We start from the raw sequence: 133,405 nt of genomic DNA, 5'->3' as shown, positions 1-133,405 counted from the left end.
CCTCCGCAGCCCGGGCTGCTGTTTTTTCTGGCATAAGTCACTGGGTCCCCGAGCCCCCAGACATCTGCACAATAAATGCTTTCTATCCTACTCACAATCCATACTAATGGACAGCTGCACTCCCACCCCCACTGCCAATCTGTTAATAAATACTCATGTTACATTGGCCACTGACGTTCAGTTGTAAAAACACCTTGATGCAATGAGTCGCTTAAACCATCTTTTAGTGAATGTTTTTCTTTTCTATAATTTTTTCATCCAGCAATATAGAAACAGAGCTAATTTCAAAGTTGGAATGTGCCAATTAATTCTAAAGCATGACATTTTAAGTGGTGCGACGTCGATTGGATTTAAAGTTGTCTGGAACAGGAGACAGACTGTGTCTGAGACTCTGATCTCCGCTCAGGGAATGATGCTACGATTCAACTCAGATCAAAACCATCCGTCTTCTTTGCCAAAATGTGAACCACGCGGCCTCAAACGAGCGTCCTACACAAAACCAGGCTTTTTCACAGCTATAACGCAGGGTGAACAGATTCTCTAAAGCTCACAGCTACTCGCACGTTGTTTACAGCCTCTCTCTGTTGCCCAGTGCCATAATGAAGCTGCACAATGAGCCGCCTTCCCTGCAGCCTGATAGCACACTGATGGCAATGTCACACATTAGCGTCACACGTTCACACTCTGAACTGATGCACAGCTCATATCTGCTTTTCCTGAACCTAATTAAACAGCGGCGGCTGCAAAACGGCAGCAGGACCCACAAGAAACACAAGTTACTTCCAGCCATGTGCTTTTCTGCAGCGGGCACGGTTCACGGGAGCCAAAGGTGTCGCAGCACCGTCGTTCCAGTCCTGATCCACTACGGAGCTGCAGCCTCGGCCCCGATGGACAGACGTTCAGTCGCCTCTGCCACCGGAATGAACCATGTGTAATGCATCTGTTCTTGTGGGTGAATCACTACTGGGCTCGGTGTGCTGAGTTTCCTGCAGGCGACAATATTAGTGTGATCCTTCAACCTCGGAGCGGCTGAAAAGGTGTTTTCATGATGGTTCACGAAAAAGATTCAAAAGAAATAAATTCAGTGGTATTTAAATATTGAAACTTAGCAGCAGATACTGTTCATTTCACAAATTTACTTCAGTTATTAAGTTGGGTCCAAGACTAAAATCTTTTTATTTGCTTCCAGAGGACACATTATAAATAAGTGAATAAGGAGAAAAGCGAATACTGTGCACTTGTTGAGGTCACTGCCAGGCTGCAGCACACGGCCGGCTCTTAGTAATAGTCCTAAACGAGTACCTCAGCTGTTACACAACGACACATGGTTCTGTTTTAATTTTTTGGGACCTCATTAGGTGGTGCTGAGGTGACAGCAATTGTTCCCTGGGGTCTGAAAGTGTGGCCCAAAGTCCTCCCACACACAGAATTAGAGACCACGTGAAACCATGAGCCCGTTTTGGTGAGGTTTTAAACAGGTCTTTGACCTATTTTAGAACAATGTAAAGGTGCAGCTGAGCTTAAAGTGATGCACTGCAGCCAGTAAAAGCCTGCACACCCAGAATAACAACAGGAGGAGGAGGAAGGAGTTGTAGACTGAGATTACTGGACTAGACTTTAGCAGATACTGCACTGAAGTCCAGACTTATATTTGAATTAGTCCTCAATTGTGGGGTCGTTCCTCTCAGAGTCACCTCTTCCCTGCGGAGAGGACGAGCAGCAATCTGAGCAAACAGACGCTGGAACGCTGGCCGACGCGAGGCGCTTCCCTCTGATGGTCGACCAGAAGCAGCCTTTCGCCCTGAAGGAGCGGCTGTGAGGCTCGTTCTCCGCTGGACCGGGCCCAGAACCTTCCCGTCACAGTGTTGATATCACCGTCAATGAAATGAACCAGACCAGGCCTCCTGAGCTCTCACACGTTCACATCCAGATTTCACAAATGTTTGGGTGACGAAGTTCTCAGAACTGAGGAACCGATCAGTTGCTTTAGCAGTGACATGTTCACAGCAGAGAACACTGGAACCCCACAGTTCCACAATGTTAGTAAACCTGGCTGGAAAGTGAAGGGTTAAACGAAGAGGACATAATTTTGATGAGTAATATAAACACTGGTTGTCTCTACAGCTCGATGTAATTAAACAGAGCAGGACATGCAGCACCTTAGGGCCCATTTCACATAAGGGAAAAATGATAAAAATCTGCTCAGGCAGCTCAGCCGATTATGATCAGTGCAAATAGAGAGCGAGTGCAGAGCCAACAGAGCTGGAATCCTGCAGGAATTCAACATTCAGACGAAGAGACAGGACACGAAGCTAAGCTAACACTCAAAAAGGTGCGCGAAGGCTTATTTTTATGTAGGAGTGTGAACGTCACTCAGCTCAGAGTCTCATCCCTGGAACAGGAAGTAAGAGGGAAAAACCCCGACCCAAAAGAGAGACAGACTGAGGTTGATCGCAACACAAGCAAACACTGAAAGTATCAAATCTTAGAGTTCAAGTAGTTAGAAAAATACAATTCAAACATTTTAATATGAATTTTAACCAGCTTCTGTCAGGTCAAACAGCAGCAAACACGATCAGTGCATTATAGAAGCATATGAGAGTTTTAAAGGTTCAGTTCAATATGGGCTCAATGCAGCAAACAGGGAACATGAGGGTGTTGAATGAAGCATTAAGCTCATCTAACAGCTGACAGCGTTTGAACCTTGCTCATAATTACATTCACACATCATCAGGCTGATTTAGCGTAACAGCTTATGATTTCATGCCTTTTGTTTGTAGTGTATGTGTAGTGTGTGTTAGTGTTGTATGAAGCCGTGTGCCCTCGGCTCCTGTGTGTGTGTGTGTGTGTGGGGGGGGTCCATGTGGGTGTGGGTGTGTGTGTGTCCATGTGGATGCGTGTGTGTGTGTGTGTGTGTGTGTGTGTGTGTGTGTGTGTGTGTGTGTGTGTGTGTGTGTGTGTGTGTGTACTGTAGGCGTTCGCTTGCATGAGGCTGCACGCACTTTGCTGAAGTTGCAAAGTGCCGCCACCGAGCAGCTGCGACCGGCCTCTCAAGCCGGGAAGCTAAATCATGCAAAGCTAAACCCCCCCCTCACACACACACACACAGAGTTGGGCGACCTGTGTGCAGTGGTCCAGCACATACATGTCTGAGGTTGCCAGGGTGTTGCTAGGGCAACAAATCGCTGGCTGTCCCACGGGTGAGTCAGTCTTCCCCAGGAGAAATATCACTCCAGCAATTCTGACACAGAGCAATCCCATTACCCCTGTGTGTGTGTGTGTGGTGTGTGTGTGTGTGTGTGTGTGTGTGTGTGTGTGTGTGTGTGTGTGTGTGTGTGTGTGTGTGTGTGTGGGGACCTCAATCTGAATACACACTTGCTAGGGAGGACGGTGCTTTCCTCAAGAACCCAGTGAATTTCCCAGTGATGCCAATGTGTGCTTGGAGTGAGGTGAGGGTGAGGGTGAGGTGAGGGTGAGGGTGAGGGTGATGGAGTCAGTGTAATGTCCCCTGAAGTAATGGAGACTGGAGCTGGTTTGTGTGCAGTGCTGGCCACATACAGTACATGTGTTCTCTGTGACTCACTAGAACAGAAGGCTGTCATTTCATTATTTATTTAGGTTTTGTGTTCTCCACATTTGCCACCTGCTGTGCTGTTTTTACATTTTCTCCAAATCTGTTCTTCTGAGCTCCTTTTCTATTTTTGTGCCTCCTTTGCTTTATTTTTTGCACCAGTGAACAGATCAGACATCTGACGCATGGAAGCCAGATCTGTATTTCTATGCTGATGATAAAATCTGAATTTACATTTGGCTGCAAATGAAATTTACTGTAACATAAAACACAAACAATGTCACAGAATAGGAATAAGAAAATTGTGCTACTATAGGAAGTTGGAGTTAATGTGTACGAACAGCTGATGTGTGCAGATGGAGAAACAGTATCAATTTACAGACATGATAAAAATACAGTAAGTTGTAGTAAAGCCATTCATCACAGTCATAGGGTGAAGCTGGGTGTTTGTTATACATACGCTGACGATGCGCTCATGTGTGCCCTCAGAGGAGATGATGGTTCCGTTGAGTCCGACCAGCGAAGGCAGAGTCTGGGACATCCAGTTTGTCACCATGGCCATGGTGCTGAGCACCGCACCAATCTTCAGCATGGGAACACTCATCCTGACGCACGCACATTCAGACACGCAACAAGAAACTCTGGCTGGTCCTCACGCCAAGTCCGAGCTGTTGACAGCAGCCATGCTAACAGCAGCAGAGCCACAGCATGATGTCACAGGAAGACGTGGAGGCGGCAGCTTTTAGCGCGAGGACCCAAAGTCAGTGGTTCCTGGGGAAACCACAGCTCCTGCAGCGCCGCAGGTTAGGCGATAAATCCTGGAGCGGGGGCTTCTCCCAACGGCCTCATGGGAAAAGGCTTCAGGTCCAGACACCCAGCTCATGCTGCAGGAGACGCTCCTGGAAGCAGCTGGTTGTGGGCCTGCGGAGCGGTGAGCGTTCCTTCCCTCGCCTGGCAGTAAGACGCTGTGGCTGAGCCAGCGCTGCTCTCTCATTTATCCACTAACTCCCTGCCTCCCGCTCACTTCACCCTCTCTCTCTCTCTCTCTCTCTCTCTCTCTGTCAGACACACTCCTCCATCGCTGCCTCTCACTCGTGCTCTCATCTGTTCTCTCAACTTCCTCACCAAATGAACACATTCTCTTGAACAATATCTGCTTAAATGAACAAGTGGATGACATACACAATGAATGCGGTGGCAAATTCCCATCCAGCATTTATCTTCTTTGCTCGCCTTTCTGTTTTCTGTCATACCCATCCGTCCATTGTCCTGATGTCCCTGACCTCTAATTTCCCCCTTTCATCTTCAGTGCAGTTAATTCAGTCCTTTCTCTCGTCTCCGTCCATTGTTCCCGTGTTCTGCCGTATTGATTAAGTGCAGACACCTACAGAACAGCGCTGTTCTCTGGATTGACCCGTTCTTGCCTCCTGTGTGTGTTTGAGGTTGTGTATTTGTGCTTCACTTGTGGTTGCAAACAGATGCAACACTGCCCCCACGTGGCTGCGGCCGCGTCACCGTCAAAGCAGCAGGCAGCGGCTTCACCCCGGGTTTGATCAAAACTTGAGATACACTACAACGTGTTCAAAAGACGCTTTCGTCGATTTGTGTCTGTTTCCATGGAAGCAACACAATCCCAAAATAAAACCCAGTCCAACCACTGCTTCCTTTGTACTGTGTGCTTGAGTCTGTACAGAGACTGTAGATGAAAGCCTCCACAGATCACCCATATAATAATTTTAACCCTTATAGTAGTTAAGCAGCTTCCTTAACTGAGATGATTTGCCATTTTGTTTTATATAGTGCTAATGAATTAAATATATGTGAATTATTTAGATGAACCAATACATTTGAAGGTCACTTTGAGCTTCAGAGATGGATGACAGACGTGTTCTCTAAGCAAAATGATTCATGGCTTAAATAAGGGACAGCTTTATAATGAAAACAAATGTTAGTTGAAGCCTCAACAAATTGGCAACCAATCTAAACAATCAACAAAGAAACCAAATCATTCCATAGAATAACTTTTGGGATTTGATAACACACACTTGATGACTTCTCGTTGTTAAAACAACAGACCCGTCAGTCGTTTTAAATACGAACAAAACTACAGATCCACCTTTCGATGCAACGCATTCACCTTCAGCTCAAAGACGGATCACTTACTGTCACAGCTGCTGCACTGAATTTGATGAGACTGTACAGGCGTTCCTAATAAAGTGGCCCCTGACTGTATGCTGCAAGAACCTCTGTTTTATATTTTATAACAATACGTCACTTCAAATAAAATCCCTACAACCGGGTAATATCAATGAGTGTAAGGAAGATACCGTGTGTTTTTAGATTAAAGGAACTCCACAAAGCTCAGATATGAACATGTGATGTGTGAGGTTCTCACGCTGCCATAACAACATGAGCGTGTCTCTGCTGCAGCGCCGCTGCACAAACCTCCCGCTGCTCCGTGGTCCGAGCCCGGAGCGATACCGTGCCCACAGTTTAACAAACCAACACTAAATGTTTCATCGCGCCGCCGTTCTCATCAGCAGCAACATGCTCGTGGCTTCCTCTTCCTCGGTGAAGAGCCTCCATGATACACATGGATTATACATGAAAGCGCCCCAGAGCGAATACTTTGAACTGACATGAATATTTCAATCAGTAGCACTCAGAGGTAAAGCGGTCGTCAGCAGACGGAGACGCACAGCGAGTCGACGCCACCACTGATTGGAGCCAAGCGCCTCCGGGTGCAGTATTTATGGTCACTGGCTCAAGTGTGCCTGTGTTTGTGTTACCTGGAAAACAAATCCATCATCATCAAATACTTCACAGAAGTGAAATCTCATCGCTCGGTCACATCAGTGAGGAAGAGTCCAACAATGAAAGGCTCAGAGCAGAGCGTTTCTCTGCGGGCAAGACTCAGCAAAATAAATTAATAATATTGTGATTTTAGGAGAACTCTAAAGATGTTGGCCTGAATTCATCTGGCAGCAAATATTATATTTATCTAGTCCGTTTTATAGCGTGAGTTGCCGAAGTGTTTCGTTTTATTGGACACTGTCCTGAGGAGGCACAGCAAGAAATCAGATCCGAACTGTCAACAAAACAGTTTCAGGGAGATGTGAAGTCATGTAGACCCGTGCAGGGTTTAAATATGGAAATGGGAAATAAATAAGTTTACGTCAATGCACTAAAGTGTCTTTTTTCTCTACTTGGAAGTGCAGCACGATGCACAGAACTAAAGACAGCGTGTCAACATCCCACAGAAGGAAATGAGGATTTAGTCTCCAGCGACTTCCTCAGTGAGCACCTGCAAAGTCCTTGATCGCGTGGTTTGTGAGCGGTACAGTAAATAAAAGGACGCGTCTTCTTACCGTACAGGAGCTGAGGGTAAACAGCAAGCGCAGCACCCAAGGACCCTCCATCCTTCACGTCCTTCAGGTCACCTTGGGACTGATCCAGCTTTGGCTCCCTTCAGACATGAACAAACAAACCCCAGCAGTGGCCCTGCGGAGCGCGTCCAAGGCGCCGTGTCCTCTTTGGCCTCAAAGCAGCGCTGCGCACGTCGGTGGTGGAGCCTCGGAGACATGGACCCCTGGACACGGAGCTCCTGTAGGTGAGACAGAACACAAGCCTGCACGAGGAGGAGAGGACAAGTCCTGGGTGTGAGAGCGGGCAGTCGGATAAGCTGCTCCCAGCACAGGAAGTGGACACGCAGGTAATGGATGGTACTTGTAAGTGACAGGTTGCGTTTAAGAAAGCACTCATGAAGCTGGAGAATATGAAACTAGTGGAAACGTATTAAATGCTAAAAACCATTCGACTTCCTGACTTCCTTCTGTCTTAGAGTTCAGTTTTCTTTGAATAATGGTGTGTCAGTCAAACCTGATATTCATCAAAATAACACTAAGGTATAATAAATATTGGAAAATAGTCAGTAAATGTTAGTGTTTCCTACGGATGTATGAGCAAAGCAAAGCAAAAACAACATAACAAAACAAAAAACCAGCTGACCTCAAAAGCTGCTCTGCCCGTTTGTAAACATGAAAAGATTTTATTTGGTTTGGAAATCAAAAAAGTAGTTCCTAATAAATAATTTCTGACGACCCAGGCAGGTACCCACTTCAGTCCGCTAGCTAAGAGCTAGCTTTAAAACTCTGAACAAGCAGAATGAAGGTTTGGCTTTGTGATTGTGACTAATTTTAAGGACATTTATTGATATTTTAATGTAAAAAAGCCACTACTCACGGCTGCCATGCTTTTTTAACTGCTTTTCTGTGGCGGTATAATGTTTGTGAAGGTTTTTGATGTTTTTCCCATGGATTCAAAAAAAGGACTTGATATAATTAAATATATTTCCATGAACTTGTACATTAGTTACAGTAAAAGTAAGAGGTAAATGTTATACATGGTTGTTGTAGGTTATTATAGTCTTGTTATTGACAGCATCAAGTTCAGCAGCATTTAAACTAACACAGAAAACTTTGTAGCGATGAAACACAAAACAAACAAGTACCAAGGTGTGTTGCTTAGCAACAGACTCTGCTCACAAGTAATATTATTAGTCATTTCTGTGTTCAAAGAAAAAGTCCACATCTGTGTAGTCTCAACCTCAACAACACGAGTACACATTTATTGGGTAAACGTGTAGAGTCTCACTTGCCTTCATTTCTATTATTGACTATTGTCTAACAGCTGCTAATTTCTTCCACTGCCTTGTAAACAAATGCCTAATTTTGACCACTTTGGGTTAGGTTGGTTCATTAATGATCCATTGTGTGAACAGCACTTACTCAAAATTGTAAATTAAGTCAAGAGCAGCTGACATGAGTAAATCTACTTAGTAATTCCTGAATAATGAGCTATAACTCTTCCTCCCTCCCATATTTCACGTTTCCTCTGTGGGTGTCAGTAACGGCATATAAAGGACCCAAATGCACAGCGCCAGGACACGACGTAGTTGGTGAAAAAATGAGGGTTTATTCCAAAATCAAAGTCTCAAAACAGTCCGGGTCATACACAGGCCAATATCAAAGAAAAAGGTTCAGCTCTTAGATCGGTCCAGGTACAGGCGGAGTTGAGCAACAGAGTCAGAGATTCACATACCGGTCAGGATCAGACGAGAAGCGATGGTCGGAGATACGGAGCTGGGTTGGCAACAGGACAAGCGGAACAATAACTGCTGGAACGTGAGGTCACGGGATCAGTAAACAACGATCTGGCAAATGATGACTGTGACAGGTGGTGCTTAAATGTCCGGGGAGTGATGATGAATGAACAACAGGTGCGTGAACTGAAAACCGGAAGTAAGGTTAGCGTGAGTGTGATGGACTGGTAAACCGAAAACTATCAAACTAAAACAGGAAGCGGAAACTGGAACCCAAAACATGATGATGAGACAGAACAACAAGGTGCCTTCAAGATAAAACTAAAAACAGAGCCGGAACCTGACAGTACCCCTCCCCCTAGGGCGTCTTCCACGGCGCCCACAGAAGCCCCCCTCCCCAAACCAGGGCGGGCGGAGGGTGGTCTCAGGAGGAGGGACCGAATCCCCCTCCCGCAAGGCAAACAAGCAGGGTGGGCGGAGGGAGGACTGGAGGAGGGTCAAAACGAGAGTCCAGGGGTCCCTCACGAGGGTGGTGGCAGGAGAGTCCACCACGACGGCTGGCGAGGTCCGGGAGAGCAGAGCTGAGCCCAGCCCCCTCCCCGACGGAGATGCTCCGGGGATCCCAGTATCGCGGCGGACGACGACGGCAGAGACCGCGCCATCGTCGCGGCAGGAGGGGACGTACCCCAGGCGAACGGCCGTGGCGGTGGCGGAGTCGAGGCGGACGGCGCCGGAGGAGGCAGCGCCATCCAATCACCAGGAGAAGCCGAGGGCGAGGCCACCAGTCCGGCAGCCGAGACCAGGACGAGGCAGGAACCAGCGGCGTCCTCCTTGGACCACCGTGACGAGGAACCGATGCAGGTGCGGCCAGAGCCGAGCCGCCAGGAACCGATGCCGGTGCAGCGGGAGCTGCGACGGGAACGACCCCCTCCTGGAGGTCCGCCGGGACTGCGACGGGCGCGACCCCCTCCTGGAGGTCCGCCGGTACTGCGGCTGGCGCGACCCCCTCCTGGGGGTCGACAGGAACTACCACGGGCGCGACCCCCTCCTGGGGGTCCGCCGGGACTGCGGCGGGCGCGACCCCCTCCTGGGGGTCCGCCGGGACTGCGGCGGGCGCGACCCCCTCCTGGGGGTCCGCCGGGACTGCGACGGGCGCGACCCCCTCCTGGGGGTCGACAGGAACTACGACGGGCGCGACCCCCTCCTGGAGGTCCGCCGGGACCGCGGCGGGCGCGACCCCCTCCTGGAGGTCCGCCGGGACCGCGACGGGCGCGACCCCCTCCTGGAGGTCCGCCGGGACCGCGACGGGCGCGACCCCCTCCTGGAGGTCCGCGGGGACCGCGGCTGGCGCGACCCCCTCCTGGAGGTGCGCGGGGACCGCGGCTGGCGCGACCCCCTCCTGGAGGTGCGCGGGGACCGCCGCTGGCGCGACCTCCTCCTGGAGGTGCGCGGGGACCGCAGCAGGCGCGACCTCCTCCTGGAGGTGCGCGGGGACCGCAGCAGGCGCTGCCTCCTCCTGGAGGTGCGCAGGAACCGCAGCAGGCGCTGCCTCCTCCTGGAGGTGCGCAGGAACCGCAGCAGGCGCTGCCTCCTCCTGGAGGCCGGCGGGCGCTACGGCTCCGAGGGCGACAGGGACTGGAACGACCGCTACAGGGCCGACGGGAACGCCCTCACCTTGGCCTACGGGAACGCCCTCACCTTGGCCTACGGGAACGCCCTCAACTTGGCCTACGGGAACGCCCTCAACTTGGCCTACGGGAACGCCCTCAACTTGGCCTACGGGAACGCCCTCAACTTGGCCGACAGGGACCGGAACGGCATCTACTCTGGAGCTGGCATGGCTACTTGCCGCTGCCGAGCTCGACGGAGCAGACGTCGGGCCTGATCGGGTGTGCATAGCACCTGTACAACAGGTGGTGCCCTCTGGTTGGGACACGACCTGCGCGTGACTGGACTGAACTGGAACCTGGACAGGAACGTGACTCGACTGAACTGGAACCTGGACAGGAACGTGACTCGACTGAACTGGAACCTGGACAGGAACGTGACTCGGCTGGACTGGAACCTGGACAGGAACGTGACTCGGCTGGACTGGAACCTGGACAGGAACGTGACTCGGCTGGACTGGAGACTGGACAGCTCGCGGCTGGACTGGAGACTGGACAGCTCGCGGCTGGACTGGAGACTGGACAGCTCGCGGCTGGACTGGCGACTGAACAGCTCGCGGCTGGACTGGCGACTGAACAGCTCGCGGCTGGACTGGCGACTGAACAGCTCGCGGCTGGACTGGCGACTGAACAGCTCGCGGCTGGACTGGCGACTGAACAGCTCGCGGCTGGACTGGCGACTGAACAGCTCGCGGCTGGACTGGCGACTGAACAGCTCGCGGCTGGACTGGCGACTGAACAGCTCGCGGCTGGACTGGCGACTGAACAGCTCGCGGCTGGACTGGCGACTGAACAGCTCGCGGCTGGACTGGCGACTGAACAGCTCGCGGCTGGACTGGCGACTGAACAGCTCGCGGCTGGACTGGCGACTGAACAGCTCGCGGCTGGACTGGCGACTGAACTGGGCTCGGCTGGACTGGCGACTGAACTGGGCTCGGCTGGACTGGCGACTGAACTGGGCTCGGCTGGACTGGCGACTGAACTGGGCTCGGCTGGACTGGCGACTGAACTGGGCTCGGCTGGACTGGCGACTGAACTGGGCTCGGCTGGACTGGCGACTGAACTGGGCTCGGCTGGACTGGCGACTGAACTGGGCTCGGCTGGACTGGAGACTGAACTGGGCTCGGCTGGACTGGAGACTGAACTGGGCTCGGCTGGACTGGAGACTGAACTGGGCTCGGCTGGACTGGGACTGAACAGAGCACGACTGGGTTGGAGGCTGAGCTGGAGACGCGAACCGCCGGAGCGGCGACCGGAGCGGAGGCGGAGCCGCGGCCAGCCGATGCGCGCCGTGCGCGTGTCAGGTTTCTCCGCATTAGCCGGAGTCTATCGAAAAACGCCTGCACTCCGGGGTACTCACGCCACCAGTATTCATCCTCCAGGATCTCGATGGCTAATTTGACTGCTCGGAGCTGGGCCGTAAGGCTGGGCGCTTCCGTGTATTCCCTGGCCAGCCTCTTGAGATCCCCGCGGAAGTCCTCCGGTAAGCCCGGTGGAATAAATTCCATCGCTCCGGTGCGGAGTTAGACGCGGAGCCGACGAACAGAGAAAAACGGGGGAGAAAACAAGGGACAAAAAACTCGTAGCAGACCTGGGTGCAGGTTGGCGCTGGCTGGGTCCAAGTCTGGCCAGATCGTTCTGTCAGTAACGGCATATAAAGGACCCAAATGCACAGCGCCAGGACACGACGTAGTTGGTGAAAAAATGAGGGTTTATTCCAAAATCAAAGTCTCAAAACAGTCCGGGTCATACACAGGCCAATATCAAAGAAAAAGGTTCAGCTCTTAGATCGGTCCAGGTACAGGCGGAGTTGAGCAACAGAGTCAGAGATTCACATACCGGTCAGGATCAGACGAGAAGCGATGGTCGGAGATACGGAGCTGGGTTGGCAACAGGACAAGCGGAACAATAACTGCTGGAACGTGAGGTCACGGGATCAGTAAACAACGATCTGGCAAATGATGACTGTGACAGGTGGTGCTTAAATGTCCGGGGAGTGATGATGAATGAACAACAGGTGCGTGAACTGAAAACCGGAAGTAAGGTTAGCGTGAGTGTGATGGACTGGTAAACCGGAAACTATCAAACTAAAACAGGAAGCGGAAACTGGAACCCAAAACATGATGATGAGACAGAACAACAAGGTGCCTTCAAGATAAAACTAAAAACAGAGCCGGAACCTGACAGTGGGCAGTGAGAAACATCTTAATTACAGTAACTGAAACGCAGTAAAATATTAAACGGTGACCTTCCTGGAAAAGCCGGGCTGAACATCAAGCTTCCACTTTGAGAGCCGTTAAACATGTGAATGACTTTCATGTCACATCATCTATATTTCATTGCGCAAAATTGGCAGCTAAACTCTCCTAGATGAGCTGTGTTCATCGCATCCAACTATTAAAGCTGTAGCATCGCTGGATATGTTCCTGTTACATATACTGCAGATGTCATGATAAACAGAGGAGCTGGAGAAGAAAAAAAGACAAAGATGATTGTGGGTGAAAAAGGTGAATGAAGGAAGATGGGGCAGAGAGGGAAACATAGATGATGCGTGACCATACTACAGAGTGGCGTACAGAACCCTGGCACATGTTACACACATGACCCCATAATGTGACTTCATATGAAATAACAATCAACTTGATGCTGGCAAGAACATGGGGCCTGAAAAACAAGGTTGTTCCAATTTCCAAATACTCTAAAAGGTTCAGATCTCCGTGCGCACATTCAATCCTCCCTCCATGTGGCTTAGAGATGCTTTTAAAGGCATTGCTGATCAATTACAAACCATTAAATGGACTGGCCTCTACTTACTTATGGACAAATAGGATCAGTGTCGCCTATTGAAGCTTTTAAAAGGCTTTTAATTGACCTGCATGATACCGAATGTGGGCTGGTTACTAAGCAACTTATAACCACATGTGAATGTTGGAAATATTATTAATAGAGCAAACACAGGTTTAACATTTAATTATGCAATTGTGACAGTCACACTGGCTTCAAGCGTGCTCAACCACCATCCAGGCTCAGTTTAGCCTCTGTAGGTGACAGTTTGTAGCATTTTTACTGGTATGTGCGATCAAGATGATCATAGTCAAGAATAATTAAGACCATTATTATTTTTTATCACTGGGATCAATAATGCATTTATTAAATTTCATTTCCATACCTGGAGGTAAGAATGAACAATTATAGCATCTGAATGTGTTCATCAAACACCCTGCAACAACTGGAACAAGGCACCTGAATTAAAAACGTCATGAATCACCATTGACTTTGTTCTAGCAAATGAATTCAATACAACTAAATCTCATAATATTAATTTAAATGTACATTATGTACTTTTATTAAAACATGTTACTCACTCACTTCCCCACACAAATCACGTACCACAGGTTGATTTGTTATACTGGAAAAAAATATATAAAACGTGGCCTCACGATATAAAAAAATGCACTGCCCCAGTTCCCTTTTACAAAAACAACGACTCCACAAGGAGCTTCATATTAGCACCATGATGACTTACACTATAATATACATCAAGTCAATTATAACAACACAATTACAAGAACAAACGAAAACATCACAACACACTGAGGTTTGACAGCCAGAATATTGCTGGAACGTGGATGTACGTGATTTACTGATAAAGTTTGGAAATGTGCATATTATTGTGGGAAGTGAGTGCAAAGGTCAGTGAATAGAAATGTGGAAGCACCAGTCGCTCCTTCTAAAAGGAACGCAACCAATACAGGCGAGCGAATACATCTAGCGAATCTGAAAATGAGCGAAGCAGCTGCAAGACTTTAATTAATGTATGAACTGAGGAAAGTCTGCGAGGATGAATGTGAATAAAATAACAGGTTTAGAAGATCGAACACTGATGAAGGTAAATCCATTTATAAATATGCTGCACCAGACAAGTCTTGAATGTAGTTTTTCCCTGCATGTAAAAAGTGTCCATGGCTCCTTTTCCTACTAAATTGCTCCTGTTGTAATTTCCTCCTCCAGAGCGAGCTAGCCGTTGTAGCAGACCGGGCCAACTTGGAAACCGAATTTCTGATTCCCATTTCCGAAGTCTGAGACGGCGACGTCGACGACGGGGAGTGTGTTGGACAGCGGGGCGTCAAACTCCAACAGCGTCCTCTCCTGCCCCGAGCGCGTCTGCACAGAACACAGGAACAGGGTCAGAGGACAGGCGTCCCAGCAGCCAATGACAAGGACTCACACGGCAGCCAATGACAAGGACTCATGCAGCAGCCAATGACAAGGGCTCACCTGGCAGCCAATGACAAGGACTCATGCAGCAGCCAATGACAAGGACTCATGCAGCAGCCAATGACAAGGACTCACCCGGCAACCAATGACAAGGACTCACCCGGCACCCAATGACAAGGACTCATGCAGCAGCCAATGACAAGGACTCATGCAGCAGCCAATGACAAGGACTCACCTGGCAGCCGTCGTACAGTGCAGTGATGTAGTGCGTGCTCTCGTGCGTGAGCTCGGCGCCATCGCTGCCCCTGAAGCGCAGCGCCAGCTCATGGCTGACGGTGGAGGCGTGCAGCCAGGCCGCAGAGTTGAGGCAGTGATAGGTGAAGCTCTGCCGGGCTGTGGCGCTCAACAGCTTCAGGAACGTTAACTGGACAGTGCTGACTGGAACTCCATCTGACCCGGAATAGGAAAACTGGAAGGCACCAGAGAAATGACATGAGATGAGATCCTGTGATTAAACATCCACTAATGGAAATGTCTGGGATTGTTTGAGCACTGGATTATCACATTATTACACTAAACAGAGAAGCGTTGCTCTATCAGCTCCTTCTTAAAAATGAATGTTTTAATGATATCTGTCATCAAACATGGATGATGGTTAATAAGACATAAACACAAATTAATATCTGTGCATTTTACCAGACGTTAAGGTGCTACCTATTTATTTAGTGGAGTAAAAGCTGTGGCATGAAAAACTATCACACTGTACCTGTCTTCCTTTTCTGAAGTTACTGTACCAGGTGCCAGGCTTTTCTCCTTTCCAGGCTGCTAACTTCACCTGGTAGTTCACAAACAAAAACACTCATTCTTGAAGCCAGTGAATTTTGACAAAAACTATGATAAAGTTATGGTTAGGGTTACAATAAATGAGTCATATTTGGAAAAGACATTGGTTTTGAACAGTTCATATTAAACAAACTCTTCATTTATACTGACCGATTGAAACTTCTTGTCCGGATGCAGACACGTCTCTCCCTGCGCAGTGAAGTTACAGAACACCTTGAAGGAGTCTCTATGGCAACCCTGGTTGGGATCTATCCAGAACTCACCTGCAGTGAGAGAAACAGCAAACCACAGACGCAGTTGACACAAGAGGAACACACTTGTTGAGCTGAGTAGAGATAATGAGGCTAGACTTGTTGACAGAAAGACGGCGATAAACACAGACTGGTGAAGGTACCGTTGGGCAGGTCTGGATTTAGGAGCCAGAGCTCCTTGCAGGTGCGAGCAGGGCTTTGGTACGTCCCCTGAGGGCTCCGCAGACCTTCCACCTCCTTCTTCATAGAGGACAGAGATTCAAAGACTTCCCCCATGCCTTTGCCCTTCTTCACCGACCCATCCTGGTTTGCCTGGTCCCCTTGAATCCATTCTTCCTCTTCCCCATCATCTTCCTCTTCAAAAGCAGCACCGTCCACCACAGTGTGGGTTCGGCGTCTCCTTCCTCGCTCCGGCAAGCGAGCAATCCCAACAGCAGGCAGTCCCTGAAGGAGACAGTGGGGAAGTGAGATGAAATCACATGCAGTGGATAAGGAATGGAAGTTACTGAAGGTACTAAATGTCAGTAAACAGACTCACTGGGGGTCCTGGTGGTCCTGCAGGCCCAGTGTCTCCTCTGGGGCCTATTGGACCCTAAATACACACAAAAGAGCAGAATTTTTCAGTTTTTAGTGAATATTAGCAGTAAATATTTCAGATGAATAACGACGATGTGTCACCTGGTTTCCTTTGGAGCCCTTTACACCAATGGCCCCCTGTGAAAAAGGAGAGGAGTTAAGAGTGGAAAGTAATCTTCAGTGCAGTGTATATGTACACTAAATGCTGTTAATTAAGCTACTCACAGACAAACCCGTGGGGCCAGGAGGACCAGAGGGACCTGAGGGACCCACCGGACCCTGGTATGAGCCAAAAGAGAGAAAAATGTCAAGAAAACAAATCCTGATAGAGGTCAATACATGATAGCATGAGGTTTAAAACAATGAGGTAGGAATAATCTGTTTCCTGTAAGTGCAGTGTCTCAGTAGTGTCATTTAGATGTACTGTGATTTAAAAGCTAATTATACAGCAAGCCTGTATTTACATTTTCATGCAGTAACTTTGTAATGAAATTAGAGAATTACAACTCAAATGAACCAGAGAACAGGCTGTTTTCTTTATAATCAACCCTGTGTGTGTTTTCTGAACCTCGTCTCCTTTTGGACCAGGAGGCCCCTGATTTCCTGGGAGCCCTCTGTCGCCCTTCTCTCCAATGTCTCCTGGTGGCCCTATCAGACCTATGAGACCACCATGACCCTGCACAGATGTCACATACAGTGTGACTAAGCCACTGTCCAGATTAGAGTGAAGGTTTATGTGTGTTAACATTCACACACCTTGTCCCCTTTCTTGCCAGGGTCTCCCTTTAGTCCAGGTATCCCTGGTGGACCCTGAGAAGACATGAAAACAATGATGTAGCCAGAAGAATCCGGAAAACATTCCTGTTACAGTTTAGCAATGCTTTTAAAAAGGTCATGTCATCCTACCATGGGACCAGGTGGTCCAGTCTGGCCTAGTGGTCCATTTAAACCCTGCTCACCCTGACACAAACACACAAACACAGAACTATTTTCTTAACCCTATTAATGCTTGGGTTCCACTAATTTAATCTGCCCTTTTAATAAAACTGACTTACAGCAGGCCCGGGGATACCTCTTAATCCTTGAGGGCCTGGTTTTCCAGGGTGCCCCTGAGCACCCACAGGCCCTGTTTTTCCTATTAGACCCTCAAATCCAGGAGCACCCTGAAATAGAAAATAGGTACAACTCCAGGAGCTGAGACAGACTTCAAAAACAAGTCGAAACAAGTTGCCAAGTCTCACCTTTGCACCTTTTAGGCCTTCTTTTCCTTCCTTGCCTGCTTTCCCCAAGTGGCCCTGAAAATGTATTTATATAGCAATTTAACCCCAATCCGTCACGAAGATGCATTGATGCTCAAAAGAACATAAATCCACTTCCTATACCATGGGATAAGGACTAAATTGTTTATTAAACATAGTAAGAAACAGAAATGGAGAGTGAGAAGGACATCAGAGGTTCATGACCACACTGACATAAGTGTAAAAACACACATACTCTTCGTCCAGGAGGCCCAGGTGGTCCAGGTTCTCCTGGTGCTCCTGGTGGTCCCTTGAGATGTAAACAAGCAAGTGATATGTTGTGATTAATGTTTATTACTTCAGCAATGTTGCATGTATCATTGTGTTTGGTGTGTGATATTGAGGAAAGGAGCTCACAGATTTTCCAGGATCTCCTGTATCTCCTTTAGTCCCAGGAAGACCATCCACACCCTAATGTTTGTTTAGAAAAATATACAAAAAAATAAAAAAAAAAATAAAATTGTGTACAATTTGATTTAGTAAAAACTTTTATGGAGAAAAAAGTAATTTATCAGTTTCAAGTGTCCCAGGAGGCCCTAATTATACAGACACAGGAAAACAACATGTTATACAGCTTGTCAATACGTGTTTTTTAGCAAAAGCTGACAAAAATAAATCTTTTTCATTGTAATTTCCTTAAAATGATTTTTTTTGCCAGGATTGATATTGATCTGCAGAGTTCTTGTTTAAATGCAGCTGAGAAAATTTAAATATTGTATTGACATCACTGAACTAAACAAAATGAAACCTTAGCAGGTAAACACTGTATGTTCCTAACGGTAAGGATCCGAAATCTAAGAAACACGAAGGGAAGGATGAGGAGGATAAAAAGAAAGAGCAGGTGCTCACATTGGGTCCAGGTTCTCCCTGCTGTCCGAGGTCCCCAGTGAGGCCTATAGGACCCTGAGGAAAGAATGCAAACTGATCAGACACACAGAAAAATGAAATGAAACACCTTCAGTTACCTGTATCCAAAATTAATGGCATGTAGCCAAAACATAATATTAATAAAATATCTAGCAGAGATTTGGTATTTCTACTACCTACTAGAAAAGAGGTATTTGATTCTTTTCAAAACAAACGATAGTCTAGATTACAAGTATCAATGCATCATAGGGATTTTGCACCTAACCCTGCTCTGAGTTACTGACTTCATTGGATCCTACCACCTACAGTATTTGGGGTGTTTACATTGAACTGTACAGTTGGAGACCACATACTGTACAACGTCCTACGATTTTTAATACTGAAAAACAATTTGGAATTTGGTAGTGTGCTTCTCACAGCGTTGCCCTTGGGTCCGTCCTCTCCTGGTGCACCCCTGGGTCCTGGAGGACCAGCTGCTCCTGGCAGGCCCGAATCTCCCTTCTCTCCCTGGTCTCCTTTTTCTCCCTTAATTTGGACCAGAGAATGAATAATTAGGTGACATGTTCCAAAAGTGGCAACGAGTAACATACTGTTGAGTATTAAAACACATGCTGAATAAGGAAGTGAGCCTCTAAACAAGCAACTCACTGTCTTTCCGGCAACACCAACTGGTCCAGGGTCTCCTGCCTCACCATCCTCCCCCTAAGTAATAAATATACAGAGACATCATAAGAATCAAACTGTTCAGGATGTAATCTACAACATTGCTAGTTTCTGTACCTTCTCTCCAACAATGCCTGGCTGTCCGATCATCCCTATTCGACCAGTTGGACCCTGAACAAGGCACAAATGAGTTTCTTCAGTGTGAAGTAAGTGAGTGCTATGCAAGGATTTCTCTAAGACTTGCCTGTCCTCCTATAGGTCCTTGAGGGCCAGTGGGACCTTGTTGTCCCGGTGGACCCTAAAACCAGGTATATAACATTGAAGAAATGTTTCATTGTTTATACAAAAGTAAAGTTTGATGTGAATGAAAGCATCAACCAGAATATGAGCTCACCATTAGTCCCACATGTCCACTCTCACCCTTTTCTCCAGGCAGACCGGGTATGCCCTGCGATACGCACAAAATTAAATGTCAACACAGGGCTTGGTGTCCATTCATAACACATAATTTCAACTGAGTGACTATTGCAAATTGTACCTGTAAACCTATCGGTCCATTAGCACCTTTAAAGCCCCGGGGTCCCTCATCTCCTTTGGGGCCATACATGCCCTGCTGTCCTCGAGGACCTGGCAGTCCATCTACACCCTACAACACAAAGGGCAGTAACAAAACATGTGAATTTATTTACAACAAATGGTTGTCTTTGTTTTTTTACTTACAGGGAGTCCTGACTGACCCACAGGGCCCTGAGTACCAGTGGGGCCTGGAGGACCCTGTGGAAAAACAAAGCCACAGTGATCAGTCAAACATAAAGGAAACCTGTACGATGATGTATGCTCCAGTTGAATACTCACTGCTTCTCCTTTGTCTCCTTTGCTGCCTTTTTGTCCAGGTCCTCCTTGCTCTCCCTGTGGTCGCACACAAAAATTAGCAGAACAGATGCAACACACAATGTCTTTGACTCGTACCGTATAGTTTACCTTATCGCCATCATCTCCTGGAGGTCCTGCAGGGCCTGTAGCTCCAAGCATCCCTAAAGGTCCCTGCTCTCCATCCTGACCTGCTGGTCCAATAGGACCTTTCTCTCCCTGGCACAGAAATACCAACATTGTACATGTGTTCTTCCTCCATTTTAAACTTATTGATTTAAAAAAACAAATGTCACCAACAATGAATTGATTCTAATGGGAAGAATTACTACAATTAGCAAAAATTATACAACACAGAAGAAAAGAGACTGATTACAGGCTCCCCCTTCTCTCCCATCGGTCCTGGTCCCCCAATCGACCCAGCCCGACCAGGCTGTCCAATGGCTCCAGCTGCTCCAGAAGGGCCCCTTTCACCTGCAGCCCCCTAAAGACACAAATATAGATTTAATTATCTTTAAATAAAATCAATGAAGCAAAAACATTTGTTAACAAACAAAAATACATTTGTATTTAATAGCACAGGCTTGTAATGTAACTCACTGTGGGTCCTGGGGCTCCTGTAGGTCCTAATCCACCTTTCAGTCCGGGGGGTCCCTGAGAAGATGAAACATAATTTGTACCATATACAGTAGCTGGTACATTCTAGAATATTAAACATCTAACTAATTTGTGTGTATTACCATAATTCCAGGTATGCCTCTGCTCCCCCTGAACCCTTTCAATCCTGCAGGACCATTCTTTCCAGATACCCCAGTCAGACCTGGATCACCCTAAGAAAACAAAAGTTTAAAACTAGCACACAAATGATGAACTTGAGATGAGGATCATTGTTACTATGTAGACCTACCTTGCCCCCTTCCTTCCCAGCAGCCCCAGGTAAACCATGCTCTCCAGGTACGCCAGGTGCCCCAGGGTGACCTCGGTCCCCTGGTGAGCCGGGTTCTCCTGATTTCCCCTGAACACAAACTAGTCAATAAAGTACAGCAGTGGAGAAATATTACATAACCCAACAGATGTTAGAGATTTGTTTTGCTCACCTGTGGACCTACAACCCCTGTAGGCCCAGGAGGCCCTGTCTTCCCTTGGAATCCCTGTAGTTGTGGAAATATCAGAATAAAATATACGTATACATGTGTTTAGTGAAGAAATAGAAACTCTCACAAACTCACTCACCGGCTCTCCTCTTTGACCTGGGTGCCCTGGAAGCCCATCCTTTCCAGCTGGACCCTGAACACATATGCAGACACCAAATAGTGAGATGGTGATTACATCTGAGTCTGAGTGCCATACACAATGCTAGCATTTTATTCACTGAGTTGTCAAATATTCAAGAAAGCAAACAGAAAATACTGTACAGAATTATAGGATAGAAAAGAGATTTCTTTGCAGTGCAATTCTGACATTTTCCTTATGGAAAACGCTAGTATGCAGGCAGCACAACATAAAATTACACTGTTTTACTATTCAGTAAAAGTAAATTTAGTTCAAATGTAAAATAGCTGAATAAGCCTGACAATATAATATATCCTAAAATATACCTGTGTACTCAGTGCTTACATAGCACCAGCATTCATGGACTAATCTATCACCATGCATTGTAAATTTTAATGAGTTTTCTCCCAATAAGCCTCTGAAGAGTGGCGGAGTAATCCTGGATAATGACTTTTGTGATAATGTATAAATCTGTGTTGTCTCTCACCACTGATCCTTTAGGTCCTGGCTCCCCATTTCTCCCTTGTGGTCCTTGAGGACCCTAAGAACATTTCACGCAGTGTAACAGGTTATCAATCTTTATTGATCAATCGATGTGACACATTAACAAGGATTTTCTTACCCGTTCTCCTGGGGAGCCTGGGGGTCCATCTTGTCCCGATGTGCCCTATGAAAAGTAAAGAGAAGTGATAAACAGAATGAGGGGAACACAGTTGGTAGAAAAAGTGTATTTATCTGCCAAACAGATAAGTTTGACTGAGATGAGTAAGCTCACCTTATCTCCTGATTTCCCTGTGGGCCCTCTTGCCCCCCTGGCACCTCGGGCACCCTACAAACAAGAGACCAAAGAGACAAGGACGCATTCACATAGGTCAACTGTTTAGTAAGTACTGTTATGACTCACTAAGCACTTATCGCTTTACTGTGTCAGTCAACACTAGAACATTTAGGTGGAATCTGCTGGACAAGGAACACGATGTGCGAGAGAAACAGTCCTCAATATGACAGCATCATGGGCATTTGTCACGGCTGTTTTTACTCCCTCATTGCATCTAACAGTTGTATCTTAGCAACTGTACTTTTTTCCTGTTTACAATTTTAAGCAGCAACCTGAAATACGATAATGAAGCAGTAAAGCAGGCTTGTAACAGGACTACTCCCCTCTGCTTTGAGAAGCAAAGGCTAATGGAATGGAAGAGTGGGCAACTGAGCAGCGGGTCTAAAACTTTGGCCTCTATTACCAATCACCTCATCCACCTGGCTTTAAAGAGCTTTCTGAAAATCCCCCGTGGGAAAATAGACCTGCTTTGCTTAGATCAACACTTTCTGTAAAACCCATTACCTATTGAATTCAATAATGTTTTAACTCATAGCACTCACATTTGGCCCCCTCTGGCCAGCGGTTCCTGGTGGTCCTGCAGGACCCTGGGCAAAAGCACAAAGGGTTGGATTTAAGCAGGAAAACCTTTCCCAGATCATCAGCATTTTGAATCACTCACCTTTTTCCCCTTCTCTCCTACGACACCCACAACACCAGGAAACCCATCAGAACCCTAAGAAGACAAAGAAATTATGTAACATTTGGACAATTTACGTGAATTAATCTTGAATTGCTTTATTTATTATACCTTAGGCCCCTGTCGTCCTGGATATCCTGGCAGCCCAGGAACTCCCAATTTTCCCTAAAAAAAATTATAAATTTTCCATATAAGATGGCACAAAATTTTTTTTCAACACGCTCGCTTAGCTTTATACCTTCTCTCCAGAAACACCAGATGGGCCAGCATCTCCTTGCGCACCCAGCTGGCCTTTGGGGCCCTCAGGTCCATCTTCTCCTCTTCCACCTGGAGCTCCATTGTCTCCCACATCCCCCTTTGATCCCATCTCTCCTTTGGCCCCTGGAAAACCATCCTCTCCCTGCAGACAGAACAAAGTGGTGGAGAGAGCGGCGCAGAAAATCACATTTAATAGACAACATGAAATCACAGATGGCAGAGAAAATGACAGGATGCTGAAGCTGATCTGTGGGGTAATATATTTTTAGACAACGTAATATTTTTAATGCACCACTTTTCTGTTTTCCTCACCTTCTCGCCTTTGCTTCCCTTTAATCCCCGGATTCCATCTGCTCCCTGTCAAATGGGAACAAAAACAAAGTGAGATTCATCATGAAAACTGGAAAAAACAATATTACTGGCTGATCCTGATATTAGAATGAAGCTCCTGTATGATAAACAAGACAATGTTCACACTTTAAATGACCCATAAAATCTGTGATGTTTTCAATAGAATTGTCACTAAATGCAAAGTCAATGTGTTTATCAAACAAAAGAGTATTTTTTTTACTTGCAAAAGAGCAAGGACCAAACAAACTAATCCTCTTGTTGTCACAGGCTCTTATCTTCCTTGATTCATATAAAAATTTTCTTCAACATTGCTGTTAAGTTGGAGGGAATCTGAATCACAGTTAGTAACAAATAATAACTTGTCCTGTAACAGTCACAAATTCCTGGTATCACAGCCTCTTCTGATTTGCAAACTCTACCTTCACGCCTCGCTGTCCAGGGTATCCAACAGGCCCCTGAACTCCTGGAGGACCCTACCAATGAAAACACACAATGAGACGACTGACACCTCACATCAACTAACAACAGCAACACATTATGCACCACACACGCACGCACACAAACACACACACACACATCTACGTGCAGACTTACTGGCAGCCCCTTTTCGCCTGGTGTACCTTCCCTTCCAGGATGTCCCTGTGGACAAGAGATCCTTACAGCAGGTGGGCATTTACAGTAGCTCTGATTGGAAGCTTGGATTCAGCGCTGGGGAATGTTTTCTGTCAGTAAGAGTTATTTGAAGACCAGATCTATATGTACTTACAGGTGGCCCATCATTTCCAGGTAAACCCTGCGTCCCTTTCTTTCCCTGAGGCCCCTTTTAAGACAAAAGAAACAAAACAGAACAGTCAATTAATCAAAGCTTCCTCAGCCAGACTGTAAAATTGTAAGAAAATGCCTCATTACCTTATCTCCTGGCAGACCCACTAACCCCTGTGGACCAGGAAAGCCCTGTAGGTGAGAGTGGGATTAATATTTATTTGTATGTATTTATGTCAGACAGTTACTCTTGTGAGTACAGTATGTGCTCATACCACGATTCCAGGGTTGCCCTGTTGTCCAGGTGCTCCGATTTCTCCCGGCGGTCCCTGTGCCAACATGAAAAACGCTGCAGCAAATGATTCCTCATCCTCTACTGCTCGATATTTTTGTTTTTACTTACAATGTTTCCCTTTGAACCTTGAACGCCGTCAATTCCTCTAATTCCCTGTGAGGAAAGAAACAAAGATCGTTAGTAGTTAAGGAAAAGGAAAGTTTTTACTCTGTCCGTCTTTGAGTACATGCGTGCAGCCTTCATTTTAAATTGCCTCGGAAAGTACAGAAGCTTTTCCATTAAGAAATAAGAGGATGCTGAAGGAGGATGTGCGAGTTTAAAAGCAGAGGAGCTTCCAAACCTGTAATGCACCTATTAATTTGGCTGTATGGCTTTTTTTCTGTAAACTCCCTAATGCTAAAACATATTTTTAATATCTGACAAGAGCGAAACATAAGCAGCTCTGCCTTCTTTTATATTTAACAAGGAGCTCCTGAGGCTTATTGCAGGAGCTCTGTGGGACCACTGTACAACTAAAGGAAGTGAAAATTATCAGCCACCCAGCTGACTTAGTTACCGTTTCCTCGCCCGGGGCGTCTATTACTAAATTATGCAACGGGTATAAATATGTAATTTAAACACCCTCAGTTGTTAACAAGTGCTAACCCGTGTTGCTACAACTGCAAAGACACAGTAAGTTATGCAAACAACAAAGAAACCGCTTCAGGTGTTTGGGAGGTGATGTTGTATTTGGCAGCGAGGCAGTGATTTTCTTAGACATACATCCAGGTATGTTCAACACATGGAAAGCGATTAATGCTGTGATTAGACGTTATCTTGTAGCGTCATCTGACAGTGGAACCACAGTCAGATTTACATTTACATGTTTTTTTCCATCCAGATCAACTGACAGAGGAAGGAAAAACACAGCATCTCCTGTATGTCAGGGTCCAACGTTTATTGTAAACATCACAAGACACTTTCTGTAAGTGCCAACGTAATAATGCAAAAACTAAATTTTGTGATTAGTTAAATAACTAATTCAAACACTGCAGGACCATTCATCTGGTGTCTGTGTGGTGCAGGGACCACCAGGAGCCACCCTGGTGAGTGAGACAGGCCTCTGACAGAAAGGTTTAGTATTGTTTGCTCGTATTCCTGTTAGCGGTGTCCTGTAATAGCTGATATGGAAGGTGATGAGGGTGAGGGGAAGCATTAGCATTGTAAGGTGTAGATCTAAACGGGTAAAAAGGTTTGGCTGGTCCTCTATCCAAGAAGAGACTTGTGAGAGACAGATTTATCCATGAATGGTGAAAGGAAAAGGTGTTTGAGAAAGTCCATGGTAAAAACAAGGCATGTAACATGAATGAAGAAGAGAAGAAGACTGAGAACAGAGCCCTGAGGCACTAAGATGGAGAGAAATACTGCTACAGCGTGTGTGTGTGTGTGTGTGTGTGTGTGTGTGTGTGTGTGTGTGTGTGTGTGTGTGTGTGTGTGTGTGTGTGTGTGTGTGTGTGTGTGTGTGTGTGTATCATACTGTACGTAAGAAAAAAAATGCATGTATGAACTTCAGACTCACAGGCTGACCTGGTGGACCAGCACGACCTCTGGGGCCGTTCAGACCCCTCGAACCCTGAAACATGAACACAAAACATCACAAAAAACATCACTTACTTCCAGTAAGTTCAACAGAGGGTTGAGAGAAAATCGGCATTCAGTTGTAGAGTTGTGGGTGGAATGCGTATATTCACAAGTACACTGCTGCACATGTTAGTGCATAAACACTCACAGCATCACCTGGTTGACCTCTTGGTCCAGGAGGCCCCTCTGAACCCTGTGACAGACATGCGCATTAATACTGTACGTTCATACAGAAATGGACCTCCACATAATGAATCTGTATTATTATATGCCACAGTTTCTTACTTTTTCTCCTGGCTCTCCTAGAGGACCTGTTGGGCCTGGCTTGCCCCTGTAACCCTAAGAGAATACAGATGCAGAGGCTGGCATTTGGTTTCACGAATTCAACTCACTGACTGAGCGAGACAACCTACTTTATGCCCCTTGTTTCCAGGAAGACCAGGCAAACCATCGAACCCTCGATCCCCCTGAGAAAAAGAGACGGATGAGGTCGGACTGAGCGGTCAGTGAGTAGCCAGTGTAACCAGCGCGATGTTGTCCTTCTCACCTTTGCACCAGTCTCTCCTACTGCACCACGGCCCCCGTCTGCACCGGCTCGGCCCTAACGCACAAGCAAACGGGTTGCGATATTCCATAGTGATTACAGAGAATTTGAAAAAGGCCCACAGGAAATAGTCTCACCCTTTTCCCAGCTTGTCCGTTCTGACCTGGAATACCCGGCTTTCCTGGAGGACCCTGAGGGGGAGGAATGTGACCAGGTTATAGTGGAGCTGAATCTCAAATGGGCACAGTCATGGGAAGAAAAGCAGCTCGCTCACCGGTGGCCCCATTTCTCCACTGCTGCCTTTCAGCCCAGAGGGACCTGGTCCACCCTGGAAAAAGGTTAAAAAAAGAAAAAAAGGTCTGTCTACACCTTCCTTTTTTAACACTTATAGACAAACAGAACTCAGGGTGCCATCAGGTTCATCTGTTAGATAATCTGCAACAGGTGTCCACTTTCAGAATCCTCCTGCAGCTGTTAATCCTCAGTCGTAGATCACCTGATGTAAATCTATCTCCCTAAATCTATTATGTAATTACATGCAGCGCTTCATGTTGAGTCATGGTGGGGTAATGCTGTCATTATGAAATACAACGTACTGTAATATTTCACCTTGGTTCAAATACTGAACCAAATAAAAAAACAGATACAAAAGCCTTAGTAGTAGTAGTAGTAGTAGTAGTAGAGTTTAATCAGTTATAATGTGCTTAATCTGCTGCTGTATCATGCAATTATTATTTTAAATTGTTTAAAAGGTTTTGTTTTTATTCAGAATGAGCATAAGGTATTTTAGGAAGATGACCACACACTAAACTGTGATTCCACTCACCAGGGGTCCAGGTCTTCCCCTAAGGCCCAGTGGTCCTGGAGGTCCCTTCATAGCCAGCTAGAAGAGGGAGAAGTTAGACAGAGACAAATGCAAAGACAGAATCCACACCAGCCCAGTGTGGCAGCTTCAAGTGTAACTGTGTGAACCTTGGTCTGCTGCAGGATGGCCTGGGCCTGAGCCTCCTGTGCTGACACCACAGCTCCTGTCCTCGGGTCGCCACCTGACTGAAACTGCAGGAGCGTGGACACAAACACAGAGAAACAGGTGTCACGCGCCACCCAGTGGCCAAAGCACGGCCTTTCTCCTCAAAAGACATGTACAGTATGAATTAGTGCACAGTCACAGAGTAATTAACACTCATGCTTCTGCATAAAGGATCCGTAGACTGTCAAGCAAAGGGTTAATCTGTGCTCCAGTCTGGGGCCAGCCCATTCCCTGTTGCAGCATTCAGACATTTCATTTGGCCCGAGGCTCCGTTAAGGGTTAAGAGTACCAAATAACTGCAATAGCAACACCACCGCAGTTTGTGAGGCCTCCGGCAGCGCAGAAATAACAACATGTTACCGGTATGAGCATGATGTTTCCTGGGGGGCCCGGGATCCCATCAGCTCCGTTTAGGCCTGGCAGCCCTGGAGGGCCCTGAGATCAAACCGACACTTACACAGAGGCCAAAAATGTTGGATTCATTCACGCACATTCATACAACAGTAAACAGAATGGTCCTAACCAGTTCCCCGGGGTCTCCTCGAGGTCCCACGGGTCCTGTGACTCCAGGAGGTCCTGGCTCCCCCTGGAAACGTTGTACAAAAAGGGTGAGTAGAACTTATTTAACACAGGCCTCCGTCTACGCTCCACACACACGCCTGATATGAAATGTGTGTTATGTAGAAACACTCACTCACCTCAGGCCCCGGAGGCCCATGAGGTCCTGTAATCTGCGTTCCCTGCAGAAAGTCCACAAAGCTCTTTGAGGTTTTGAGATGGCGGTTCTGGTATAGTCCTATTCCTACACTGACTAGTTTAAAAACTTTTTTGACTTTTTTGTTTCACTTCACTGGATTAAGAGTTAACTTGGAAAATAACATGTTAAAAAATCCTTTAGGTAAACAAGTCCTGATTATTAAGGTATAATATAATAATATTTAATAAAAACAGTCCTAATTTCCTCTTTTCAGTCAATTTCATCTTCCCAGCCCAACAAGGACAATGATAATGACGCTGAACAGATTATTTAAATGATCACTAATTAGCTGGTTGTGTTTCTCACCACTCCCAAAACGGCTGGTTCTCCTTTCTCTCCTTTCTCTGGTATGTCCTGATGAGAGGAGACCTCGGTGTGAGACAGGGTTCTGACCCGGGTTCATTTACGTGGACCTCACTGTTGGACTGTACCTGTGCGCTGAGAGAGAACTCCCTCTCCCTCTCTGCTGGGCCGTAGCGCTCATCGTACTCGTCTTCATATTCGTACTCGTTGACGTGATAGAAGTCCGTCGCGTTGTCGTCGTCCTCGTACTCGACGATCTGTCGGACGCAGGCGAGGCGTTTAACGCAGGCGACGCGTGACGCTGAGCGAGCGCCGCTGATGCTGCCTCACCTCGTACTCCGTGACATTGGGTCCTGCGGTCACCGTGGAGACAGAGGCGCCGTCGTAGAAGTCGCTGTAGTCGAACTCCTCGAACTCTTGGACCACGTGTTTCTTGGGGACTCGATCCACCTGACGATCACATAAGAGTCAAAACACATGACGGTGTCCACAGAACCTGGCGCGCTGCCTCACGGCGACCCAGGCTCTTTATGGTGGTTCTGATCTCAGCACGGTCCATTGGTGACTGGCTCATTCATGCTTATTGCTCACATAAACCAGAAAAGCTGAAGTGAGAGAGGATCTGAGCAGCACTGGAGCACAGACTGTGGCAAATTACACTGGAACAAATCAGGGAGTGAGTCCACAAAGACGGAGATGGAGGAAATTAATAGCAGTTGTGGGAAGTGAGCATCTGTGCACACCACTAAATACCTGACGGACTCATCACACCCATTCATTAATGTTACCTAGAGGTAAAATGTGGCAGGAATAATTCAGGGCCTTTGTCTTTTTGTGGTAAACTGTCCATAAAAGCATGAAACGGTCCTGGAACCACGGAGGCTGCTGAACTTTTGTCACTCCTCGTGGCTCCATCGTCTGTGATCAGACAGTTGGAACTTGCCTCCTCGGCCTCTGTTAATATGCTGTTGTAGAGCAGCGGCGCGTCGCAGTCGGGGATGTAGTCCTGACAGTACAGCTCCGCAGCTCGGGGGTCGTCGACGATCAGCAGCTGCTGGATGTCGCCCTGCGTCACAGCAGCACAAGCACGTTTGACATTAACGCGGCCACGTGAGCAGCAGCGGTGCCTGTTTGGTACGACGTGTCATCCATTACACTCCTGCCACATCACACGTCTCTGTGTTATTATCGTACTGTATGTGGTAATTCACTCAGACAAGCAGTGACCTAATAATCTTTGCTCTGGAGCTAGTTTTGTCCAGATTGTTTCTCTCAAGCAATTAAATCCAGACGGACACAAACTGCGACTGCAACTGAGACCAAAGAGCAGACTTCACACTCAAGCTCTGTCACAACTACACTGCAACACAAACAAAATGAATTTGTGTGTTTAAAAAATATGAGGCATGTCTTGGCCTAATCTTTTTACATATAACTAAAGTAAGAAACGTCTTGCTTTGAACTTCAGGCTGCAGCACAATGTGCAGTAACTGTCCACAGCCACCGGAGGGCGGTGTCGAGGGACGAGGCTGCGTCGCCATCCATTTTAAACGTGTATAAATCACACACGAAGCAACAAGCAGAGACATCAATGACTGCTGCTGCACACGGAGATCAAACGCCGCGTTCTTCATATTTGTGCGCTGGCCAGACTCACACCGGCCGTGTGTGAACTGGCTCCTTCCCTTTAAATCCTAGTCCGTATTACGTCATCCTCACCTCAAACACGCCCTCGTCCAGCAGGCGCGTCCCAAACACCGTGACTCCCTCGGTGCTGATGCGGGGGTCGTGACCTCGGGGCAGGTCCAGGGTGTCCAGTCTGACGCAGTCCAGGTGGAGCGTCACCGAGCGGCCCTCCACGCTGTAGGCCACTCTGTGCCACCTGGAGGGACGCATGGAAGACGCAGCTTTAAGCACCAGCTCAGGCTCTGGACGCGTTCCTACTGTAGTACATGTGCGATGGCGGCTTTGTGTGAGTGCGGGTGCGTGGCTCCGTGTAGTTACCCACTTGCCATCAGCCAGGTTGATTCTCCTGAAGGTGGGGTAGAGTTCTGGCGGCGGCTGACCCTCGTGGTCTTCATACAGGAAGACGGGGGAGCGGCCGACCTCGAGGCCCAGCTGCTGCGTGCCCTGAGACACAGACGTGGATCGTAGGTGCATTTAAGTAATCCCAGCAACAGTTTGATTCAATTAGAATGATAGCAAAGCATTGAGGAGGATCTGGTGAGACAACGCTTCCGTGCCTGACTGTTTAGTGGTGAATACATGTGGTTTCAGCATCTCGATGCCTACCTGCGAGTCATACAGTGAGAGGAGGAAGACCTGTGAGCCCTTCACAGCCTTAACGGTTGTCATCACTGAGAAGTTCACAGGGAACGGAGAATCTGGAGGACACACGAGGAAAATGAGGAGGACAGTTAATGGGTGTATTGAACTTTCCCACTCAGAGCATATTTGAACTCACCGGGGAAGAGCTGCTTGGTGGGAGCGCTGAGTTGGATCTTCTTGTCGATTTTGAAGGAGAGGTCCGTCTCCTCGCGACTTTTCCTGCTTGTGCACAGACCCGCCTCCAGCGACACGCCCTCCATGTTCTCCGACAGCTCCAGGACCTTCAGGACGTCCACGATGCCGGCGGCTGCGACATGATGGGACGTTTCTATTGTGAGTTCACATTCAGGGCGTTATGTGCTCTCTGCTTCACCCAAGCATCCGTCCGGCGTCATGGAAACCGAGGAACGCTTTTTCTACATATATCAGTAATATCGCATGTATGCTGAGATTTGATGAGAGTCACAGTTAAACCAACCTGTCTTCACACAAAGTAGACAGAAAACATGAACCTCTAACTAATAATAGAAAGGTGTTTGCTAAATGCTGCTAAAGCACATGTGAATTAAAGACAGGTGTGAGGTGCTTTTCTGAAGGTACTGTATGTGTTCATTTCCTCAGGGAGGTTGCTGACATGTCATAAGTCTATGGCGTTTTTATTTAATGAGAATCAAATCAAATTATTCATATTGTTATTGTCTTATTAGCAGCTGATGAAAGGCCTTTCATTGGGGTGCATGAACAACAGTGGGCCTTCTGGAAACTGTTTTGTGATGTTATCGCTGAGACATGCGGGTGATGATGTGGGGCCTATAATTAAGCTGCGCTGTAAACAAACTAATGAATTTCTTTGTCCTTGTTACTCCGTCTCTCCCTTCGAGGGACACGGTCGGTGTAATAACACGATGATAGCAAGCGCACCACAACAGAGGACACACGTTTGTTAGTCGGGAATGACAACAATGAAGCCACAGCTGCAGAAATCCTCAACATGTGCGCCGCGCACACACATTCCACCGAGAATTAGCGGAGAAACGTGCAGCACATTGAAGAGCGGAACGGGCGGGAGGTGGAAAAGAGGCAAACAGAGGAAATGCTGGCTGGAGGAGAGGAGAGGAGAGGAGAGGAGAGGAGAGGAGAGGAGAGGAGAGGAGAGGAGAGGAGAGGAGAGGAGAGGAGAGGAGAGAGAGAGGAGAGGAGAGGAGAGGAGAGGAGAGGAGAGGAGAGGAGGGAGAGGAGAGGAGGGAGGAGAGGAGAGAGGAGAGGAGAGGAGGAGAGGAGAGGAGAGGAGAGGAGAGGAGAGGAGAGGAGAGGAGAGGAGAGGAGAGGGGAGAGGAGGAGAGGAGAGGAGAGGAGAGGAGACGAGACGAGACGAGAGGAGAGGAGGAGGAGAGGAGAGGAGAGGAGAGGAGAGGAGAGGAGAGGAGAGGAGAGGAGAGGAGAGGAGAGGAGAGGAGAGGAGGGAGAGGAGAGGAGAGGAGGAGGAGGAGAGGAGGAGAGGAGAGGAGGAGAGAAGAGGAGGGGAGGGGATGTCTCTACTGGCGTGTCTCCTTTTCACACGTATTTCTGAGTCTTACGTAAACCCTCCATCTGCCTCGCACCTTTCCACGCGCACGCGCATGCGCGCTCGCAGGAGACTGGCACAGCGTCTGGGTCTGAGCTCCAGATGCTGCTGCTCGCCCCGTCGGCGGCGCCAGCTGAACGGCTCCGTCTTCCGTGAGCATCGCGTTCGTTACTCAGCCCATAATGTGCCGGTGAGGCGTCCGGTGGCCTGCGCGTGCTGCGAAACTCCCACGAGCGCGATTTTTTGCTGCTTTATGGCCTGAGAAATGTCTGTAAAAAGCGGACTCTCAGGAGATTAGGTGCGTTGGGTGATTTGTGTTTCCTGCAGCATCAACGTTGACGGACGGTATAAAACACTCCAATGCAATTATTACGCTGCTTAAAGTGAAGAGTTTGTTCCTCTGCTCGGGTTCTGCACTTATTGTGAAAACGCACACGACCTTTAAGGGTTAACACGCGGACGACGTCAGCCGCCGCTCGGCTTGGTTTAAAGGCTTTAAACGGACACGTTGGCTCTGTCCACAGATCCACTTAACGCCTCCACAGCTAATTAATTAACCTAATGTTAGCTCGTTATCGCTCGTTTGTTTAATCTGCACTAAAACTGAGGCGTAAAAACAACGAGGAGCCTCTTGGCCGACGCCGCAGAGCCGCGGTAGCTGCTTTCCTGCGCTCCGTGCACGAGCACTAAGCTCCGACGATCGGCCCGACGGCTGCAGCTGCGCGTTCACGAGGCCGACGAGTCTGCTCCGCTAAGAGGGAGCGAGCACAGACGGGATGTTCAGAGTATTTCTACTTCCCGTCTGCTTCCTGTCATCATAATAACAGAGCATCTTCTGACCCCGTTCACATAAATGAATGAAAACAGGTGTTTGCGAACGTCTCTGTGTCCTTGGAGCAGGACTGTGAGTCTCAGGGAGCCACGGTCGATGAACAGGGGTTTCAGTCTCACATACCGAGAAATGATTGGCAGCACAGCAGCACAGGACAAGATGAGACACGGACCGGGCTCATACTATATATGAACTTTATACATCAGGTAATGTTGATGCGCGAGTAGGTATCGTCCATGTGATGTTTACAGTGCATGCACACACACACACACACACACACACACACACACACACACACACACACACACACACACACACACACACACACACACACACACACACAGCCTCCATCAGTTGCTACTGGTCGATATCCTGAGGCTGTGCATTGTGGCGCGAGGGGCACCACAATCAACATGCACGCACACGCAGAGGACGGGAGATTGAAGCCGAACAACGGGTTTAAACAGACAAAGTTACAGCACCAGCGAATCTTCCATTACAGCAGGAAGCGCTCACATATAGTGTCTTTAGATCTGTGCAGAGATATGGGAATCAGCCCACAGTTATCGACACATCAGAGTCCTGCTTTAAGGGGTTGTTACATAACGACAGTATCAAGTGAAGCCGTCCACCCTGAGAGACGAGGCTGCGGAGCCGACACACTATTCTGTCCTGGTGAACGATGACACGCTGTGTCATTGGCCAGTCAAACCCAACGAAACCTGGACGAGCTTCACTCCAAACTGCCCAAACACGTCTCCGCTCCACAGAAGCCGCAGATTTGGAACAAATAATGTCGCGTATAAATATTCTGTCCAAAAAGCAAAAGGAAACACACGTAAATGGGGCAAAGGCGAAAACAGAACAATGAGACCCATAAAGGCAGTTTCAGGAAGGCTGGATTTTCTGGAAGCCAGATGTCAGACTGATGACTGTTTGTTTGTGTGTGTTTGTAATTAGTCTGTCATTACCTTCGCTGGCTGCAATAACAAGCCTTTAGCACAAACGTTAGCTTAGCTTCTACATCAGGTCAGGCGACAGGTGAGTTTTCGCCCCTTCCTGCCATCACACTCTTTAACTCTTTGGATCTTTCCTCCGCTGAGCGTCCTTTGGTGCATTTCTCGAGCATCTCCTCAAAGACGAAAGCCACGAAAAAGATAAAAAGGGGATGATGAAAAACAGAGTTAGGCAGCACGAAGAGGAAAAGGGGGAAGAATGGGATGGAGGCGCATGTGTTTTCCTTCCTCACATTCTGGCTGGCTTTGATCAAACACACACTGGACCGTCTCCTGCTGGCTGCACACAACCAGCGCACACATGCACCTACTTAGGTCAACTGTTATTGGTAACAGAAAGGGAAAAGGAGGTCCAGAATGACAGACATGTGCTCGTCTCCTTCTAGGAATCTGTGTCAACATCACAGTTGAGGTCTTGTCTCCTCTCGTCCTACACGTCACAGATCCGATCCATCAGAGTCGCTCTTCCTCCCAAACACACATCAAAGACTGCGTCAATATTTGTCATCGCCGACTCCTTCTGGACAGTTACACTTTGCTTTATGTGGCACCGGGCTCTGTTATTACTGGATGTTTCATCGTTCAGCCATTTTGGAGATCAAAGCGGAGCCTATTTTCAAACACAACACTATCACACTGGAGCACAAAGAGCACAGATAAAAAACTAAATGACGATCATCCATCTTCATTGATCTGTATGAAGTATTACTGCATTCAGTATCACACACTAACAAAAGATCAAACAGAGTGTGAAGGTTCGAACCAGTAAAAGTAAATACTAATACCACAATGCTCTAATTGATTAATCCTAAATCCAGTCCATCAGGGACTCGTCTCATGTCAATGCACAAAAACATTTCCCAGTCTCTCATCACCTTCACAGATGTTTTTGGTAAACTGAGGGAGGCTTCGTCTTCGTCTGCTAACTCCAACATAAACAATCGATGGTAGTTCTGACTAAGAAGACTAAAATCTCAACCTTTATGCTTTAAATCTGTCTGAAATTATTTGTGATCAAAACCAATAATTGGATAATTGTGTACTACACAAAGTTAAGCATCGTCTTCAATACAGTCTGTGTTTCGGGTTTTTTTATTTTCGTGCCTTATCATTTGGGGATGAGGGGATTTAAAGGGAACTTGAGATGACTGTGGTTTGGCGGAAGCGTTGGTAAATCGAGCTTTTAGGAAGAAAGAATAAATTCCAACTCCTTGAAAACATATGCACTATAAACGCTGCATTTTACTTATAAACATAGTTTTTCACTAACATTTCTTGTCAGTGAAGCAGATGCTCATTAGTAACAAGGAAACTCCGCTTACTGCATTTCTCCACACTGACTCGCTGCTAACTCACCCAAATATTCAACTGACATCTAACTTTTCAATGTTTAAAGCCTCCTAATGTTGAGTTTTAAGGGTAATGTATTACATAATTCATTTTCATGCAGTGATATGAGACGGTATTTAACATGTTATTGTATGATGTAACATTTTTACATTAGTGGGAATTCATCATTTTGAGCAGCGAATATTTTTCTCTAGGCCAAATGAATCCAGTCAAAGGCCGACACTTACGCTGACACCTAAAGGGAAATGTTAAGAGGAATGTGTGGAGCAGCAACGTTAGCCTCCAAGTCTTTGAAGGAACTGAGGCGTGTATGTACGTGATGTGAAGCCAATATCCACAGTGGAATCCCTGGCTTTCAGCAAGCTCATTAGCCACATTCAGACCAAGTCAGTACTGGATGCATGAAGAGGTGACTGATCGGCTACTGAAACACGTGCAACATGTAAAATCCAAACACAGTTCAGTGGTTGTTGAAAAACTTCAGCTCTGGACTCAACTGGGACCAAAGCATCACTGAGGCGTAAAGCCTGAAAAGAGCCTGTGAATGAACGCTAGCGCTGGGTAGAAAACACCACATCCTGATGCACGGAGCCTCGGCAGGTGACAAAACACCTGCTGCAACATCATGCGGCCAAAAGAGCACCATCTAAACAATTCATAGCAACTGATTTAAAATTTGACTCTAAGTTATTGGACAGTAGCTAAGATAAAAGTCTCTGTTCTTGGCTGCCAGACAGAACACGTGACGCAGGTGTTTTTGTACATGGCATCGATCTTAAACCTGATGTTCTGGCATCAACTGCTCTTGTGCCATAAACCTCAAAGCGTTTCCTACATTAGGACATAAATCAGCTTTATTTTACACTAGAGACCAGGCTGGTTCCAGCTCCGACTCTGCTCCAGCGTCACAGAAGAGATGTAAACCAATCTCAAATACTTGAATACTTCAATGACTTCCAAAGCAACGAGAAGCTCGGGTCAGAGTCTCCTGAGTGCAGCTCCCGAGGCCACACATGACAGACTCATCCTTAACCTGACCACATTACTCACATGTCTGCTATCATAATTTACACCAGCTTGCTGACAGCCAGGTGTGGCCGCATTTGACAGTAAGAAAAAGCCAAGATGAAATGTAACTTGAAGACAGTTTAACGGCAGGTGTTATGAAAGAGTTTGTCCTGGAGCGGAAGAGGAAAAGCAAAAAACAATCTATTGTGTAGATGTATGGGAACGTGTGTGTTTAGTGTTTATTTTACTATCTGTAAACCTGTGTTCGTCTTTACAAGGTAAAATCCAGACCTCCGGTCTGGTCTTCGAACTGCAGGTGTGAGGTGCTACAGGACCCATGTTGACCCCAGATGACCCTAAAGGTCAGGGAGGTCCCGTTAGTCACTTCGGCAATGACTTTCACAGAAAGTGATTGTGTGTGTGTGTGTGCTATTTATCTTAGACTCAGAGGAAGCTGATAACCTTTAAAACGTACATCACTGACACATGGGAATATCAATATCAGTAATTGATGGCTGGCAGGCACATTTTTATGATGGCAGATAGTTACTAATGGCTTAAAGGTTATTGAGACATATCTTAAATTTCTTAGTAGCTTTCAGGGGAAACAGGTGGAAACCACATGGTCGCGTCTCTGCCCAGTCACCTGCTCACTTTTCCCCAAAGAAACATGACGTCTTTCCCGAACAAGTTCAATGAACGATGGATGTGTGGTCAGCTGTGTCTGTAATAATACAGCTGCCCGCTTGATTTGTTCTGGACAATGAATGAACAGAATGTTGAGTATGGAGCCGATGCGCTGCGATCGCTCCTGCTTTCATTTTTAACCGTTTGTCACTATTACAGTGGGTTTGTAAAGGTCAGAGAAGCAGAAATCCTCCTCACTCTCCGCCTCCGTCTTTTCGGCATCACATCCGCAGCACGTGTGGACAGGGTGACACAACATACCACATGCTTTGTGCGCACCAGCAGAACCTGTGTCCAATTTCTTATGATCCTGATAATAGTTTCCAACGCAGGCAGATGCTGAGGCTCAATAGACCACGTTACATGATTTCTAGGCTGATTAATGGATGTTACAGGAAGAAATTGGGAGCTAGCGACAACCTTACAAAGTGAAAAGTGCATGAGTATCTTGTGCGTGTCCAGATCTGAATGAGGTACGACTCAGACTTCGACACACAGTTTTACAGATACAGCCTCCTAATTGCCTCCATGAGTTGTGCACCGCTGCCACTGCTGCGACTGCTTATGTGGAGCGCTCCAGGGCCCGCTGCGCGTAGCAGCCGTCGCCTTCATTTGCCCCAGTGTGTTTCCCATTACCCAGCGGTACATGTTAAACATCCTGTACGCTGCAGTATGAAGCAGTGATGCAGCAGGTATGGCAGGGCAAGTCCAGGCACATTAGGCCTGTGCCTCTCTCTGCTCAGCCAACGTGCACTGGGTTCACGGAGCCCAGACGGGGCAGTTCAGTTCAATACGCTGCAGGGCTGCACAGCGGAGCAGGACGAGCTCATCTCAGAGCAAAGCAGCTCCTCTGGAAGTCAAGAAAATGAAGGAGATCTTTTCCTGAGTGAGGGGAGATTTGTCTGCACTGGACACATGAAATGAAATACACAACGAAATGACCTGGCTCTGGATGCTGGAGATGATTAAAGTCATGCTGAGCAGTGCTTAAACTTTCAAAAACTGAAGAAAGCCACAAGTGACCACTGATATGACACGTGCAAAGGAGGAGGGAGACAGTGAAACCCACAGCGACCTCACTGCAATGCATTTATGAGTAATAAGAATTATGGCTTGCATGCAGAACTATAATGAGAGTTGATCCTACCTGCCCTTGAAGCGCAAACCGCCGCGACGAGCAGCAGCAGCTGCAGCTGCGGCTGCGGCCGTCTATGGCGCTCCGGCCTCCGTCCATCCATCATGTGGCATTAGCAGCTATCGACGCCGCGGCCGGTACTTTCCCTCGCGGCTCCTGGCTCCGCGGGACACCTGCAGTCTGGGGGAACGTCGGCTCTGCACGCGAAAGCCGCTGGATCGCGCTCAGTCCGCGCGTAATGACGCGCACGCCGCCGACTGGCAATTAGGAGCGCGCACGCGTAAAGGCTGGCTTAATTGATGAGCCGTGATGTTCGGCCCCACGTGTAGTCCGGTGTTCGCTGGTTTTGGTCGGGATGGACGGATGGACACTGGACACCGTCGGGGGGAAACGTCCCTTAATCTCGGATGGTCCGTCGTCCTTTACCCGCAGAGCGCCTTCCTGACTTTCTCTCCCCCTCTCCTCCTCTTTCTCTCTGATGTGACCCCTCCCTCCCCAGAGACTCCTGAGGCTCGTGGGGGCTGCGCGGAAACTTCAGTAGAACGCGTGTTACCACCGGCATCATTATTGTGTTAGTGAGTGATTTAAGTGACAATGTGTGTGTCTTCGGCCTGAGAACATGTGGTGGGAAATAAACGTGATGAGGGACTTTGTCTCCATATGAGCTGACACAAAACGTCTAACATGAAGAGTAGAGGCTTGAATCACGTTTCATTGACTTTTCCTCTTTCAGGCTGACAGACACACACATGCACACAAACACACACGAGCACACAAAGCATGCTAGGACAGGACAGCGGTGCTGCCCAACTAATAAAAATATGCTGCAGCGGATTCCAAATTCCAGTACCTGTCTGTCTTTGCCCACCTCTCTCCTCAAACACATCATAATCCTCCTCCCTGTGCAGATGAAAAGCGCAGCACGCTGCATAAAAGGCAGGTAGAAGCAGAAACCCGCTCAATGGAGGCACCAGAAACCTGGTTCCTGCTTCAGAACCGGGTTCAGAATGTGTTTGTGGTTAAATCAGGCAGACGGAGCCGAGTTCCGCACACACACACACACACACAAGCGTTCATGCTCATAATGACTGCGTGTGCCACAGGTATCTGCAGCCTGGTTTCAGCTTTCATCGACAGCGTGCATCGTCTACAATGGTTTTTGTGCATTGTTTAAAGAATTGTTCTCAGCGGCACAAAGAAGAAACAAGGAAAACACACAGCACCTGATGAAATCCATGCAGCCATCATCCTATTAGAGCGTGGGGACGGAGATAAAGCTGTCACTGGGCAAGTGGCAGGTGGCCAGTTCAACAGGATAAAACCAAACATGTTTATTGACATAAAATTCAAGTGAATTATTACTAAGGCCACAAAACGCACTTTTCAATTGAGCATAACTTATTTATTTGCAATAAGTTGTTTGCAAACTGTGGCACATTTTGTTGCTAATTGACACAATGATTTCCTGCAGATGCACAAACGGTGTAAATGTGTACAGTCGGTGGAGACGGGACCTGCACACATGCATCCTGTGCAACTGTAGCTTTTTCTGTAGGTGTAGAATGTATTAAAAGGTCTCGCTGTGATTAAATGACCGCTTTATTAACTCGCGTTAATTGCATCCATGCACACGAACGCAGTCTTTCTGCAGCTTTGTTTTGAGCGTAGATTCCAGGCATTTTTCCTACCTGTGGATCTGAGCAGCCTGTCCCATGACTGGCAGCTCTATGCGTGTGTGTCTGTGTGTGTCTGTGCTCTACCAGTCATAATTATAATATTTCTGGCTCTAAAACATCCTCAGGCATCATTATGTTTCCAGATTTCTCTTGGCGTGAAATTACAAAGGAAAAGAAGTCCCATTCATAAAGTTAGACTGAAGTAATTGCAGTGATCACTGGGTGGTGCCAAACGTCTTTATACAGAAAGTTTCTTATCTATGAGTTGTTTAAACCTCCAAGTACTTTGCATGAGTCTCTCCTTTAGCACGAGGAGACAAAGAAGCAGCCACTGAGCTAATCTGTCTTCGTGCATTGTGGCTGTGCACCCTGTCCATGTGACGCTCTGCCTCTTATCCTCTTACCTTGGCTCTCACATCACTGCTCATCCTGCAGCACTAGTCTCCGTTTCCTCGCCAAACAGAGAGGCAGCACATCTGGAGTCATGGTGAAGCAGAAGAGGAAGGTGGTGCTGATCACCGGCTGCTCCTCCGGCATCGGCCTGAGTCTGGCTGTGATGCTGGCCAAGGATGAGAGGAAGCGCTACCGTGGTAGGTGTGTGTGTGTGTGTGTGTGTGTGTGTGTGTGTGTGTGTGTGTGTGTGTGTGTGTGTGTGTGTGTGTGTGTGTGTGTGTGTGTAATGACATAATACACAATTATTTGCTAAAACATTAAAGAAAAGTAAAAATTTTTATCTTCATAGAATTCCACATACCTTGTTTAAGCCTTCATAATCAAACCGTCACAATCACTTATTCCACGTCGTTTACGAATAAGCTTCTTACATCAATGCATGACTGTATGTACAGTAAGAGTCTTACATTGTCCACATGATGATGCAGCTTAAACCTGTCGTCATTGTCCAAATACACGGCAGCAGATTTCCATCAAACTGTATTTGCAGTGGTTCAAGTTTTGCAAAGGGAGCTGCAGGAGCATAAATGAGGAATAATAACAACTTAGAGTCAGTCACAGTCTGTTCAGCTGTCTGATCCTACGTCACTACAATAAAGCAACAAATGCAGAACTACGAATTCATTCAAAGATGCAGGACGCAAAGAGGATACGACTGTATTGACCTCACAGTGAGGACATTCTGTTTTTAGTATTAATTAACAGTATTAACTGTGCAAAACAAGGCATTAAGAAAAAAAATAGTAAACAATAAAAAATGACTAATGTAAACTAAACTAAATCAAGGACAGCAGCCTCATACAGTATCAGGCTGCTGAGAGTGATAACGTGTGATGACATCAGCTCATTTTTGGTCGAACCATAGATAAACAGTTCTGACCTAATGTTCTGTGCTTTGTAAATTTTTGAAATCATGTTTAAGGGAAATGAGAGACAGCGTCAACAGAATGATGTTTAAAGCGTGCATTTGAGTCCCAGCTCCAGCGCTGGTTGGGCGCTGCTTGGCCCTTGTGCGGCTGGAAGTCGTGTGTGAGTAATTGAGATAAGGATTTCACATGAAGGACCAGCTCCCAGTTTACTACACTACTTAAAACATTACACACAGTTACACACAGTTACTCAGAGTTACGTCTCTGATCCGAACTTAACCCAATGTCATTCTTAAGTCATCAGACAACAGCTAATTAGCCTTGGCTTGGCTAATTATCCCCCGCCTCCTAAAGCCCCTGTGAGGATGAGAAGCTGGCAAGGGCATTTCCTGGAGGAGATTCAGCACCAGCACAGCAGGAGGTTAATGTTTAGACGCCAGCTCGACTGACCCACACAGGGTCCACATGTTTCTGAACCTTGAGCTGCCTAGTCACACGTCTATGTGCATCGGCAGCATGAAGGTGCTGGAGCTGCAGCTTTGCAGGGACTTCGTTACTGCTCATCCATTACAAAATAAACTCATGAAGCAGTGGATAAACTGAAGGAGAGTTTAATTTGGCTACTGCACAAACTGGTATAACATCACTAAAAGCATAGAGGTGTTCCTCTTTTCAATGATGTCCATCAAATATATATAAATGAATGTATTTGGTGGTTTTGTGACTTTCTCAAAGGCACAGTGACAAAAGAGAATGACCAGGTCAGCAGTTCAGTCTTCAGCATCTCTTGTGTTCATACTTTAAGACACTTAACTTCAAGTCATTCTAGTGCGTTCAGCAAAGCAGCTCTGACGTCTCTGGTGAATAGGATTAGTTGCACCCAGTGGACTGAGCAGTATTATACTGTATAGACCCATATTTGCTCCAGGGGAGGATGATAGGAGCCATTGTACATAGTACATAGTTGCTGAATCATGTCTTCTCATATCACCCCATTCTCCACAGTCATAGCCACTATGCGTGACCTGCAGCGTAAAGACAAGCTGCTAGAAGCTGCTGGGGACGCCTATGGGAAGACGCTGTCCCTGGCTGTACTGGACGTCTGCAGCGACGAGTCGGTCAAACAGTGCATCAGTGGCATCAAAGACCGACACGTGGACATCCTTAGTAAGGGAACGCATGCTGGATGATTACAGGGTTTAAAATGGACCTTGACTCCATCTTTGCTTTCTCCTCTGCCTGGTCCAATAAGTCAATAACGCAGGTATCGGCATTGTGGGTCCAGTGGAGAGCATCACCCTGGAAGAGATGAAGACGGTGTTTGAGACCAACGTGTTTGGAGTGATTCGCATGATAAAGGAGGTGATGCCTGACATGAAGCAGAGGAGAGCGGGACACATCATCGTGATCAGCAGCGTGCTGGGCGTGCAAAGTGAGCCGAAATGATGGGTTTGTGTGCGTTACTGTGATGGACGCGTGACGGATGGATGGAGGCGGGCGGCTGTGAGGAGAGACTAATGAGGCACCGCCGCGCGTCTCCATGTGATCAAGCACTTTGCTGTCAGGAGCTAGACCTTAAACAGGCACTTTGTCTTTGCAGGCGTGGGCTTTCACGACGTATACGCAGCCTCCAAGTTCGCCATCGAGGGCTTCTGTGAGAGTTTGGCCGTGCAGCTGAAGATGTTTAACATCAAGTTAGTGTCACTGATGTTTGAATTACCTGAAAAAATTCCAAAACATGCAAAAACATATCTCTATCTCTCACTCAGGCTGTCGCTGATTGAACCAGGCCCTGTTCGCACTGACTTTGAGTTAAAGATGATTCAGGAGGTGAAGGAGAGGGAGTGTCCAGGAGCTGATGCTGAAACTGTGTATTACTTCAAGGAACTCTACCTTCCTTCTGCTATAAACATCTTTCCAGCAGTGGGACAAACACCTGAGGAAATTTCTAGAGTAAGTTCTCACATTCAGTATCAGTGTCACAATCCGTTTGCGACCGCAGATTCCTGAGTCTAAGTGTGATTGTCGCTGTCGTGCATCCCCTCGTTGTGCAGCGCATCAAGAAAGTGATGGAAACAAGCCGCCCCAGTTTCCGTAACCTGACCAACTCTTTGTACGCACCGATCGTGGCACTGAAATATGCTGATGAAACCGGAGGACTGTCTGTCAATTTCTTCTACCACATGCTCTTCAACCTGGGCCCTGTACTACATTACACTGTAACAGCCATGAAGTTCCTCAGCTTTGGATTTCTGAAGAGTGGTACAGTTTCTCCACACTAGAAACAATAAATAATATACATTATGTGTAGTCAACAGAAAAAGCTAACACAAGGCTAAGGCTTTTATTCATTTTTGATTTTTAAGACTAAAAAACTCAAAAGCAAGATATGTTTATATATCCACATGATATATTTATATATACATAATTCTCCAACTGTGACAGCTATCAAAGTGTGCAAAATAATTTCCCTCTGGAATTAATAATGTTTTTTGAATCTTGAACATACACTGAAAAAGTCTGGCCTTGATAGAAATACAAAGAGGTTTACCTCAACAAACAACAACAACAGCAAAAGTAAATCCTTTTAGCTTCTATCTGTGCTGCAGGTCCCCCCTCCTGACACAGTTGGCTGTCTATAAAAAGCCCACTCAAAAGGTGACCCATTCCAGGCTGGGAGGACGACTGACCGGGACACGGAGCACGAACAACAACAAAGAGCTTGAGCAGCGTTTTATTATGTCCTCTCTGTAAAAGCAGCTAAAATCCAGGGTTAATGATGTTCTGTAAAGGTTCACACTCAACAGAAAACAGGTTTACGTGAGTTCTTAGATGACGTATCACTGCAGAAATATAGGAAATTCTAAAACTAGCTCCACTAAACAGGACTCAGGCTCAGACTCATGCAGCAGAGGATGCCTCCGTTTCATAGTTTATGCTTTGTCATTTGCCATATTTTGTGCTGCACATACGAATTCTGTGGTAGTGAACAGTTTTTACAGATTATTTTTCTGTGGATAAATACCACGTGAGTCCACCTTAGTTGAATTACTACACCCTTGTTTAGGATTGATTCTAGCCCCCCACAGTGCCAAGAAGTAGGGTTTGCACTTTAGACTGCTTGTAGTCGGATTTTACTTAATCTGTACTGTATCTGTCCCACACAGCTTGTTTGCAGCCATTACTGATGCAAAGATATGTTTATACTTTATACCAGTGTCTATTTACATGTATAGAATTGTGTTGTTTGTAGAACTGTATCTGTAAAATGATTTATTTTAATTAATCAAATCTTATTCTGTATGTTTATTAAATGTGCAATAATTCAAGCAGAACAATCGGTGATTAAATAAAGAAAATTAAACATTTTGAGTTGTGAGATGATGTTTACTTCTTACTCTAAGTTATTTTATATATATTTGAGTTGTTTTTTTTTTTTACAAATGTGTGATTTCTTCACTGGGTGCACACACTACACTGTGAATATGAATTCAGTTTTAGAAGGTTCTAATTTTTCAGGGTGGACAAGCATGACTCGTTTGGTCTATACTGAAATTTAAGAAAAAATATCTCTCATTTAAAAAAAAAAAGACTTTTCCACTTGTTTAATGTGTACGATTAAGATTATTATGTGTGATAGGTTTAAAAAAGTGATTACAAATACTTTTATTAAAGAAACAATTACTGGGTTTATTGTAACCAAGATTTAAAAAAACACAAAACACAACGTACAGGAATTAAATAATCTGATACTCGTGATAGGAAACAAATCTGCAAACTATGCTTTACCCTAACTTTGCTATGCTAGCAGGCTACATGGATTTTATAGGAATGCAGTGATATGTTTACGTTATGCGTTACTCATACATATTGTACTGTTATATAGTTACGGGAGCTGCAGAACTGAAACGTTTACCGTACGTGTTTTAAAAACACCTCGTTTACTTCCGTCCTGCCGCTGATCCGTTTATCTGCGCTCTGCTGCTTCGGCCTGTTCGAACAGCCGCGGGAAATTGAAAGTAAATCGATGTCCGTCTGATCGAACATCATAACAAGCTTCTCTGAGAAGCTGGCGAAGTCACGGTGGAACAGCGATGAACGTTATTGTTGTTTAAGTTATTGTCAGTTCATCTAAGCGTTTTGTTTTAGCTTCTTAAGATTAGTGAACATTAGTGAAGTAAGATTAGTGTTAATCTTGCCTTAACTACTTTGGAACTGTCTCGGTAACGTTTTAATTCAGATAGCGTCTTCCGTTAGCGTTAAGCTAACAAGTTTAAAAGATGAGTGATTAGATGAGCTAATAATTATTATAATAATAGCTTATTGTCGTGTGCCAGGGCCGAGTCAGTGACATGGAGACCAATATAAAAGATATCCTGCACTGCGATGAGCACCTGAGGTCAACGCTGTACTATGATGACAAAGAGAAGGTAACGAGCGTTCCGCCGTCTGATCACAAGAGACCATATAACAGTGTAAAAATATTAAAATGCTTCACTCAGTTCTTCTGCTAAAGCACTAAATGTATTAGTACTACGATCATACCTAAAATCACAAGCTACACTTAAAATGCCGACTGTGCACGTGAAGCTACCTTTAATAATAATAATAATAATAATAATACTTTTATATTTTTTCAATTACACGTATTTATGCTTTTCCCACTCAGCTTCGTAGAAAGTTGGCACAGTTGCAACAGGATTATATCCGAACAGCTCAGAGACTACAGGTAAGACTTATACCCTTTGACTTTGTTTTGAAATCTTAATGGTGAAATCATTTAGTTCATTCGTCTTTATTTCGCTACAGCGTGCTGAGCGTATGGATGCAGTTCGCAGACATGTACAGAGCAAGATAACACAACACAACCAGAGCGACCCAGAGATCACATCTAACCCCTGTCTGCACTCAAGGAAACAAACAAAAAATTGTGGAGCAGCTCAAGATAAAGGTAATATATATATATATATATATATATATATATATATATATATATATATATATATATATATATATATAAGAAATTCTAACTTGTCACTGCCGGAGCCTCTTTCCAGTTGCTCCGCCGCTGCAGTGTTATATATATATATATATATATATATATATATATACACCACACCACACACATACATACACACAGTTACTGGTTACTACCTGTTTGTCATAGATGGCAGTCAATTTGGTTTGTGAACACATCTATAGCAGAATAGCAGTAAAATTGAAGGTAGTAGTTAAGTGTAGTAGTTTACAAACAGTGACAGAAGTGCTTGTCAGGAACTTCATTACATAGTAATTATCCTATGATGCAGGCTGTGTTTACTTTTTTCAATTGTTTTACCAGGTCCAGAAGATTCTAACAACTCCAAAAGAAGCCAGGTGATCAGGTTCCAGCTTCCTTCTGATTCTCCTTGCCCAAACACCCCAGATGTCAGCTTTGAAGTAGCTAGAGGTTACAGACCTAGCCCTGCCTTGCGTCTTAGGTCTCGACGCAGCCGTTTGCGCTGGGAAAGGAGAAGTGCTGAAGCTGAGGGAATTACAGACACTCGTGAGGAAGGACAGGGGCAAGGTGACGGAATAGAAAGCACTCAAATAGAAGCAGAGGAGGAAAAAATAAAATCAGAGGAAACAGGGGTTGTAAATGAAAGTGAAGAACTGTCCTCCGCTTCGGATTCTCCCTCCCTGTTACCTACACACTGGAGCACACATGCAAATACTGGAGCAGGAGATGTGGAGAGAAAGGAGACTGAAGAATATCATGAACAAAGGGAAAGGGAGAACGAGTTGAACACTGAAGGTGGAGAAGAGTCAACATTTTTACCACTTGAAGGTTGTAAAATGGCCACATTCATTGAAGCAGGGGGACATGAATGTACAAAGAGTAGAAGAAAAAAAGAAAAAGAAGCAGGGGAGGGTGGTGGGATATGTGGTGGAGAGAACGAAATGAAACCGTATGAAGAGAACCATAAGGAAAACACTGAACAAAATGAAAGAGGAAAAAGTCTTCTGGACTCGTGTACTTTAGTGGAGGGACTACTTTTCCCAGCGGAATACTATGTGCGGACAACGAGACGTATGACATTGTCACAGAGCCAGCCTGACATGCAGGCCGTCATTCTCTCCCAGCTCAACACTGGACGACGTCCCAGGAGCCGAGGCCGCAAAAGTGTTTCAAATAGGAACACGCAGACCAATGATGCTTCAGGTGAACAGACAAAGACAGAATTTGCCTCTCAGGCAACTACATCTATAGATCCTCCTAAATCGTCAGATGTTCAAGCTGCTGGCTTTTCTGCCGATCTCAGTCAAATCTCCTGTGAGATTTCAGATCAAGTTTTTGACAGCCGCAGCGATATAAATGCCTATTCATCTCCTACGGTCCGCAGCAATCGCCCAGGAAGAGGCAGGACAAGAAAGAGAGGCAGAGGCAGAGCGAGACCCTCGACGCCGCGGTCATCTCTAGGTTTAGACACCAATCACTTAGGCCTTGGGCAAGTTTCAGACAGCCCTCCGCCCACCGCTACCCCAGCCTCTCCCTGCCTGTCAGGCCACAGCACTGCTGCCCATCTTTCCTCTGGGATTACTGAGGCTCAATCTGATGCTGCCACTGGTAACCTGGAAAAAGTCTATCCCATCTTTGTGAAGAGCAACATCAGGAATAACAGATGCACACAAACGAACAGAGGTAAGTCATAAGAGATGTTTTTGTATATATTTCTGTGAGCAGCGCCTTTCACTCTTATGCGGTACAGCTGCAGCTTTTTGTAGGTTTCATTAGACAATTATCTTATTTCACATTATGTATCTGACAGGCACATCAAGTTGGCAGTCTCTCCTCTTGCAGCCTTCTCCTTCTGCACGAACTGACCTTCGTCCTGTCCCATGTCAGTCACTCAGCTCGCTGGCCAGTGACCTGATGAAATTAGACATCCAGCAAGATTTCCATCTCCCTGATGACCAGTTTGCCTCCCTGAAGCTACACAAACTCCAGCAAGTTTCTGTGGAATCGAACGTAGAAGGTTTCATATCACCGTACAACACCCGCAACCGCAAGCGCCGCTCTGACAGTGACTGCACCAGCAGCACTGACCCAGTCATCCCACTTCCTCTGCCACTCAGCCTCACACCCACAATTCCAGTATCTCCTCGTGCCACTGGAGAAAGACAAGCAACCACACAGACTGTACATCTGGAGAGTGTATCAGTAGACCACAAGCCTGCAGATCAGTCCTTAGCTCATATGTCGCTTGATTCTGCTTATACACCTGGAGGGCAGCAGACTGAGAACCTCCACGCACAGACTCAGACCAGTTCAACAGAAACTGTGTCACTGCTTGAACATTTCACTGACGACTTTGTCAGTCAATGTAAAGAGCATGAAACCATGGCTTTGAACAGCCGTAACAAAGGTAGTGTGTTGACTTCCAACATGGACAGACCAGCAGGTAACATGAATGTGATGGGACACTCAGATAACCCCAAAACAACTCAACCTGCACCAGAGAAACAAATGCTTTGTGTTGTACCCCAAACAGAAGACAAAGTTGTCACCAAGTCTTCACAGGAAACACCTGAGAAAGGCTCTCACATCTGCCCTGCTGGAGAATTATGTAATGACACTGAAGCTCAGGGAGACTCTGCTGTGATATCTTCTGCCAAAGACTCAGAGGGGCCTTCTGAACACGCCACAAGTCCTGCTGGAGCCAAATCAGAGCAACGACAGCATCCAGCTCAGCTCTGTGTTCGCTCTCAGCTGCTGCTGAGTCCTTCAGCCACCTGCCCCTTTGTAAGCCCACACCCAGTGTCCTCTGGCCACCCGTCCAGTCCCACACTACCATCTCTAGGACTGACCCCCCACCTTGCCTTCCCTCTGACTTCATCCCCTTCTGCTCCCACTCTCACATTGCCTCCCCCTCACAGCTCGTCTCCTCAGGCCTTCTCCCCTCCGGGTCTCTCACTCTGTCCATCTTACACTTCCCAAACTTCTAGCCTGCCTCCTGCCTCCCTTAATCAGTGTCACACGGTTGATGCTCCACCCAGGATGCAGTCACAGGACTCAGGTGGGTTGGTGAACCAAGGAATAGAAGAAAGTGTACAGGATCACATGTTGAGACCTGTACACACATTGAAGGTGAGATTTTCTTTCCAATTAAGAATTCATTTTCCCCTCAGTTCTCAGAATGGATTAAAGCTGACACCTACTGTATTTATTCGTTAAGGCCCCAGCAGGAAGCTGTCTGGTGGATGCATGCTGTCTGCCTCGACACTCAGGGGGGTTTTGTGTAGCAGCAGCAGGAAAATGGGCAGTGTGTCTGTGGATTCAGATTTCAGCATCTAACTGGAGCTTTATACACACATGGACCTTTGAGAAGGTTAGTATTTCACCGTACAATAACATGGTTTTTGACTACCTGAGGCATGATGGAGAATTTTCTCCCAAAGGTGCTGTTTTATTTGTATTTTGTTTGTCACAACCTGGCTCACACAAGGACAAGGACACACATGACAATTTCAAAATGTTTATTTAAACATTACCATAAGTAAATCAGTAGCATCTGTGATGTAACGCATGAAGGGATGGGTGTGCAAAGAAATCAGACAAAACAGCAACAAAGGCAACCTAAAAACTACATTTTACATTTAGAAGATAACAAAACAATATAGAGTCCAACTGTTGGTTTTAGTGCAATTTTGCTCTTAGACAGTTGGGGGCAGTAGTGATCCTAAAGCAATCCTGAAGGTGGCAAAGAAAACCTTTTTTGTGTTTTTCAACTACATAATACTGTCACATCATGTTTTATTTATATGGCTTGTTTTTATTGTTAAAGCCTGTAATTAGTGTGTTTCCTGTCCCGGATGCTTCTGAGATGATGTGTGTGACTCTGGGTCAGTTGGAAATCAGAGAAGTGAGGTAGGTAAATTCAGGCTTACTGCATTGAAGACTTAATGTTTTGTGATAAACATGTCGGGTGTTGAGGTATTTTGTTAGTGAACATAGTTCACCCTGGTTCATCTCTGCATGTGTGATGCTGGTGTGCACAGGGTGTTGTCCTGCTCCAGCCTCTCGCCAGTGCTGCTCTATGAAGGCGTCGCCCAGGCTGTTGTTGGTGTGTCCAACTCCAGAGTAGTCCTTTCCTCCCACTCAGCAGCAGGCTCCACGCTGCAGGTGTTTAAGCTGTCAGACAGCAGCAGGTATCATGTCACTGGTTACAGTATTTACCTTCTTTTCAATGCCTTTTAGTGCACAGGATTCTTACTGTCACATTTGTCTTTCAGCACACCGTGTTCCCAGAATCTCATGCCTCCAGGAGTTTGTATTGGGGCCCTGGCTCCTGTGGATGGACTTCCTGATGCTTTGATTGGCACAGATGAGTGCGGCCACCTCTTCATCTGGTGAGCAACAGAGATAAATCTCAGCCACTGGTCACATCACAAAGAAATATTCTATGCTCTAAATGTTGAGTCTGGCCGTTCTATTTTTGGAGGCTTCCTCTCTGTCCTCGGTTTTTCCTTTTACACAATACAGAAGTTTAGGAAGCAGGAAATTTATTAAAGGTAACAGTTGAAACAGTTTAAAATGGTTAACTTGGCAAAGATCACCGGTGCGTGTTTTGTACATTCAGTAGGACCTAGAGTCAGACACTTTGACACATCTGATGCTGGTCATTGTCTCCTTTACTTTACTCCACTAGGTTCTCACATGAGAAAAATCTAACTATTTTGATTACCAATAATTTTCATCAATGTTTATTTAAGCTCAACTGGATGCTTGAACCGTTAAAAATCTTTTTCATTTTGTAACTTACACCTCTGCTTTTCCCAGTATGACGAACCAGAGTGTCTGGTGTGAAACCATTCAAAGCTAAATTATGCTTGTATGCACATTTAGTTTATGTATTTTCTGCTTGTACAGGAACCTGAAGACTGGACAGCTGCTGCAGAGAGTCGTTTTCAGAGCTGACTTATCACACACAGCCTGTCTCAGAGGATACTCCCACTGTGTAAGTCTGTTTGCCAACTACAACCCTCTGAATGTCCTAATCATGCATGTTTTCATGAACATGTGTGTTTGTGCACAGGGAGTGTTGTTTGTGCTGCTGCAGCATCAGATGCTCAGCTCCCTGGAGGAAGACGAGAAAGAGGCCAAAGCAAAAGATCAGGCATTTTCAGAGAAGGAGAAGGAACCAGAAAAGAAGATGACTCCCTTCTTCTCTTTGGTTGCTGTTAATCCTTTGAGTGGAAAATCTGTCCTGGCTACTAAACTGTACCCACCCAAAGGCTGGTCAGGAAGGTGAGATCACAGAATTTGAGGTGTATGTCTGCATAGACGGTATTTACATTCATGTAACTAGCACTTGATTCTGTCTATGTGTCTTCTGCAGAGTGTGTGAAGCCGATGTTCACGGCTCCAGCGTGGTCGGGCTGAGTCAGAGTGGCTGTGTGTGTGTGTGGGAGCTCATTGGTCGAGGCGATCCGAGCATGGTGTGGGCTCCTGGGACTGAGGGTTGGCTGCTGGCTCGTTGGGGGGGGCCAGGTGTGCTGGTGATCGGGCATCACAACGGGAACATTACTCTGCACCGCTACACCCACAGTTCAGTCTGCTGCTAGAACTAGAAATGCTAAGGTCATGCCTTAGTCTTTATATCACTGTATGAATGTTTACATGAAGACACAGGCCAGTGCTGCTGAAATATGGGAATCTATATACTAAAACTAAATATATGCTTTAAGTGAGAGACCTTTTAGTAAAGATTTATTTGGTAATACAATTCCTGTCTGAAGTGCTGGTAAGCGTGCTCAGTGACACACTGGGCCTCTTCTAAAGATCATCTTTGTATTCTTTTCTGTTTGATGCGGAATAGTTCCTCCACTGTAAACCCAGTCTAAAAAGCAGCTTTGTGTTTCATGACTGCTGCTGTTTCAGATGTGTTTTGTGACTTAAAAACATGTTGTTTGTTAAATTTAAAGAAAAATATATTTGGTTTTATTATTTACTGTATATTAAATGTGCTGTTTAGTTAGACTTTTATATTGTTTTTATTGCTGTTTTTATTTATTTTATACTGCCGACCCACAAAATCTGTGGTGTCACACAGGTACAGATAAGATAAAGTTTGGAAACCATTTCTGAGAATTGTTTAAGCATGAACAGATATTTAGAAAATAGGGTCATCTGTTTAGTTTAAAACAGTATGTCATTAAGGACACTCAGGCTTCATGAGCTGCATTATTCTCCACTTCTGTATACATAGCATGAAACCTTGTGTGGAACAGTTAAAAGGATTAACAGGGACTTTTTTTATAAAGCAATTTTATTTGTTGATCACAGTTCTTTAAAGTCTTCAAGGTCAAAAGAAGATGTTAACAATGGCTCATTTTCAGCCAGTAGGTCAAGACAGCATGTCAGCAAACACTGCACCAGAACCCTGAAACTAGCTCATCTTCTGTGATGAAACAAAATGGCTCCTGTGAAAATGCATCCAATGGCCTTTGTTAATTCATACTACTGAGCCATTTGTGCAGCTGAATAGGTTAAAGCATCCAATTTATGGGATGAGCTTCTGCTTGAAATGTTATAGATTACTAGACCAAATAGACTATTAGAAAGCCCAAAGTCTGCAGGATAGCATATGGAGCACATGGCTAATTCAAAAGGTGATCAGCAGATATTAGTGATGCTTATTCAATGATTCCTAAACATAAAGGAAGCATGTTAAAAAGGAACTAAAAATTTCAGGCACTAATACTCGGTAAAATTCTCTCCAAAAAGGCCACTAAGGGGGTTAACACAAATAAAAGTGCAAGTCTATCCAGATATTGACCCATGACTATTGTACAGTTCATTTCCCTAAAGGACCTCACAAGTCAGGCTGTTTCTTAAAACAGGCAGTTTTCTTCAAAACACAGAAAAAGAATGATAAATAGGTTTAGTTTAGTCTCTGTAATGAATCTTTATTTAACTCAAGTAAAAATTAAATCTTTACAGCACATGTGCATATTCAGCACTACGTACATGTTTGTACATGTTGAAAGAGACAAGACATAAAATACTTATAAAAAGTGTAAAACTACAGGAAGAATGTACATGATGAAGACATATAAACATGGTCCATTTCCCTACATACAACACATAAAACAGCAAACCCAAAGCAAAGACGCTTGTTCACATCGTTCCATGGAACTTTAGTCTTACGAATGGAAACAGACATGACAGCAGGCTGAACATGAATCTCATCTCAGCCTGCTGTGCTGACAGCAAGCTTACGTCAGCTGAAACGTTGGTCAAGGTTCATCACGAAAGTTAAAAGTTAGAGTGAGTTTCTATTAACAGCAGGAAAATGGTATAAAAAGGAATTCAGATTGAGAGGGGGGGTCATCTTTCATGAATAACATTAGCATGGTACATGTTAAAGCCATGGAAGATGACAACTATACAAGCACAACACCTGGCTAGGTTGGAGTTTGGAGCCTGTAATTAGACAATTACAGGAGTTACTGTCTAATGTGCAGCGGTGGTGGGCTTGCTGTCCAGAAGTTTCTCTACCATGAGCTTGGCATAACGAATGCGGCTGGACAGCTCCTTACTGCAGCCGAACTCCTCCAGCAGGGACAGTTTGTAGGTGCGGAACTCTCGCTTCTCATCGATGTAGGTCACGGCGCCCATCAGTGGACACAGGATTAGCTTGGTGTGGTCCTAGCAGGGATTCATAAAAATAACAGTTATATTACAGGGATTGTGTGTTCCCAACAGGTACCTGGCATGAATTTTTATTCAGGTTTATGTGAGATCTAAGTGGGAAATTGCGTCTCCAACCTGGAAGAAGTTGATTTGAACGGTGCCATTTGTGAGATGCAGGACGATGGCGCTTTTTGTTCTGAACCAAAGGGAAAGATACGGCAGACGCGCCAGCTCGTCCCCTTCCCGACGCGCCATGTTCGCGCCGGCCTTCAACAGGTGCTCACTCATGTAATTACGGAAGTATTTCAGCAAAGTTATCTAAGAAGAGAGGGTGGAATTCAGGATCAAGTGAGCCAGGAACCGTGAGCAGGGTTTACTAATGTCACATGTACTTAAATTACTACAGAGCAAACCACTGACCTTCTTGTTGAGAGCAGCGGGGTAAGAGCGCACGCTGAGGTACGACTCAGCTGCTGTCTTGTCGATGTACTGCAGACTATCTCCGTCAGCATACATGATAAGACGTGTGTAATCGTTGAAGAGCACACCCACGCTGTTGTCACATAGCTGGTACCCTAAAACACATTTCAGTGCGTTTTAGGGCAAAGGATAAAAAATTTCTGAAGTTTAATCAAACAAAAAGGTTCGGCGAAGAATCTTTGGGCTTGAAGTTTTGGACAATCTAAGTTTTCTTAGTTGAAAAATCGGATTACCTAATCCATATTTATCGGAGTAATCCACCCATTTGCTGATCCAGAAGATGGGGATACATGCAGGATCCTCTGCTTCTTCTGGAAACACACAAATAGGATAAGCCTTTAAGACACAGTACAATAAAACTGAAAAGATGATTCAAAGCTGGAGACTCTGCACTCACCCTGGCGGATGAGCGCCTTTTCTGCAGGTCTGGCAGCGATGATGCTGTTAAGCTGCTGCAGCATGTCTTTCAGGTGGCACTCTGATGGCTCAGTCTCCCTGGACACACATTTATTGGATAAGGGCATTTATAGTAGAATCAGATGGAACTCCTATCAGAGCCACCATTTACACTTTCAGCCAAGATTTTGTTCAAGAGTCTCACCTCTGCATAAGATCATCCTTCATTTCCACCTTCTCTGTTCCTGCTGAATTGCAGAGAAAAATGAATGAACATACACACCAAATTAATAATCAGTAGGGGGATACTCTGTCCTGTATGACTGGGGCCATTACCCTTGTTATTAATAGCAGTCAGTGGACGCCTCTGGCTGAGCTCTGCAGCGGTGGAGGGAGCAATCGAGAACCTTGGAGGCACCGTGAGACAGGTAGTGGGGAGGCGTGTGGGGATGTAGCCAGATGTGAAGAACTCATCTACTAGCAGCTCAGCGACAGTGGGCCTCTGTGCAGGGTCAGCATGTAGCATCCGTTTGATGAGAGCAGAAGCTGCTGGGTTGATGTGCTGCAGATTGAAAGCGCATGGTGAGGAGCAAATAAATCCAATAAACACATCTGCTGTACACGCAGAAAAGGCATTGAATTGTTTGCTATTCAAGCTTACCCAGGGGACAGTGTAGTTGTTTTTCTTGATGCGGTTGTAGGTCTCCTTCAGACAGGATGTCTCAAATGGGGGTTTACCCACCAGTAAAGTGTACCTGGGACAAAGCAGGCATCAGAGGTTGAAACAGCTGGGAGAGAAGACTGGCTCGCTCCCATTTGTGTTATGGATTTTAACTTACAATATACAACCGAGTGACCAGATGTCCACCTCGTAGCTGTGGCCTTTCTTACAAAGAACTTCAGGTGCAATGTAGTTGGGTGTTCCACACAAAGTTTTCTTTCTCTCGCCATCAAACTCAATCTTAGTGGCCAAACCAAAGTCCCCTAGAAGATTAAAACATCATTTTGTAACACAGTAGATAGAAATGTATGATATTTTGTCAAAGACATTTCTTTTTTGGATATTTTTTCTAATTAGTCAGAAAGTGTGTATGTAGTTATCCATCCATTCTAGACGCCCTCCATGAGTGGGAGCGAGGATGAGCCCAGTCCTTTACAACCAAATGGGCCTGATTGATTCAGTAGGATTGCTCTATTACAGTAAAACGTACCTATCTTAACCTCCATATCATCATTGAGGAAGACATTCCCTAGTTTCAGATCTCTGTGGATGACTTTGTTGTTGTGCAGATACTGGACACCATTGAGAAGATGCGTCATGTAGTAACGAGCCTCTGGTTCAGTCACAGCCTTACGACGCTTGTGCAGCTCCAACAAAGACTGAAATGAACAAAATTACCACCTTAGTAATCAACAGGCTTAGAAGCAACAGGATCCATTGAGGCACAGCTTTCCTCCTGCAGCAAGACTTGAAAATATCACTTTGCCATTGCAGCATTTAAATGTGATTAAGGACCAGAGTAAATCAAATGCTTATGGTGCATAACAAAATGAGGAAAAGTTAGAAACAACGAATGTTTTTTTGCCCAACAGTGAAAGTTCATGGATTACTGCAAGTTAAGATCACGTTTCCTTTGGCTTTTCCCATTTTGAGCTGCTTCTGCTGCGTTAACGGAAGAGAGCGCCGGGGTAACCGTCGGCCCTGGGAAGCGTGTGCTCGTTTCACTCACCCTTCTCCGGCAGATTTCGAGGACGACGAAGACAAAGTCATCGTCTTCGAAAAACCCGTGGAAACCCACGATGTTCGCGTGGTTCAGGCTCTTGTGAATGGCGATTTCCGAGGTCATTTTCTCTCTCTGGTGCTGCTTCAGGATCAGAGACTTGGGCACGATTTTTCCGGCAAAAACCTGCTTCGTCTCCACGTCTGTGATTTCATAGCACTTGGCGAAGCCACCTTTTCCGAGGAACCGTCCCCTCGTGTATCTCCTCATGGTGCGGGGGTCCAACAGAACGTCTGGGATTTCTTTGAGTGGAGCTGATTTCGGGTCGACTTGTGCCGACGGGTTAGTCGGCTTCGCAATAGCTGCGCTCATTTTGAACTAAAGTCCTATCGACGTACTTAAAATAAACGGCTAATGCTCTTCGACAGTAGATGTATCAATAATCGCAGCAGGTCAAACTATTGTTAACCCTCCCTCAACCGACGTTAGTTTAGCCTTGGAAGCTAGCTTGTACCCATGCACTTAACAATTTAAATCAAAACGAACGTAAACAAGCTTTACGCTACGCTATTCGACGTTTAACTTAATAATAAAAAATCTAACGCATACGGAACCCAATGTTACGAAAGATTACTAAGGAGACCTGAAGTAAATCGCCGGACCGGACCCTCGGTAGCTGCAGCGTTGTCACCTTCTACCTTTTGACAACAGCTTTGGGTACAAGTTTAAAATGCTGCCAAAGTGGTTAGGGCGTTCTCTGATTGGTCCGCCAGATTTGAAATCCAAGGCGGTGTAGCAAAGCATTGTGGGAGGTTTTGTGCAAAATTAACCAATCGTTCATCGAGAAAGTCGTATTCTGCACTGTAATTGGCTAAACGTCTGTTAGCGAGTTTACGTAGCTTCCGAAAACATAGTGGTCATGGGAAATGTATGTGCAGTGGGATTTAATCAACGCGTTGTTATCGTGTGTTTAGTAGCAGTTTTAGAGTTTGGAGATTAATTTTCTTTCTGTTTCTTGATTCAGAAACGTAGTGTGTAAAAGTGGTGTAAAATCCCAAATACACCAAAACCCATAAATGAAAATAAATGACCATTTTTTTCCACGACAATGTTAAAATTCAGTAATGTAGCCAAGCCAGAGGGGGCGGAAGTACTCAGATGTAATGCAAACAAGCAGTGAGAGCAGACCAGTGCTTAATCTAAGTAAAAGTACCACTATGTAACAATTAAACAATCAGTGCTTAAGATACTGCTTTTAGACTGTATCTCATTTCAACTCAACCTTTTGATTCATTTTTTGGGCGCGTCCCTATGCAGCTTTTCATTACACTAATCTCTGTGGGATATTAAAAATAGAGAACATTTCATCTAATTGAATAATGACAATCGTTTTGTTGTGCTTATTCAGTAGCAGAAGTGCAGGACATTTCAAGGGCCTGGCCTTTTGTATTGTCTGTTATGTGCTCCAGGAAGTTCTCCAGTGATGCCTTCAGGCCCATGGCTGACACATCTGTTTTAAATAGCAGTTTATAAAGTGACATCTACGAGGAAAAGAAGTGAATGAAAGGGGTTTATTGTTTAGGTTAAGAGGAGCTATTTTTATGACTAATTTGAATGTTTTCAATGAAATGGAAACTGATGTTAATTTAAAAAACTGATGATTCACCCTGGGGATTTATTTACTGACACATTAATATTAATGATGAGAGAGCGCATCAGGACATAGAATGAGGAGCTCAAAGGTACAGAATACATTATAAATGGTTTTGGCCTTGCTGCTGATGATAATGCCCCCTGTGCCTCAAAAACCTATACTTCGCCATTTTGATGTTTGTATATTATTAGCCTTTATAATAATTGCCTGGAGGGTACATATAGATTAATATATGCTATTGTTTATTGTGACTGGGTAGAAAATTTTTTATTATTATTATCACCATAATAGCCCTGCTTTACTAACATCAACACACGTAACATTCTGCCACAATTTTAACAGCTACTACTAAATTTTAAATTGTTTCTGGACTTAAACCAAACAGGTTAAACTAATTTAGACTCGATACCAAAGAGTGAATTTAGTCCAGCGCTGGCCCTAAATTAATAGAACCCACTGTGTACAAAAGTCCAACAAAGTTGCATACAGACACGTGTACTCACGCGCACACATCTTAGCTGATTGTGCAGCGCTCAGGTAATATTGAGGTTATTTAGGCCTGGTGAAGTAATACAGACAGAATAAAAATATATATTTTATTGGCATAAAATGCACATTAAATACACATTGAGCATAAATCGATCAATACTATATATAAAAATTACTGGCTTTGAGTCTCTTCTGAACATGCAGTCCAGCTGCGTCGTCCTAGGACAGGACGCAGCTGTTGCTCTTCTTCAGCGGCGTCCTCTTCTTGGCTCCGAGTCTTGGTACCGTGTTTCTGCGCCTCACCACCACGGGGCTCCGCAGCGGCGGCAGGTCCACGTGCTGCAGCAGCGCGCGAAACACTCCCACGGCGTTAGCGCCGGTGCGCGCGGACGCCTCCACGAAGCTGGCGCCCCACTCGTCCTCCGCCGTGGCCATGGCCTCGGCCGCCGGCAGCGCGCGACCTTCGCCCTCCGTCAGGTCCGCTTTGCTGGCGACCACCGTGATGGGCGCGCGCTTGCCGTCCCTCACCTCCAGGATCTCGTCGCGCAGCCGCCGCACCTCCTCGAAGGAGGCCGGGTCGTCCACGGCGTAGACCAGCGCGAAGGCGTCGCTGTGGCGGATGCAGAGCTGCCGCATGGCGGGGAAGGAGTAGCTGCCGCTCGTGTCCAGGATCTCCAGCCTCACCTTGGCCGCGCCGGCGCCGTCGCACTCCAGCACGTGGAGCTCCTCCACCGTGGGCTTGTATTTGTGCTCGAAGCGGTTGCGGAGGAAGCGGTGGATGAGCGCGCTCTTCCCGACCCCGGCGGCACCGAGGAACACCAGCCGAACTGCCTTGGGACGTTCCGGTAGAGCCATGCTCGTAAACGGGTCCTGGTCGCTCCGTGGATTCTTCGGGACCCGCGTCTGTGGGCGTGTTATTTATAAGCGGACCGCTGCTGCTCTCCGCCAATGACGTCCCTCTCTCCGTCTCTCTCGGTCACAGGAGGTGGAAAAGGTTCGGAATTAACAGTAAAGCGACGTTTCACTGGAAAGATCCACTGTGACAGCTGCGTGTTTCTTTCCGTAGATAAGGGTCATATACTCTGTTGGGAGCATAAGCAGCAAAATGAACAATTTATACACACAGCAAAGCGACTCCAGTCAATTTAACAAAGGTTCTCAGCTCTGGAAACGCCAAATCAAGAATGTAATGGATTCAGTAAAGATATACATAATGTACAGTAGGACGACAGAAATCATCAGTGATGAGGACAGGTCACCCTTGTTCTGCATTCTTTTGGCTCATTTCCCTTATTGATTTAGTTCTTGGTCCATTATCCCCACGTGCCTCTGTTATTGTGTTCCTAGGAACCAGCCTGGAGTGTGGCAGTCATAAAGCCATGATAACTGCTGCACACATGACCAACATACAGACACGTGCGGCCACATTTGCATCAGGTATGAGTCACTGAGCGTTTTGTTTTAATCCATTAGCAGAGATTTGGCATTTACTGGAAACACAGTTTACACGTGTGGTGTATTTAAAAACACTGGGATCTGCTGGATGAACTTTTAGCTTAGAAAGACGTTCTGCTTAGTTTCAGCCTAATGATTGTCTGGACCACACCTGTGTTCATTTCTGGAGAAGCTCTTAGTTAAACATATTGATACCACAGACAACAGATGGAAACCAGAGGCAGATTTCTCAATCTTGTTCCTCCTGATATGTCTCACAATTGTCATGCGATACAGAACAAAGGTGTCTCCGGCGATGGCTCCACTGTCTGACCGAGCGTAGACGACCTGTGGGTAAACAAGGGCCGCGATAATTTGTCAGCGTGTGCACAGATTTTGGTGGGTGAATTTGTTTGTTCTCTTATCTGTACCCTTGAAGAAGGTCAGCGTTCCCTGTTTAAACCAAGGGCCCAGACACGGGAGGAACAAATGAAAGGGGAAGGAACCAGCGTGCTGATAAACCCAGCTGAGCCCCTGCAGCAGCACGGTCAGCTGCGCTCTATAATATGATGAACGGCATGTCGACCCTCAGAGGTTAACTGTACCTCCCTGCTCATAGTTGGGCCCGATACTTCAAATGCTGCAGCCAGAGTCTGACTGGACTCAGAAAGAGAGATCACATTTCTCCTACTTTGGATACTCTGCACTGACTCGACACGTTTGTCTTTAAGACCAGACTTGAATTCGTCCTTCTGATAGAGCGCATAGTTAGAGATGGTTCCGGTTAGTGAAGCTGCTCTAGACTTTGGCTGCTGGGGGTCGCCTCCATTTACTGGTTAGGTACTCGGTTCTATGTGACTAACCTTGTCTCCCATAGCTGTGCCGCTCTGTCCTCATATACAGCTATTGTCAGACTCAGAGCCGTGTGTCTCCAGTGATCGGTTGCTGGTCCAACCATTCTGCCTGTGTTCTGTTGCAGATGGTCGCCCACTGAGCCTGTTTCTACTGGAGGGTTATCCCTCTATAAAGAGGCAGTTTTTCCTCTCCACTGTTGTACCTTCTCATGCACGCTAGATGGCAGCAATGCACATCAGAACATCGCACAGCAGTGAGGCAAAGCAAATGTATTTACACTGCACATTTCATCACCGCTTTCTGTTCAAAAATGAGAATCAGTGTTATATGGAATGAAGTATGAAATGAAATGTAAACTGAAAGCCTCTGCTTTAGATGATTAAATATTACAATGTTGTGTTATAGGTCCAACAGGTTTACAGCCACGGCTCATCTCTGAAATCACAAAATGTGTAAATTCATGTGTTTTCAGTCACTAACTACAATAATCATCAGCAGTTTCACCACAGAGTGTTTACACCTTCCAACTCCTTCATTCCCTGCCTCTTCTTCCACTCAAATGTCACGTTAGCTCCTTTAGCATTTTGTTGCTATGTGTTCTCTCCCACAGATGCTCACTGATGATACTGATGATGGTAGAATGGCCGCGTCGCTTGCTTCATGGGCTTTTGCATGTCTGTGCTTACTGTGTCTTTAGTGCCAAAAATATTGCAAGGCGTATTATGGTTTTTGATCTGCATGTCTCTTATATCTGTCCACATTCATCCTCCTCAAGCCTAGTCTCTGTCACTGCTTGTTGCCATGGTAACATACAGGGATCCTGCAGGGAAGAAGGGGGGGGGTAGTCTGTCTGTTCCTGTCTGTGTCTGGACCCAAACGTAAAGTTTAGCATTAGAATGACACAGAGGAGAGTCGAGTTTCCTCTGCAGAGGGACACAGAAAGTGGAGCAGGTCACCTCCCTCCCCCCGTCTCCTGAACAGTTCTGGCTCAGAGAAATCTCAGAGGGCGTGATTCAGCCTCCTTCCTCCTGCTCCCACACACAACAGCATTTGCAAAAAAAACATGACAATGGATTTTCTTATCACAAGATGGTTAGCACCTTGAAATAAACCTACACCCACAAATTATTTGTTCAAGTTTGGAGGCAAAACCATTTACACACAAAAAAAGAAAGGAAATATTAATATTAATGCATTCCCACTGATATATTGATTGATTGAATGTATGACTGAGCATTACAGGAGCACTACAGTTGAAGTCAGTCAGCACAGGCAATTGGGTCTGTGAAAGTCTGTGCAACATTATCTGTTATAGTCTGAAATAATCAATGTCTGGTTAAAAATAAATGAAATACAGGTAAACAAGTGAAATATATTAATTTATCAAACCCTGGACACATAAAATGTAAAATCAGAAGCATCTGCAGAAAGAAAAGAATACACTGACAAGCTTCTAAATGTAGAAAGAAGGATAAAGGGACGGTCCAGTGAAAAGTGAAACTTTATTGATATTTGAATCAGTTCAGGCTCAGGTCAAATATGTGAACATGAGAAAGAAAGACTGCAACGCTCTATGGAAGGCACAGACACACGGCTGACTATAGCATTGTGTTAACACAGCGGCAGCAGCAGTCAAACTAAGGCAGACGATTCTTTACAACGCGTGTGCTTTCATCTTCCTGCAGGTGACACGTTGTGCAGATTTCATGTCACACGCAGTATCATGTGTTGTTTCACTGCATAAATGTACATGTTGTGCATCTTCTGTTACCCCTACACTTCTAGCCTTTAACTCAAAGTTAAAGCAGCTGAGTGGCTGAACGTGAAACCTTTACCCTCACATCCTTATTCACGTTGTCTGCCAGAAGGAGGAAGAGGAGGAGGAGGAGGAAGAGGAGGAGGAAGGAAAGATGAGAACACGCAGGCAAAAACGACCTGCCAGGCCGTCCCCATCCTTATTTTCATTCAAAGTTACCATGGTCACTGCCTTTTTGAAGGACTCAGCCACATAAAAGCACTATTTACAGCGGAAACATTAAAATCAGGTACATCCCTTTATCTGACGTGTGCTGTCTTGATAGCTTGAAGCGGAGCAAAGAGAGCGGGACATTCAACAGGAGGAGATTAGGTACGTTATGAGTTATCGCATTCTATGTGCTCATTACACCAGTAGTCACCACGAACAGGCACGACCCACGAAAAACAGTAACCGTTTGTGCAAATTAGACTGGAAGTGGAACGGGGAATGTGCAGCCACGCTGTTCATTGAACAGGAAGTCGATGTAAATGCGGTAAAAGGCCCAGTAAGAACAGAGAGGGATTAAAAAACAAGGAAAAAACACGCTTTTGGTGCTTTGGTGCCACAACTTCCAGTTGATCAGCTTCAGTTCCCACCACACATCCATCCAAACCAGTTCACAACTACACACACAGGCGCACAGGCTAATGCTAAGAACAAAACATCGAACCGCTATCTTATCAATAGTTTGAAGCGTTGTGCGAGGCGAGCGGCGTCCGTGCCGTCTCAGTATTCCCAGAGGGTGGCGCTGTCCAGCGAGTCGGCGCTGGCCTTCAGCCCTCCGGCGTGGTCCCCCTTCAGGTACTTGCCCCCCAGCGCGCGAATGGCCACCTTGTTGACGTCGCAGAACTCCAGCAGGAACTGGGCAGGTGTGGAGCTGCTGCACGCCACCGCCGCGCCGTCCCCCACGCACCAGTACTTCCCCTGGGAGTCTGCACACACAGCACACTAATGAGGCCGGGCCGGGCACAGAACCCGCGGTTCCGAGACAATTCATCAGCAGTAGATACTAAAGTACATAGCATTCATTTATGGGTCAAGTCTAAGTGATGAAATGATATTTTTCCCATTAGAGGCCCTGAATATTGATTTTCTCTTTACCTTAGTGCATTTAAATATTACAGAGCTGAGAGCTATTTTAAAAGCTGGCATCAGTCAAACCCACAGGATGTGTGCCCACGATAATGTGAACCTGATTCAGCTTCTCAGACGCTTGCATGTGCACGTTGGGCGTTTATCCACCTTTGAGCGCGTAAGCTCCGCTGTGGAACTCCAGCTGGAAGACGTCGTAGGAGGCCCGGTTGGAGTCCAGCGTGGCCGCTCCAGCTTTGCGCGCGCCGATGAAGCCGTGCTCCCCGCGCAGCACGATGAGCGGACGGTTGATCAGCTTCATCAGGAACTGCTCGGCCTCCCCTGGAACAGTGAGACGGTTACGAGAACCCTGATTCCGCCGCCGCTCCACCTGAACGCGAGCGCGGGCACTGACCTGCGGCGTCCACCGTCGCCGCCAGCTGCCCGTTCTTCTTGGCCACCACGTATTTGCCGTTGGCGGCGCGCACGCACACGCGGCCGTCGCTCCACTCCAGCTCGAAGAAGCTGTTGGCGGCCCTGAAACACAGGAGAGACCCGGCTGAGCGCCCTGCTGGGGCCGTCACGGCTCATTCGTGCAGGTGAACACGCGTGTGAGTGGCTACTTGGTGGAGGCGGTGCACTGGAGGCCCCCGCTGGCCGTCAGGGTCCAGTACTTGCCGGCGGCCGTCCTGAAGGCACACTTGCGGTCTTCGCGGCTCATCTCCAGCTGGAACACCTCCTGGTCGCCCTCTTCGTCCTGGTTAGCGGACAGGTCCATGCCTGGAAGTCAATCGGCAGCCACAGACCTTAGTCGTGTGATTCTGTGACCTGGGCTACAATACAACAACATGATGCTGCTGCATGCTCTCATTAAGTAAGGACTCCCTTTGAACGGGGCCTTGGGACCAGAGGACGGCACAGCAGGGAACCCCCCAGTGGCACATTATCTGCCAGCAGCTGCCCATTCACACAGCAGCTTAAACCTCCAGACAGATGTCTGCTGCTGCCAAAGTATGTCACAGGTCAACACTTTCATAACAGAAGCAGTCATGTAAAAAAGAAAAGTAACATGTGCTGCTTTAATACCGATTTAAACAAAATCTGACAGAGGGACGTAATTTAATAATAATAAGGACCAGGTCACAAGTCAGTGCCACACACTGACCCATTCAAACACAGATTAACTTTGCAGCTCCTGCCTGAATGCCTGCACACACACACACACACACACACACACACACACACACACACACACACACACACACACACACACACACACACACACACACAGGCTGCATCCATTACTGCAAACTGACCATGTGACTATCACCAACCCCATATCAACACAGAGGAGCGAGGCCACAAGACAAAGGGTTCACGTGCATCACGTCTGGCTCACGCCTCCCTCTGCCTTTTCCTTTCTCTGCGTCTCCTCCATGTCGTCCCCTCCCTGTTTCCCGTCGATCCCCTTTTACATTCTGAGATAAAGAATGACGGATAACTGTAGACTGGAGCTGACCCTGAGCCAGCCGCCACAGCGCACGGGTAGAATTACTGCTGAAAAATGTCGAGCTAAGCAGATGTTGGCCCGGCGGAGGGAGGAGGAGGGGCCCGTAATGAAAGACACATGGTGAGGGCGAAATGAAGTGAGGGGAGCCGCTGGTTCTGCTCTGCGTCGCTCACACGCATGAAATCACGCAGCAGTTATGCGGTGACTCCGTGCGCGTGGAGGATGTGACTCCCTCCAGCCGCCGCCGCCGCTGCAGGGCCTCACCTTGCCTCGTGGACACGTTCCTCTCGTTGCCCGCAGTCAGCACCACCTGCGCGTGGCTGCGCTCCAGGCCGAACAGCTCGTCCTTCCCCACGCGGCCGCTCTTCCCGGACTTCATGGTGCCGGACGGGCCCACGGGCGCCAGGTAGCGGCCGTTGCAGTCGCGGAAGGCCACTTTTCCCGAGAGGAACTCCAGCATGTAGCCGGTGTCCTTGTCCGTTTTGGTGGACAGGCCTCCGTCGTTGCGAAGGAAGCGGTTGTCGGACGTCTCCAGGTGATAGCGCTGGTCGCGGTACACCAGCGTCACGAGGGAGTCGACGCCCCACGGGACATCCCGGTCAATGGACACCTCCTGCGCGCTCAGGTGCGCGAAGCGTTTGCGCGCAAAGCTGTAGAGGTTGACCTGCGGGTGCACGGCCAGGTGCACGCGCCACCGCTCCGCCGGCGAGGCGCTCTGCGCGAAGCAGGTGATGCGGTCCTCGGTGCCGCCGAGGAAGCGGCCGTGGGGCTCGGACTGCAGCGACCACTGGCCGTCCTCGTGCACGGCGATCACAAAGCGACAGTCGCGGCCGCGCGTCTCGCTGTCCGCGGTGACGTTGCCGTCTTTGTCCGTGGCGAGGTAGCGGCCCAGGTGGGAGCAGAAGAAGACCACGCTGCCGTCGTCCCCGCTCTGCTCCAGGGTCCAGGTCTGCTTCTTCTTCAGGCTGCTGGCGGACGCGTTGATCTTGAAGCCGAACGCCTCCGCCGTCAGATACTTCCCGTTGCTGTTGATGAGCCCCAGGGGGATGCGCAGCAGGTCCCCGTCGGCGCCGTTCGCAGACATGACTATCGCGGGTGGAAAGGAGGAAGGAGAGGAGATGGTGCTCGTCGGAACGCGGACAGGGCGAGAAAGAGAGCGACTGTGGGGGAGTCTGAGAGAGGGAGGGGGAGAGAGGGAGAGAGAGAGAGAGAGGCAGAGAGAGAGAGAGGCCGGCGATGAGCGTCTGCCTCCGGAGCTGCAGGAGTTGGACTGACTTTATTCTAATACAGTACACGCCCCAGATACAAGCAGGAGCGCTAAAGGGAAATGACTCCAGTTTTCTCCAGCCACCACACCCCCTGCTGCGCCACTACAACACACAGCAGCACAGAGCGGACGCCATCAGAGTGAACACTTCTTCTAAATCCATACCCCCCCCTCGTTCCCTCCCTCTAATTGAACTCGCCCTCGCTTCCACATGGTCAGAGCCATTCACCAACGTACAAACCACTGTTTGTCTCCGGGGTTGCGTGTGTGAGTGTGTTTGTGCTGAGCCTGGAGAAAACTGGGGAAAGGTCTGATAGGAATCAAAAACAGACACAGGACAGTTTGGTTCACGAGAGCCACTCACAATGGTTTGCTTCCACACACAGGGCTGCATGGAACACAAACATGTTATGTTGGGGCACACACAGAGATATCAGGTGTCAGAACCCGGCCGCGCGGGTTTTCTGCTCTCAGCTCCAGTTGTTTCCTGAACTTTGCCTCCTCGTGCGTTTCCGCCCTTTTCCATCTGCTGCCGCTCAGCTGTGCCAGTCTTTTCCATTCTTCTCTGTCGGTTCCCGCCTGACATCCATCTTTATTTACACTGGAGTGAGACCTAACGAATGTGTGCTTATCTCTTCACATCTGATCTAGTGTTATTCACACTGTAAGAGGAAGCCCCGCGAAGAGCCAGTTTATCCACTAAAACCATTGTTTTTCACTGATCTGAAATATCTGATCAGGGTTTCATCTGCTTTTACAACGTTATTTGTTCCTCGGGCGTAACAGCTTCCACACACATCGCTTTCCATACAAACCAGCGTTCGTTCTACTAATCTAACTCACATCTACACACTGAAAGTACTTTGAGCGAGCGTGACACATAACTGCAGCTTGTTTGGTTTTCCACAAATTCAGAGGCCCATAATTTGCATGAGTTTGCGTTTTATGTTTTCACCGAGAGTTTTGCACATGTAAATTCTCACCTGCAAAGTCACCAGGAACCTTGGTTTGTATGTGCTTCTGGCTGCAGTTATCAGACAGTTATTACAATCTCTATGCTGTACCTCCGTATAAGTACACTATACATTGCATGTCTTAAACCTTAAAGCGCCTCCTAGAAGACACTAACTGGGGATTGGGGGCTGGGGAGAGAGTGGGATTTGGCCTCTGCTTGGAGAATGCAGTCATGAGCAGGAGGAGAACTGGGCTGAGACCATGTCTGGGGTTCAGGAGTGTCTCTTAACCACATCGCCCCCATCTGGACATTCAGAGAACTACAACAGACGTATGTCGTGAACACGAGACGCACAAGATTGAGAAACCTGCCAGTAAAGCAGTAGCAATGACTCCACGAATGACTTCATGGTATTTCTATAGATTATGACAGCGGATCAATCACAGGATCCTGAACATCCATTACAATTTATTAAATTGTTTTTTACCTGCAAGTGTGTATGTGGTTGTAGAAAAACAGTAACACATGGCATTGTCATGTGTATCATTGCTTTTATCAGCATAGTCGCTGTGATTAAAATTTGATATAAAAGTTTTCCCTGCTGTTTTGATTGGTAAATTTGAGTGTGAATGCATTTACAAACAGTAAAGTGCTAAATATCTGTGTTCAGAAACCTCATCTCCACATCCATCCGTATTGTTATCTTTCAGCATCTGTTTGACTAAACACATTTTGTCAGGTTTGAAGCGATAACTGAATGTTGTCGGATTTAATTTGACAAATGCAGGTCACAAAAAGTCGAAACTCACTCACAGAAGATTCCTCACATATTTGTTGTTAATTTTGCAGTAAAGACTAGGACGTGTTGAAATGTAGAATGTGGTGTTTTTATTTGCATACACAGCTTCTGTGCTCAGGAAACAGGAACATGTGTATGAAAAGCTGCCATGTTATAAAATGTGTTCTTTGTTATATAAATACACAGGTGATGAGGTTTGTTCAGATGACCTGGATGCAAACAATCTCTGTTTTAAAATACAGCTAATGCAATAACTGCATATAAAACATTACTATTCCCAACTGAGCGCTGACAGTTCTAATTTGGTTTGCCTGAACAAAAGTATGCTGGCGTGCCTGAGTGTGCAACCGTGGGGGGTCCAACACTTGCATAAACACTGTGTATGAGAACATGATACAGTTACAAGAGGCCAAATTCTCCTCAGAGTCTCCAGGAAAGAGGAAAATGAGGAGAAAAGGTTTCTATGCAGCAATGCACTATTATGGGTTATTTATGGGAATCAGCGGTCTGGTTTAATAAGCTACTCTTAGTTTGATAATACCAAGCTTAGGACAATATGTTTGGCCACTTCAACTCACACTTGCATTAATAAGGAGGAGATTTACGAGAACCAAGTCAACTAAAAACTGAAAAGACAGAAGTTGACCAGTGCTGCTGAAAATCTGGGTACTTATATATTTATTTATATAAATATATGAATTATTTTATATGTGATGTATGTGTTTTTCGTGGATGTCGATTTACACATACCTCAGAAGCTGTGTCAAGCTAAGCACAATTCCATGCTCCACTGGATAGGTTTTCAAAATAAGTATTTTGCTGAACAAAAAAAAACAGGCAGACACGATTATTTATTTATGTAGGTATCTTTTTAGTTTAAAAACACAATTATTAAAACTGTATGGCAGAAAGAGATACATTGTATCTCTTGTACCTTTTTTACTTTTTGGCACGAATTGGATATAATTAATATTGTGTTGCAGTTTATTTTGAAGGTAAAGCACGCGGCTTCCGGTACCCTCTGCCTTTCTCTGTTGGGCTTAACGCGGCTCGTTAACGGCTACCTGGTTGCTAGACGACACTGGTGTGGAAACGGCAGCCTCTGCTCGGAAAACAAACATTATTTTAGCAGGTTTTACGAAGCCATGGTGAAGCTCGCCTGCCACCGCACCGTCGGCTTCTTACGTGGGGTATTTGTAGCTTTGGGGGACGAATAGTTCGAGTTGTTACGCGGCTAGCGTCTTTTTGCTTGCCCCATGTTCTCACTACTAGCAAGCTGAGCTGTTAGCCTCGAAAGACATGAGAGGATCACACACGGACGGAGTCAAGTTGTCCAACTTCACGTAACGCCGACGCTTGTTTTACAGCCATGTTCAGTGAAACTGCTAAATTGTCTCTGGAGGCGAGTGATGTTCAGACAGACGAGGACTGTGAGGATCTGGTCAGTGTTGAACTCACCCACATTGGATTTTGTCCCGTTGTGTTTAGGTTTATAATTTCAGTTATTTTGGGGTTAATTCCCTCTTTTGTTTATGTCTCTCTTTCAATCAAACCCTTCACCTCAACCCCGCCCACTTAGGCTGAGGATGGCTTCAACTTCTCTGCTGATATTTTTGAAAAGGTAAGTCACCTGTTAAAGGTGAATCTGTCCAAATGCTTTATCTTTAATCTGACTGACTTTGCATGTTGGCTTCTACATGCGTCATTAAAAACACAAGCGACTGGTAAATGAATGCATTGTTTATGCTCTCTAGGAAAGAACGAGGAGGAAACCATCATCTGGAAAACCCCCTTCCTCTCCAAGTGAGACCTGATTAGCTGCTAAGTGAGGGATATTTCTAAACGCTGTGGTAAAACACACTTCACAGATTTAACGTTGGTTTCCATTTTTGTCTGTTTAGAGTCTCCATATCTGTCCAGCCTGAATGTGAACTCTAGAAGAGCGGCGGTGGCTGCCTGGAGACTTCCAAGGGCCTCTTTAGGTGACACCAGAGGTGACACGCCTGGGGACGGTAGCTTAGCTCGCTTTGCAACCCTGAACAATCACGGTAGGCAACATATAAACACAGCTCCACAACACCGTCTCTTCTCAGGATGTCTGTATAGCTCAGACGAGGGAGAGAGACTCTGGTACCTCTGTAGAGATAGATAAGGGCATTAGTGAGCTGATCCATTGTTCAGAAAAACTGTAGCTTTGCACAATGTACACAGGACAAAGTGTTTTCAACAGGTGTTATATGCCTGAGTCAGATGCGGCATTGATTTACGTTGGAGAATACCCCAGGCTAGTTCTAGTTCTTTAAGTACTCTTTAGTACTTTTTTATGCCATCAAGAATACAAGCCAGCAACACCACAATATACGGATGGTGGACACTCACAGTTGAATAAAAAGAAGGTTAGCTAGAGTGCACTATAAAACTGTGGGATATCAGCACATTATTATATTGATTGCCTGAAAGAAACTCAGAACTTGTCTTCGTCTTTTCCAGATCTGTCCCAGACGCTGAGATCAGAGTTTGACATGACGCCAGAGCTTCTCACAAAGGCCTTCTCTGTGAGGAAACACAAACATCTAAACTCTTCATCCAATGGTGAGAAAGTATGTCGAAATTTGTTACATAAACACGTTGAAGATCAGCGTTTGAGCTGAGAATGGGAGACGGTAGCAGGATCTGGAGTGATATCAGTTTAGGTGAAATGTGTTTGATGTGCACATGTGACTGGGCATCTTTGTCCGTGTGTTGCAGGCTTCGCCTTCAGCACACGCGACTGCAGGGACAAGGAGGACATGTATGATGAAATTATTCGCCTCAAGAAGGTAAAAAGCTTGTTTTAGAGTTACCTTGAGTTGCATATTCTGAAAAAAACAGCTGATCAACACTCTGCGTCATGATGGTGTGTTCAGCATTAAAGAGACTGGAGATGTATCAAGTGTAGCATCAAGCACCTGGGTGATTCTGTGAAATGACCTTGAGCAGCTCATTTAATGCTGCTCTTTGAACTGACTGTGGTTGTAATTTCTCAATTTCTCAAAAGAGGATTTGGGTTTTTGATGATACTCTAGGTTAATCAGATTAGACACGTTAGGTTTTGCATGTAGTTTTTTTTAGTGCTTTGACATCTGATCATTACATCTGCTCTCTGCAGTCTCTTCAGGCACAGAAGTCTGACAACCAAAAAATGAAAGCCAAGCTACGCCGCCTAGAGGAAGAAAACGCTAAAAGAGAAAAACAGATAGAAGAACTGCTGGATCCCACTAAAGTACTGTTATTAAAGTACTATGCTGTATACGATGAACTCAAATATAGCCATTGTAAACGGTGTTTTGTTACTTTTTTACAGGGACCTGAATATACTCGCGGTTTGGTGGATAAGAAAAAAGAGGGCAGTGTGGTGAGTAGTTGTTCAAGAAAACAAGAGCATCTTTAGATGCCCACTCAGTAATGACTGTTTCCCTCTGTGTCAAGGTTGTCAGTGGTCTGAAACAGAGAATCCTGAAGTTGGAGCAGCAGTGTAGAGAGAAAGAAAATGCCCTGAGGTAAAATGTCGGTGTATCTTTACATCTGTCTATTTGGAAAGCAGCATAATGTTCAGGTTACTCTCTGTTATTTTTAGTAAACTGCAAAGTGATCTGAGGACTACCAATCTGGAAGAGCTGAAGATTACGGTAGAAGCCTACTTTGAGGAGGTAACTCAAATGTTTTTTTTATATCTTTTGATGTATGTTGGTGCTTGGATATGTTCTAAAGCAGAACAACTAAAACAACCACTGCAACCGCAAGAAATGGGAGAAAGAAGCTGGTGTTGAAAGAGCTATTCTTTGACTGCTTTGTGTTTTTGTTGCTGTGAAAATCTGTTATCACATTTACTTTGGTCATTGAGGTGTGCGTTTTTCTGTGGCTTTTCTTTTAGATCCAGAGACTGAGGATTCTTCTAGAAGCTACAGAGAAAAGGTATTTATGTTATAACATTTGTAAACAAGAATAAATAACAATAATTATTATATTCATGGAATTCTGGACCTTCACCTCCCTCACCTTTTGTCAGTATCTAGAATAGAGGAATAAAGTGTTCTTTTTGTTTAGTGACACATAACCATACACATAACACAGACATATAACCAATGGTAGAAAAATAAAGTATAATTTCTGCGTTAATTGTCGTCTTACTCATTAAGTTCATCCTCTCTTTTTCTCTTGTGTCTGCAGTAGTCGAGCAGAAAGTAAATGCTCCCAGAGGCAGCAGAAAGCTTTAAGCTCCACAGTTGATCGTCTGTCTGAGAACCTGAAGCAGCTTCAAAAAGAAAACGTAGTGCTAAGAGAAGAACTCAGCAGCGAGAGTCCTGCTGGAGGATTAAAAGGTCATATAAAACACTCCAACACACAGTGACATACCAAACAATTTCATTTTATCAATTAGTTTAAATATGTCACTGAAACTTTTCTCCAGTTAAGAGACTTTCTGCAGCTTAAGATATAAGCATTTGAATAGAATACTTATTCTGACTGACAAAATGTTTTTGTCTGTGAAAAATCACTAGTGGCAGTATAGTTGCAGTTTTAATTATTTCCCAACCCTTCAATGAACAAAAAATGCCCATTGTGGCATTGTTTTGTAAATAGTGGTGAGAAAATATGTCTGTGTGATTACATCCCCTAGGTTACAGAGACTGGAGTAAACAGAGACTGCTAAGAAAACTGCTGGATGTGGAGAAGGTGAGAGAAAACGGTTTCTAGCTGTCAAACACTTAAGTCATCTGTGTCACCCAGTTGGTTTAGACATCGCAGCTCCATCAAAGACTGAATCTGCTCTCCACCAATCAGAGGCTGGAGGACAGCAGAAGACACGCCCTGGCAGCAAAGAACAGCAGCCGATTGGATCAAGAAGTCCAAAGCCAAGCCACGCCCATTCAGGTTCCACGGCTTACCATGGCAACAGAGGCAGTGGCCTCCGTGGGAGTGATGACAGAAGATAGGGAGGAGCTTTCAGATTTAAGAGCATGCCTTAGTCAAGTAGAGAAGGAGAAGGTGGAGCTTCAAGAGACCCTGTCAAGAAAAGAGTGAGTGACATGTAACATTACATGCTCTAAAAATAATATTTATTGTGTATTGTATATTTCAATCTAAAGCCCCTGTAAATTTCAATTTTTCACATTTTTTTCAACAGTGATGATCTACATTGTAACAGTAACTGTTAACAGCTATTAAACTGGTTTGTTAGACTAATTTTCTTGTGTTTAAGTGATGAATTAAAACAACTGAGGTCAGAAAGAGAGGAACTGGAGAAAGCGACAGCGCAATGGAAGACTAAACAAACAAAGGAATGGAACAAAGAAAGACAGCAGCATAAGTATGTTTTACTTTAAAAATGGGATAATTGAATTTCTCTACTTCTTTAAATGCTTAAATGTCTGATCTAGTTAATGTGGTGCTTGGCCACAGTGGATCATATTTTTAGTGTAGACTGCGTATATAATATATATACAAAATAAATATATATATACATATATAAATGTGTGTGTTTTTGTTTGTCAGGCACGAGTTGGAGCAGTTGTGGTTGAGGATTCAGACTGTGGAGCAGGATAAAATCAAGCCTGAACATGCTGAGCTTTCCCCTCTCTGTGCCACAACAGCAGACCGGCTTAAGGACACTCAGGTCAGATCAGGTCAGAAGGATCGAGAAGAGAAGCAAAGCAGGCATAGACTGAAGGAAGGGAATCGAGATAGATATTTAGGTAGAGTTGAAGAGAAAAAGAGGAATGAAAGAATTCAAGATGACAAGAAAAAAAGAGAGAAAGCAGCAAGCATCATCCAGACAAAGTGGAGGGCGCACAGAAACCGGGTAGGTGATTATGCACAGTTGGGTAGAAGAAGGCATTGATGTGAGAATAGAAACATGTTCAGACGCTCTGTCCCGTTTGTCTTTACATCTTTATCTCTGCACATTTGATCTTAAGGACATTGTGATGCTGCAGTCTGCAATAAGAGCACATCTCCTGAGAGAGTCACAGCTGAAGGACCTGCTGAAAGACGCACACAATAAGGTCTCACTCACACCCAGACACTTCTGAACAGTCTGTCTGTAGCTGCAATAGACCAGGACTCCTGGTAGACATCAGTCAAGTCCTATGCAGCTACAACCAAAAGCTGTATTATTTTTGCTGTTTAGTGTTTTGTGAAGCTGGTCACGTCAGCAATGAAGGTCTAGCATTTAAAGGATTATATATAAACTTCTGCTGCCTTAAATCAGACACAGCTTAGTTAAATAAACACCAATGACCTTTCTGTCCTGCCTTTGTGTTTGTTCACGTTTTTTATGTCCTCTTATCAGGCTGCAGGAGAAACAAACTCCTGCAACACTTCTGCGCCTGCAGAGGGAGAGGTGGATGTGATTGCCTTGACCATGATACAGTCTGCCTTTAGAGGACACATGGCTCGTTGTAGTTTTGCAATAGCGAGGTGAGTTGTTCATAGACAACAAAAAGTCTATAGATCAAATGTATTCAAGTGTACAGCAAATAATGCGTGTGTGCGTGTGCGTGTGTGTGCGTGTGTGTGTGTGTGTGTGTAATAGCCCAGAGTCCTCTGTGCCTTCCCCCATAGAAGCACCAAGAAGCGCTCGCTCAAAATACAAGCCGAGCCAAACAGGTGAGATTCACTCATCCTGTGTGTTAAAACAAGTGTGCGTGTGTGGTTTGCACCTAATGCATTCAGTAATGTATGTCTTGTCACTTTGCTGCTCTGTGTATGTGCAAGTTTCCCCTTAGTGTCACGTGTATTAGTGTTGTTTTTACACCTTTACGATGTAGACGAGAGAAAGAAGAGCGTAATGGGAAACGCATGATCTGCCACTCACTCAGATCACTTGGCTCAATCCTGTGATTTGTTAAATATTCAGCACTATGGCATCGCCCCACTCTCGTTCTCAAGACAGTTAATCGTGTGTGCTCTGACACAATATTGAGGAATGACGGCTTGCGTTAGAACACTGATGCAGCTCCACATTGCCCGTTTCTGCTTCACCAGCCAAGGTTCTGACGGCCCACTATCAGACTCTCTCAGCTCTAGCCATATTGCAGAATTTTGCCTGACCTAATTGACCTTGGTCGACTTCTCTGCTCTCCCCTTTGCTTTCCTGCTGCATCTCTAACACTTTCTAGTGCTATAGGTTGACAGCAGATGGGTGCATAGAGCGGAATAGCGATGTCAGCGATTTTGCCTACAAGTTTACAGGCTGACCCTGCATTTGATGCTGCAGACATCTAAGACTGCACCATTTTAGCTTATGTTGCTCAAAAAGGTTCTCATTTCCTATGGTTATAATTACCCCAACCATAGTTTTGTTGCATTTTAGTTGTCTCTGCATTTTAATATAGGATATATATTTTTCTGTGGCGTGTAGTGAATAAGGCTTCAGCATTACATGCACTAAGCAAGGCCCATGTGTTCATAGTCTCATTAGACGTACCATTCACCCATATATGCAGATATAATGGCTGGCTGCATGGTATTTTGTTTTTAAGGTGCTGCATTGCTCCATAATGAAAAGGGCAGGGTGATGAAGATCCATGGCCCATCTCAAGCACTCATGCCTCCAGGATGACACCCACAACAGGTTAGACCTGGACAATGTACAGTACAACAATCAGAGATGTCCTCTATTTTGTATGTGTCCATTACACCATTCGATTTTTCTGTCGCTGAACAAAATATTTTGCTGAGTATGTTGTGAAATGTTTAAAAATCTATAGATCTAATGAATATTAATGTAGAAATGTGCATACAATAGCTTTTTTGTTTTTATGGATCTAGGTGTGTTGGGGTCTACGTGTAAACTAGAGTTGCATTACAATTATGCCTGTACATTAAGCACAATTGTTCTTGTATGTGTTCTTTAGATCAAACAGAGGTTCATTCTTCAGCCGCGACTGAAGCAGCAGCTGCTGAAGCTGATTCTGATGATTCAGATGACATCATTGTGTCGCCATCACGTCCACTTAGAAGCAGAGAAGTTTTAATCTTATAGACTCGCTGAGGTTTGTGTTTAAAGAAAATCACGGTCAGGTTTCTTCCTAAACCTGCAAATGATATCTATATTATTCAGGGTAATTATGAACATACACAATAATTGCTCATTGTCCAAGGCAGACAGTAATGACTGGTGCAGATCTTTTGGCACATATAAAGACCTCATATTGATGTGGTTATGTAGAATAGTGTCCTGATTCATTTATCACAGTTTGTTTCAAAGGTCATGAAAACTTGTATAGAAAGTGTAGATAAAAATGTCATGTGACAATGACATCGACATGGGGCATGTACTTTTATTCTTGTGGTTAATTGTTTTAACCAAATATTCCAGGTGGATGTTTTCTTTGCCAAAGTGCCTGCTGCATGAATATTTAAAGTACATTTACAGTCATTAGTTACTGTATTTGTTTTTGCTAACTTCTATGGCGTATGTCAGCCACACTGTATTGCACAGCCTTGGAATAATTCATCATATTTTGACATGCCTGAATTGCAGCACATCATTTACACGTCAGTACACCATTGTTTCGCGAATGCCTAATAAATGATGACTGGTTTTGACGTATGACTGAGGGGTCATTCTCAACTGATGCACTATTAAGCCAAACTGTGAATAAATTATAGATCTGTCTGCTGCAATACTTAGACTCACTGTCAGTACAGTGGAGCATATGCAGGGAGCATGTCTAATGCCCATAATGTCTGAATATGCAGAGGTAGACCAGTGGGGAACATGGATGAAGTTGTATTGTATTTCTGAGACCTTCAATAAACATTACACTCTTCATTATAAAACCTTCTCCTAGTGTCTTTACCATCATTTTGTACAACTAACAGTTGTAGATATTCATCAACATGTAAGATGTATAATGGGCTCAAACCAGCAACAAACCAACAGCACTTCTTTATGCTTTTTGTACTCTAGGTAATATAACACACAAGGTATTTTTACCTTGTCTTATTTCTACTTCTACTACTTTGTATTTGATGATCTGAGTAGATTAACTTCGTGTACTTTGTCAACTCGGTCCCTGAAACATGAACGCGTCTTTCTCTTATGGAACGTAAGGCCACTGTAGCGTGTAGTAGCGCGGCTCCGCCGTTAGGGGGCGTCCTCTTTGCGCATTTGATCTTTCCTCCACGCTCGCACGCACACACACACGCTCGCACACGCGCGCGTGCTCTCGGTTTCAGAGCTGGAGCTGCCGCAACACCCCGTCCTCCAGTTTTTTTCATACGGCGTTTGCTTCTCCCTTCAGCTCTGCCGACCGACCGAGGCGCCGCAGGAGCAGACGGGCTGAACCGACGGGCATCGTGGGAACAGCACCGACGGCATCACACAAAAACAAACCAACAAAAACACGCATAGGGTCGACGAGTTTAGCGTCTCGTTATCTGCAGCTCCCCACAGTTCGGTTGAGCGGTATGAGGTACACGAGCGGACCGGATTAGGAGCCGTCATATTCTGCCGTGTTCAATGTGGTTCCGACTGCAGCCGACTCGCGCCTCGCAGTTGACGCTAGCACGGCGCGGCCGCGTTGATGCAGCAGCGCGCGCCTGCGGTGTTCACATCCACCGCGCGGACCTGCATGAAGACAAAAGGCGAGGCGTTCGCCGGACCGGACTCCCGAGGCTGCACTAACCCAGAGTGTGCCCCCGCCGCGGCTCCACCAGGTTGGTTCCGATTCGCGACCCCGACACCGGAGGCGAGTTGCTGCCGTTTCGCCTCCCCGTTGCCTTGACGACTCCGCGAGACTGCGGTAGTTTGAGCGGACAAAGCGGGCTCCGGCTAGCTAATCCCGGCGCAGCTAACGGTTTATTAACGGTAAGAAGGGTGGAATATGGGAGCGACCTACATGTTGTGCTACAGTGAATCTAACGGCGCACACGGTGCTTGTGTGTGGGCTTTGACTTAACGGCCATTTCACCGTCACGAAGCTGCCGTATGGGCGTAAATTGGACGATGCTATTGTCATTATTAATGTACAGTACGTCCAGATGGAGATGACCTCATTGGGTTGAGTTTAGCTTTGCTGTGGACTGTGTGCGGGTTATTGTGACACGTATCTCACCCCTTCGGCTTCTCCTCATTACGGGTGAGCTGGGTTTTTTTTTACCAGTTCCTTATAACACGACGGAAATAAAAGCAGGAAAACCCTCACGTGTCGAATTAATTTGTGCGACGCGAACGCGTTACTGCAGGTGTGTGTAGACGAGGAAACGTGCACGGGAGGCGAAGGCGAGGACACTTTGTGCCGCACAGCTGAACGCTGCTCATGTGCTGCATATTAGTGACGTCCAGAAGACAATAACCCTAATGTATGTGTATGTGACGGGCAGTGTAGTGGTTTGTTGATGATGGTTGTTCCACCGGTGTTAACGGTTATTAGCACTAATAACTCACAGGCTGTGATGTCTTCTCTGTAGTTGATGGGAATAGATTGGTGGTTACCTGTATTAGCAGCAATTACCTTATCTGCGCTTATTATGATTTGGAATTGTGTGGCTGATATCCGCTGGTTTGTACTGTGCCTTAAGTCATTTCCGTGCTCGTTAACCTGAGTCTGTTGCAAATGTCTTCCCAGTGTCTGTGAGGAATCGGGCTAGCGAGTGAAGTGACCGTCGGACAGGTAGCTGCGTCAGGATGGCGGCTGTGGTGAACTACTCGCCTCCATGGTGGGTGGACCTGCTGCACCGCTTGCCTCATTTCAACATTGAATTCCAGCTGGTGAGCAGTGACTTCAGGCCAGAGGACTCTGAGTACCAGAAGGTAAGACAAGTACAGTGGAGTAATCAGCTCCCACGCAGAATTGATCATGCCCCCTATGATGCAACTTCGCCGTGCCGTCCCACCTTCTGCCACGTGCCCGGGCTGTAATTTCACAGAAGAGTGGCCAAGTAGTGACTAAGGTTGTCCTGCAGTCACAGAGTTGTGGGTTCACTGGCTGCATCGATCAGTATAGTACTGTAGGTGTGTGTCTGTGAGTCTGCACAGACACAAACGCAATAATCCCACACGTTCAATCATTGTTATGAATATGTTACTTTATAGTTTAAAAATAAATTAAATTATAGTGTTTGCAGACAGTATTTGTCAATGCTTTTGAGGTTAATAGAAACATAGGAAAGTACAAGACAAAGCATTACTGAAGCATGTACAGTAGCTACAATAATTGATCCTTTATTGTTTCCCATGATTTCCTAAGAAATGTAAAATGGACTGAAACAAATTCATCAAGCCAACCTCTCCTGATGATAGATTCCTATGCCCTTCATTGCCAGTTAAACAGACGTGACAATTTTCTGCTTTTATGCACATAACAAGTACCTTCAGGACAACATATGGGGCTCTGGAAACAAATAAACAAACATTTCTTGCTATCTTCTGCCATTTCACTTGATAAACAATTAATTGATTTAATAAAATATAATTTTGAGGCATGAAAAACAATCATTAGCATTAGTTAAAAGCGTACATTTAACTGTAGTTCTTCTGTGATCAAAGGCTGCTTGAGTCTGAAGCTTTGCCTTAGAGAGCAGCTCTATCTCAAAGACGGGTTTTGGCCCAGTTTTCCTGCATTTCATTAGAATCCTCAAACAAGGTGACTTCCAGGTCTCTGCTGCAGAAATCACAGCCTTGCTAGGCCCCATAAAGTCGAGACACATTACTTAGACTCCACACACTTTTTTGCTGCAGTCACCCCTCAATGTAGTTTTCTGACATGCCCAAGGAGCGGAGGGAGGGTGTGTGAGTTCAAGAGCAGAGCGTGGGAAGGCACCCACGGCCATGAACAACGGAGAGAGATGAGAACTGGAGAGAGGAGCCAGGAGAGAGGAGGAGGAGGGAGAGAGAAAGATAAAAAGGGACTGATTGGAGGCTCGAGGAGAGAGAGAAGGCTTGATGAGCCATGGGAGGTGCTACTAAATTGCCAAATAGCTACTTCCTGTGAGCTATTCAGTGTTTAACTAAGAGCCTTTGTGTGTGTGAGTGTCAGTGTGTGACCACTGGAATTTTAAGGACCCCCTTTTTAGACTAATTACATCCTGACATGTTTTAGCAGATGGCACTGTTTCTGTGTCGCTGAGCATTCAGCTCTAAGATCACGTTTGGTTGTACATTGTTTGGTGGTATGGTACCTAGTTATTATAGTATGTGCTGTGTCACATACAGTATCTTCACTTTCTGTGTCAATGCGTATTTAGCACTCAGTGTTGTTTGGCGAGGTGAGGTCACAGATCTCCCCCAGGGCTTGGGTGTTTGTGTGTGAATGAATATAGGGGATCTATTCAGGGTGAAATCATTAATTCTGGCTAGACGGGGGGAGGTACAGGGGGCGAGAAGAACAAGAAGAAGGAGTCTGAACTGGACAGGGGACGGGAGTGAAGAAGAGGGGGAGGAGAGGGGCAGAAGAAGGGGAGGGCTTGTGAAAGAATGCTGTCTTTCTTTCTTTGAGTCTTTCACTGAAGCCCTTCTTTAGATTGGCTCAGTATATCTGTCTCAAAGGCTTTCATGCATCCACTCATCCAGCTGAGAAACACACACACACACACACACACACACACACACACACACACACACACACACACACACACACACACACACACACACACACACACATACGTACATACAAACAGGATCCTTTAGTGTACTGACTCCCTCGCCACAACATAATATGACACACATTTGCACACAAAAGAAAGCGTTGAGTTTTTTCTTTCTGATGTGATTTGGTGCAGGTTCATTTGTATTCAGCTGCTCAAAAATGTCTACTTACACAATGACACTCACTCGCTCACTCACTCACTCACTCACTCACTCACTCACTCACTCACTCACTCACTCACATGTTGTTCTTTGTTGTACTGAAGTTTGCACAAGGCTGTTTAGCGTTCAGAAACTTTCTTGGTGGACGCTAACTCTGAGATGGAGTGTTTTTCTCTCGAGGAGCTGAAACAGGAGCTTTTATCCTGAGGTTCTACATGGCATTAGAGTAATGCTTTTGCCTGTCCTGGTGTGTGTGTGTGTGCCTGTATTATGGTAGAATAGCAGAGTCAGCTACCAGCAGCAGTTACACAGCTGCAGACCATTACAGAGTCATGTGACCTATAATGACACACACACATGTTGCCAATTGTGGAAAGTAACTCAGTAATTAGTATTTTGAGTCGTTTTTTGGTATTTGTACAGTGGAAAAATATGTCTCATCATCATAGCAAGGGTCTGATTTAATTAAAAACAGGAGGTGAATATTTAAGTGGGATTTGTTTTTGTGACAACATACGACAAGTGCAATCTGCTCAGACAATTTGATGCGTTCAGTGAGGAAATGTGATATGTTAATGCCAAAGGCGAGGGATCAGCACATGCAGTTACCTTTACCAGTTGCTGTTTAAACTACTGAACTGTTTGTATTGCTCCCTGTCACCAGCAGCCTGTGCTACCTGCTTATTAGTACCATTTCCTGTCAGCATCATTATGTGGGCTATTTTGCTTTTACGTCTCCTTAATGTTGTTAGAGTGTCAGTGCAGTGACTTAAATGTGTTACACGTTTTGGTAGGTTATGACCAAGCTGTTTGCTTGTTTTTGTGCTTGTAGTCGTCCTATGACCCAGCTGATGCCTTTTGTCTGGACACAGATTTCTCTGGTATTGTTTTGGTTGTTCTTTGACCCTTAGTTCAGGTGAATATTACAAAGAAGCTGAGGTCAGTCAGTGCCAGTGAAATTGAGAGCACAACAGACTACAGAGTTACAGGGAAAGTGCAAGGACAACTCACTGAAGTGGAAGTGATTGATCCTGTCAGCTTAAATGCACCCAGACGTGCACACACTCACACTAAAGTGAACAGATTGAAAGTAGATCACTGTGCTTGTGTGTTTAACGTTTAGCTCCTCCTCCAGCCTGCAACCTGATCTCCAGTAGACACGCACGCGCACGTGCACACTTGCACACACACACGCGCAGTGCTTATTAGTAGCTAATTGATCCACGCTTAATCTGATGTGATGGTTCGTCGGCCCCAAAGTTAATCTAGCGGCCGTGGTGCAGTGAGTGAGGTGGCTGCAGTGACCTGCTGTCTGAGTTAAAGCTTCAACATTAAGCTCATGCAGCTCCGCTCCCCAGCTACATCATTACACCCTCCCTGGACTGGGTTTGGTGGCTTGGCCCACTCACCCCCTTGGATCGGCACCTTGGTTTTTACATGTGGCACTGTGTCCGCACAAATGCTTGCATCACCCTGTTGCTCTGCTGTTTTAAATAACATTAGACATCCAACATCTGAACCCCTGCTCTAAAATAATGCATATCGTAGTTGCATTACATACATACTGATAATAATTAGTTAATATAAAGTCATCAAATCAATATAATTTGACATTTTTTCAGGTAAATTTGCCAAATTACATTTAGGGTCTTTTTTAAAATACATTGATACCATCAAAGTTAGTTCTCTGAAAATGTCTCTGAGACATGTCTCAGATCTGTTTTTATTTAGAATAAAATATGGAATTATCAAATTTGCCACCCCTGTAGTAGGATTTATGATGCCATAGAACATTACAGCTTCCTTCTCATTGTGTTGAATTATTACTCTATACAGTGTGGTATAAGCCCTGACTGACCTAAGCCCTGAATTTAAAGTCACTAGAGATCAGTGCATTAGTGGAACACAATACTTCTTAACCATAGCACAATGTTCACAGCGCAGGCCCAGCCCATAGATAATAACAGGATATTAACAGAGACCAGTAATCTACAGAGCTTATCTCTCTCTCTCTTAACATGAAGAGCTTGCTTTGTTTATTTTTACTTGCTTGTGTGCCCCCCTTATCTTATTTAACCTGTTGGAGGAAAGTAGTCAGGGCAGCAACCTCTAGCTCAGTCCAGAGATACCAGCTGCTTTAACATGAGAAATAAATACAGTAATGGCAGAAATACACAACTGAGCTGTAAATACACAAACCCTTAAATGACTATTAAGACTCTTTTCTCCTTTGATATATGAGGCTTTGCAGCTGTATTGTGTCCTTTCTGCTACAGTGGTCTGGTTTAGTGACCCACTAACCTGACTACGATACATAGTCGATACATGTGCTACAGCTGCCACAGTTCCCACAGGATGCTGATATGGGACTGCATGGTTGATGTGAAAAGGAATAAACCCTAGTATTGATTCTAGAGAGGGCATATTAGCTGGTTGTGGGAATTTTAACCTTGGTGTCAATAGCCGCATCATTTCCTAATTTGATTTATGACCCAACACCTGCAGAAATCTGCTGGTCTTAAGATGCAAATTATAATTCACGAGAAAAAAAGCAAACATTGGATCAAAACTGAGATTTTCTGCTCTGATAAAATTCTGCCCTCCTTTGGATACTTTGATTTCAATGCTGCAAAATGTGGTTACCAACAGAATAACCCTGATGTGTTTGAGTAAAAGAATAAAAAAGCATAAATGTATTTTTTTTTAATGATGTAATTTTTCACTGTAAATTCACAGTTACAGTGCAAGCGCATATTACAATTATTGTGTAAATTGCTGGAGGGTAGGAAATAGCTGGCTGGCAGAGAGGAAGAAAATTAGGTCAGTAGAAAAATCTGCAGTTTAGAAGTATGGGAAGGCGGGAGGTCTGTGTGAATCTTGGAGGTGGAGTCAAATTGTGTTAACATCCATGAGGGACTCCCTTAGATTACAGTGTTGCTGTTACTGACTGAGCACAACCGTAGCAGGATTCCTTTGTCTTAAGTGTTCTAGCAGGTGGAGCCTCCGTTTTTGCTGAAACGTGCCTTTGTCTCGGCTCCCTGCAGTATCATGACTTTTCCAGACACCCCACAAGGAAAGAAAACTACTGTAACACTGCAATGTGTGTGTTTGCAGTGGAAAACTCACAAATGCCTGAAATAGCCCTCATTTCCTTCCTTTTAGTGTTCAGTCATCATCATCTGTGTTTTACACCCGCTCTTTTTGTCTGCCTCCACCAGCCCTTCTTTTATTTCTACCCGAAGCTTTTAGAGGTTGTGTGATCCATGTGATGGGACCCTAGAACACACAGCTCCCCAGCAGCTTCGCTTCCGCTCACTCTGTGGAGGTGTGCAAATGCGTGTGTCACTGCATTCATGCCATTTAACAGACGCTATTTTCTGGTCTCACATTGGTGGAGAGAAGAGCACAGCAGAACATGAATCATGTGGTCTCTCTGCCTCTGTATCTGATTTCAGCTTATGTGAATCTGTAAAACCACCATCTGCATTGCTTCCTTCCCTGTGATAAGGCTGACTCTCAAAGATAAAACATTTTATGGTGAATAATTTGTGGCCCTAACATATCTGTCATATATTTCTTGTTGTCACTAAGGTTTCCTGTCTTGCTGTTTTTTCCTCAGTCTATTTTGCTGCTTGGTGCGGTGGCTTTGGTGTGTCTGGCCCTGGACCTCCTCTTTCTCCTCTTCTACTCATTTTGGCTGTGTTGCCGGCGACGCAAGAGTGATGACTCCTCTCACTCCCATACACACTCCCAGCAGCCCAGCGCTGACTGCTGCTGCACTGCCTGGTGTGTCATCATTGCCACACTCGTCTGCAGGTGAGCGGCCTCAACACCATGGGTGCAGATACATTTAGTGAAGTCTTTGTATTGTATTGTATATGTATTTAAAGGCATTTTACCAAATCTCCCTTGCAGTCACTGCCATAGGTAAAACATTTTCATTAGGGATTATTGAATGAACAAGGAGGTTACATGTTAACTTCTGTAATGTTTAGGAGCTTTTTGTCTCTAAGCAACAGCCATGTGAGAGTGTGCATAGTATCAGTTCAACCACTGGTTTGGCCTGAAAATCTATATGGTTTATATGTAACAGGCAGGTGGTTACACTCCTGCTTGTGTTTACCTGAAGTGTTTGTGTAGACTCCCCCAGCAGCAGCATGCTTTTTATTTTGACCACAGATACGGGCCGGTGTGAACTCTGGTGGATTCTGCTCTTCCTGGCACACAAATTCACTGGCAAACTTACAAAGTATTTCTTTTCATTTACTGGCTTTTTTCATTTATTTTCATTTACTCACCTTATTTTACCTTCACAGGACTTTTTATTCCTTTGTTCTGCTTTTCTTGATTCGTTAGTCGCCTTCTGTTATTTATTAATTCTCTCTCTTTAGCCTTTTTCCTGGCCCAGAAAAGTTGCCATGGAGACAGAAGCAGATTTGATGCAGAGACGAGAAATGAATTATACAATCAGAGAAAGCAGTGTGTGCATGTGTGTGTGTGACTCAGTACTGAAAAGCGTTTTTGTAGGTTTTAATATTTCATGATTAGCTATAATATTTCTTCTTGAATATTTAATACGCATCTCAGCACATTTAGCCGGTTATTGTGTGTGCTTCTGTGCGTGTACATCTGTGCACGTCTGTCTACTGTATGTCCACAATTTAATATGACATCACATCTTATTTTTAGCATTAGACCAAAAACATGTTGACTTCCTTAATTTGTGTGCATATGCAGTTTGTTTGGGTAAAAGCTGTACATATGTTATATGTTGTAGTGTTTTTTATTACTATGGGTTTATTTAAGCCACAGAAAATATATCATCAGTTTTAGATATAATGTAAATGTCCCAGTGATAGGTTACACAAAGTGTATTTTGTTAATCCAGGTGACCATTAAAGGATTTAATGAAAGTATAAGTCAGAGCTGGTGACAGCTTTTGAATGGAAGGTGAAATGTCTTCAAAAAAAGGTCCATCTACCACTTAACAGTTCTTTTCTGGGAAATTCCATGGCTATTGTTGGTAAATGGTAAAATGGAATAAAAATGGCTTTTCAGATTCAACAGACCTCAGGATTAAAGCTTACAGTTATGACTTTTCTATATTGTTTTAGGGATCTGATATTTTATAATTGTATTTAGTTGTCACCAGTGGTGTCTGTTTGTTGCTGAAACCTTCTGTCAAAGACAGATTGTTAAATAAATAAAGTGGCACATTAATTCGTGTAATTTTCCTAAACGTTAATTTAGGATTAAAGTGAAAATGCTTTAATCTCATCATGAACCCAGTTTTGACAGTGGACAACATTTGCATTGTCTTGACTACATTCCAGCACATTGCATTTAGTCATTTACACACCAGGAAGCATTTTTAGCAATATGATGTCAGCCCATATTTCTGAAAATGGACTGATGCAGACACTAAAGCTGTTCTATTTCTGTGGAAGCATCTTTCAGAACAAGATTCTCTTCCTCCAAGGCACTAAGATCTCTTATTAATGAAAGTGTTTTTCTGTGTGTTAGTGTTTTATCAGAGATGAGCTAGCTCACTATCTAAGCTGTTTGTTAATATAAAACGCTAAATCCCTTGGCAGTAGCAGGATGTATTAAACTTGCAAGATAAAGAAGAAGCAAGATGAGGAGTGGTGAAGGGAACTGGAGAGGGAATAGGTGGTAGGATGGAGTAAGAAGGATAAAGATCAGCTAAGGCATCAGCTTAAATAAACAAATTGATGGTTAATTAGGACTGTATTCTTATCAATATTTATATTTTGTCTAGGCAGTTCCTCTCTGATGAGGTCCACCATGAAACACACAGGCCTCCACAGTGTGTATAAAACCCTACTGTAACGTGGGCCACTCAAGAGCTAATGGGCTGGAATGAATTGGTTTAACAATGCCCATAAATTTCCCTCTACAAATCTGTCTGGTGTTAGTGTGTAGACATTATGAGTACAAATGGTTCCTTTAAACAGACACATGTAGTACCCACAGTACATACAGTACACAATGAAGGCAAAGGGCAGAGAGAAGATAAAGCTTAGTGGAGTCAGGCATGTGGTTTAGGAGGTCAGACAGATTTCTGGTGGAGGTTTCAGTGAGTTGTGGCGATATTCAATAATATTTAAGTTTGAAGAAAGTGTTCTGTTGCCAGCAAGCCCTGATTTTGTAGCATGTGGCATGTGTGAATAAAGGTGTAGAGCAGCAAGAGGATCTTTGTTGTTGTTTTGTTGCGCACGCGCGCGCGTGTGTGTGTGTGTGTGTGTGTGTGTGTGTGTGTGTGTGTGTGTGTGTGTGTGTGTGTGTGTGTGTGTGTGTGTGTACGCGCACCACTCCTGCGCTTGCACGTGGGGACACTAAAGTGGATAAAGGGCCCAATGCTGCCTGTTGCAGGTTAACAGAAGAACTGTGCTTTGTTGTTAGTCTGAAGAGGAAACAAAAGCATTATATGATTAATATATAGAGGTTCAATTATTCATTTTGGTTAACACTTGGCACGTCCTGTTCTTTTGCCTCCCAGCGCCGGCATCGCTGTAGGGTTTTATGGAAACGGGGAGTCGAGTGATGGTGCCACTCGTTTGGCGTACTCCCTGCGTCACGCCAACCGCACGGTATCTGGGGTAGAGAAACTGGTGAGCGTCACAACGTCAAAAAGCACATTTATAAGCAAATATAAATGGGTTAATGCAGTTTTTTGGTTAATATCTGTGTCTAGGTCTCTGACAGCGCCTTAGCCTTAAACCAGACAGTGGAGGAGAGCTTAGTCCAGTTAGAGACTGCCTTCCAGGAGCAGACAGACTACGTGTCCATCGTCCAAAAGCTGCAGGGCCAGCTGGACGAGCTGGTGAGGCTGATGGTGGATGTTCCCTTTTGGTCCAGCACTGACATTTCTCTGGAGGACTTGGCACGGAAGACAGAGGCCTTTGACTTTTACAGGTCAGTACTAACTGTTAATGATGTGTTTTTGCATCTACCCAGTCACTCTGACTTTATAATGAAAGAGGGAGCTTGTCTGAATCAGTGTTAAATGTATTTATTCACAGATGGTTGGGGTACTTGGGCCTGCTGCTATTTGATGTACTAATTTGTCTGCTGGTACTCTTCGGCCTGATACGCAACTCTAGAGGCACTCTGATCGGGTATGTTACCGAACCTCATCCCACAAGTCTTGCTGCTCTTGGACGAGTTAAATCCTGTTAAAACTGCTTAACGCATGTCATGTTGGAAAACCAAATCCTCGGTTCAAAAGATATGTTTTGTGTTTGCCCTTCAGAGTGTGTCTGCTCGGGGTTCTGACTCTGATAATCAGCTGGGGGTCTCTCGGAGTGGAGCTGGCCGTTGCTGCTGTAAGTGTAACCATGGCAACATCGCAGAGTTCTCTGCAGTGATGTAATCCCTGCCTGCTATTTGAGCAAGTGTGTTGAGTGTGAATGTAGCTGTAGCCTGATGTGTCATGTGCGTTTACCCTCTTACAGGCCGGCAGTGACTTTTGCGTTTCCCCTTATACCTACATCACCAGGGTAACCAAGGAAAATGCTGTCATCAACCAAGGTATACAAAAATATGTATAAATTATGATTATTATACTCTTTTTGGGTGAATTTTAAAACATTGTATTTGTAAAATTATAAATGTAAACGTTCATATGATCTCATGAGCAAACAGAAGAGACTGCCCAGTGAATGACTGTAGGTTGATAAGTGAGCAGAAACATCTCTAAATGAGTCCATGTCCGACACTGCCAGTAGAATCTCGCCCTGACATGCTGCTGCTATTTTAAGAAACAAGTGTTTGCATTTATGTGTGTATCCAATGGGATTGTGTTTGATTGACACGCTGGTATGTAAATGCTGGTTCTCTCTCTCTCTCTGCTGACCGCAATGCCTCAGCGGCGTTGCACACTCCCTGCTCACGCTTTCCTCTGCTTGTCCCAGATGTGCAAAAAACAGGGCATATTTTGTTTCACTTAGGATCATTATCTGATTTGTTCTATCTGTTCATCCTTTTAAATCCCTCTTTGCTTCTCGGTTGCTCTGTTTCTTCCTGTCTCACTTCCCGTTTTGCACTCATCTAATGAGTGCTGTTGTCTGTCAGTTGTTTCCGCTCTGTCTGCTGTCGAGCACAGATGTTGCCTTTGTAACATACATATAAATCACACAGTTATGTCTGAATAATGTGGTTATCACACTTCTACAGTGGTATACTACATTTTGTTATAAATGTTAATTGTAGATATGTATTATTTCTTAATGTGGATTTGTTTGTATGATCCCAGATATCCTGCAGTATTACCTGAAGTGCAGCTCTGGCCAAGTTAATCCTTTCCAGCAGGTAACCTGGCTCTTTTTTGCCTAGTAATTAGCCTCTATATCAAGCACATCTGTACAGTCTCATTCAGTTCAGTACAGCAACTCTCATGTAGTCTTAAAGTTGACTAAACATGTTTGAGAATTATCACCTCTTTACATACTTTTGGCACTTTTCACAGCAGATTGGATTAAATTTCATATTAGAGGTGAACTTAATAAAGTGGCCAGTGTCTGTAATAGTGAATAACAAAAGGTATGTGTGCGTCCTTGCTGTCTCTCTGTGTTTCATAGAGGCTATCAGGGAGTCACAAGGCATTGGTGGAAATGCAGGATGATGTGGCAGAGCTACTGAGATCAGCAACACGTGATTATGCCAACACCAAGGTGTGTGTGCTTCTGTGCGCAGGGATCTGTAGGATGTTTGTATTTGCAGTTGAGTGGATTCACATCGGTGAGAGGGTGATGAAAGTAGTGTGTGTGTGTGTGTGTGTGTGTGTGTGTGTGTGTGTGTGTGTGTGTGTGTGTGTGTGTGTGTGCGTGCGTGCGTGCGTGCGTGCGTGCGTGCGTGCGTGCGTGTGTGTGTGTGTGTGTGTGTGTGTGTGTGTGTGTGCATAGGTGGATATCTATATTTGATAATGCGTGAGTGACCTTTGCTTTCTGTGTGCAGGGGAGTCTTGAGCAAATCCAGTCTGTGCTGAATTCTACAGAAGTGGGTTTACACCAGCTGACCGCTCTGGTTGACTGTCGCAGCCTACACATGGTGAGTCACGTTGCGTGTTGGAGTGTTAAAGTCTTAAAGTCCCTTCTCATTTGACTTTACTTGCTTTGGTTTTTGTAGGACTACGTTCAGGCTTTAACAGGCCTGTGCTATGACGGAGTGGAGGGTCTCATCTACCTGATTCTCTTCTCCTTTGTCACTGCTCTGATGTTCTCCTCCATTGTGTGCAGTGTGCCTCATACCTGGCCTGGCAAGAGGTAAAACACACATGGACTCAGTCTCTCTCACAGACCACCCACACTGACACCTTTACGTTCCCATCTCTGGACTTAATTTGTACACTAACAGCTAACATATCATTAGCTACTGTATAACATGTTACGGTGATTGTCCAACTGACTTCAGCTGATAGAACGCCCCTAGAAAGCAATAAAAAAGCCATGCATGTCATACATAAGGTCTAGTTTGTACCCAGAGCTGTTGTTGCCTTTTGTATGTCTTCCTGCCTGTCTTTGCATCCATTCAGTTTTCTTGTCTGATATTAGTTTTTTGGTTGTTAGCTGTTAGAACTGTCAGTCTGGCTGATTGTACATTTTCTACTTTTCCTTTCTCTGTTGTGGACGTGGAGCACCAGTGTTGTGTTAGATTGTGTATCACCAATTTTTTTTAATCTGTGCCCCACTTCCTCCTTCTGTTCCTTCCCTTCCTCCTCTCTCCCTGTCCTGATTTGGAAATACTTTGGGCTTCAGCGAATGATGGTGAATATTACAAAAACGGCAGGGCTTGTGGTCCCATATGCAACATATTCAAATAGCCATTCAATCACCCAGCTATTTCTGTGGAACAATGAGTCAAAAGAGCTTTAGATTCTACATAAAGTGATGTTTTTCACTCTGACTCTTGAATTATGAGCTGTGCCATAATAGTGGTGTTTTATGCTTGTCAGTGAGTGTGAATTACCAGCAGTGCTAAGTTATGGCCCGGCAGATGTTAAACTATAATCTATAATTCAATATGTCCTTGAATTGAATAATGGTTCAATGGGTTTGTTGCTTTCTTAGACTGACTGTGCTGCAAGTGCTGAGTCTGTTTGATGTGCTGCACAGCTTAGCTCCATTTTAAGTCAGTGAGTGAAAATAATGAAACACCCCCTCCGGGTGGCCATTCCTGGTAGTAACAGCTCCTGTAGCTTCCAAAAAACACTCTCACTTTCTCCTGTTACCTGTCTGATACATTTACATTACATTTTACAGCTTGGTGCAACATTTTACCATGCAGAAAAGTCCCATGAAGGAAAACTATCCTAAAAACAGAGAATAAAATCGAATTTACATATGCTAGTGCACATGACCACGTATCGTAGAAACCAGTACATTTCTGTAGCCAGAGATCAAACTTCCAAATCAGCACATATTATTTGATGCCTCATTCTGTTATGTTGCTGGCCTTTTTACATTCTTGACCATTTTATGTCTGAAATGGTTTTATCTCCTTTTTCCTGGCGTTTTTAATTTAATTTCCATAGAGCGTTCAGAGATGCATGACTTTTAAGAATATGAAACTCTACAGTTTGAAACGGACGGTAGACCACCATGAATCAAGTCGTCTGTGCCGGTTTAGGAAGACTGCATGACGAAAATAACTGCATGCTTCTGCATACTAGAATACGTTTGAGAATACTGAAGAGTCTAGCATCGTCATACAGTTTGATATTGTGTAACCACATAGAAATATCAGTGTTATGGCTGCTCCTAAGGCTGTGTATTAAGTTAAGAGACTACTTTGTACTACTTTGTATTCTGTAGTGGACTTGTTTTGTAGATGAATGCCGTCCATGTTGCTTTTCTTTTGTTCAGCTGTTATGGGGCTGGAGGCATGGTCTTAACCAGTCTTCTATATGAGGGGACTCCTCATAGTACATCTTCCCCTCCTAACCTCCTCTTCAACCACTTGTTTACACTCTGTTGTCTCTCTCGGATCTCCCTCCCCTCTACCTTTTCCCTCCCTATCCATCACGCCCTCTCGTGCCCTGCCTTTACCCCGACCAATTGAAGGACGGATGAGGAAGACGGAGAGGACGAGTCTGGTGCCTCACGGGGCGGTGTGCACGATAACCTGTACCGCGTTCACATGCCCAGTCTCTACAGCTGTGGCTCCAGCTACGGTAGCGAAGCTAGCCTGCCCGCTACAGCTCATACTGTCAGCAATGCCCCCGTCACTGAATACATGTGAGTTAGCACCCACCGCTAGCCAGAAGCTAGCAGGACCCATACACTGTCTGCCACAGCTGCTGCTTGCCTCGTTTGACCCAGACTAGCAGCATAGATCACTGCCTTTGATACGTTCAAATGGATTTTTATAGATACTATTATTTGCTAAGTGTGGCTCGCATGTCCACCATGTGAACAAAAAAGTGACCAACCCAGCATATATTTTGATCCCTATAGGACATTAGCTTCCTTCATTATCTGCCAGTCTGCCTGTTTCAGTCCACAGTCTTACTAAGAGATACAGAAGAGAAAACAACAAAATATACAGGAGTTGAATAGCAGCATTTGCTTTGTAGCAAACACCTACAGCGTTCAATCAGAAATTCATAATAGAAAGAATTTCTGAATTTAGAAGAATTTAGTTTCTCTGGACCATTAAATAGTCATTTAGTTTTGTTACATTTGGGGTTTTGACAAATCATGTGTGTTTCACAGTACTGACTTTCAGCCACAAAGGTTTGTTGCAATTTATTGTTGTTGAAGAAAATGAGTCAGCAGTGAGACCCTGTAGACTTTTAGCAGCAATGTAAACTAAAATACATTTACAGTTCATGACAAAAAGCGCTTTTGATTTGTCCTAGTACGAAAAGGACTTAATGGACATTTCTTATCAACACTGAAACAGTGCAGCAGGACTTTGTGTTGATTAAACCATTGGGTTTTAATACATTTTTGGAATTTTAAAACAGTTATAACAATTTTAGCAGGTCAGTTAGGCTTCCAGCTATATTGCGCTATTGAAATACATTTGAACATTAAAGTATTATTATCTAATAATTAAAATATTTACAATTTCACAAATATAAATATTATAAGGTTTGTGCCAAATGCCAGTTTCCTGTGGGTCCCCACACTGACAAAGTACTATTTTACTGAGCCTGTGTTCAATTGTGAGACTCCAATTTTTTGGAGCACGCATTGTGATTAAAGCGAGAGATTTACTTATGTTGGCCTGTGGCAGAGAAGTTAAACCCCTGGCTTTAAAGCGCCACCTAACATAAAAGTATAACTCTTTCGAAGGCCATTCGTGAGAGAGCAAACGTCAAATCACGAGCAGTCCACAGATCAGTTAAACAGCTCAGCATCAGTGGTGGGGTGACCACATGCAGTAACCTTCTATTCTATAATGCAGGAGCCAGAACGCAAACTTTCAGAACCCTCGGTGTGAGAACACCCCCCTGATTGGCAGGGAGTCCCCTCCGCCCTCTGTAAGTGAACACTTTCTAGATCACACTCTGCCTCCACTATCTTCCAATACCCACAGTACTGCTGGGAGATACTCAAAACCACAGAAACCACAAATATTGCTTTAGAAACACCGTCCAGCCGCATGGTTTTGATTCAGATTTCTTTCTAGCATGCTAGTGTGGATATTGGAAGCTAGTCCCCATATCCCTACACCACTGCAAGTGTCCTCTGTTCTTAAACTAGTCTGTGATGATGGATTGCCTTCATGAAGGTCATTTGGCAGCCTGGGAGTACCTGGAAGTTTTCAAAGTAGCCTGTTGAAAATAGAGAGCTGAAACGGCATTAAAAGAGAGGCTTGACTCTTTTAGTGGGAAACTATGGGTCAGTCTAATGTCTACAGAGTTGTTCTCTATTTCTGATGTAAGAAGTCTGGTCGGTTTCATCAGTGAATTGTTAGAGGATTAAGAGGATTGCGAGATAACAACCTCTTAATGTTTAGTTCTGTAGTGCTTTGCTCACTCTCTTCAGGTAAGTGTGCCAGTGTTTGAATCACACATTTATTTAAGTTTGTGCAACAAACTGGCTGAGTTTACTGGCATTGACAAGGGGCCGCTGGGCCTGTAGTTGTGGATGTTGCACACACACATTTGGGATTATACAGTATAACCATGGAGTGACCAATCACCAACTCTAGCAGTTTCACTTCTGCACACCTCTGTGCTCCACGCCACCTGATACCCTGCAGAGAGGCTGATCTTTTTGACAGTAAACAGAAGCCCAAACCTTGAACGTTCCTGCTCCCCCTTCCCTCTGTTCCCACAGTGTGTCTCTGTGTGCATTCTCCAGTTAAGGTGTGTGTGTCCTCTGTTTCTGTGCCCCCTCACCCTTCACCATTAAACACGTAAAGGAGCACGTTTCTCACCAGCAGTAGCGAACTGCAGCCACGAGGCACCGCTCTTAGGCAGGACGTCTGTCCCGTCGCCTGCGCTGAGGTGGAACCCAGAGACGTCCAACTGTAACTGAGAGCACTAACCATCTACATCAGAACTAGAGCACTAACTACAAACCACTGACCAAATGAAGCACATCTAATTTACAATAACATCATCCAGACCTAATCAACTGTTTAACAAATGACTGTTGTAATGAAACACCCCCGGCTGTCCAAATGACTGGTCATAGTGTTTCTGCTGTGCCTGTGTGTGTTTGCCTCACATGTACTACCATATCTATCTATCTATCTATCTATCTATCTATCTATCTATCTATCTATCTATCTATCTATCTATCTATCTATCTATCTATCTATCTATCTATCTATCTATCTATCTATCTATCTATCTATCTATCTATCTATCTATCTATCTATCTATCTATCTATCTATCTATCTATCTATCTATCTATCTATCTATCTATCTATCTATCTATCTATCTATCTATCTATCTATCTATCTATCTATCTATCTATCTATCTATCTATCTATCTATCTATCTATCTATCTATCTATCTATCTATCTATCTATCTATCTATCTATCTATCTATCTATCTATCTATCTATCTATCTATCTATCTATCTATCTATCTATCTATCTATCTATCTATCTCTCTCTCTCTCTCTCTCTCTCCATCTCTCTCTCTCTCTCTATCTATCTATCTATCTATCTATCTATCTATCTATCTATCTATCTATCTATCTATCTATCTATCTATCTATCTATCTATCTATCTATCTATGTTATTTAAAATGTGAGGCAGCAGCTTGTTTTACTCCTCAGTGTGAAGCACAGTTTATCAGAATCCATGTTTTTCATATTTCTTCTTCTCTTTCCTTTCTTGTCATTTTTCCTGTTTCTGTCTCTCTCCTCCGACTTCTCATTGTTTCCTGCTCCTCCCATATTCTCCTTTGTTCGTGTCCTGTTTTCACATTTGTCCCCCTTCAGTACACCTCCAGTATGAGAGCTAAGTACCTAGCCACCAACCGACCAGACCAGAACCGACGCTCCGTTCCTAACGACCAACTGGACCCTGCTAGCCGGCCTCACCCTGCCGCACGACCACAGTCCTCTGTCCACTAGAAACCAGAATGCAACCCAGTACTGCCTGAATCCAGTTCTCACAGCCAACAACAAGTTCTCAACACAGTGATTGAAGCACCAACGTGACCCCAGTTTGTAACAATCCACAGAATTACTAACGCCAAATCAGCAGCATGCCAGAACTCCCCAAACCAGTCCATCAGAATAGAACAGCACACCTTGGATGATCACTTTTTCTTCATGGACACAACCTGAGCTGCTCATTCCACCACTGCTGTGAAGAATCAGCCCACATAACCACATCTCACAGCTACGAAAGCGCCTTGGATCCATCGCCTCAGTTTTCTTGTCTACTCCACAGACACCTTCCCTCCACTGGGATCTGTACACTGCCCTCCAGTGGACACGGTACATCATCACCAACCAACGAACCACAGTTTTACATCTAGACCAAACACTCAGACACAGACAAGAGCATACACATACTCACACAGACTGTACAGAGATGTAAATAATAAATGTGTGCTTTATCCAGATTTCATGAGAAGTAGACTGTTGAATCATTACTGGTAATGTTGTGTGCTGCGTGTTTATCTTGGAAATTGTTGCTGTACACACACATATGAGTAGACAGATAGTCTAACAATCACTCATCTGTTAATAATAAGCCAGTGAATCACAAAGCCATGTTTAGATAAAACACCACATCCGCATCCTCTCCTTAGCATTTACCATTGTTGTCTAACTGAGACTTGAATCGTGTGGCCATGTGTCTCTGAATTTGCATTTGTGCACATACAGTAAACATCAAATACTGCAGCTTCTGAACACGAGCCTGGAATTGTGGAATAACTGCTTTGAACTGTGCGAATTGGATGGAGGAACAAAGGACAAACGGTGGTTCAACCTGTGCCAAAAGACTTTAATAGTACAAATGAAGGATGCCTGATTTGTCCTACTGCCTCCAAATGTTTTAAAAAGGGAAAATAGAGACTGATAGAATATTTTCCCCCCATGTGAAAATAGGAAAGGAACCAGAAGGACACTTGAAAAGAGCAGCGTTGGACTGAAAATAGTGACTAAATGTTTGCTAGGTGCTACGTTAACCTGCCGACGTCCCGGAGGACGAGCAGGACTGAGGAGGGATGAGACATTTGTTATTTTCAAGTGTTTTGCTTTCATTCAGGGAAGTGATCGGAAACATTGAAACCAGTAAAATAGAACAGCTTTCCAACATTAATGTGAATGGAAGTTGTGTCCCTGTTTGTTTCAGAATCCAGGACAGTGGGTATTTTTTATGTTTTGTCATGAGCTGACGCTCGGGATGTGATACTGTGACCAGCTGTAGTATTCTGTTGATTCTTTTGTCTTGCGCTTTTATTTTGTCAACTGGTGACCTTGGACCAACCTCCAGTCGCCATTTGTGATTCTGTTCTTTTCCTTTTTGTACCCACAAGCACAAATTCTCTTCAAGGTGACTTTGCAAGGTGGAGAAATGAAACACACTGTACACCGCCTGCAGCACTGCCAGTGGTTTTCCTCCCGCTCTACTACTCTGTACAGTGTATAAAACTGTAGTCGTGAACCCGTGTGTGATATCACTGCAGCGTGATTGACTGTTGCTCTATCTCAGTGTTACTGTGTTTAAGTACAATGATTGCTGTGTCTGACCGGCTGAAACGAGCTCGAGTTCTTTCTACACAGACGCCGCACATGCCCACAGATGCACACTACACACTGCAGTATCATAGCTTCCATCTTTGCTTCTTTATTCTGTTACATTCACATCTAGAGCTGTAGGAACTTCACAACCTCCCACACTGATATCCATTTGCATTATGGCTGAAGCAGTAGGTAGAACCTGCATTTCAGACGAACACGGCATCTCTAGTGACAGTCGCTGAGTAAGAAGCGCTACCATTCAAACACCGTTCAACCTGTACAGCATTATAATATTTTACTATAAATTAACAACCACTTCTCGTATTAGCGAGACAATCTAACATGTGTGACTCTAAAGAAAATGTCCATGTTATGGTAACAATGCTACCTACGGTCGAGTACATTACAATGTTCCTTTGCACCATTGATGCAAACAGTGTTGAGATCTTTTGGACTAGTCACTGATTAATGGCCTTTCATAATGTTTTTAACTCTTGCAACACTCTTCATATCACATGTTTCTTAATTTTCTCTGTCTTGTAAAATTCAGACTTTAAAGATAAAGTATTAGCTAGCTGTTTTGTAGGAGAATAAAGGCAAGAGCAGCGTTTTTCCTCTCTTATTAATGGTGAATGACTCTCTGTCTTGCAATGTTTTAATAAAACTATTCCAGTGTAATCTGCATAGCTGACTCAAAGATGTATTTGAATTCCTGCGCGGTGCTTTCTGGGATCTCTCATACCGTATTTTCAAAAGAAAAGGAGCCAAGCTCTTGGAAGAATCAACAATGTTTGTGTGTTTGCAGGACTTCAAATACAACTCTGTCCAGATGTGGCAGACAAACAATGTTTTCTATGGCTGTTTTTATTTTCTGATAGTTGAACTATGATATTAATAATGTACATGTCAAAACTGTGGTAACGATATCATTCAGCCTGGAATAAATGTTTTAAAAAACAAAATTAAAGCAACTTTAACGTAACAATTGTGACTGTGGCGTCTTTTTAGTGGGGGCGGTTTTAGGAGTCAGTGCAAACACTGACCACAAAGAATCACAAATAGCAAACTTGTACTTGATTACTTTGCACGGCTTATGATTACATACTGACGCACAGCATACTAGAATAAAGCAGTGTTTTAAATAACTAAACTAAATAACTAAACGTTGTTGATTCTATTCTGTTAGGAGAAAGGTTTCACATTACAGGTTATAATGTTTACCAATCTTAATATAATAAGGTTAATTAAGTCTCTTAATGAACACAAGATTTAACTGTTGATTCACTGACTTCATGAACAAAGCTCTTATGTTGCTAAAACACCAGCGTCCTGAAGGTGTCACTGTTCACTCAGCACAAAGTCAAACCTCACACATTTACACCAGGTAAGTGCTTCCTGTGGTCCACACAGTCTGATGAGTCTGAGCTCTCACACACTCACACTCTCACACACACACACACACACACACACACACACACACACACACACACACACACACACAGTTTTCTGTTATCTCTGCAGGGCACGTTCACCGCTCCATCAGATAAGAGCACTACTGTTGTTTCAGTGTGTGTGAGTAAGGGGGGGGGGGGGGGGGGGTTATGGGTGGGGGTCTCCAGACAGGAACTCCACAGTTCAAAAACAAGGTTTGAAAAATGTTGCACACAGCAAACAGGTTTTTATTATTGTCACCATGACGTCCAGATACTGGAAAAAGCATGTACGCTTCAGAAGCAACAGTTATCGTATACATTCACTTAATGAGGGACTTAACTTAATGACGCTAAGTCAGTTGCATCAACTGCTTTTAAAGCATAGAAATAAAAGACGACCCAACATGAGTCATTTCCCAATTAAACCTCCAGGAGCATAACGGCTTTGTGCTTCTCCTTAAAGCTACCAGTCAGACCTCAGCGGCACAGAAGGACAATGACACCGGCTCCTCAGTGGTCCGAGCAGGCAGCGGTGGAACTTCCTGTCTTTATTCCTCTAACAATTCCCCGCTCGGCTCGGCCTCGTCTCCCCTGCGAGTCCATCCCTCCCTCTTTGTGTGTGTAGCCGTTACAGTCGCCAGGGGCCGGGGCACCAGGCCGTGTCTGGGTACAGCACACAATGGACCGACCTGAACCTGGGAGAGACGGAAACCAGTGTCACAATGCCTGGAAGCCACCAACTGGGAATTTCAAAATAAAACAGCCAGTACAATCAGCCGCATGCACGCGTCCATACGTGCACACACGCAAAATGAACAAAGGCAGGAAACTTGTCACAGTAGTAAAACGTACACACGAACGCGCTAATATAAAAGGAGCGCTGTAGTTTTCACGGTTTTCCTGAGACTCAACAGTTGGAGAATTGTGTCAGACATCTCATGACCTCCATCGCTCCCTGTGGGCATCAGTGTCTATTAATGAGCAACAATAACGAGGATACAGGAAAAGATATAGTAGAACAAAGAGAGAATATCTCCTCCTAAATTCTAATTATTGTACATATACACGCAGTTTGTGCTGAGAACGTGGCACAGCCGTAAATAAACAAGGTGAAATCCTGCGTTTGTGTTGATGCAGGAGCTGGATCAGTGAACACAGCCACACTTTCCCCTGAGCTCCGCTGGTTCTAGTCATCTTCCTCAGGCGCCGCGGGGGCTGTGGTCACGAACACGCGCACACTTTACCTCGTGGGGTCCTCGCTGACTGAAAACGGGCCCTTCACGTTCACGGTGTTCCCGCCGCCTTCCGCCGAGCTGTAGCTGAGAGTCACCTAACGAGAGCGAGGCGCAAACAGGCTGTGATGACGTCGATCCCGTAGCTGCGGGGGGGGGCACGTGCGTGCGCGTGCGCGCGTGTGCTCACCTGGTTGTGCGCGTCCGACACCAGCCCCAGGTTCTCCAGGTGCGAGTGAAACAGGTGCGAGCGCGTGAGGCGCGCGCCGAGCAGCGACTCCACGATGTATCCGACGGTGCAGTCGTCCGGGAGGCGGATGTGCTCGGCGGTCGACATGAAGGTGCCGTCGCTGCGGGGGGGAAGCGGGGGGAGGGGGCGTTAACGCAGCACGCCACGGCAGACGTCGCCGGGTTGTTCACTAGACGGCGGTTTATTACCTCGCCCACGGTTTCATCTTGAGCGCGAGGCCGCGGCTCAGACAGAAGCCCGCTCCTCCCGTGGCGAACCAGAACCGCACCTGCTTCTGCGGACAAGGTTAAAGAAAGAGAAAAAAGTAAATAACAATAGTGGTGGTACGAGTGATTATATGAGGCTTCGACTACCGTCTCCGCGGAGCCGAGCGCCTCCGTGGCCTCGATCGGCCGCTCCAGGCTCGGTCGGCCGATGTAAACGTCCTGATTGTGGCTGTACTGCGACAGAAGCTTCAGGAGCGCGTCCACGTTCAGGTAGTTGTCGTCGTCCACGTGACAGAACCACCTGGAACACACGAAGGTGGTGGTGAGCGACGACCCCGCGTGGGCGCGTGCACCGTTCGCACGGGTTCGGTCCGGGCCTTACTTCCGGTCCGTTGTGACGAACGCGTCGTACTCCAGGGCCATTTTACAGGACAGCGCCTGGCGGCTGTGAGCTGCTGAGCAGTTGGTGTTGATCAGATTAGCGCCTGGAGATGCGATCAGAAATTAGATCAGGATTATTAGGAACCGAGGCAAGAAATGTTAAAAACAATCCAGCCAATGCATCAAGTCAGCGTGACTGATTGTAAAAATAACAGTTCCATGACTGAGCTGAGGAAAAGTCTGCCGTTTAACCCGCCGTGACTTCCTGCCCTTCGTGGAAACAGCGCTGCCCACTCAGCAGCGCGGTTCCTGCTTTCCTGCCTCCGACACGAGAGATAAGAGCTGCTGCGCGGAGCACTCACCCATTCGTTCCCTCAGACCCGCGTCCTCTCCGTCCGTGAACACGAAGGTCTGTGGGAACAACAACAACAAATGACACGCGGTTTCCGATAATTCAGCGAGACAGAAACAGCAGCGTCGCTGCTCGTGGGTGTTTGTGTGTGAGACTCCACGCGTTTTCTCACGTGAGCGCCGACACCCACCACGTGGCGGCGAGCGACGCGGACGGAGTCACGGCGAAGGTGAGCGGCCCGCGTGTCAGCGGCGGAGCAGCTGCGCCTCTAACGATGTGCCGAGTGACGCGCTGCGTGTGCAGGAAGCCACGCAGACCCCACGGCCGACGGCAAACTCACAGGCTGGACGCACGTTTGGACCGATAACAACAGTGTCGACAGACGAACTCAAAGACAATCACACGTTTCTACGGGGAAAGTAGACAAAATCCTCCCTCATGACACAAAGCTGAGGGTTTATCATCTGGAGAGCAGGAATGTCCATTGTGTGTGTGTGTGTGTGTGTGTGTGTGTGTGTGTGTGTGTGTGTGTAGAGGTCACGTTCCAAGTCACAATCAGTAACACTAATGTTACAATTAAAAGTAGAGTTTGTGGCAACTTTCTGGTCCCATAATAATCAGCACTTTATTCTTTACTGGTTCTAAACAGACTTAAACATTATTTCCACTCAACGCTCACAAAGCGCAGGGTCTGATCCCAGCGCTGTGATCGCGTCCCTGCCAGAACGAGGAGGGAGCTGGAGCTCACAGCTGTGAGCGCTCGTCACTCTGTTTTTCCTGAAGTCCCCTGAGAGCAGTCAGCTTCTGCCTGTGTGTGTGTGTGTGTGTGTGTGTGTGTGTGTGTGTGTGTGTGTGTGTGTGTGTGTGTGTGTGTGCTAACATGGGAGGCTGGAGGTCGCCAGGAGTTGAGCTTTTTTCAGGAGTCCGGAAGTGGCGGGAGAAAGTGGTCTGTGTGTGTTTGTTTGTGTGTTAGTGTGTTTACCCTTCAACCACGCATTCCTAACTTGCCGTGAGGCGTCTGCCGAGTTCCCAGTGCCCGTGTTTGTGCAGGTAAAGGCAACAAACACTGTGATAAAGTGTGTGTGTGTGTGCTGCATTTCATTACTCAGCACTCAGTGAAGTGGGAACAGGTAGTTACGCACACCTGACCGTGAGAGCTGACGCTGAAGTGTGTCACACACACACACACACACACACACACACACACCAGCTGATTGGTCCTGCGTTCACCGTGTTTACATGTCAACAGTGTGGGCGCAGCCTCGACCGGGTCCTTCCTCCAAACACTGAGGTTTACACGGAAATAAGAGCGACCGCTGCAGGATCCACAGTTGCGTCTGCGTTTCATTAGGACCTTTGAAGCTGCTGGGTGCAGCTCACCACAGCCCCATGTGTTTTACAGAGGGAGATTCATCCTTGACTCACTCACCACTGTGATTCAGACCAAAAAGCTGTCTCTGTTCATCTCGTTTGATCTCACATATTTATCTGCGAGGCTCTCGGACTGCGCCAGCGTCTCCCTTTCAACTCCTTCCGTCATGTTAGAACTGCTCCAGATCACAGGAGCAGCGTTTTAATCCTCCGCCCTGGAAAAGCGGCTTCTAACACGATCGGTGGCTGAGCAGCGCCTGTGGGTCGGAGCTGCAAATATTACTGAGCCACTGCAGAGCTGAACAGGAACAGCTCTGGTTTAGCAACTGGTTTAGAGATGATGTACAAAAGCACAGATACCTCATTAAAAGGTAACAGCTTTATTCCTACTCAACATGTTTGAAACTGAAATGTGAACCGTTTTAATCCTCATTTGAGCTCTGTGATCAGTTAAGCATTAAATGTAATTTCACAATTTTAAGTAATGATGTCAAAATGATGGGTGTTGGATAAAAGAACAGCTGAAGAAAGTCTAATGCCGAGTCCAATAAAACCACTTTAATTTTCAGCCCACACGTTTGTTTCCAGTCTGAACTAGTCGTTGCTGGAGGCTCTGCTCTATTTGCATGTGAGAAGAACTCCTCGGCGCATTCATACGAGCCGGTCCGAGTCCTCCCTCTTTGTTTGCCCCGCTATTATGTCATCCCATTAGCAGCAGTGTGGTCAGCCCGTTAACCCTCAGATCTCACTCTCATCCATTACAAAAGCCTGTAAAAGCCCTGTTTTACAGTGCAGCTGCAGCAGATCAAAGCCAGGAGCCGGACACGACACAGGCGCCCACTTCGCCTGCAACTGTTGCAGGAGAGGAGATCATGAGAACTGATCTTCTCCAATGACACTGGAGGAGGAGGTGATGGTTCCTGCCTCAGGTCCTTCACCAGGTCTGAATTCTTTGTCCTACACGTAATAAGGTCCTATTTGGTGACCTGTTCATGCTGTTGTGTCACTATAACGGTGGTTATCTACTCTGTGTAGTCTGGAGCAGCAGCTGCAACGCTCCAGCTGTTGGGAACAAACTCACTTGTTGCATGTTCCTGGAGATCCAGGTGTCGAGCAGCAGCTCCAGCCTCGGTCGGTGGTACCTCCCTGTGGTTTTCACCGCGATGAAGAGATCAGCGGGGGAGAGCAGCTCCACGAGCGGGGGAGGGCCGCTGCACCGCGGGGGGCCGATCATGGCTCTCCTCTCCCGGGTCAGCTTCCCGAAGTACGCCGAGAAAAGTTTCCCACTGGCCGCTGCTCCCGGAGACTCCTGCGGGTGTCCGCTGCTCGGGGGTCGGACGGTGGCGATGAGCGTCCCCGTCAGCAGCACGCAGGCGACGGCGGCCGCAGCGGCAGCGGCGCCGGAGCCGCGCTTTGATTCGCCGGTGGGTTTCCACATAGTGAGCGAGAGGAGACTTCCACAGCGTCGCTCATTGACAGAGAAGCGTCTCTGAACCAGTGTTCAGCGGTTCCCAACACGTCCACGGTGCAAACACCAGTGATCTAACCGTGGACGAGCGACCACGGACTGAGAAGCCGCTTTATTTTCCTGTGAAGTTGTAAACGCCTCCGGTGGGCGGGGCGTTGTGTCGGACAACCAATGAGCGGGTTGAGCGCTCGCTGTGGGCGGGGCCAACAGAAGAATCCCAAGCACACGGTAACCTCGCACACCGACTGTTTGGAGAAGCATCAGAACGATTGTACATTTATATAAAGTTTTTTGTGTGTTTAGTGTTTAAACTCTGTGTAAACTGTTTTATGATGATAACTCACCAGCTGAAGGTGCTGCACATGAAAGCAGAGGTTTAGATGGAAAACAACATGCCTCCGGTTCCTTCGTGTGGAAGCCTGGTGGGACCTTCTCCAAGTGGACAGATGTTCAAAAAGACCGTGACGACAGAGTGTGTGTAGCGCTGCCAGCTCCGTGTACACACACACACACACACACACACACTGAGGCAGACGTGCCAAGCAGCCAGGTTGCCAGATCCACCAACCATTTGAGGAATGTTTCCTCTCTAATAATGTGTGGTTTGTCTGTGCTGCTAATCCTTCATGCAAAGTCAGTGTAATGTTACCTTTTAGAAATCTCAGACGTTTAGGACGCATAGAAGGAAAAACATCAGTAGTTCTATGAAGTATAATAAGAATATTATAGATTAAATACGTAGAACAAGGCTTCACTTTTTTGTTATAAAGACAAATTCCATTTGACATTAAGATCCATGCGTTTGATGAGGCTTTTAGCTCTGTCTAACTCGAAGTCATCATCTGTGTTGTAACTTGACAGAAACTGGTTTCTAGTTACTCCTTCAGATTAAGATTATTTCATTAAGGACAGGCACAACGAGACCCGAGGATGGAAACCGGCACGCTGCTGTGGATGATTTACCCACCGGGTCAGTGGAGTGGTGACCTGCTAGTCAGGGTGAATCATTACACATCCTGTCGATGACTGATAAAGATCTGGGCCATAAACACCCAACGTTCATAGAAGCCTTCAGAGCAAATTCACAAAAATAGTTTGCGCGTTCCTGCATGGACACACATTTTTCCCACATCGCTCAGACAAGCTCAGCGACTCTCCGACCTGTGAGTGAGTTCAGAATGTGAATATTGATTCTGCTTCTCTTCTCTTAAGTGATTCAGGCTTCCTGCTCTGTACATGACATTTAAAGACACAATGAGGCAGAAAGAGATAAAGATGAGGAAAGCCAGATCTCATCATCAACGTTTCTCATTCTCTCCCAACAGCCGACCTGCAGGAGCTGAGTCCTCATCAGTCCAGTCAGAGGGATAGAATGTGTGCGGTGGTTGTTGAATCAGGACTAATGCTGCCTATAGAGAAACACTCAGGCTTAAAGCTCTTCCTCTCTCCTCAAAAACCCCTCTTCTGTCTTTGTCCCCCTCCTTCCTGGTTTCATCTTGTAGTCAATATGTTGCAGGATTCAGAGTGCAAGGTCAAAGTTTTCCAAGGCTCAAGTTGGGACTTTTCCCCCATTTCCTCTCGCTCTGCAAAGTCCAAACACGTACAAACAGAGGACGAAGTCAAACTGTCCAGCTTTCATCTGCAGGATTCAATTAATTGACAATCGGCTGCTGCTCGAATGTGGTCAGTGCTGCTTTAAAAGAAGCTGTCTGGCGGGTGATTGCGAGTGGGAAGGAGAACAAACGGCAATTTAGTTTCCTCTCTGCCAGATGGAGGGATCTCATCAGACCACATCCAGAGGAGCAGAGGAGGGAGGAAGTGAGTGAGCGTGGTGGGGGGGGGGGGGGGCAGACATGTCCCAGGTCGCAGTCTGGGGTGGAGCCTTGTGGCTGCAGTGGCGTCAGTCACAGTCTCAGGGAATTCTGGTTCACAGTGTGATTCTGATTACGCTTCTCAGAAAAAAAGGAGCATGAGGATCGGGAAGCGATTCATCTGCTTGTGTGATTGAAGGGACGGCCGCCTTTGTTTGCTGGAGGACGGAGCGTCGAGGAACCCGCAGGTCTCTCGCATCTCTCCCTCCACTCGTCACGCCTCTATTTTTATCTTATTGTTTTCCTGCTCGTTCATCACCACATGCCCCCGTCCGCTCCTCTTATGTTTCTCATTATCAGCCTGTTTTCGTACAGTAATGCAATTAAAACCGCATTAAGTGAAGCACGTGGGTGTTTTGAATTGGAGACCTTCTGTTTCTTCTCTTGAATAAATAAACTCGCAGAAAAGAAAAATTTCCTCTTCGCCAAAAGTGATGCTTGACAGTTTCCAGTGTGTGTGTGGGAGGCGAGTGCAGCTCAGAAGAAGTCTTGTCATCTTAACCCAGATTGTAGAATCATGTGCTTCTCATTAAAATACCTTCCTCTGTTTTTGGATAAAAGGACTGATACTGTGGTGGATATGCAAATACGGAAAACTACATGCAGTGTGTGTGTTATTGTTGGTTGACACAGTAATTAAACTATGGCTACTGCTGATGCAGATGATAATAAAAAACACACTGTGCTTCCAAACAAGATGGAAGTGAGTCATAATCACGGGCTGAATCAAAGTTGGAATAAATCGTCATGGACGACAAGCAGCTACTTATGTAAAGCTGATTAACTCGGACCATGTGAGTCCATTAAATGATATTACTTGTGGACATGCCACCCTGTGTGTGTGTGTGTGTGTGTGTGTGTGTGTGTGTGTGTGTGTGTGTGTGTGTGTGTGTGTGTGTGTGTGTGTGTGTGTGTGTGTGTGTGAACTGAAGCGCACAAACCCCATCACGGGATCTCACAGCATTTGACTTACATGTAATGACTCTGCTGTGTCAGACGTGTGTGTTCTCCATTGTGTGCGTTTGTGTGTGTGCAGAATCACACACGTGACCGCTGACAGGCGTGTTAACGTGTGAAGAAGTCGGCTGCAGTCAGATGTAGCGATACTCGGAGCTGGAGCTGCAGGAAACCCCTGCCCCGAGGCCTCGTGGTAAAAATACCCAGACGTCTTTCTCTGTGTCTCGAAGCATCTTTCTCCCAAACAAAGAGCCCTTACAGTCTGTGGCGTCCTCATGATCTGCTGCTGCCCAGCTCCTGATTCACTGTAAATATGTGATGCAGCTTCATTCATGCTTCCAGAATAACGGACCACTCTGTAGATCCAGGTACGTGTCAAACCCCTGGGACCCCCTTTATGAGTAACACATTGACTTAAGTGCATGCGAACAGCTTCACTGAGATTTAACCAGTAAGTTAAAGTCACAGGTAAAACAACAAAGCGTTGGAAGAGTTTTAATGGCTAAACCGACTCAGAGAAGCGCCCACGCTGTGTTGTTCAGGTTGAATGTTTGCTGATGAGTGAAGATGTAGTTGCTCACAGATGTTTATGCAAATGGATGAGAGACGTAGCCGTTATGAAAACGCACACTGTGACACGTTAGCGACCGTGGAAATTAAACCATAGAGATTCAGGCTCGGTTTTCGGGCCAATCCGTCCTCTCCCACAATGGGAAGACAAATACGCGGAGGGGACGAGGGGAAATGAGCCGTTGTTCCGTTTGACTTGGAGCCAGTGGACGTCTAATCAGCCTGAATGTACGCACACAGATGTCTACACACAAACAGACACGCACGAAGAAGAGAGAGCGGAGAGAAAATGACAAACAGATGAAAAGAAAACAGGCGAAGGCGAGAGGTTGATAAGTGGTTAAACACACACACACTTTCCCAGGACACAGACATGAGCCCATAGACGCTCCATGACCTTTGACCTTTCTGAGGGTGTCCATTACACAGCACCATGAGAGTGTAGAACTGGGTTTGGTGTTAGCTCTCAATGATCAGATGATCAGTGGGATCTTGAAGCTATGAGCTGCTGGAGCCTACAGCACACACACACACACACACACACACACACACACACACACACACACACACACACACACACACACACACACACACACACACACACACACACACACACACACACACACACACACACACACTCCTCAAAGCCGTGACAAATGCAGTGGAGCCTGCGTCCTGAGTGGAGCCTCAAAGCGACACCAGAAACTGGAGCGTGGATCTGTTGAACCCACGCAGACGAAGCAAAAGCTGCTGGATCCCTGCGGTGATGAAAGCGCACACGTGATTTGTCTGCACTGACATGACTGATTGAAAAGTGAACCTTATAGTGGAGCTTATAATCCCATTAGAACAGGTATTTTAAATTAATATTGGGCTGAGAAATAAAGGAAGCGATGAAGCGGATCGGGTTTCGTTCGTCTCCGCGGAGCCGTAAATCTCCAGCTGCTGTTCAACACGTGGTGTCTGGTTAAAGCCTCCAGAACTTGGCTTTCCCTGTTAAAAGAGACTTTCCATTTTACAGCACATGACACGCAGAACAACTGGTGACCTCCGTCCGAGCGTGTGGCTGCAGGGGAGCTGTGATTCATGTCTGGTGTCATGCTATGAAAACAAGCATGTCTCCTGAAAACGGCCTCGTACGAAACACGCAGCGCGGAGAAACAGCTATTACTTATCGTGACAGTCAGTGAAAGAAAGGCGAGTCTGAGAGTCCCGACCGAGCCCTTTAAACAAGATCCAAATCCCCAGCATCATTTTCCCACAGACGTAGTTACACAAGCATGTGTGTGTGTGTGTGTGTGTGTGTATGTGTGTGTGTGCGATGATAAAGCGTGTGAGCCAGAAACATGGCAGCTACAGTATCTGAGAGCTCACACCTTGCTGCTGGTGTGATGTGATCACACACACACACACACACACACACACACACACACACACACACACACACACACACACACACACACACACACACACACACACACACACGCTCTTTATCAGTGAAGTATAAGTGTTGTGTCACATCAGTCTGACACCCACATCTACTTACATTCTTGCTATGGATCCATTGTTTGCTTCTTGTTTCCAAGCCCCATTTTGTTTGTGTTTGAAATAAACGACTGCTTTATTGATGTTGGTGCCACTAGAAAGGAAATCTAGTGTTATAGTTATAGTGCAGAGTTCAGAGTTTAATGTCACAACCTTTGACCCTACCTGAAATTTGTTCACCTTTTTGACTGCATTGAGTTCAGTAGTTGTTTGGATTTTTACCTTATTTTACCTAAAGTAACAAAATCTGTGTTTTGCATGAAGTGTCCAGTAAAACATCTGTCATCAATCAGGGAACAGGTCTCAGGGGAACAGGTTTGGAGCCGCATCGCGTTGTGTAAAGTGGACCGTGTTCGCTGTGACTGTGAGAACGCGTGTGACGGTGCGATCTCTGCAGGGAAACCAAATTAAACGCAGGACAAAGGATACCAAAATAAATCAGAACAGTGTCTGCTGCTGTCACCACTGAGGCATCGTAGCGTGAGAAGAGCAGCATACACACACACACACACACACACACACACACACACACACACACACACACGCACACACACACACACACACACACACACACACACACACACACACACACACACACACACACACACACACACACACACACACACAGCTGGCCTCTCAGTGCAACACTTTCCACTGACACTGATAAGAAAACAACTCAAGGGACAAGAATCATTCTGATTTACGGATCTCTGCATGTTTCACTGATGATCTGTAGTTTGTCACTTACTGTTTGTGAGAAAGTCAAATAATGGCTGGATATTATTCTCTCAAACTGACCCTCAAACCTTGAGACCCAACTTGTTGGAGCAGATCCACAGGAAAACGCCTGACGCTCAGACTGTGGGACCGTACGCTGGTTTCACATCACTCTCTCAAACCAGGCCTCTGACTTTACCTGGTGCCTGTTTCTTTCCTTAGAGAGCGGCCAACTCCTTAAAGCTGCAGCCTGATGATCAACTGTCCTGCTGACCTCGTCAAAGCGCAGAGTGGATCCCACATGTGGTGACTTGGTGCTGGACATGCTGATGTTTACTGTTACGTCTCCCAAACACTAGGAGGCGCTGCAGACCGTTTCATGTACGGAACTATTACTTCACATAAACTGATAAATGCTTGTATAAATGAATGCTTTGGCGTCTGCTGTTGACACTTTTACAACTTACTCCCTTATATAAATACATGTCAGTGGTGACTACTGATTGTTTACAGGTATGTAAATCTTTTATTACTGATCAAGCCAAATAAAGTGCCATAATAAAATATTGACGGATAATTTTTGCAGTATAAATACAACAGAAACTGACCCCTTCATTTTACACTTCACCCATTAAACATTTCTAATAAGTCGCTTCTATTTTATTGAGGTAACCTTGGCTCTTTTTGACTTTTCACTCCTTTCATGTGCTAAACATAGAAAAATAAAGTCATATATAAAACCATTGTGAACTACAGAAGCCAGGTGTGTGCGTTCACAGGGCGAAGCTCTGAGACAGGATGAAGAGTGTGAGGAGCGCGAGGAAGGACAGGCCACTGTGTGCTTGGATGCGGGAACAGTGACCTAAAAGAGACACAAAGACCGCTTGAGCCTCGCTGATTCAGCTCCATCTTCATTTATTATTAGAATTACACAATATTTGAAATAGTCACCTTTGGTAGTAGAAGCTGTGGTGCTGCTGGTCCCAGTGTTGCTACCAGTAGTAGTAGTAGTAGTAGTAGTAGTAGTAGTACCAGTAGTAGTAGTTCCAGTAGCTGTAGTAGTAGTAGTAGTACTGCTGCTTCCAGTAGTGGTTAATTCACTTGCAGCGTTTGTGGTGGTGGTCGTTGATGATGAGGGCCCAGCTGTAGTCGCTGTGGTTCCTCCCACAAGACCCAAACCCAGAGAGTCAAGCTCGACCTGCGGCTGCAGCCGGATCCAGCTCTGCACCAGCGTTTGGTTCTCATAGGCTTTTAACTGTGCCAGATTGGCGCCGAGGAGCTGTTTGACTTGAGTAACGGTCAGATTCTATGGAGGTCAGAAGATACAAATAAACACACGACGTCTGAACGTGACGCACGCGGCATCCGATGGACTCACCAGTGCTACGATGGCCGGCAGCGTGGAGAAGGTGGCCAGGTCCATGCTGACGTTGGCGTTCACCAAACCCTGAACGTAGCTCAGCTGGGCGCCACTCAGGTACGGCAGGATCAGCTGGAAGCTGGACACGGGCGCAGCCGCTCGCGTGGCCGGCGTGAACGCCTGCAGCGCCACGCTGAACAGGGCCGCCTGCTGCGGCGCCGAGCAGCCGGACACGTTCAGGGCGCCGGCCTGTCTGCGCCACACAAACACAGCACGCGCGTCATCAATGCTAGCGCATCTGAGGAGCATGAGGAGCGCGAGGAGCGCGAAGAGCGTGAGGAGCGTGAATGTGAGGAGCGTGAGGAGCGTGAATGTGAGGAGCGTGAGGAGCGTGAATGTGAGGAGCGTGAGGAGCGTGAGGAGCGTGAATGTGAGGAGCGTGAATGTGAGGAGCGTGAATGTGAGGAGCGTGAATGTGAGGAGCGTGAATGTGAGGAGCGTGAGGAGCGTGAGGAGCATGAATGTGAGGAGCGTGAGGAGCGTGAATGTGAGGAGCGTGAGGAGCGTGAATGTGAGGAGCGTGAGGAGCGTGAGGAGCGTGAATGTGAGGAGCGTGAATGTGAGGAGCGTGAGGAGCGTGAATGTGAGGAGCGTGAATGTGAGGAGCGTGAGGAGCGTGAATGTGAGGAGCGTGAGGAGCGTGAATGTGAGGAGCGTGAGGAGCGTGAATGTGAGGAGCGTGAATGTGAGGAGCGTGAGGAGCGTGAATGTGAGGAGCGTGAGGAGCGTGAATGTGAGGAGCGTGAGCAGCGCTCGTCTCTTACTTGAGGCTTTGCGGGGAGATGTTCGCCAGGACGTCGGCGCTCAGCGCGCACAGGTTCGCTCCGATGGCGTTGAGCTCGGCGCTGCCCAGCGTGTTCCCCGGGTTGCTCAGGTACTTGGAGATGACAGCGTTAGCCTGTGTAATAAAACCCGCGCGTGTTAGAACCCACGGGAACATCCCAGAATCACGCACTTTGGACTCCACTCACCAGCGTCAGGTTCCACGGCCCGTCGGCCGGCGACATCAGAGCCGACAGCGTGTCGATCTGGGTGATGCTCCAAAGGCCGATGCTGCTGACGGTGGCCACGCGCGACGCCGGGCCCAAGACCAGAACCTGGTCCTCTGGGATCGGAGCCGCGGCGCCGTAAGCCTGAGGGGATTCAGCAGATGATTAATGGGCTCTTTGAGCAGACGCGGAGCAGAGTTGAGCGGCGGGGGCCGTGGACACACCTCCTGCAGCCTGCTGAGGACGATGGCGAGGAAGTCGGACTGCACGACCTTCTGAGTGATGGCCTCCAGGTTGTCTCTGACCACGGCGGCGCTGAGGCAGGCGTTAAACTGGTTTATGTCCGAGTAGTCGAAGGGGAACGTCACGTCGCTGATCGTCACCTGCGTGATCGCGCCCACGGTGCAGCTATCGGCTAAAACACAGACAGAAAACCAGTCAAAGGGGACGTTTGTAAAAGACCGGAGGCCACAAAGAGAGGGGACTCGCCTGTGGATCTCCTGCTCCTGCTCCTCAACGAGAGGTTGATCTGCTGCCAAAGCCGCTGCTTCGTCTGCAGGTTCACTTTGTTTCTGGTGAAGTAGAAACGCAGGAACTGCTTCGTTGTTTGCTGCTCAGGAGACGAGAACAGACGCGCGATGAGTCCAGTCGACAGGAGGACGTCCACGCTCAACGACCGCGCTACTCACCGCGCTGAAGTATTTATAGAAGGCGGAGGTCAGATAGAGCGGCAACGCCCCCAGGTTCTCCAGCGTCTGTTGGTTCCACGTCGACGGAGCTCTGGGGAAAAAAGCGTGTAGCAAAGTGAAAATGAAGCGTCGGCCGCGTCCCAGCAGGCGACCCGATCCGAAGGACGCGGGAGTCACGAGAAGGCGTGGTTCTGCTCAGCAGACGTACCCGTACGGCGTGCTGCCGCTCAGCAGCAGGCTCTGGGCGGCGGCGGCCTGGGCCGGGTTCAGGCCCGGGCAGCTCTTCAGAACTTCTAGAATGTACGGGTTGGAGTTCTGGATGTAGGAGCCATCCAGAGTGCAGCACATGCTTCCAAGCACCTGGATGTTATCCTTGGTCAACGTGGTGTTGGTTATACCCTAAGAGGACAAATGGAAGTGTTACAGGCATCCTCTGCACAAAAGGGCCGTAGCTCAACTCAGACATTTCTACACGTGTTGCTTCCACTGGGGGCGCTCTCCTCTCTCTCCTATGTTATGAACAGGAGCCACTCACCAGGCAGCTCCTAGAGTTAGCAAACAGGTTGGTCAGCAGGTAACTGAGGGTGGAGGAGAAGACGAAGAAGTCTGCACTTCCCAGCTGTTGGAAATAGGACCTGCAGCTGGTCGATGGCACCAGAGAGTAACTGTGGGGCGAGAGAGAGAGAGAGAGAGCATCACGCAGTCTGTCAGCCTGTCCCGGTCCAACATTAGCATCTGCACTCACTCATAGTACAGCATCACATCTGGAGGGTAGACGGTGAAGTCGGTCACATCTGGGCTTCCTTTGATGTAGTTGTACATGCAGGTCAGCTGTGGGTGACACAGACCCTTCAGGACATGCAGCCTCTGAGGTCATTTTGGGTTTACACACACACACACACACACACACACACACACACACACACACACACACACACACACACACACACACACACACACACACACACACACACACACACACACTTACCTGAGTCTCCTGCAGCTGGACCCGCCTGGCGCCGCTCCTCCGACAGGCTCTGACCAGGCTCTGGATCTGTGCCGTCTGAATGTTCCTGACCCCGGTGCAGGTGAAGCCCTGCAGCACGGACGACGACAGGCTGCACACAGACACGCGGCCGTCACGCGTTGGGATCGACTTTCCCGGGAGCTTTTCTGATTTCTCACTTTGCTGATTTCTCACCTGTTCGGACCCCCCAGCACCGCTGTCGCACCGGCGTCCCCGATCACTTCGAAGAACAGCGCCGCCTGAGAGCAGAGCAGAGCGTGAAGACGCACGGCGGCTCAGAAGGCGTCACAGCGCGCGTCTCGGCCGCCGCCTCCTCACCTGCTCGCTTTTCCACGACTTCCTGTTGAGCCCCGTGATGACGCCGGGGGCGTTGGAGAAGCCCAGCAGCAGATCTCGAGGGATCTGCGCCGCCATTTGATCCGGAACGTTCTGGATGATCACCTCGCTGTTGGTGTTGACGGCCACGATCTTTGAGGCAATGAGAGCGGTATAAACAGGGGCATCAGGCCTTCGTTGGAGCCGTCGTGTTACAGACACACTGTACCTGAGTCACGAAGGTCTCCTGGATGACCAGCGGGCCAGACATCAAGTTCATCAGGAATGGAGCACTTGTGGACGCCTGGATCAGCTGCAGGCCGTCGATGCGGCTGAAGGCGGCGGAAGGAACGCCGATGACTAGCGAGCCCAGCGTGAGCAGGCTGGAGCTGCCGTTGACCTGCTCAGGGCGAGAGACGGGAGCGTGAGGGGAGCGACAGGCTGGAATCGCAGGTCTACAGCGGGAGCAGGTACCTGGAGGAGCCCCGAGGACGCGAGGGCCTGGACGATGGCCCAGGCCTGGCTCTCCTCCCAGCCCTGCACCGTGCTCAGGGTGGACAGGGCCTGCAGCAGGTAGATGGGCCTGATTGTCTTGATCTGACCCGTGGACAGGCTGGTGCTGTGGTTGCCCAGGGCCTCCAGCGCCGCGGCGTCAATGTTGTTGCCAAGGTTAGAAGCCAAGGCGGCAGAAATCTTTGGCCGCAAACAGTTACATAGATAAGTCGCCCGTTCGGGAGCGTTTGCCTGGAATGGTGTTGGAGCGGGTTTTTTACCTGTGGATCCAGGTTCGTACAGACTGTGGTCAGGTTGTGCAGAATGAGCATACTTTCATTCGGGGACAGCTGAGTGAAGGCTGGACCTGGAGCGAAGCACTCAAACTCCGTTGGAAGCCTGTGGACGAGGAGAGGCTGGTTTAAGGTGGGTCTGGAGGGCGAAGCCGGCGTGACAGGTTCAGACTCACAGCAAAGGGTTGAAGTTGCTGTCCTCCTGATAAACCAGCTGGGTGTAGTAGCTGGTGAGGTTGAGAGGTAGAGTCAGCTGGAAGAGGAGGGCGAGGTCCAGAGGGTTCACCGTGAACACCTGGATCACCTGCAGAGAGGAGCACGGAGCTAGAACACATGCCTGTCTGTGGGTCGAGGACTAAAACCCACCGGATCAGTACCTCAGGTGATCCGAATGTACTGAGATCATCCAGGGTGAGGAACTTCATGAAGCGGCGCATGTACTCGGCGAACCAGGCTGTGGAGTTCAGGTCTGGGTCGCTGGGGTTGTAGCACCTCGGCTCCGTCACTGCGAGAAGAAACGCTCCAGTTCAGGACTCACACATACAAAAACATACAAGCGGAGGAAGCTCTCAAGCTGTTCTGAACTCTGACCCGATGCAGGAAGGGTGAGATACGCTCTGATGGAGTCGTACACGTCCATCTCTGTAAAGTCTGCGTGCGTGTAGTTGAAGCTGTCAAGCACTGAGACACTGGAAGAAAACAGAATCGGATCAGACAACGTTAGACGATCAGAATCAACGGTTTGGGCCGGAGCCTTCAGCACCAGTCTGTCTCAGCAGACCATAATAAACATGCATCTGAGCCTGAACTCACGTACAGCGCCTTGAAGGCCAGACATGAGGCGTTCTGCGTGAAGGCGGGTCCGATCAGACTCCTGTTGAGGAACACGTAGTAGCTCTGCAGACTGTTGAACCAGACACGGACCTCCGGCGCCGTGCGGCGGCTGAGGGCCGTGGTCCAGACGCAGGGCAGCGTCTCCTGCTTCACCGCCGCCAGCAGAAACACCTGTCGACGGGAGGATTCTGTGAGCCTCGGATCCGTTCCCCGTTAGCACGTCTGCGTTGCGCGTGCTACGTACCGTCTGCAGGACCACAGGCGTCTGGTTGTAGAGGCCGTAGAACACACACAGCAGCGGAACGTCGTCGATGACCCCCGGGCGGCTGAGGAACGACCCCACGTCAGACGGAGACAAGGTGTTGAGCAGCTGCAACGTCAGCAGAAAACAGCGTGAGTCGTCCTGTTGCTGCTGCTTCTTCTCAAACGCTCTACACGCACCTCAGACGTCCTGTCTGGAGGAATCAGCGCCAGGAAGCCGCTCAACGTGGGGAACTGGAATCCCACGAACCAAAGCTCCAGGAACCGGTAGAAACTGCCTGGGCCGTTGCCGTAGCAACGGAGAGGCGGCGGCCCTGGATAGAGATCAGCTGTCACGCGGTTGTAAAGCGGAATGTGAACAGCGGGAGCTGCTGTCGCTGAGGGTTCTTTACCTTGAAGCAGCTGAAAGATGCTGTTGTAGATGTTGGCCTTCGTCTCATCACCGAGAGTTGAAATCACTGAATTCAGTTCTTGTACTCTGAAACAAAAATACATTCGGTTTTGTGATTGTTGTGATGTTATTTAAAAAAAATCACACATTCATTGACAATTGATATTTTAATGGCTTTACATCCACGTAACACAGGACTTTCCAGACCAAACACGCACCCCTGCTGCTGGAGACTGCAGTTCCTTCCCGCCAGTATTTGGAAGAACGGCGCCACCTGGGCCGGTACCAGGCCCACCAGCAGGGGGCGCAGCCGGTCCTGGAGCCACTGCGACACCGTCGCGTCGCTGACTAAGCTGTTTGAGAGATTCACGCGATCGAACACCACCTGTAACAGCGTGGTCCTCACTTCAGAGGGGAGCGAGCCTTCACGACCCTACGGGAAGAAACCTGTTAGTGAAGAATGAAGTGTAAGAAGTGGACGTCCTCCCAGACAGAAGCTGACTCACCGCAATCGCAGAAGAGAAGTCATCGAAGAAGCTGGGCAGGAGCTGGTTGGGGACGTAGCTCAGCACCAGCGCCACCTGGGCAGACGATTTCAGGAGGCCCGGCTCGGCCGACAGCGCCGCCAGCTGCCTGGGCGACAGCGCGGCCAGCGCGTCCAGCTGCAAGAGTCCACAGACACCAGGTGACGCGAGCAGCCACGGAGCGAGGCCACAGAGGCCACAAAGCGTAGCCATGGAGCGAGGCCGCGAAGGCTGCAGAGCGAGGCCACAGCGGCCACGAATGCGAGGCCAGGGAGCGAGGCCACGAAGGCGAGGCCACGAAGGCGAGGCCGTGAAGGCGAGGCCAGGGAGCGAGGCCACGGAGCGAGGCCACGAAGGCGAGGCCACGGAGCGAGGCCACGGAGCGAGGCCAGGGAGCGGCGTGGTGGGCGGAGGCGGGACTTACCGCAGAAAACTTGGGGTCCAGGAGCTGCAGGTCCTGAAACGGCACCACCACAGAGAACGCTCCCAGGTTGGTCCTGATCCACTCGACGCTGCTGGCGTTGACCGACAGGCAGCTCGGTTCTGAGCAGGTGAAAACACAGCTTGGGTCACACAACGGCCTCCTCGCGTGCGCTCTGTGGCCCGTGGGCAGACGTGCACCTGCCTGCGCTGCTGTTCCTTCTCAGGAAGGGCTTGATGAAGTGCGTGTAGACCAGCACCTGCCTGGACAGCGTCATGTTGGGCTGGACGCCGCTCAGATCCTGAACACTGGGGGAGAAATGAAGGTTGGGGTTCAGGTTCAGTCCAGCGTGTGGGCGCCGTGACCGGTGCTGCTCTGGATGATCGTTACATACATGATCTGGTAGGACGGGCACTCTGCAACCTGCGTGGCCAGACACGACAGGAAGTTGGCGGACACCGCAGGCAGGAAGGGGCGGAGCCTGACGCCGAACCACAGGTTGACGGCCAAGGGGTCGTTGAGGTCGACGGCGCCCAGTCTGACTTCCTGTATGGTGTCCAGGATCACTGACACCGAGGGGTCCTTGGGGTCCAGAACCTACGACAGATTAAAGCCCGTCAGCTCTGGATTCCTCCATGAGCGGATGGTGCCGGCGCCGGCGCCTACCTGGCGGCTCAGATCGTCCAGCGCCCCGTCCAGCAGCGCCGACGCGTCGCTGAGGAGCAGCTCCCACGCGGGCCTCGAGCCGCTGGAGTTGCATTTCATCAGCGCGGCCAAATCAGCGGCCGTCAGCGCCGGCATCTGTCACATAGAAGCAGAGCATAAGAGGCGGCGCCGCCCACGGTCACGTGGGAAGCGGCGGCGTCTTACGGGAGCGCAGGCGAACTGCTCCACGGTGAAGTCACAGAGGCGCCCGCCGATCGAGCCCGCGTCCAGGTAGAGCTGCAGCGTCGAGCTGCGGCGAAAACAAAACCAAAAGCAGACGTTTGACTCGGAGTCCGGTTCGACTCATCGCTGTGTGGTCGAATGTGATGCTTTGCAAACGTCACCTGTTCACTCCTGCACAGACGCTGGTTCCTGCAGAAGGAGCACAATTCATTCACTCACATCAGGTCATAATGAACCCAAACAAAGCTGTTTAAAGCGTGACTTACTGTTGGCTGTGACAGCGTTGCACTGCGGAGAGAAAATCACCAGCACAGATCAGATGTTTGGCTTCACAGCAGTAATGAGAAACAATAATGCCACTGCACCCACCTGTCCACCGTAAATGCTGCAGCCTGGAATAAACGCAGACAGGTTAGAGTTTCCCACGCTAACGCAGCTCATCAGAGCCCTGACTCATCCTTTATGTTCGTCTCACCTGCTGGGACGTACTGGGAAATGTTCACTTTGCTGGAGGCGATGAGTGAAGCCACCTGAAGAGGAACCGTTGCTATGGCCAAGTCCAGCCGGGTGAAGCTGGACCAGAACATGAGAAGTTAATGTGAATAATGTGGGTTTTACTCACATTATTATTAAGTTACTGTGAACTCACAGTGTTTTGTACGAAGAGCAGGAGAGATTGGCCTTGAAATGGAGAAAACAAGGATTCATTCATAGAAGCAGTAAAAAGATTAAAGCTGAAAATGAAGAGGAGCCGCTTCGTTTTACCTGCGGGAGGAGCGAGACAAGGTCCAACAGGAAGCTGGGAAATTCTGCGCTATTGAGAGTCAGGAAGTCAAAGACGGCATTGATGACGACGTCTGGTCCCGGTAGAGCCGGGTCATTCAGCACCAGCAGCTCTGCAGTCTGAGCCGGCGTGAGTAGTGACAGGACCTGGAGCTGCAGGACGGAGCAGAACCCGAGAATGAGGAGCTGCCCAGAACCCTAATACCTCATCACTGTTAATGGGCTCGACGAGGTCTCACAGGGTTGAAGAACGGGTTGAGCTTCAGCAGGTCTCTGACCGTCAGGAACATCGAGAACGGGCCCAGGTTCTGGGTCAGCCACAGGAAGCTGTTTGTGGAGTTGTTGACACAGCCTGGACCTGAAACGTCCACATCTCAGTCCAACCACCGTTAAAGACATAAGGTTCTCGCTCCGAGCAGGACGTACCTGAGTTCGGTTGTGACAGGAAGCTGAGGATGAATTCCTTCAGGACCGCTCTCTGTTGAGCCTCTGTCATGTCTTGAAAATGGAAAGAAAACACCTGGAGTCTGACGGAACAAGAACAGACAGAACTCAGCGGTCGGCAGAAACCACGAGGCCCCAACGAGGAGCGAGACCCCCCGTGGTGGGGGAGTCACCTCTGCACGTCTGCCCACGGTGTGTGAAGCCCACTCACATCTGCTGGTAGGACTCACAGCTGAGGTTCAGGCGGCTCAGACAGGACAGGAACCCGCTGGACGCGCGCGGCAGGAACCCTCCCAGCCGCTGGCGGAACCACTCCCCTATCACACTGCTGTTCTCCAGCTGCTCAGAACTCAGCAGCGACAACCTTATCTCCATTATCACGTCCAGAACCTCCCCTGCCGCCGGGCCCAGCGAGGTCCAGGGCTGCGGGACAGACGGACCCCATCAGAACTCTGGACCCGTGGCCTGCACAGACCCTGTCTACTGGCTACTCACCATCTGACCCAGGAGGTCCAGAGCCGGGTCCAGGACGTCGGACGCTTCCGACAGCAGCATCTTCCACAGGGCTTTGGAGCGGCTGCTGTTTCCGGGGAGGTCGCACTCCAGCAGAAACGCGAGCTCGTCGGCGCCGAAGGGCTTCAGCTGCACGCGTGGGAAGTCACAGGGCCACAGTTATCTGAGCCGCTTTGAAGGAGGCGAGACGCTAACGAATGAACGCTGTCATTCAAATGAGTCACCTGAGCACACGCGTACTTCTCCAGGGGAAAATCACAGGACGCTGTCAGGTGTGTGTCCAGGTACGACTGCAGGTCAGCGCTGTGGACACGAGCACAAGGAGGAGGTGAAGCGCTGGCGCTATCGCTAACGCTAATGCAGCTGGTCAGAATTAAAGGAGTACCTGTCGACTTCCATGCAGATGCTCGTGGCTGTCGACCAGCAAGAAAGAAACAGAACAGAGTCAGAACAGGGTTCAACGTAACGACTGGAGCTGTTGGACTGACGTGCTCTTACCATTGTACAGGATCGTGGGACACTGTGAGTTATGAGTTAGGAGTTTAGACATATTATACATTAGAGTTAAATAAACAGAATTCAAACACAGGCTAAAATAGAATTGCAGTAATAAAGCAAAGACGTCTCACCAACACGTTCAGTGGGACACACTCTGTCCAAAAGCAAAAGCAGACACGGAGAACAGGTTTGAGTCAAACTGATGGTGATGCTGACGTGTTTGTGTTTGAGCGTTGGACTGACCCACTGGAGCGGCGCTGATCAGCACGCTGATGTAAGACCACACCAGCGCCTCCACCGGCGGCAGCAGAGCCGGCGTGGCCTCGTACAGCGACTCCAGGCTGGAACATACAGGAAAAAAGGCTAAACACGCTGGGACGTCCTGCAGGAAGCTGCAGCCGAAGCCTGAATCTGAACCTGACTTACGTCTGTCTGTAGACGTCACAGCTTGGATTTAACTGAAAAACAGTATTCAATTATTAAACAAGTTCAGGATTTCTGTGAATCAAAGCATAACGTTTTTGTTTTTACCCCCGGGACGAGTTGAATCAGGAAGTAAAGGACTTCTGGAAATTTCTGAGGGGACTGAACCAGGAAGCTGAAAACCTGACGGATCACATTGTGTTCTGGAGAAGTGAGAATCAGCTCCGCTATTTGTTCCGAGGTCAATAAGTCAAGGACCTCCAGCTGAAGACGGAAGAGAAGAAAATAAACAATTGACCGAAATGACCCAGCTTCACTTTGCACTCAGGCCTTTTCCACTCACTCCAGAGAAGTTGGGGTTGAGGCTGTAGAAGGCGAAGATGGAGGCGAATCTTGAGAAGAAGCCAAAGTTGCTCATGAGCCACGCTGCGCTCTGATTGGCTGCGGTGAAACACTGCGGATCTGAAAGGAGTCCCACGGTTTAGCTTCACGAGCGGGGCCGGTGCCTCCACGTCGGCCATCGCTCCACCTACCAGAGCTGTTGCGGTGCCGCAGCATGAAGGGGAGAATGAAGTCCTCGTAGACGTTCCGGCCCAACTCCACATCTGCCTGCGTGAGGCTGGCGTCCGCGCTCAGAGCCGCCACGCTGCACAGAGACACCGTTAGCACCGCTCGCCGGCGCCGCTCGCTGAGCCCAACGGAGCCGAACTCACATGGTTTGGAACACCAGGCAGGAGAAGTTCTTGGTGCTGAGGCAGGAGAGCAGCGCCGGCGGGACGTCGGGCAGCAGCGGCATCACTTTGACCCGGAACCAGAGGCGGATGAAGGCCGGGTCGTCCATGTGCCGCTCGCTCAGCGCCGGAGCGGGCGCGCGGCCGAAGGCCTGCTGCAAGTCCCGCGCCGCCTCGGCAAAGTCCTGCACAGCGAACACACCCGTTAACGAAGGCGCGGCGCCGGGCCGGGCCGGGTCGTGGGCCGAGGCCGCGTCCTCACCGCGCCGGTGAACTCTGCGATCAGGGAGTTCAGGTGCGCCGTCAGCGTGACCAGAAGCCTCAAGGTGCTGGTCTCGGACAGCGAGAGGTTGGACCGGGCGCCACAGCTCAGCACGCGGGCCAGATTCTCCACGGCGCTGGTCACCTGCTCAGTGAACAGGATGAGCGACACGTCCACGCTGGACATGAATGAGTGAATGAGTGAATCACAAGCAGCCTCACCCCACACGGATTCTTGTCCAGAGTGATGCTACAAACGTCCTCGATTTCAGAGGTTTCATTGCTGTTGTCCAGAAAACTTCACACAAACACAAATGGACGTTTGAATCACTACTATGCATCATGACACAACACCACAGCTGATCCGATGGGCGTTAACTCCAGGTGGTCCCAGAGGTTGACCCGACTTACAACACTTCCTCAAAGGGGACTCTGATGCTGTGGTGCATCAGCGCTGCTTCGTTGGGCAGGAACCTCATCAACACCGGCATCACCACCTGCCGGTACCAGTCCTCAACGTCGGTCACGTCGAACGCCGGCGCCTCGGGAGCTGCCGGCCGGTACCGGTCGGCCAGCTCGGCCAGGGTCCAGTTGAGCAGCAGCTGGGTCAGAGTGGTGCTCCGGATCTCCGACACGTTGGTCTGCGGACGGACACGCGGATCAGGAGTGATTACAGCTGGAATAGCACCAACCCGCGTGTCTGCGTGGGAGCCAGTACCGTCTGAGCGAGCGACACGAACTCGTGGACCAAGCTCCTGATGGGCCCGAAGGCCGCCATGAACCCGTCTACAACCTGGAACAGGCACACAAAGGGTTAAGACCCAGCGCTGCAGCCGAGGGGTCGATGCAGCGCCCCAACGTCACCTGTCTGACGCCGCTCTGCGGCGCTGAATGCGGGTCGGGTCCAGGGCCGGTCCAGTTGGCGCCGGCGCCGCCCGCGGCCAAGCTGCTGAGCACCACGGCGAAGCTGGAGTTGTCGAAGCCGACCAGCTCAGGCGCCAGCAGCAGCTCGGCCTTCTGCGCTCCGGACAGCAGGTGAAGCACGTCCAGCTGCGGAGGAACGAGCAGAACCGGCGTGTCAGCGCGAAGCAGGCGGTTCCGCAGCGCCGCGCGGCAGCAGCAGAGTCGGACTCACGCCACTGAAGTTCACGTTGAGCGTCCAGAAGTCCTTCACCCGGGCCTCGGCTCGGAACTCGCCCAGGTTCCTCAGCAGCCACTCCTCGCTGCCCTGCAGGGGGTCCACGCAGCCTGCAGGCGCACACGCGACACGCGCGACACGCGTGAGCTCAGGAACAAACATGCCGCTCGCTCACGTGGATCCACAGCAACTACAGCGTCCACGCGGGGTTAAAGTGCAGCAGTTAAAGCCTTTGACTTCAGGCACTGGGCTGCGGCGCCTTGGACTCAGAGGTGGCTGAGAAAGCAGCGCTCTCCTGTGATCCGGTGTCAGATGTGTGAGACCTGAGCTCCACGCAGATGTTATCGCAGCAGCTGGGATTTCAAAGCTTTCACTGACACTGGAATTAAAGTCTGTTATAGGGGATTTTTAGCTTTTCAGGCCCGACTCAGGTCTCTAACAGAGCCTGTTTTGACAGAATTATATAGTAGGTGACGTTATACGAAGTACGTTCAGTGTTACATTTACCTTTAAGTCAACCCTTAGCATTAACAGCCACATTAACTTCATAGACAGTACATCAACACAGCTACATGTAGATGGTAATTTAATACTTTAAGGATGCATAATTGTTGCATTGATGCATAAATGCTCTGTAGTGAATCAGAAGTCTGACATATTTACCAGCTACTCTGTCTCCAGACAGAAACGGGTACATAAAGAATGTGTAGGTCCACTTTTGTCGGACTGGGTCCATCTCAGAGTAGTGGTAGCTGAGCTCCCTGACCCTGAGGGAACAAACGGACGGTGAGAACCTGTGTGTTCCACCGGCTGCGATCGCAGACAGTGCCGTACGTACACGGTCTGATACGTGGAGCAGCTGAAGCTCCTGGTGCTGAGGCAGGACAGGAAGTGCTTGCTGATGGATTTAATCAGGGGTTTGATGTTGACCTCCAGCCACATCAGGACCAGGTCCTCATTCTGAAGAGGGTCTGCATTTATGTCCACCTCCCCCCTTAGGAGAACCGGGACTCCTCTCCAGCTGGACCTCTGGAGACAATCAGACGGGATCAGACTAGGAAATGCATTTCTCTGAAAAGGTCAGATAGGAGAAATCCACACGCCCTTGATTCGGTGAATTCACTGCCTAACATTCCTCAGTCTGAGGTAACCAGTCAGGCCAGAGGCAGCAGCATTCCTCCTCCTCCTGCTCCTCCTCCTCCTCCTGCTGCCTGTACATAGGGACTTCCTCTGAGCCTCACCAAGAAGCTGTACACGTCCATGGTGGCGTCAAGGACCCCCTTTAGCCTATGTATGTGGACCCGGCCGGTGGCGTTGGACGACAAGCCCACACACTGGAGGAAGGTGGACGTGGGGTCGGGACCCTTGGAGTAAAACGCGAGGACACGTTAGGAACATGAGGAACAGTTCAATGAAGTCATGAAGTCACGTCAGTGTTGTAACAGCCAGTTCCAGCTGCTGATTGGTCCTGAGCTTCACATACTGGACATACTTCACACAAAGTCTTCATTATCACCCACAACATTTGTTTGAATGGATGATTGTGAAACAATAGACAATAGAGCAGAACCACAGGCCTTCCATGATTAGCCTGTGCCTCGTTGTATGAAACATCATTTACTGTAAGACTTGATTATTGGCGTTGCAGCACACAGAGCTTCTGTTTGAGTCATAATGAGGCAGTAACAGATGCAGCGAATAAGAAGCACAGGTCATGCAGAGGTTTCAGGATCAGCAACGTGTTTTATATATAAGTGAGTGTAACGCTCACCGGACCACAGGAGTCCAGTGACGAGCAGGTTTCATTGCTGGAGATTCAGAGAAACAAAAGACGTCATTGTTTGTTAAAACCACTTTTTTAAAATAAAAATATTTAGTCAGTATTTTAATCTTACCTTTGTGCATTTAATGCCCCTGTTAAAAGACAAAGTACACTGTTTCAGTTGCTGGATGATGTTTTAATCTATTTAATAAATTATTTAATCATTGCTACAAAAAGCGTCTAAATTCACAATCAAGCTTCAGTAAAATATCACAGCTGGACATAAATACGCATTTATATAACACAACTTTTCATAGAAGCCTTGCGACAAAGAGCTGAGCCGTTCCCGGCAGGTGAATTCAATTGAACAGGATTTGTTGACACAATATGTAACATAGCTCCTTCTTAGTGCGGGTTTAGGTTTGTCATCAGATCCAGTCAAAAGAATAAACGAGACAAAGCAGCAGTCAGCCTCTCTATGTCCCTGCATTGTCCACACCCAACTCTCATTCATTCCTCTGGACATCAATCTCACATGATGAATAGCTGTTTATTCTACAGATCTCCTGAAACAACTCAATGTAACTGTGATCAACCAGGAGCAGGGATCGGGGCCACTGCTGCTGATGGATTAATACACGTCCGGTGCTAATGGCCAGTTTTTAAAATCTGTTGACAAATGTCAGAAAAGAAAAGGTGAAGTGTGGCCTCACCGCAGCAGCATCCCAGCACGTAAACCAGCAGGAACAGGCAGCGTGACCTCATGACGTGTCAGATGTCATGGGGCTTAAGGGCTTTGTGGCTGAAATCACTGGAGACTGAATCAGAGGAGGTGGGTGGTTTAATAGGGCACTGGTCCTACTGGTCCCACAGGACTGACAGGTGGAGGTGAGTGGGCGTGCAGCTCCAAGCGTGGACGATCTACCAGCAGGCAGCGCGTGTGGGCAGAAATAACCATGTTAAACACAAATACGGTCTAAGACACGCGACGAACTAAACCGTCTGATCATTCTACCTGAACAAACAGAACGCATTAAAGACATGAAACCTCGCCTTATCACAGCAGCGACTTCAAATCAGTGGAATGTTTATTAACTGATTTAAGCTGATTATTTTTATAGTGAAGTAGATCTGATCCACACATAGATAAAAAAAATTTTTAACTGTAACTGGTGCTAGACAGTCATAGAGGAACGCACTGAAGTGAAATCAATTAATTATTGTGAGAATCAAACTGTGAAACTGTGAATTTCTAGACATTATCACAATGCTATAAACAACACGTTTAAATTACATATGAATAAAATAAGAATATAGAATCGAGTCATCTACTGATTGCTCCAGTGGATCAAAGCCCAGGTTATTATTTCTGTTTGCTGACGTTGAAGCCTGCCGTGTTTCATAGGTCAGCTTTTATAAGACGAGTTGCTGTCTTTCAGCTGCGTGACCTCTGTGGCTGGAGAGTGATTTCAATCAGGGAGTGGCTCTCAGATACTTGATGATCAGTACAAAGCTGGCGAGACCATAGATTTTAACTTTAAGAATGCTGAAGCTCCAACCACGAACACAAAGAATCCACCCACATGACCTTTAGATGGAAACTAGTTGTGTCTGACTGTTACAATGACAAATACAGGAAGCTGGATCTGTGTCCACACAGGATCCACTCACCATCCACAGTCAACCTCACTTTTAATCAATAGAATTAAACTCCAGAGGTGTGAAGAGTCGTGGAGACGAGTTCCCCGTGGCCTCAGACTCGACTGCTGTTTGTCACACGCCTCATATCTGCTGTCACATCTTTCATGGTAAAGTGAGCACAGGTCATTTGCTGACTGTTATCTTCCTTCTTTCTCATGCACAGAGTCACGTTTTTGCTGCAGCCGCTGCTCATCAAACCTCACCTCCAAGTCATAAAGAACCCGTTCATCGCGTTCTGAAATGCTGTGTGCATTACTGAATGTGAAGATGTAAATGACAAAAGTTGTCTGAGTATCGGTATCTATGGTTGCCATAGAAACCGTACCAAACAGACCTGCAGTCTGCTCATCACAATCAGAGCAGAGCCAGAGGATTCAGCAGAAACAACCTTAACGCCACGTAGACCTGTGGGTTTGAACCAGCAGCCTCCTAAGAAGGTTAAAGATGAATGCCTGTGTCTAAAAGCAAGTTGATTTCCCCTTTCACATTTACCATCTACAATTTAAATGTACCAAAACGACTGGACACAGCCGTGTGTGTGTAGATGCACAAACTCAAAGTCTCACCATGTGTGATTGTCTTGTTTTTATTTTAAATATTACATATTGGCTCAAGTAGGAACAGATCAGGTCTTGTTTAAGACAAAACATCTCATTGTTTAAGAAAATTTACGCTTGTTCTATTGGCAGAGTTTTACTTACAAGATAGAAATGTGTTGTAGTTTTGTATGTTTTTGTTAAGCAAACACGACCTATTTCAAGTGTAGTGAGATTTTTTGACTCAAACTAAACAGAGTTTTTGCTCTGCATATTTATTGCAACTACCCTTGTGATTAAATAGTTCATTTCATAGTTCAGATCACAACAATAGACTGCAGGTCTCTGGTGTTGTTCTGGACCAGCCTGGCTGTGACGCGTCTTCTGTACTGAACCTGCTCAACGCTGACGTAACCGAACACCGAGCGCTGAGATGTAAAGCATAAAACCTGCTGCACAAAGGCTCTGAATCCTCCCAGGAGACGTCTGTGCACGGCCACGGCCCGTTTGTGATCATTGTCCGTAGGAACGGGAACGTTTAAAGTTCCCCACAAAGACTTTTCACTGTTTCCTACACGGTTTAGAAAACTACACTTTCACGGTTTATTGACTGAGTTCCCTCGTGTGTAAAACGCATGGGAATCTTTTGTCGTGGTAGATTTTATCTAGTGAAATAAAGAATGAGACAAATAGGCTTCAGTGTCCGCAGTGTAGTGTTGTATAAGAGGGTTTCACCTCTGGACATATATGTTTGTGATTCAAAGCCACCAAGTACAAACACACCCACCAGCGTCGTCGCTGGAGTTTCCATCATGTGCCGAATTGCGACATACAGTACGTGTTTGTGGTGAAGAAAGTGGTTGAAATTAAACTCTGTTTGTTCAGGATTATTTCTCGTCTACAGTAAACACATGCAACTCTTGGAATAATCAATAGGTAATTAATTGAGATTAATAAAGGTACAGTATAAAAATGAAGATCTATACAAACAACTTGAAGCATAGACTACATATTAACACCTTTTTACTGGTTCTGTTTATTCATATTATGTAATGAAAATATAGAACAAGGGCTGAAGATGTTTAGGCAAAAAAAAACTATAAAAACTAGGAGCTATACATTCAACATTACAAATTTTCATTTAGACCTAAATTAGATTTTACTACCTCGTTTTGAATTTAAAGCAGCTTTCACTTTTTTTTGCCTGATTTTAATCCTTGTCTACATTTTAAGTAACTACAAGAAATTTCAACTCTAATAAACAACATTATTTGAAATTAATATGTTGTTGCTACACATAAATACATATTTTCAATGTAAATGATCTAACTGAGTATTTTTGTTTTGTAGCAGTAATACATTAACTTTCCTTTCATACTCATAATGTGAAATGTCCACTCTCCATCCCAGAGTTCTGCTTATGAACGTGCGTGTGAGTGTGGGACTGATAAAAAGCATTCTCATTCTTGTTATTCCTGAATCCTTTAATACTGCAACTAATGATTTTATCAGTTTAAGGAGGCAGAGCTTAGATGTCCCGGACATGGAATTGGCACATTATTCCTCAAGTAAACACAAGATGAATTATCCGGCGGTTGTACAATAAGCGATGACTTCATTGATTAGCAACTGTATCTACTGTAATAATACTGTAATTACCTAATTCTTCTCTATTTTCTTTTTAGATGAGAGCAAACTGCAGATCTATCCATGAGATGTTTTAGAAAGTAGTAAAGCATAAAGACAGGGAATCAAAGCTGAATCGCTCACCTGCTCTGTGTGAAGCTGAGGTCCGGCAGGTGCCGTAGTGTTTGGTAACGCTTTCTCTTCTGGAGCCTGAGAAATAGGTGTGTACCTGTAAGCTGATGAAGGGCGTGTTGTTTTGTGACAATGATACGGGCCTGAGCGTGCAAACAACAGGAAGAAGTTGGCTCTGCTCCTTAATTATTGTGTTTAATGAGGCACGTGTGTTTATGTTTAAGGGGCCAGATAACTGTTCAACTAATATAAAACCTTAGTTTTAGCTGAGTGTCTAATAAGAGAAGGAAAAGGTGATACTCAGTATTACATTACATAACATACCCTCATATTTGCTTTGAGTTTTCAGTATTTTTAAAAAGGTAATTGTGCTTTTGTTGTTAAACATCCTGTAGTGAAAAGCAATAACTGATTTAGTTGAGATTCTTTTTTTTTCGTCTCATTTCACTGTACCCAGTCACACAACAGTACACTAAATAAGGGCTGATTGTACAAGCTACACAGAGACGCTGAAAAATTCCCCACAGTTCATTTGAGAGTAGGTATGTAGCTTTATTATGTGCAGTATGACATGAAATAAGGCTCAGATTAAGAACAAGTAGCTGAAAAAACAGCTGAGGGCAAAAAGACAGTGCTTTCACGTGTATGTACAGTAAGTGACAGCATGTGCTCACAATAGCATTCACTCACAAAGCAAGTTAAACAGGTTTGTTGATCACTGAAGCCTTTGAAGATATGACTGCACAATCAGTAGGAATGACTCACTTAGTATAAAGGTTGACTGACTTATAAAAGAAGGTAAACTGATTTGAGTGGGTTCAAATAAACTAAAACTGAACAAAATTCAGAGTTTGGGGGACTATAGTCCTTAAAATACATAATACAGACTTGTTTTCTTTTACAGCATTTTTGCAGTGATTTTTTTAGAGTCTGTCTATGTTTGGGGTTTTACAGTGATGATCCTCTCAGAGGCTTTATATCAGTTTCTCCCTTTATTCGATTTAAAGGCTTTACGTATAATGTTTTTATCTGCGTTGGTCTTACAGTAGTGTAAACTGAGTCAGTAGCACATAGGTTGCAGTGCTGCGTAATTTCCACACGGTGGCGCGCTGCGTGTTGAGAATATCAAAGTCTACTTCCGGTTGTATTTCCACAAAGAAGACACTCATCGTGCGGACAGTCATGGCGGACCCAAACAAACTCTGCTGAGCACCCACACATGGGACGGGAAACTTTACAGTTGTAGTGTTTAATGGCTCGTTTTCTTGTGTCGCTTCGGTTCCGACAACTGTCTTTGACTCGCACCGAGCGTCTCCCTGGTGTCACGTCGTACTTGTAGGGAGTTGTCATCATGTCCTTGTGGCGGAGATGCTGCCGATGGGGTTTCCTCCACCGCACAGTGGTCCAGAGGTACTCTCAGTGTTTCCGGATCACACGAACTACTGATGTCACGGGCACAAGAAGCTGCTCGACGGCCCAGAGTGAGGTGAGGGTCCGGTTTGCGCCCAGTCCGACAGGTAAAGTCCTCGCAGAGAGAGATGTGGTATGTACGGGTTTGAAATGTACAATAATGATTGATATACTGCTTTGTGTTGCAGGCTTCTTACATCTTGGAGGCCTTCGAACTGCTCTGTACAATTATATATTTGCAAAGAAGTATGGAGGCTCATTCGTTCTGCGACTGGAGGACACGGATCAGAGCAGACTGGTACCAGGAGCTGCAGAATCCATAGAGGACATGCTGGAGTGGGCCGGTAAGAGACGCTGGTTCACAGTAACGTGTGTAATGATGGACCTCTAAAATCGTTTTTGTTCTTGTGAAACAATCATTAATTTCCTCTTTATGTTTTTTTAGCAATCGATTTAAAGGAAATACTGTGCTGTCAAGTCACAGTAAATGATTTTCACCTCTAGGCATTCCACCGGATGAAAGTCCTCGTCGAGGGGGGCCGATGGGTCCATATCTGCAGTCGCTAAGACTTGACCTCTACAGCGAGACAGCGCAGCAGCTTGTGAAGAGTGGACATGCCTACTACTGTTTCTGCAGCGCACAGAGACTGGAATTACTCAAAAAAGAGGCCCTGAGGGCTGGACAAACTCCCAGGTAACTAAACCTCAACACTCCTTTCAGTGTTTCACCTCTGCGTATTTCATCTCAGACAGATCAAAGACTGACTTTTCCTTCCAGGTATGATAACCGGTGTCGTCACCTGCGGTCAGACCAGGTCCAGGAGAAGTTGGTTAACGGAGTCCCACGTGTGATCAGGTTTCGTCTGGAATCCGGCGCTGAACCTTTTCAGGATCTGATCTTTGGCTGGAATCGTCATGAGGTGGCTGAGGTTGGTTCTGTAGCGACGTCTCTCCTTGTTCTAGAAGAGTTAAACTAAGTGTTGTGGGGTTGAACTACACATCATTAAAGGTGTGAGCAGCAGCTTCTCCTAATCTTTCCTATTTCCCTGTGTCTTGCATTTAGGTGGAAGGAGACCCTGTGGTAATAAAAGCAGATGGATTTCCCACCTATCACCTGGCTAACATAGTAGATGATCATTATATGAAAATCAGCCACGTACTGCGTGGCTCTGAGTGGCTCATCTCCACCTCCAAGCATCTGCTCATGTACCGTGCGCTTGGGTGGCAGCCTCCCACCTTCGGGCACCTGCCACTCCTGATAAACAAAGATGGTAGTAAACTGTCGAAGAGGCAGGGGGATATATTCATTCAGAGCTTTCAGAGAGACGGGGTCCTGCCAGAGGCTCTGCTTGATATCACAACCAACTGTGGATCAGGATTTAACAGTAAGTGAGGGAGGGGGAGAGCAACCAAGAGTGACGTCACCAAAAAAACAAAATTTTCTTTCATTATTTTATCATGTTGCTTTGCAGCCAATCGAATGGGCCGGAGGATTGACGAGCTGATATCTGAGTTTAACCCTTCAAAGATCACTACACATTCTGCAATGTTAGACATGGACAAACTACCAGAGTTCAACAGGTAAGTCGGACACTGTCAGAAAGGTGTTTACTTTTGACATTTACTTTGTATATTATTGATGTCACAGTGATTAATATGGATCAATTTGTACTGGTACAAACATCTGGATGATTCCCTCAGTCTCTGCATTAACCTCTCATATTTAGAAGTGATGGTTGTGCTTTGGTGCCACCTTCAGGTCAACATTTTATTGTGTGAAAATGTTAGTCTTCTCTCCTATTGGCAACACGCTCAATAACCGATTGAGCAGAGGCATATTAAGTATTGTGCTGCCTCACCTTTCTGCTGAAGGTATTTCTTTGATTGTTTTGGACCTGAGCATAGTTGTAGCATCACATGCACTTTTACAGTGTTGTAAATCCAATTAAATGCCTTTGTGTTTATCTAACTCACCCTTGTTGGATGCATTCCCAAAGCCTGGTGGGTATTAAAATCACAGAAGCATGATGATTTGTCATGCAGTGCTTTGTGAAGGCTTTAAGGTGGCACGTTAAATGATGGTTTCTGCCATTGTCTTTTACACAAAGGACTGACAGTCATTATCATAGTTGCAGCTACAGAGCTGTCATACCTCTGTCATCGTTCATAAACACACAACTGATTTATGCTGTGAACCGAATGTCGTGTCTTTATTTACAGAGTTCACCTGCAATGGCAGATAGAAGACGGGGAGCGATGCCTTCTCCTGATTAAAGATCTACAGGAACAAATTCAGCACCTCTACTCAGCAGGAATCCAGGATAAAGAGGTCTTATGTGAGGATTATATCAGGCGGGTGCTACATCTTCGCAAGGTAAATGCAACAAGATGCTTTGTGGTGTTTTCAACATGCTAAATAAGATTTAAAGGGTGGGTAGCACATCAATACTGTAAATGTATTTAGTCTATGTTCAGCTGTGGCAACAAAGTGCTGAGACTGAAACAAATGTTTCTGTTTGTATGGTTTGTAAATACTACAGTATGTTGGTATGTGGAGTTCATACAAAACAATGCTGTGGATTCATGTTCAACTTGGTCCTGATGAAATGAATAAACTGCAGATAGCTTTATTTTGTAACTTATGTCTGTGTTTACCTACCCTGAGATTGGGACATTGCTCACCATAGAAATCTAAACCTGTAAATACCATGAGAAGATAATCTTTTATTCTAAAACAAACCCAGTGACCACCTGAATTCACTCTTATTTCTCAATATTGTTCCCCTGTTTGTCCAGTGCTATTGACACAGTTCTCTTCCTTTCTGTTCAGGGTCACATATCCTCTCTAAAGGAACTTCTAAGCCCTAATTACGCATATCTGTGGGTGCGTCCTTCCTTTTCCATCCAGCAG

At 46.6% G+C, this 133,405-nt stretch overlaps 12 protein-coding genes across 25 annotated transcripts in view; 5 read left to right on the top strand and 7 right to left on the bottom strand.

Annotated features, from left to right (window-relative positions):
* The window catches only part of LOC114854255 (noelin-2-like), a 19,120-nt gene extending 14,186 nt beyond the window's left edge, over window positions 1–4,934 (bottom strand). Inside the window, exon 1 of the mRNA XM_029148495.3 lies at window positions 4,032–4,934. Within this exon, the coding sequence (XP_029004328.1) occupies window positions 4,032–4,175 (144 nt within the window). The 5' untranslated portion in view covers window positions 4,176–4,934. The remainder of the gene's footprint in view (window positions 1–4,031) is intronic.
* An 8,518-nt stretch (window positions 4,935–13,452) lies between these two features.
* Window positions 13,453–39,029, bottom strand: LOC114855964 (collagen alpha-1(XI) chain-like). The gene is made up of 66 exons (XM_029151523.3): window positions 38,567–39,029; window positions 31,099–31,269; window positions 30,927–31,018; window positions 30,643–30,764; window positions 30,354–30,516; window positions 29,578–29,700; window positions 28,965–29,084; window positions 28,763–28,891; window positions 28,638–28,685; window positions 28,273–28,314; window positions 28,098–28,160; window positions 27,935–28,009; window positions 27,517–27,600; window positions 27,371–27,427; window positions 26,819–26,872; window positions 26,682–26,735; window positions 26,548–26,601; window positions 26,414–26,467; window positions 26,286–26,339; window positions 26,149–26,193; window positions 25,939–25,992; window positions 24,489–24,533; window positions 24,361–24,414; window positions 24,233–24,277; window positions 24,090–24,143; window positions 23,918–23,962; window positions 23,743–23,796; window positions 23,285–23,329; window positions 22,953–23,114; window positions 22,826–22,879; window positions 22,697–22,750; window positions 22,578–22,622; window positions 21,973–22,026; window positions 21,820–21,864; window positions 21,685–21,738; window positions 21,159–21,212; window positions 21,023–21,076; window positions 20,833–20,940; window positions 20,666–20,755; window positions 20,526–20,579; window positions 20,302–20,409; window positions 20,037–20,144; window positions 19,911–19,964; window positions 19,776–19,829; window positions 19,594–19,701; window positions 19,450–19,503; window positions 19,300–19,353; window positions 19,173–19,226; window positions 19,041–19,094; window positions 18,810–18,917; window positions 18,375–18,428; window positions 17,883–17,936; window positions 17,722–17,775; window positions 17,469–17,522; window positions 17,283–17,390; window positions 17,134–17,187; window positions 16,984–17,037; window positions 16,796–16,903; window positions 16,453–16,506; window positions 16,330–16,365; window positions 16,190–16,243; window positions 15,795–16,095; window positions 15,551–15,663; window positions 15,324–15,392; window positions 14,793–15,026; window positions 13,453–14,503 (listed from the first exon to the last, which is right to left on the bottom strand). Exons 1-66 carry the CDS (start codon window positions 38,658–38,660, stop codon window positions 14,357–14,359), a joined length of 5,226 nt encoding a protein of 1,741 aa, XP_029007356.1. The 5' UTR covers window positions 38,661–39,029; the 3' UTR covers window positions 13,453–14,356.
* Window positions 39,030–40,460: 1,431 nt separating this feature from the next.
* On the top strand, window positions 40,461–45,467 carry LOC114856002 (retinol dehydrogenase 8-like). Of its 2 annotated transcripts, XM_029151582.3 has the most exons (7): window positions 40,461–40,820; window positions 42,558–42,719; window positions 42,805–42,984; window positions 43,153–43,246; window positions 43,322–43,505; window positions 43,607–43,814; window positions 44,162–45,467. In XM_029151582.3, the coding sequence occupies exons 1-7, from the start codon at window positions 40,715–40,717 to the stop codon at window positions 44,173–44,175; spliced, it is 948 nt and encodes a 315-aa protein (XP_029007415.1). In that variant the 5' UTR covers window positions 40,461–40,714; the 3' UTR covers window positions 44,176–45,467. The 2 variants fall into 2 exon arrangements, with proteins under 2 accessions (XP_029007415.1, XP_029007405.1); XM_029151572.3 differs by having other exon boundaries at window positions 40,463–40,820; window positions 43,607–45,467.
* A 97-nt stretch (window positions 45,468–45,564) lies between these two features.
* On the top strand, window positions 45,565–52,572 carry palb2 (partner and localizer of BRCA2). Of its 2 annotated transcripts, none has more exons than XM_029151544.3 (13): window positions 45,565–45,673; window positions 45,890–45,982; window positions 46,222–46,281; window positions 46,362–46,503; window positions 46,894–48,234; window positions 48,362–49,680; window positions 49,769–49,921; window positions 50,378–50,460; window positions 50,592–50,741; window positions 50,826–50,942; window positions 51,463–51,550; window positions 51,629–51,840; window positions 51,932–52,572. In XM_029151544.3, exons 2-13 carry the CDS (start codon window positions 45,905–45,907, stop codon window positions 52,155–52,157), a joined length of 3,969 nt encoding a protein of 1,322 aa, XP_029007377.1. In that variant the 5' UTR covers window positions 45,565–45,673; window positions 45,890–45,904; the 3' UTR covers window positions 52,158–52,572. The 2 variants fall into 2 exon arrangements, with proteins under 2 accessions (XP_029007377.1, XP_029007368.1); XM_029151535.3 differs by having other exon boundaries at window positions 45,636–45,775.
* A 903-nt stretch (window positions 52,573–53,475) lies between these two features.
* Window positions 53,476–57,581, bottom strand: plk1 (polo-like kinase 1 (Drosophila)). Of its 2 annotated transcripts, none has more exons than XM_029151563.3 (11): window positions 56,835–57,581; window positions 56,316–56,484; window positions 55,944–56,088; window positions 55,766–55,859; window positions 55,441–55,666; window positions 55,310–55,349; window positions 55,106–55,203; window positions 54,942–55,019; window positions 54,649–54,803; window positions 54,364–54,546; window positions 53,476–54,243 (listed from the first exon to the last, which is right to left on the bottom strand). In XM_029151563.3, exons 1-11 carry the CDS (start codon window positions 57,195–57,197, stop codon window positions 54,049–54,051), a joined length of 1,746 nt encoding a protein of 581 aa, XP_029007396.1. In that variant the 5' UTR covers window positions 57,198–57,581; the 3' UTR covers window positions 53,476–54,048. The 2 variants fall into 2 exon arrangements, with proteins under 2 accessions (XP_029007396.1, XP_029007388.1); XM_029151555.3 differs by having other exon boundaries at window positions 55,310–55,352; window positions 56,835–57,580.
* A 1,480-nt stretch (window positions 57,582–59,061) lies between these two features.
* Window positions 59,062–60,081, bottom strand: LOC114858658 (ras-related protein Rap-2b-like). The gene has a single exon (XM_029156157.3). The coding sequence runs from the start codon at window positions 59,821–59,823 to the stop codon at window positions 59,188–59,190; it is 636 nt and encodes a 211-aa protein (XP_029011990.1). The 5' UTR covers window positions 59,824–60,081; the 3' UTR covers window positions 59,062–59,187.
* Window positions 60,082–62,740: 2,659 nt separating this feature from the next.
* On the bottom strand, window positions 62,741–66,879 carry LOC114858649 (fascin-like). The gene is made up of 5 exons (XM_029156146.3): window positions 65,901–66,879; window positions 64,750–64,906; window positions 64,542–64,663; window positions 64,298–64,468; window positions 62,741–63,987 (listed from the first exon to the last, which is right to left on the bottom strand). The coding sequence occupies exons 1-5, from the start codon at window positions 66,718–66,720 to the stop codon at window positions 63,782–63,784; spliced, it is 1,476 nt and encodes a 491-aa protein (XP_029011979.1). The 5' UTR covers window positions 66,721–66,879; the 3' UTR covers window positions 62,741–63,781.
* A 2,808-nt stretch (window positions 66,880–69,687) lies between these two features.
* iqce (IQ motif containing E) lies at window positions 69,688–77,483 on the top strand. Of its 6 annotated transcripts, none has more exons than XM_029139723.3 (21): window positions 69,688–70,098; window positions 70,237–70,278; window positions 70,412–70,460; window positions 70,559–70,639; window positions 71,148–71,249; window positions 71,406–71,476; window positions 71,806–71,919; window positions 72,001–72,051; window positions 72,126–72,196; window positions 72,274–72,346; window positions 72,571–72,611; window positions 72,867–73,018; window positions 73,318–73,373; window positions 73,482–73,717; window positions 73,900–74,007; window positions 74,193–74,499; window positions 74,615–74,701; window positions 74,989–75,116; window positions 75,232–75,305; window positions 76,181–76,272; window positions 76,556–77,483. In XM_029139723.3, exons 1-20 carry the CDS (start codon window positions 70,027–70,029, stop codon window positions 76,258–76,260), a joined length of 1,995 nt encoding a protein of 664 aa, XP_028995556.1. In that variant the 5' UTR covers window positions 69,688–70,026; the 3' UTR covers window positions 76,261–76,272; window positions 76,556–77,483. The 6 variants fall into 6 exon arrangements, with proteins under 6 accessions (XP_028995556.1, XP_028995464.1, XP_028995373.1 ...); XM_029139631.3 differs by having other exon boundaries at window positions 70,559–70,651; XM_029139540.3 differs by having other exon boundaries at window positions 70,559–70,705.
* A 361-nt stretch (window positions 77,484–77,844) lies between these two features.
* On the top strand, window positions 77,845–98,624 carry LOC114848992 (protein tweety homolog 3-like). 4 transcript variants are annotated; one of them, XM_029140011.3, is made up of 15 exons: window positions 77,845–78,362; window positions 79,274–79,458; window positions 85,073–85,269; window positions 87,974–88,085; window positions 88,169–88,389; window positions 88,497–88,592; window positions 88,727–88,799; window positions 88,929–89,004; window positions 89,729–89,784; window positions 90,054–90,146; window positions 90,430–90,522; window positions 90,601–90,737; window positions 92,535–92,708; window positions 93,883–93,958; window positions 95,882–98,624. In XM_029140011.3, the coding sequence occupies exons 2-15, from the start codon at window positions 79,333–79,335 to the stop codon at window positions 96,014–96,016; spliced, it is 1,665 nt and encodes a 554-aa protein (XP_028995844.1). In that variant the 5' UTR covers window positions 77,845–78,362; window positions 79,274–79,332; the 3' UTR covers window positions 96,017–98,624. The 4 variants fall into 4 exon arrangements, with proteins under 4 accessions (XP_028995844.1, XP_028996086.1, XP_028995923.1 ...); XM_029140090.3 differs by lacking the exon at window positions 77,845–78,362 and adding an exon at window positions 78,370–78,513; XM_029140178.3 differs by lacking the exon at window positions 77,845–78,362 and adding an exon at window positions 78,606–78,784.
* Window positions 98,625–99,297: 673 nt separating this feature from the next.
* On the bottom strand, window positions 99,298–104,418 carry LOC114859896 (beta-1,3-N-acetylglucosaminyltransferase lunatic fringe-like). Of its 2 annotated transcripts, XM_029157976.3 has the most exons (8): window positions 103,946–104,418; window positions 101,504–101,552; window positions 101,143–101,245; window positions 100,908–101,061; window positions 100,743–100,828; window positions 100,495–100,654; window positions 100,317–100,402; window positions 99,298–99,767 (listed from the first exon to the last, which is right to left on the bottom strand). In XM_029157976.3, the coding sequence occupies exons 1-8, from the start codon at window positions 104,300–104,302 to the stop codon at window positions 99,701–99,703; spliced, it is 1,062 nt and encodes a 353-aa protein (XP_029013809.1). In that variant the 5' UTR covers window positions 104,303–104,418; the 3' UTR covers window positions 99,298–99,700. The 2 variants fall into 2 exon arrangements, with proteins under 2 accessions (XP_029013809.1, XP_029013816.1); XM_029157983.3 differs by lacking the exon at window positions 100,317–100,402.
* A 6,077-nt stretch (window positions 104,419–110,495) lies between these two features.
* Window positions 110,496–129,222, bottom strand: LOC114860771 (uncharacterized). Its single transcript, XM_029159621.2, has 64 exons — window positions 129,097–129,222; window positions 125,803–126,010; window positions 125,223–125,241; window positions 125,099–125,135; window positions 124,569–124,691; window positions 124,166–124,356; window positions 123,991–124,094; window positions 123,325–123,437; window positions 123,054–123,239; window positions 122,908–122,982; window positions 122,601–122,830; window positions 122,412–122,487; window positions 122,191–122,334; window positions 121,911–122,113; window positions 121,731–121,843; window positions 121,541–121,659; window positions 121,306–121,461; window positions 121,201–121,232; window positions 121,018–121,115; window positions 120,906–120,928; window positions 120,775–120,796; window positions 120,662–120,689; window positions 120,501–120,579; window positions 120,259–120,405; window positions 119,975–120,186; window positions 119,746–119,846; window positions 119,559–119,677; window positions 119,302–119,472; window positions 119,186–119,217; window positions 119,012–119,109; window positions 118,906–118,928; window positions 118,803–118,824; window positions 118,698–118,725; window positions 118,519–118,603; window positions 118,315–118,449; window positions 118,043–118,245; window positions 117,853–117,956; window positions 117,652–117,770; window positions 117,210–117,365; window positions 116,922–117,136; window positions 116,705–116,790; window positions 116,493–116,626; window positions 116,296–116,421; window positions 116,035–116,222; window positions 115,809–115,906; window positions 115,595–115,722; window positions 115,394–115,521; window positions 115,206–115,323; window positions 114,907–115,125; window positions 114,662–114,832; window positions 114,436–114,585; window positions 114,292–114,356; window positions 114,079–114,208; window positions 113,836–113,921; window positions 113,626–113,755; window positions 113,299–113,489; window positions 113,091–113,181; window positions 112,891–113,011; window positions 112,626–112,816; window positions 112,384–112,545; window positions 112,177–112,310; window positions 111,371–111,605; window positions 110,944–111,298; window positions 110,496–110,854 (listed from the first exon to the last, which is right to left on the bottom strand). Exons 2-64 carry the CDS (start codon window positions 125,852–125,854, stop codon window positions 110,766–110,768), a joined length of 7,719 nt encoding a protein of 2,572 aa, XP_029015454.1. The 5' UTR covers window positions 125,855–126,010; window positions 129,097–129,222; the 3' UTR covers window positions 110,496–110,765.
* A 1,003-nt stretch (window positions 129,223–130,225) lies between these two features.
* The window catches only part of ears2 (glutamyl-tRNA synthetase 2, mitochondrial), a 4,705-nt gene continuing 1,525 nt past the window's right edge, over window positions 130,226–133,405 (top strand). Inside the window, exons 1-8 of one of the 2 annotated variants that reach the window (XM_029147913.2) lie at window positions 130,226–130,601; window positions 130,683–130,838; window positions 130,999–131,188; window positions 131,273–131,423; window positions 131,558–131,879; window positions 131,967–132,075; window positions 132,715–132,868; window positions 133,325–133,405. The exon at window positions 133,325–133,405 is cut by the window's right edge and continues 50 nt beyond it. In XM_029147913.2, the coding sequence (XP_029003746.1) occupies window positions 130,436–130,601; window positions 130,683–130,838; window positions 130,999–131,188; window positions 131,273–131,423; window positions 131,558–131,879; window positions 131,967–132,075; window positions 132,715–132,868; window positions 133,325–133,405 (1,329 nt within the window). In that variant the 5' untranslated portion in view covers window positions 130,226–130,435. The remainder of the gene's footprint in view (window positions 130,602–130,682; window positions 130,839–130,998; window positions 131,189–131,272; window positions 131,424–131,557; window positions 131,880–131,966; window positions 132,076–132,714; window positions 132,869–133,324) is intronic. The other variant, XM_029147922.3, reaches the window with a different exon arrangement.

This window comes from Betta splendens, chromosome 1 (assembly GCF_900634795.4).
Source record: "Betta splendens chromosome 1, fBetSpl5.4, whole genome shotgun sequence".
NCBI lineage: Eukaryota > Metazoa > Chordata > Actinopteri > Anabantiformes > Osphronemidae > Betta > Betta splendens.
This window is presented reverse-complemented; position numbering and strand designations above follow the sequence as displayed.

What these genes read in the sequence shown, in the direction of transcription:
- LOC114855964 (XM_029151523.3), bottom strand. Translation starts at nt 38,660, where the DNA reads ATGATGGATGGACGGAGGCCGGAGCGCCATAGACGGCCGCAGCCGCAG. An exon ending in GGGGAAGACCTGGACCCCTG is followed by an intron (nt 26,873 to 27,370) that starts GTGAGTGGAATC and finishes ACCTTTTTCCAG; the next exon opens with GGTGGACCAGGTCCCTCTGG. An exon ending in CAGGCGAAAAGGGGCTGCCA is followed by an intron (nt 23,797 to 23,917) that starts GTAAGTCTGCAC and finishes TTTCATTGGTAG; the next exon opens with GGTCCTCCAGGAGTTCAGGG.
- LOC114856002 (XM_029151572.3), top strand. Translation starts at nt 40,715, where the DNA reads ATGGTGAAGCAGAAGAGGAAGGTGGTGCTGATCACCGGCTGCTCCTCC. An exon ending in CCGACACGTGGACATCCTTA is followed by an intron (nt 42,720 to 42,804) that starts GTAAGGGAACGC and finishes TGGTCCAATAAG; the next exon opens with TCAATAACGCAGGTATCGGC. An exon ending in CACCTGAGGAAATTTCTAGA is followed by an intron (nt 43,506 to 43,606) that starts GTAAGTTCTCAC and finishes CTCGTTGTGCAG; the next exon opens with CGCATCAAGAAAGTGATGGA.
- palb2 (XM_029151544.3), top strand. Translation starts at nt 45,905, where the DNA reads ATGGAGACCAATATAAAAGATATCCTGCACTGCGATGAGCACCTGAGG. An exon ending in GACCTGTACACACATTGAAG is followed by an intron (nt 49,681 to 49,768) that starts GTGAGATTTTCT and finishes TTATTCGTTAAG; the next exon opens with GCCCCAGCAGGAAGCTGTCT. An exon ending in TCAGAGGATACTCCCACTGT is followed by an intron (nt 51,551 to 51,628) that starts GTAAGTCTGTTT and finishes GTTTGTGCACAG; the next exon opens with GGAGTGTTGTTTGTGCTGCT.
- plk1 (XM_029151555.3), bottom strand. Translation starts at nt 57,197, where the DNA reads ATGAGCGCAGCTATTGCGAAGCCGACTAACCCGTCGGCACAAGTCGAC. An exon ending in AAAGGCGCTCATCCGCCAGG is followed by an intron (nt 55,020 to 55,105) that starts GTGAGTGCAGAG and finishes GTGTGTTTCCAG; the next exon opens with AAGAAGCAGAGGATCCTGCA. An exon ending in CCGCTGCTCTCAACAAGAAG is followed by an intron (nt 54,547 to 54,648) that starts GTCAGTGGTTTG and finishes CTCTCTTCTTAG; the next exon opens with ATAACTTTGCTGAAATACTT.
- LOC114858658 (XM_029156157.3), bottom strand. Translation starts at nt 59,823, where the DNA reads ATGGCTCTACCGGAACGTCCCAAGGCAGTTCGGCTGGTGTTCCTCGGT.
- LOC114858649 (XM_029156146.3), bottom strand. Translation starts at nt 66,720, where the DNA reads ATGTCTGCGAACGGCGCCGACGGGGACCTGCTGCGCATCCCCCTGGGG. An exon ending in GAACGTGTCCACGAGGCAAG is followed by an intron (nt 64,907 to 65,900) that starts GTGAGGCCCTGC and finishes ATTGACTTCCAG; the next exon opens with GCATGGACCTGTCCGCTAAC. An exon ending in CGGAGCTTACGCGCTCAAAG is followed by an intron (nt 63,988 to 64,297) that starts GTGGATAAACGC and finishes CTGTGTGTGCAG; the next exon opens with ACTCCCAGGGGAAGTACTGG.
- iqce (XM_029139540.3), top strand. Translation starts at nt 70,027, where the DNA reads ATGTTCAGTGAAACTGCTAAATTGTCTCTGGAGGCGAGTGATGTTCAG. An exon ending in AAAACCCCCTTCCTCTCCAA is followed by an intron (nt 70,461 to 70,558) that starts GTGAGACCTGAT and finishes TTGTCTGTTTAG; the next exon opens with AGTCTCCATATCTGTCCAGC. An exon ending in AACTGCTGGATGTGGAGAAG is followed by an intron (nt 73,374 to 73,481) that starts GTGAGAGAAAAC and finishes TCCACCAATCAG; the next exon opens with AGGCTGGAGGACAGCAGAAG.
- LOC114848992 (XM_029140011.3), top strand. Translation starts at nt 79,333, where the DNA reads ATGGCGGCTGTGGTGAACTACTCGCCTCCATGGTGGGTGGACCTGCTG. An exon ending in AAGTTAATCCTTTCCAGCAG is followed by an intron (nt 89,785 to 90,053) that starts GTAACCTGGCTC and finishes TGTGTTTCATAG; the next exon opens with AGGCTATCAGGGAGTCACAA. An exon ending in GCCCCCGTCACTGAATACAT is followed by an intron (nt 92,709 to 93,882) that starts GTGAGTTAGCAC and finishes TCTATAATGCAG; the next exon opens with GAGCCAGAACGCAAACTTTC.
- LOC114859896 (XM_029157976.3), bottom strand. Translation starts at nt 104,302, where the DNA reads ATGTGGAAACCCACCGGCGAATCAAAGCGCGGCTCCGGCGCCGCTGCC. An exon ending in TTCGTCACAACGGACCGGAA is followed by an intron (nt 101,062 to 101,142) that starts GTAAGGCCCGGA and finishes CGTGTGTTCCAG; the next exon opens with GTGGTTCTGTCACGTGGACG. An exon ending in GTCAGCGAGGACCCCACGAG is followed by an intron (nt 99,768 to 100,316) that starts GTAAAGTGTGCG and finishes CGTCTCTCCCAG; the next exon opens with GTTCAGGTCGGTCCATTGTG.
- LOC114860771 (XM_029159621.2), bottom strand. Translation starts at nt 125,854, where the DNA reads ATGAGGTCACGCTGCCTGTTCCTGCTGGTTTACGTGCTGGGATGCTGC. An exon ending in GTCCCCTTTGAGGAAGTGTT is followed by an intron (nt 122,488 to 122,600) that starts GTAAGTCGGGTC and finishes GTTTGTGTGAAG; the next exon opens with TTTTCTGGACAACAGCAATG. An exon ending in TGCAGTCTCCAGCAGCAGGG is followed by an intron (nt 116,791 to 116,921) that starts GTGCGTGTTTGG and finishes TTTTTGTTTCAG; the next exon opens with AGTACAAGAACTGAATTCAG.